We start from the raw sequence: 144,179 nt of genomic DNA on the forward strand, positions 1-144,179 counted from the left end.
CCTTCTACAAAGATACACATAGAAATTATATATTATAAACATAATTGTAAATATTTTCTCTAAAATAAAAACAAATTTTAGAGACATTAATTTTTCCTAGTTGGACATGAAAATATTAACAAAAATTAACAATTTTATGAATTAATTTACTTCTTGTTTCCTACCAAATTATGGCTAATTTTTGAGCTAGGAAAAATAATAAATTTCATTAAGAGAAAAAATAAATATCTCAAAAAGGAATAATAAAAATTGAAAGAAAGGCACTTCTAAATTTCAAAGTACACAATAAAGCATTATTCACAGGAATTACTCCATAGGGGGAGAATATAATTTCACTTTTAACAGATAACATGATGTTTTATTTAGACAATCCCAGAGTAAATTAAAAATTAACTGAAATATTATTTGCTATTGGTTAAAAATGAAATAATGATTAGTTGAACAGATTGCTTAAAAAAGATACAGAAGCCAGAATCTTACAACATGTTGTTTACAAGAAACACTTTTAAAGCAAAGTTATACATATGGAGTAAAAATAAAAGGCTGAAGCAGAATCTATTACACTTAAGATGAAGTAAAAAAAAAAGGGGGGGGTAGCAATCCTTTTCTCAAATCAAGTAAAAGCAAAGGTAAATCTAATTAAAGAGAAAAGGAAAGAAAATATATTTTACTTAAGAGTACCATAGAAAACAAAGCAATATCAAACATATATGCACCAAGTAGTATAGCATCCAGATTACTAAAGAATGTTAGGAGAGCTGCAAGAAGAAATAGACAACAAAACTATACTGGTTGGATCTCTCAACACTGCGCTCTCAGGGCTGGATAAACCACACCACAAAATAAATAAAAAAGAAGTTAAGGAGGCAAATAGAATATCAGGAAAAAAATAGAAATGATAGATCTTTGGAGAAAATTGAATTGAGACAGGAGTTCACTCTTCCTGGTGGATCATAGAACCTGTACAAAAATTTACCACATATTAAGATGGACATAAAGACCTCAAAATCAAATGTAGAAAGGCAGAAATAGTAAATACACTTTTTTTTTTACATCATAAGATTATAAAAATCATATTCAATAAAAGGACAGGGGAAAATAGATAAAAAATTATTTGGAAACTAAATAATCATATCCTAAAGAATGAACGGCTGAAACAACTAATCATAGACACAATCAATAATTTCATCCAAGAGAAAGACAATAATGAGACAACATACCAGAATTTGTGGGATGTAGCAGTTGTTAGGGAAAATTTTATATCTCTACATGCTTACTTGTATAAAATAAAGAAAGAGAAGATCAATGAATTGGGATTGCAACTAAAAAAGCTAGAAAAAGAACAAATTAAAAAACCCCAATCAAACACCAAACATGAAATTCTAAAAATAAAAGATCAATAAAATTGAAAGTTAAAAAAATGAATAAATTAATAAATAAAACTGAGTCATTTTATGAAAAAATGAACAAAATTGATAAACCTTTAGTTAATTTGATTAGAAAAAGGAAAGAGAAAAATTAGTTACTCTGAAAAATGAAAAGAGTGAAATGTGCACCAAAAAAAAGAGAAAATTAGAGCAATAATTAGGAGTTATTTTACCCAACTTTATGCGAGTAAATTTGATAATCTAAGTAAAATGGAGGAAAAACCACAAAAATACAGATTGTCCAAATTAACAGATGAGGAAATAAATTACTTAAATAATCCCATTTTAGAAAAAAAAAATAAAACAAGCTATTAATCAACTTCCAAGAAAAAAATCCCAGGACTTTACATGGGAATTTACATGTGAATTCTACCAAAAATTTAAAAAAACAAATAACTCCAATACTATACAAACTATCTGAAAAAAATAGGGAATGAAGGACTCCTACAAAATTTATGAATATTGATGCAAAAATCACAAATAAAATATTAACAAAGAGATTATAGAAAGTCAAGTAGGATTTATATCAGGAATGCAGGGCTGGTTCACTATTAGGAAAACTATGAGCATAATTGTCTATATCAATAACCAAACTAACAAAAACCATATGATTATCTCAATAGAAGCAGAAAAAGCATTCCATAAAATCCAACAACCATTCCTATTAGAAACACTAGAGAATATATGAATAAATAAATATAGTTTTTCTTTAAGTGATCATCAGCATCTATTTATAACCATCAACAAGCATCATAAGTTATGGGGATAAAGTAGAAACATTCTCAGTAAGATCAGAAGTGAAACAAGGTTGCCCACTATCCCCATTACTATTCAATATTGAATTAGGAATATTAGTTTTGGTAATAAAAGAAGAAAAAGATATCAAAGGAATTAGAGTAGGTCATGAGGAAACCAAATCATCACTCTTTGCAGATGATATGATGTTATACTAGAGAACCCTAAAGAATCAACTAATTAACTACTAGAAAAGTAGTTTAGCAAAGTTGTAGGATACAAATAAATCCATAAAAACCTTCAGCATTTTTATATGTTACAAACAAAGTCCAGCAGAAAGAGATAAAAAGAGAAATTCTATTTAAAATAACTATTGATAATATAAAATGTTTGGGAATCTATCAGCCAAGGGAAATTCAGAAACAATATGAAGACAACTATAAACACTTTATACACAAAAAGCCACACCAAAGAAATGAAAAAAATATCAAGTGCTTATGGGTAGGCTGAACAAATATAATAAAAATGACAACACTACCTAAATAACTACTTAGTTAATGCTATCCTAATAAAATTCCCAAGAAATTATTTTACAGACCTAAAAAAAAAATAATAAAGTTCATCTGGAAGAACAAAAGTTCAAGAATTTCAAGGGAATTAATGAAAAAAAAAAATCAGATGAAGGTAGCCTAGCTATTCCAGACTTAAATCTATATTATAAAGCAGCGGTCATCAAAACCATTTGGTACTGACTAAGAAACAGAGTAGATGGCTTATATCCCAAAGAGATCTTAAAGAAGGGAAAGGGACTGTATGTACAAGAAGGTTTGTGGTAGCCCTCTTTGTAGTGGCCAGAATCTGGAAATTGAGTGGATGCCCATCAACTGGAGAATGGCTGAGTAAATTGTAGCATACGAATGTTATAGAATATTATTGTTCTGTAAGAAATGACCAGCAGAATGATTTCTGAAAAGCCTGGAGAGATTTACATGAACTGATGCTGAATGAAATGAGCAGGGCCAGGAGATCCTTATATATTTCAACAACAATACTATATGATGATCAATTCTGATGGACATGGCTCTCTTCAAAAAAGGCATGTACCAAATCAGTTTCATTTGTTCAATAATGAATAGAATCAGCTACACCCAGAGAAAGAGTTCTGGGAAATGAGTGTGAACCACTTCATGGCATTCCCAATCCCTCTATTTTTGTCTGCCTATATTTTTGATTTCCTTCACAGGTTAATTGTACATTATTTCAAAGTCCAATTCTTCTTGTGCAACAAAATAACTCTATGGATATGTATACATATATTATATTTAACATATATTTTAACATATTTAACATGTATTGGTCTACCTGCCATCTGAGGGAGGGGATGGGGGAAGGAGGGGAAAAATTGAAACAAAAGGTTTTGCAATTGTCAATGCTGAAAAATTACCTATGCATATGTCTTGTAAATAAAAAACTATAATAATAATAAAAAAGAAATAGAGTAGTTGATCAGTGGAATAGGAACAGGACAAAATAATGAATGACTATAGCAATCTAGATTTTGACAAACCCAAAGGCTTCAGCTTTTGGGATATAATGAATTCTTTTCTTATGGCAGAAACTAGGCATTGACCCACATCTAACACCACATACCAAAATAAGGTCATGATTTAGACATAAATAGTGATATTGTAAGCAAATTAGAAGAACATAGATTAGTTTACTTGTCAAATCTATGGAGAAGGAAGGAATTTGCGACCAACGACAAAATGGAGATCATTATTGATCATAAAATAGATAATTTTGATTATGTTGAGTTAAAAAGTTTTTGTACAAATAAAACCAATGTAGACAAGATTAGAAGGGAAGCAGTAAATAAGCAAAACATTTTTATATTCAAGAGTTCTGATAAAGGCCTCATTTCAAAAATATATAGAGAATTCACTCAAATTTATAGAAATTCATGCTATTCTGCAATTGTTAAATTGTCAAAAGATATGAAAGACAAATTTCAGATGAAGAAATTGAAACCATTTCTAAAATAGATCAGAGAAATGAAAATAAAGACCCTTCTGAGAATGGTCTGAGATACCATTACACATCTCTCAGTTTGGCTAACATGACAGGAAAAGATAATGACTAATGTTGGAGGGGATGTGGGAAAACTGAGACACTGATACATTGTTGGTGAAATTGTGAATAGATCCTGCCATTCTGGAAAATAGTTTGGAACTAATGCTCAAAGAGTTGTCAAACAGTGCATACTCTTTGACCAGCAGTGTTACTACTGGGCTTATATCCCAAAGAGATATTAAAGGGAGCTACATATGCAAAAATATTTATGGCAACCCTCTTTATAGTGGCAAGAAACTGGAAACTAAGAGGATGCCCATCAGTTGGAGAATGTCTGAATAAGTTATGTTATATGAATGTTACGGAATATTATTGTTCTGTAAGAAACGACCAGCAGGATGATTTCAGAGAGGCCTGGAGAGACTTACATGAACTGATGCTAAGTGAAATGAGCAGAACCAGATGGTTATTGTACACAGCAACAATAAGGTTATATAATGATCAATTCTGCTGACTTTAACAAAGAGACAATTCAGTCAAATTCTGATCTTGCGATGAAGAGAACCATCTACTCCTGGAGAAAGGACTGTGGAAACTGAGTGGGGTTTACACTATAGTATTTCCACTCTTTTTTGTTGTTGTTTGCTTGCATTTAAATTTTTCTCATTTTTCTGATTTGATTTGATTTTTCTTGTACAGCAAGATAACTGTATAAATATGTATGCATATATTGGATTTAAGATATATTTTTACTATGTTTAACATGTGTTGGACTACTCGCCATCTAGGGAAGAGGTAGGGAAAGGGGGAGAAATATTGGAACACAAGGTTTTTCAAGGGTTAATGTTGAAGAATTATCCATGCATATATTTTGAAAATAAAAACTGTAATTTAAATATATATGTATGTATTAGAAAATTAATTAAGTTTGAACAATAAAATGGAAAGTAACATCTTGCACAAATGAAATAAATGTAGCTATAATTAGGGGAAAAGTTAAGGGAATAAATATTTACAACAAATTTCTCTGATAAAGATTTGTCTTTAGAATGTAAGCTCCTTGAGGTCAGAGGTGTCTTCCCCTTATGTTTGTAAGTGCTTAGCACAGTATTTGGTACATAACAAGCATTTAATTAATGTTTAATTGACATGACTTGACTTCTTAGTGTTTTTAACAGCTGGTGATTTTATCTGTGATACTTTCTATTCCTTCCTTTTTGAATAAGCATTACAAATTGATCTTTCCCACAAAATTGTTTTATTTCAAGCATTTCTGTTCTAGATATATTATTTATGTATTTATTATATGTACATATTACATGTACATATTATTTATATATATTTTAGTGAACTCTGCCTAACATCACTTAGGCACTCAAAAAGTGCCATTGTCACTTTCTCACACAAAACAATGACAGAGAGAAATTTTAATTTTTTGTGCATGTGAGAGAGAGAGAGAGAGAGAGAGAGAGAGAGAGAGAGAGAGAGAGAGAGAAGAGGTAAGGAACAGAAGAGGATTATAGGATTATATTAGAAAATAGATGTTCTAAGATCTGGAAAGATTTACATGAATTTATGGTAAGCAAAACAAGCAGAACCAGGAATACATTGTACACAATAACATTAAGAATGTGCAATGATCATCTATGAAAGGCTTACTTCTCAGTGATTTGGTGATCCAAAGCAATTCCAATAGATTTTGGACAGAAAGTGTCACCTGCATCCAAAAAAAGAACTAAGGAGACTGAATGCAAATAAACCCTCGAAATATTCACTCCTTTTTTCTGTTTTTTTAATCTCTCCCACAGTTTGCTCTGATTTTTTTCTCCCAACATGATTCATAAAGCAATGTGTGTTAAAAATAAATTTTAAAAAGAAAATAAAAAAGAAGAAAGTAAGTGAAAGTTGAGAGAGAGAAAAAAAATTACATAATAATTTTATTGTTTATTTGAAAGGAATAGCAAGTTGTGCATAAAAGGTTTACAGTTTTATATACAATCATCTTTTTGTTGTACTGTTATGGAAATGCTTGTTTTATTCTATGAATTAAAAATAAAATTAAAACATTAAAAATATTAGCCTGGATATTGAACAACATATTGAAAAATAGATATTTTACTCTGCATCTGTTTGTTGTTCAATATCCAGGCTAATTTTCTTTCATTTTTTTCGTCCCATGTTTAACAATAACCTCCTATCCTCTTGTTTCTTTTTACATTTTAGGGGAAAAGAAAGAAATATTTCAGAAAACTTTTTTTTTTTCAGAGAGATCATTTTAACACAGAGAAAACACAAGGAACACTCTCTAGCTTTTATTTCCATCTTTGGTTACAGGAATATGAATCACACACCTAAGAGTTTTAGAAAGAAATGTTACATAAAATACAATTCAATTAATGTTCTCTGCTACAAGTCATCTCATACACATATGCATGCATCTTTAAGAAATTTTGCTCTATACAAAGAAATAGATCTATAACTAAAATTATTACAGTATTTCTCAACAATGAAAGAGAATGAAATTCCTTGCATCATCAATATAAGACAGAGTTTTATCTAAATGTCTTAATCAGAAATGAAAGAGAGAGAATTAAACAGTGACTTTGTAATGTTGGTTTAAGATAGAATATGGTAAATCTGTCTCCTTGCTGAAGATTTTATAATCTTCAGAGTTGAATAAATGGATGTTATTTGATTTATTCCTCTTAGGTAGTATGGTTGATGTATCAATTTGTTTAATTGAAGTGCCTGGAAAATGAGACTTTTCTATCTTTTTAATCAGTATTTGTAATTTGTGTTCATGTGGAATACATCTTCAAAGAACATCTCTGCATTTTCCTACCAAATGTGAAGAATCTTGACAAATAATCAAATTACAAGGTGTTTATAGTGATAAAAACAGTTACCTGACTTATATTGCTGACTTTCTGGAAATAACTGAAAAGACTGCACGGAAATAGACCATTAAAAAAATAGAGCAACTCACTTTTAATTTTTGCTAGGAGAAAAATGAGGCTCTGCCAAACTTCTGTAAAGTCAAACTTATAATTATCACTCACAAAAGGTAAATTTATTGCACTTAAAGCCAGTAAGGCATTTTTAAATTTAAATAAATCACTCTAGTACTCTGACATTGAACATTATAGTAGAATATTTAAAAAAGACCCTACACAATTTAAAATGGGATGTGTCACCTCAGCACTTTGTATTGATTGAACAAAATCTCACTAACTGGAATTTGAAGCACTCCATCAGCCCCAGACAGTACCTTTCCTGAAAGTTCAATAGACTCACCTGGACCACTAATGATAATAAAGAGGAATTCAGCCATTTCTATTGTGATAAGAATAATAAATGGAGAGTGTTATCTAGCTTCTAAAATGCTACTATATAGAATAAAGAGGATTTCATTAAAGTGGAAAAATTGGCCATAAACAATCACATGCTTTACAGTAAATAAGGCCCATCTCCACAGCATACTAAATGTAATCCTTTTAAAAGAGAAGGTACTGTCCTTCTGCTCTAATATTTTAATCAGTGACATGTGGACCACTATATGGAAAGTCTCTCTCTTTCTCTCCAGATGAAAGCAACTTACTTAAGGAGACACTGATTAGTGTGGTAATTTCAAAAGTGCCCTAGATTGTTAAAGTTGGATTTTCAAAGTAATTTTTTTCTGTTCTTCAGAAATATATACCAGTATCATTATTTCAAAAACATAACTTTTATTTGCTATCTTCATTATGCAACAACATGAAAAAACAGATACCCAAAGTATGAATCAGATACAACACTACATCCTTCATTTAATATGTTACACTATAAACATTAATGAGAAATAAAATTAATTTAATAATGTATTTGAACATTAAAAGAAAAATCCATAAAACAAAATTTTAATTTATATTTATGATTCTTATATTTCCCCCTTTTATGAAATGTATATTAAAGGGTTGGTATCATATTAAGACTGTCTTTGCAACATTAAAACTTTTGATTCACTCATTGAAATTAAAGAAAGTAAATTAATTAAAACAACATTTATCTGCCTTTCATCCTACTTTGTAAAGCTTTATGCTGAGGTAGAGTTATAACCATATATTTATATTTTCAAATTCCAGAGTAATTTGGTTAATAAAATAAATTGGTATGGTCAAAAAAATGATGTCTTTAGTCCATTCCTGTGTGTGTGTGTGTGTGTGTGTGTGTGTGTATGTGTGTGTGTGTGAAAAGACTGGCATCTGGTTTCCTAGCTATAACTATAATTTGTAAATACTATTGTCATTTGCATATATCTTTATTCCTCAAAAATAAATAATAATTTATTAATATTGTATGTATGCATAATATATGTTTATATATATATGTATATATGTATGTATATATATAACATAATCAACAAACAAAAAATAAATTAAGTCCTCAAGACTGCATAATATCTGTGATCTCAATGACCCTTCCTTTGTGATGGCTGAAGACCATGTTGGTTTATGCAATTCTAAGAAGTTCTTAGCTTTACTACAATACTTGAGGTCTGCATTTCCTCTTCAGAAAATACAAAAACATTGATTTCTCTTCAATTTACATGAAAGGCACTTCCTGATAATTGTTTTCGTTTTAAAAGGGTAATATGTCTATCACATGTTTGTACAAAAGCAATAGAAATGCTGTGGGCATTGAAAATTGTTTTTCAGTATATTTGTGGAGAAAGTTGCAAAACATATACCAAACTACTTTATTACCTATTAAATTCAGTTAAAGATTGCAAATGTATTGTTTGTCACTCAAAACAGCTATATTTATGAGTAAGCTGGGGCAAGTAAGTAGCACAGCGGATAGAGACCCACACCTCTCAGGGGTCCTCAAACTACAACCGGAAGCCAGATTTGGCAGCTGAGGACGTTTATCCTCCTCACTCAGGGCTATGAAGTTTCTTTATTTAAAGGCCCACAAAACAGAGTTTTGTTTTTACTATAGTCTGACCCTCCAACAGTCTGAGGGACAGTGAACTGGCCCCCTATTTAAAAAGTTCAAATCTGGACCTCAGACATTTTCTAGCTGTGTGACCCTAAGCAACTCATATAGCCCTCTGCCTTAGTTTCCTCATCTGTAAAATGAGCTGGAGAAGGATCTAGAAAATTATTACACTATCTTTGCCAAGAAAACCCCAAATGTCATTACAAAGAGGAGTAAGATGTAAATTAGATTACTAAAACAAAACAAAACAAAACAAAACAAACAAACAAAAAAAAAAAACAATTAAACTACCCCCTGAGAAACCCCTACTGCATATAAACCAGACTACTTATTTTTCTGAATTTTAATTTTTCAATTCATTTTTTAACATAATTTTCATTGGGAAAGCATATTGAAAGAGTTATTTACACCCAATTTGTGGAACATCTATTTACTTAAATTCTAGAACAGTATTTCCTATATTCCTATAGGTATTCTCAATAGTTGACTTGTCGAAGATTATGAGCAATGCAGGATATTTAAATTTACAACAAAGTTTATGGCTATCTGTGCTACAGTCATCAAAAAACGAATTCCATATGTGTGTGTGTGCATCATATGGGACCAGTTGTTGTCATGCTTTATGGAAAATAAAAACAAATTATTGAGTAATTTTCATTGTTTAACATCTATTAAGAACTTGGAAGGAAACACAAAGTATCATTAATCCACTGCCATTTGAGTCATCTAAGAATGTTAATCTTCAAGGTAATAGTATTAATAAAGTCTGAAAATACATTAAATATGAACAATTCTGTCATATTCAATTGAATCTTTGCTGAATCTTTTCCCCCTCCCATTTAAAAATACCAGAGCTCCAGCTTGATGACAATCCCTGAGGAATATTTTGATATTTATAATACTATAGTGATAATTATAATACACCAAATTAACTGTGAATTCACTAAGTGTGCAAATTTTTTTCATGAGCAAAAATATAACTATGCGAGAGACACATTAAAAATGAAAAGAAATTGGTATAAATTCTTATTTTAAATATCTATTATTCAAATATTGCCTTACCTAATAATTTTTTCAGAAATGAAAATTTAAAATTTGACTGTGTTTGCATAATAATTAATAAAAGCAGTACTGGTTGAGAAGAAAGGGAATGATAGTCCCATTATATACCATACACTTATCAGGATGTTATCAGGACACATATGATGAACTGCATACAGTTCTGGGAACCACACGGATAAATTGAAGCTTTTCCAATGGTAGATTACTAAAATGAAGGTAAGGAAGCCAGCTTGAACTAGCTCTGGAAAAATAATTGTTAACTATTCAAAATTCTGTAATCATTTAAGACTTGGCAAACCACTACAAATCAGAGCTTGACATCGTTTTGTTAATTGTGTCAACTTAAGAAAATGATGGAAAATACTAATAACACAGATGAAATTTAAAAGTGTATCCTGCTTTTGAGGAGACTTAGTTATTAAACATTTATCAGCATACCTTTGACTTCAGGCCATGCCATTTGTCTTTGGATTCAAATTACTAATAAGGTCGATTATCTTAGTGAAAATTTATAAGTAGCTAGAGGAAGGAGAAAAAGAGAGAGAAGAAGAGGGAGAGAGAGATAGACAGAGACAGCAGGCAGAAACAGACAGAAAGAGATGAAAGACAGACACAGAAAGATGGACAGAAAGAGAAGAGAGAGACAGAGAGAGTTGAAAGGCAGACACAGAGAGATGGACAGAAAGAGAAAGAGAGAGAGAGAGGAGAGAGAGAGAGAGAGAGAGAGAGAGAGAGAGAGAGAGGAGATGAAAGACAGACAGAGAAATGGACAGAAAAAGGAGAGACAGAGATATAAGACAGACACAGAGAGATGGACAGAAAGAGAAGAGAGACAGAGATATAAGACAGACACAGGGAGATGGACAGAAAGAGAAGATAGAGACAGCGAGATGAAAGAGAGACAGAGAAATGGACAGAAAGAGAAAAGAGAGAGACAGAGAGATGAAAGACAGACAGAGAGAGATGGACAGAAAGAGAAGAGAGAGATAGAGATGAAAGACAGACACAGAGAGATGGACAGAAAGAGAAGAGAGAGATAGAGAGGATGAAAGACAGACACAGAGAGATGGACAGAAAGAGAAGAGAGAGACAGAGAGATGAAAGACATAGAGAGATGGACAGAAAGAGAAGAGAGAGAGACAGAGATGAAAGACAGACACAGAGAGATGGACAGAAAGAGAAGAGAGAGAGACAGAGCTGAAAGACAGTCACAGAGAGATGGACAGAAAGAGAAGATAGAGACAGCGAGATGAAAGACAGACACAGAGAGATGGACAGAAAGAGAAGAGAGAGAGAGAGAGAGAGAGAGACAGAGAGACAGAGAGACAGAGAGAGATGAAAGACAGACACAGAGAGATGGACAGAAAGAGAAGAGAGAGACAGAGAGATGAAAGACAGACACAGAGAGATGGACAGAAGGAGGAGAGAGAGATAGAGAGAGAGAGAGAGAGATAGACAGAAAGAGAAGAGAGAGATAGAGAGAGATGAAAGACACAGAGAGATGGACAGAAAGAGAAGAGAGACAGAGAGATGAAAGATGGGACACACAGAGAGAGATGAAAGACAGACAGAAAGAGGGAAGGAAAGGAAGGACACAAATTGAGAAACAGTGTGATTTACAGAGACAATGAGGCAAAATGAGAGAAATAAGGGACCCATGCAGAGTGGGATAAATATAGATTGCGACAAAAATAGAGATGTGCACAGAGAGAGAGAGAGCACTGTCATACATCGTCAAGTATGGTGGTCATATCGAAGAGGGACAATCTTGTTCTGCTTCCCAGAGGACCAACTAGATCTAATTAGTGTAACAATCGAATATACCAAGCTCCATCCCTTGTGCATTCTCATAAACTGCCTTCCTGCTTATAATACCCATTAGTCTGTCTCCAATCCTAATGTTGCTTCAAGGCTCAGTTTAATACGACTTCCTTCTGAAATAAAACGCATTCACTTTCTCACCAGGATTGAGGAAGAAAAAGACATAAGTACCTGATCTGTGGAAACGCAGGTGGAAGCACCACGTGCTGCAGGGAGAAGTTGAGAAGTAGTTGCCCTGTGCCTTTTCCTTAAAAGGAGATTCCGGGAGGGTCCGTCCAATCAGAAACAGGAAGGGGCCCCCGGGGAGAGGGAACTTCCATCTTGTGAATTGCAGAGCTTTTCCTAAGGAAGAGCAAACTTGTAAAGCAAGTAGAGTGGAGTGCAGTCTAAAAAGGAATAAAAACTTTTTGTGCATTTTTTTTTAATGATTCTTGTATCTCTTAATTTTTCCTTAAGCCTTTCTTCCTTATCTGTGCACTTGTATCTCTAGATAGAGTGGAAAATTCTTGAAGGCAGTAGGGATTGTTTAAATTTTGTCTTTGTATCAACAGGGACTTGGTCTATCAGATTATATTAGGTGATTTCTTCATCTTCCTACATATTTTCCAACCCAGAGATTCTGGTATTCATCAAGTATATTTCATTTTCACTGATGAAAATAAGATGGCCTATATATTATCTTCCCTTGATAACATTGAATATCATGATGTTTTTCTTGGTTCCAATTTATTTTTGACATGTAATGGATGCTCCCAGGTAAAAGAGGCAATGCTTCTTTTATTGACAGATAACATACCATATATTTGACATGCTGCATGTTGTTTCAGAATTTTTCTTTTGTCTTTCATAAGGAAAAACTGACACTGCTAAAAATAGGAGATGCATTTCATTGAATTTAGCATGTGATATCCAGGCAGCATCTTTGAGTATTTATTACTCCTTGAATATTTCTTCAGTTACTTTTAACTCTTTTGGATGCACAGGGCTGGTGCACAAAAGCATTGATTTATTGAAGAAAAACTAATGACCTGAATGTGTCATTCTATCTCCGGTAATGCCTACAGTATTCCTGGAGATGCCTATTTGAAACCTGTGTCATAGGAATTATGATTGTAAATAACAAGTAGGAAATGCAAAGAATATTCTAAGAAAAAAAGAATTTGAGGTAATTTTAAAGGTTAGATCTTAAAGGATGTTTAAGCTAAATAGCCACTTAACATATTCTGGAATTAGTACAAGTGTTGAAGTAATTGTTTTCTAAGATGTCTTCCAGCTCTTAGGGAGATTGAAGGAGGGAAGGACAAAGGAAAGGTGGGAAGGAAAGAAGGAAAAAGGAGAGGAAGGAAGGAAGAAATATATAATTCATTGAGGACTTACTTTGTGCAAATTACTGGGCTAGGCACTGGAAATATAAAAAAGTAAGACAGTATTTGACTTTTTTGTAACTTTATTATTTAAGCTTTTTATTTTCAAAATACATGCAAAGAGAGTTTTAAATTTTTACTCTTTCAAAACCTTGCGTTGCAAATTTTTCTCCATTCCTCCCCCTCCCCCCTTCCTCTCACTGTTCTCCTCTAGACAGCAGATAATCCAGTAAAGGTTAAACATGTGCAATTCTTCTATATATATTTTCACATTTATCATGCTGTACAAGAAAAATCAGATGAAAAAGGGAAAAATGAGAAAGAAAAACAAAAAAAGCAAGGAACAACAATAAAAACGGTGAAAATACTAGGTTGTGATTCACATTCAGTTCTCCACAATCCATTTTCTGCTTGCACATAGCTCTCTCCATCACAAGTCTGTTGGGATTGACCTGAATCACTTCATTGTTAAAAAGAGATATGTCCATCTGAGTTAATCATTCATTCATTTTTAAGTTTGTATTATTTAGAGCAAAATAATTTTGGTCTATTTTCCCTAGCCATTTATTATATGTAATTTTAATTGCATCATGATCTGAGAAACATGTTTTTATGCTCTAATATATGGTCAAATTTTGTTCATGTTCCATATGCCATCCAGAACAAAGTGTATTCTTTTCTGTCCCCATACAATTTTCTCTAAATGTCTATCATACCTAATTTTCTAAATTGTCATTTATCTCTTTAACTTCTTCCTTATTTATTTTGTAGTGCAATTTATCTAATTCTGATAGAGCAATGTTGAAATCCCCCTCAAGTACTTTTCTTCTTAAATACTCTTAACTTCTCCTCTAGGAATTTGGATGCTATACCACTTGTTTGATTGGTTTGTTTTTTATTCTCCTCTTTATTCTGTTGGAATCTTTACAAACTGTTGTCATTAGAGTTGATAGAGACAATAATTATCTAATTTAGCATGATTCAGTATCCTTGATCTAATCTTACAAGATGCTTTGGGACAGAAGCTGAAACAAGCTACTAAGTAGAACTAATTGATACAATGCCTGTGTTTACTCCTTTACTCATTGGAATTCACAAGTATGGGAGGTTCACAAAGTAAACTTTGTAACTTTGTGAATTCACACCTCCCTTGAAGCTCTTAGGGCCAGAGAGCACTCTGGGAAAAAACCCATAATCCCTCTCTCTGATATATAAGAAGAAAGCAGAGGCCCAATTAGAGAGAGATTCATTCCATTTTCCACTTGGCTGGCTGGTGGCAGAAGGGAGTTCAGCTGAATTACATTGGAGAGGAGCACTCTGGGTCAGACACAGAGTACTCTGGGAGAGCCAGAAGCCTTCGGAGGCAAGAAAGATTCATTACAACTTTTACCTTGGTGCTGGCTGGAGGCAGAGGCAGAAGCAAAGGACAAAGCTGCAAGAGCTCTCAGAACCAAGAAGAGAGAGAGGCCTCTAAGAAAAGCTAACTGGGCTATATTGGAGACAATAAAAGATCTGAACTTTTATCACCTGGCTGCGTTTTGGGTGATTATTACTTTTAACTGATACTAAGACTGCCTTCAGAAAACCTCCCCGAGAAACCAGCTTTCTCCCAGAGAGAACTATTATTTTTAAAGAAGAACAAAAACACCATATTATTCTTTTATATTTTAAAGCTTTTTATCTTCAAAACATGCAAAACTTTTTGTTCCATTTTTTTCTCCTTCCCTTTCCCCCATACTCTCCCCTAGATGGCAAGTAATCCTAATCCAATGTATGTTAAATGTGTGCAAGTTTTCTCTATTTCCCTAATTATCATGCTGCACAAGAAAAAGTCAGATTAAAAAGAAAAAAAAAAGGGAAAGAAAACAAAATGCAAGCAAACAAAAAAGTGAAAATAAACTATGTTGTGCTCCTCTCTCTGGGTTCAGAGGGCACTCTCCATCACAAGTCCATTGAAACTGGCCTCAATCATCTCATTGTTGAAAAGAGTCACATCCATCATAAATGATCATCATATTTTACAGTTGTTGTGTACAATGATCTCCTGGTTCTGCTCATCATCGGTTCATATAAGTCTCTCCAAGCATCTCCGAAATCATTCTGCTGATCTTTCTTATAAAACAAAAATATTCCATAACATTCATATACCATAACTTATTCAGCCATTCTCCAACTGATGGGCATTCACTCAGTTTCCAGTTCCTGGCCATTACAAAAAGGGCTGCCACAAACATTTTTGCACATGTGGGTCTTTTTCCCTTTTTTTATGATTGCTTTGGGATATAGGCCCAGGAGAAACACTGCTGGATCAAAGGATATGCACAGTGTGATAGCCCTTTAGACATAATTTACTCTCCAAAATGGTTGGATCTGTTCACAGTTCCACCAACAATGTATTAGTGTCCCAGTTTTCCCTCCAACATTAATAATTATCTTTTCCTGTCATCTTATCCAATCTAAGAGGTGTATAGTGGTACCTCAGAGTTCTTCATTTGCAATTCTCTTATCAGCAATGATATAGAGCACTTTTTCATATGACTAGAAATGGCTTCAATTTTTTCTTCTGAAAATTGTTCATATTATTTGACCATTTAGCAATTGGAGAATGACTTTCATTCTTATGAATTTGAGTCAATTCTCTCTATATATTAGAAATAAGACCTTTATTAGAAACTTTAGATTTTTTTTTCACAGTTTACTGCTTCACTTCTAATCTTCTCTGTATTTGTTTTGTTTGTAAAAAAAAAATTAATACAATCCAAATTTATCCATCTTACATTCTATTATGTAAATGTTCTTCTTTGGCCACACATTCCTTCCTTCCCTACAGATCTGATTATCCTTTGTTCTAATTTGTTATATTATGATTCTTTAAGTCTAAATCATGAACCCATTCCAACCTTATCTTGGCATAGGGTATTAGGTGTGGGTCAATGACTAGCTTCTGTCATACCAATTTTCAATTTTCTCAGCAGTTTTTGTCAAATAATTTTCATCCCAGAATCTGGTGTTCTTGGATTTATCAAACACTAGATTATTATAGTCATTGACTATTGTGTCTTGTGAACCGAAATTATTCCGCTGAATGATTATTCTATTTCTTAGCCAGTACCAAATGGTTTTGATGATTGCTGCTTTATAATACAGTTTTAGGTCTGGTACAACCTTCATTTGCATTTTTTTCATTAATTCCCTTGAAATTCTTGACATTTTGTTTTTCCAAATGAACCGTTATTTTTTTAGCTCCGTAAAATAATTTTTTTGGAGTTGATTGCTATGGTGCTGAAAAAATAGATTAATTTAGTTGGAATTGTTATTTATATTACATTAGCTCAGCCTAGTCAAGAGCACTTGATACTCTTCCAGGTGATTACATCTGATTTTATTTGTGTGGGAAAATGTTTTGTAATTGTATTCAATTGTCTTGACAGGTAGACTCTCAAATGCTTTATATTATTCACAGTAATTTTAAATGCAATAAGAGGCAAGACAGATATTAAAAGAATTAGAGTAGGCAATGAGGAAACCAAACTATCACTCTTTGCAGATGATATATATGATGGTATACCTAGAGAACCCCAGAGATTATACTAAAAAGCTATTAGAAATAATTCATAACGTTAGCAAAGTAGCAGGATACAAAATAAATCCCCATAAATCCTCAGCATTTTTATACATCACCAACAAAATCCAACAGCAAGAAATACAAAGAGAAATTCCATTCAAAATAACCATTGACAGCATAAAATATTTGGGAATCTATCTACCAAAGGGAAGTCAGGAATTATATGAGCAAAATTACAAAAAACTTTCCACACAAATAAAGTCACACTTAAATAATTGGAAAAATATTAAGTGCTCTTGGATAGGCCTAGTAAATATAATAAAGATGACAATACTCCCTAAACTAATCTATTTATTTAGTGCTATACCAATCAGACTTCCAAGAAAATATTTTAATGATCTAAAAAAAATAACAACAAAATTCATATGGAACAATAAAAAGTCGAGAATCTCAAGGGAATTAATGAAAAAAAAAATCAAATGAAGGTGGCCTAGCTGTACCTAATCTAAAATTATATTATAAAGCAGCAATCACCAAAACCATTTGGTATTGGCTAAGAAATAGATTAGTGGATCAGTGGAAAAGGTTAGGTTCACAAGTCAGAATAGTCAACTATAGCAATCTAGTGTTTGACAAATCCAAAAATCCTAACTTTTGGGATAAGAATTTATTATTTGATAAAAAACTGCTGGGATAACTGGAAATTAGTATGGCAGAAATTAGGCATGGACCCACACTTAACACCATATACCAAGATAAGATCAAAATGGGTTCATGATCTAGGCATAAAGAACAAGATTATAAATAAATTAGAGGAACATAGGACAGTTTATCTCTCAGACTTGTGAAGGAGAAAGAAATTTGTGACCAAAGATGAACTAGAGACCATTATTGATCACAAAATAGAAAATTTTGATTATATCAAATTAAAAAGCCTTTGTACAAACAAAACTAATGCAAAAAAGATTAGAAGGGAAGCAACAAATTGGGAAAATATCTTCACAGTTAAAGGTTCTGATAAAGGCCTCATTTCCAAAATATATAGAGAACTGATTCAAATGTATAAGAAATCAAGCCATTCTCCAATTGATAAATGGTCAAAGGATATGAACAGACAATTTTCAGATGATGAAATTGAAATTATTACCACTCATATGAAAGAGTGTTCCAAATCACTATTGATCAGAGAAATGCAAATTAAGACAACTCTGAGATACCACTACACACCTGTCAGATTGGCTAAGATGACAGGAAAAAATAATGATGAATGTTGGAGGGGATGCAAGAAAACTGGGACACTGATGCATTGTTGGTGGAGTTGTGAACGAATCCAACCATTCTGGAGAGCAATCTGGAATTATGCCCAAAAAGTTATCAAACTGTGCATAGCCTTTGATCCAGCAGTACTTATATCCCAAAGAGATACTAAAAAAGGGAAAGGGACCTGTATGTGCCAAAATGTTTGTAGCAGCCCTGTTTGTAGTGGCCAGAAACTGGAAATTGAATGGATGCCCATTAATTGGAGAATGGCTGGGTAAATTGTGGTATATGGATGTTATGGAATATTATTGTTCTGTAAGAAATGATCAGCAGGATGAATACAGAGAGGCTTGGAGAGACTTACATGAACTGATGCTAAGTGAAATGAGCAGAACCAGGAGATCATTATACACTGTATATACTATATGAGGATGTGTTTTGATGGAAGTGGATTTCTTTGACAAAGAGACCTAACTCAGTTTCAATTGATAAATGATGGACAGAAGCAGCTACACCAAAAGAACACTGGGAAATGAATGTAAACTATTTGCATTTTTGTTTTTCTTCCCGGGTTATTTTTACCTTCCGAATCCAATTCTCCCTGTGCAACAAGAGAACTTTTCGGTTCTGCAAACATATATTGTATCTAGGATATATTGCAACATATTTAACAGATATAGGACTGCTTGCCATCTAGGGGAAGGATTGGAGGGAGGGAGGGGAAAAATCAGAACAGAAGCGAATGCAAGGGATAATATTGTAAAAAAATTACCTTGGCATGGGTTCTGTCAATAAAAAGTTATTATAAAATAAAATTAAATTTAAAAAAAAGAAATATATAATTTCCTTCTTTATCTTTTTTAATTAGTTCTATTTTTGCTTTTGCTTGTCTGAGATCAGGATCGCTTCCCCTGCTTGTTTGTTTTGTTTTGTTTTACTTCAGCTGAAGGATAATAGATTCTGCTACAGCATTTTACCTTTAGTTTTCTTTTTCCATTTCACCAAAAACTATTCTTTAAGGAGTGATTTTTTCTCTGTTTCCTTTTCCAGAGCTCTCATTTTGTTTCTCCATTTTTCTTTTAACTCTCTTTTAAGATTCTTTTTGAATTCTTCCAAGAGAATTTTGTGAGATGAAGACCAATTTATATTACCCTTTGAGATTTCGTCTGGAGAAGTTTTGTATTTAGTGTCCTCAGGGTTTGAGGTCTGTTTTCTCTGAAAAAGCTATCTATGGTCAGAGCACCTTTTTTGCTCATTTTTAAAGGTTGATATTTGCTCTTAGGTCAAAGGGGAGATTGTCCCAAGCTTCCTCTATGTGCTACAGTGACTTTATATTGCCCTGGGTCACTGCTGCTGGCTTCCTTCTCTGCTGAGTTGGAGTGATCAAGTCCTGCTTGCTATGCTGGTGTTTAAGGGTTCCCTATTTGCCTTCTTTAGTTGCCTTGAAGGTCTCACAACTGGTCTGCTAATCCACTGGCTTCTTAACCAGGACAGAGTAGCCAATACTGTTGTATTTTGGCAACAAGTCTCCCACTAGAATTTCTCAGACCCTCTCCCACTGCCCAACTGAGATAGATCTTTACTGAAGTGCTTCCAAAATGTTTTCTTCTGGAAATTTGTTATAATCTGAATACCTATGATTTTTGTAACTCCAAATCCCATGCAGAGACTTGATCTGAGGCAAAACCTGTCTACTATGCACCATCTGGCTCTGGCCCTGTATTGATAGTACTTCATTATCTATGGTATGCTTTAGCAAGATATAGTTCCCTTCTTTATCTCTTGTAATTAGATTTGTTTTTGCTTTTGCTTGATCTGAGATCAGGATTCCTATCCCTGCTTTTTTTTACTTCAGCTGAAACATGATAGATTCTGTTCCAGCCTTTTACCTTTATGCTATATACTTCTTTCTCCTTCAGATATATTTCTTGTAAACAACATATTGTAGGATTCTGGCTTTTAATCCAGTCTGTTATCTACTTCCATTTCATAGGAAAGTTCATCTCATTCACATTCACAGTTAAAATCACTCTGTATTTCCTGCCATTCTTTCCCAAATTATACTTTTTCTCCTTCCCTTCCCCCTTTTCCTCTTCACCAGTGTTTTGCTTCTGACCACCATCTCCCTGGATCTGCCCTTCCCTTTTTCAGCCTCCTCTCTCTTATTCTTTTCCCCTCTACTTCTGTTCTACCTTATATTTGTCTCCTTTTTCCCTTTTTCTTTCCTGCCATACTTCCCTAAAGGGTGAGACAAATTTCTACATCAAACTAAATATATATCATATTTCATCTTTGAGCCAAATCTGATGAGATTAGGGTTCAAACAATTCTCATCCCTCTCCTTTCTTTCCCTCAAATGTAATAGGTTTTTTTTTGCCTCTTCATGTGATGTAATTTCCCCATTTTACCTCCTCTTTCTTATAGCATAATAATGTTACATTATAATCATTCATGTATTATAGCTTGTTTAGCCATTCCCCAATTAATGGGTATCCCATTGATTTCCAATTCTTAGCTACCACAATAAGAACTACTTGTGTATTTACTTATTTTATGGGAACCTGTTTTATTCCTTTTAGTACAAAATGCATTTTGTAGGGGCAAAGTTGTGTTCCTTTCAATTTATTTTATATCCCCATCACTTTATAGCTTAGTAGTGTTTAAATGGTATTATAAGATTGTTAAAGTACTTAACCAATATCCTCATTTGATATATATATATATATATATATATATCCTAGAAGGTAAGTGTTTTTATTCTTCATTTATTTATTGATAAGGAAAGTGAGGCAGACAATGGTTTAGAGACCTATCCAGAGCCAAATAACTAGTGCATAAGCCTGGCTTGAACTCAGGGTTTCTTGATTTTAGGTCCAGTGGTCTATGTACTGTCCTATTTAGACAACCTAATCCAGTGACTTGCATGTAACAGACAATTGATGTTTATTGAAATCAAGTGAATGTCCACAAAAGGCTGCTATTCCAGATCAATTAATGACTCCAGATAAAACAATAAGAATACTATATTATGCATATTTTGTGTATCTGCTTTGACCATATTCTCATATAAATAAATTGATTGATAGAAAATGACAATTAATTATCCAATTTAATCTTTCTGAAATATTATACTATAGTGATTCTACAGTCATTCATTATTCCTTTCCTTTTCTAATCTAAAAGAGCTTCTGTAGGTAATCCCGCTTGAAATTGAGGGGAAAAAAACTTGAAATATCAGAATTCTGAATTTAAATATTCAAACTGAGAAACTCATGACAAAGTAAATACAAAATAGAAATGGATCAGTTGTTCATTCAGACAGCAGTCTTACAGGTTTGACAATCAACACAGCTGCTGAAAGCATGTCCCAGTTTATGCTATGTAAATTTTACATAAAGATTAAAATATTCATTGACAATACAAACTGAATAAAAGTGGAAATAGTATCTTTGAACTCTGCTGCCTTGACAACAGATTATTAAATAATGTAGTAATACAAAAAAAAAAAACCTTAAAAAAGTACAACAGTAAAGTTAGTGGGTTTCAAATAAGTGGACTAGGTCCATATTAGGCTCTCTTAACATAAGCATTACATCGCCTTGCATATCCAAGAAGACATAATATGGGATTCATTTATAGAACCTCCAAAAGCCAGATTACTCCATCTCCTATCATCAATTTTTATTCAGCCACAAATCACAACATAACTGATATTGACTATGACCAACAGATAATTATAAGCAGCACAAAAATATCTTTGTACTTTTTTTTTCTGTCACACACACACACACACACACACACACACAGAGAGAGAGAGGAGGTGATATAAATTCTTCATTTTATACATGAGAAAATTAAGACCCAGAGATATTATGTCACTTTCCCAAATCTACTCAGCCAATATTTAAATCAGGATGTTCTGATTTCAAATATAATGCTCTTTTCATTGCCAGCTAGAGATGACTTCATCATTACCTATATTTCTCTTTCATGGATAATCAAATTTTATACGTATCTAGATCCCCCAAAATGGAACCATCCATATTGAAGACTATACAATATACAACTGGGAGAAGATATTCTATGACCCCCTGCAAGATAGGGAGAAACTTTCATTGGCTATATAGCCAAAAGAGGCTGCACCTTTAATATTACTAGACTGGGAACAGTCTCACTTTTTTTCAGGTAGTAAAGGTCCTGCTCAGTGAAAGCATGAACACTACCACAAAGTTGAATATAGATGAAAGATTATCTTCCCTTGCTCCCCTTTAGGCTTTCATGGCCCTTTAAGCTTTAATCTTTTTTATTTGTCTTTTTCATTTCTAGAACAGGAAGTAAAGTTCATAGATCCTATAATGATGACCTTGGACCCAGAATCAAAGCTTGGATGTTGCTGAAAGCTAAAAAGCCTTGTGCTGGTATTTGATAAGGCAGGTTTGGACTTAGAACTTGGGGGAACTGATCTTATATAGGAAATGGGCTAAATTGTGAACCTAATTCCCCTTCCCTCTCCAATATCCAAGAAGGTTTATGGGTAATTATGCCCCAAGATGTTCAAGGAAAACAAAATGTTCATATGTTATTTTTGCTATAACTTTGAAGTAAATATTCCTTTGAAAAAATGAATCTAAGTCTTTAAAAGAGCCTTATCAGACTCTTTGTGATTCCATTTGGGGTTTTCTTGGCAAAGATATTGGAGTGGTTTGCCATTTTCCTCTCCAGTTAATTTTACAGATGAGAAAACTGAGGCAAATAGAACTAAATGACTTGCCCAGGGTCACACAACTAATATGTGTATCAGGTCAAATTTTAACTACGTCTTCCTGACTCCAGGCCCTACACTCTATCCACTGCACCACCTAGCTTCTCTGTATCATGGCTATAATCCTCATACTATTTCTCTCACTTCAGGGGTTATTTGGACAATTTTCTTCTCTCTGTAAAAGACACATTACTAAAGATCCCCCCTTTTTTCTCTAAGGAACCATATGTCCAGGCTCTTGCAACACAAACCCTTATGCTGGTACTGATACATAAATTCTCCTTCTCTGATTGAAAATCTAGATTTCAGAATTGTACTGCTTATAAAATTGATCCTTTCCTCTTTCACACAGAAGGCAGAGTCTTAGGAACATTATTTAGGAAGTCCCTTTACAGGATACATTATGATCCATTCTCTAACCCCCACAGCACACTTTCTGGAAGACAGAATGAAAAATATATCAAAAAAAATTGGGGAAACTAATGGCTCACTTATATAGACCAATACAAAGGGTTAATTTCTCCATAATCATCTGTTTTCCAAAGATCTGAGCCAAGAAAGATATCACAAGTGTATCCTCAGGCACTGAGAATAAATCAGATATAATATTTTGTGACTTAGCAAGATATGAATGTATATGCACACGATGTAAGAAAAGGCATGAACGATTAAAAGTTTTTTTTTTAAAATATTATTGAGATTGTTGAGTTTATGGGGGAACATTCCTAATCAGACCTTTCTTGAATGTTTGTCTTGGTAATAACCCTTGTGCCTAGATGCCAATCATTTCCTTTTTAGATAAATAGCTGGTGGGGAGCAAATGTCTCTAGGTGAATAAATTAACCAAGGATTTGTAAATATGTTATTTTTTAATCCCCAAACAACTTTTTAAAATATTAAAGGTATTTCAGCCATATAAAAACTAAAAGAACTATTATATCATGTCCATGTTCAATCATTAGTATTCTTTATTGGTAAAATGAATGAAATATAAATCATTTTCTGCTTAACTTATCGTCATTTTAGATTGAACAGATGAGTGACCAATGACCACTGCCAAGACTAGGAAATTCTCATTTTTAATATACAATTATCATAGGCACATTAGCTTCTGATTGTTTTCATGATCTGTGCACACAGTAACATCCTAATTAGATTAAATGAACACAGGTTTAAAATATACTTGCCATTTTGTTTATTCTCCCATATTGCCTAGCAAATGTTTAAACATGTTTGTTTATAGATTAACTTAGTTTTTTTAAATGAACTGATTTTAATTCATTTTCTAAAGTTTTATAATTTTAGACATCTATTTGGGATAAATTTTATTTCATTACCACCAAACATTGTTGTTGGAATCCTTACTAACTGCTAAGTAATTAGAGTTGATCTAATCTTACAAGAAGATGTTTTGGGCAGAACCTGAAACAAGGTACTAAGTAGAACTACCCATAATCCCTCTCTCTGGAAGGAGCATAAATAGGCCAATGGGCCAGTCGGAGAGTTCTGGAGAGAGTGAAGACGCTACAAGTCGAGATTTCACCGGAATGACATGAAGACTGGAGCTGGCTGGAGGCTGAAGAAAGCAGAGGCAGAGGCTGAAGGACCAGACCTTTGGATTTGGTGACATTCGGAGAGAGCTCTTGGAACCAAGCAGAGAGACAGGCCTCTAAGCTAACCGGGCTATATTGGATATAATAAAAGATCTGAACTTTTATCACCTGGCTGCATTTGGGAAGAAGATCACGACATTTTGGCGCCCGAACAGGGACAAACAGACCCCTCAGTGGATTTCAGTGGAAAAGCTCCGATCCTGATTCAAGTGGAAAAGCCTCTGATCCTGATCCAGTGGAAAAGACTCTTCAACCCAGAAATTAGGGTGAGTACAACAAAGAAATTTTGTTAGAAGAGTTAAAGTAGAATTTCAGCTAAGATGGGACAGATATTTAGAAAACAGCATGTTTCTGTTCAAGGAAAATGTTTAGAGAGCATTGTCAAAATTATGGAAAGCCAAGGTTTAATTATAAGTTTACAGCAAATCACTGAATTTTTACAAACTGTAAAGGACATATGTCCTTGTTTCTCTCTTGATAAGGAATTAGATCTAAATGAATGGAAATTGGTTGGAGATGATCTTTGTCAATTCTATGATAAAAATGGGCCTAACTCAATAATTAATACATATAATGTAATACAATTGGCTATAAGAAGTTATTTAAGTGATAGAATGATGAAAAGGAAAGTACAGGAGGAAGAATTGCCAACTTTACTAGGTGAAAAGGAGGATGAATCAGATGAGAATGGAGTTAATTACAATTCTGAGTATGATACTTCACAGCAGGAGGAATTAGGTGATTCCATATCTCATGACCCTTCCCCCGCAATTAACCCTTCATGGATAGAACAAGGGGGAGGGAGAGAGACAGAAACACAGTCAGCTTCTCCTGTAAAGCAGAATTTGACAAGATTAGAAAAAGCATTAATTAAAGCAAAAAATGAAGGAGAAGATATATCTGATTTTATAAATGCATATCCTGTGATTGAAGAGCTCAACTCCTCAGGTCAAAAAGAGAGAAAATACACTCCTTTTAATTTGGGAAAAATTAAAGATTTGAAAAAGGGTTGCACTCTTTATGGGGCTACATCATCTTATGTGAAGATGTTACTGGATAATTTGTCTTATGAAATCTTAACCCCGAATGACTGGAAATCCATAACGAAAACTTGTCTAGAACCGGGACAAAATTTATTGTGGCTTTCGGAGTTTCATGAATTATGTAGGATTCAAGCCCAACGCAATAGACAAACAGGAGCTATTGTACAAGTTGCTTTTGACCAACTAGCTGGTGAAGGTCAGTATGCAGAGAGTTCAGAACAAATTTATTATCCCATAACAGTGTATGAGCAAATTTCTAAGGCTGCAATAAAAGCTTGGAATTCTCTCCCTGGACAGAAAGATGGAAATAATGCTTTCACAAAAATAGAGCAAGGTCCCAATGAACCTTTTGCAGATTTTGTGGGACGTTTACAAACAGCTGTAATAAGAACCATTGGAGATAATGCTGCCACAGAAATAATGACTAGACATTTGGCTAAGGAAAATGCCAATGAGGTTTGCAAGAGAATTATATGGGGGCTAGACAAAAATGCTTCTTTAGAGGAGATCATTAGATGCTGTGCCACAGTGGGCACAAATGCTTATTATGCCCAGACTATGATGAACATGGAAAGACAAGGTCCTTCTTGGCAGAGGAATTCTAGAGAAACTCGTCGATGTTTTCATTGCGGAAAAGTTGGATATTTGAGAGCTCATTGTAGATATGGAGATAGAGTGAGAAGACAGGGTGAGAGAAAACCTAAAACCCCATGTCCAAAATGTAACGGAGGCTTTCACTGGGCCTCTAAATGTATATTGATCCAGAGGAATGAGAGGCAGGGCCCAGCTCTAAAGTATCAATCAAAGGACAGGTGGGGCATGATAGCAGCTGAGGTTACACCCAGAGAGACTTTAGAAATTCAGAACCCTGATGTCATCAACCAACAGAAAAGCAATCAGGATTACAGTTGCGAAGAATACAGGCCTTTTAAGACAACAAGACAATATCCAATGCAAACAGCTCCAATGTAATTACCAGATGATGAGGAGAAATCCTAAAAGTGGTAAACAGAAGAGAATTAGATAGGTTAACTGCTTGGGGAAGAGGATCTGCTTATATTTCCACAGGTGGAAAAGGAATCAGATGGCTAACAATGAGACTGTCAAAAAAACTTTAAAATCTTCAGCTTTCAGTTCCTGAAAAACCAGCAAGAATCACTGGATTCCCTGAGATGGAAAATTGTTGATGAGACTTTTTGCAGTACTTCAGAGCTTACAGGAATTATTAGATTCCTGGCGCATGAACTAATGGACAATGGATTCCTTATGGACTATTTCTAGGACTTATGGACATTTGTAAATTTTCAGGTCGATTTATGTTGTTACATTACTACTAGCCTGTGTTATATTACTATGTGCTTATGTATTTTAAGCAATTGCAAGAATCATTGGATTTCTTGAGATGAAAGATTGTTGATGAGACTTTTGCAGTAGTTAAATTTTCATGTTGATTTATGTTATTTGTTACATTACCACTAGCCTGTGTTATATTGCTGTGTGTTTTTGTAAATTATGTATAATGCCTCCCATATTGATGGATTTATGTATACCATGTATATCTGTTACAAAGTTCTGGCCCATATTGATGGATTTATGTGTACCCCCTCAGAAACCCCCTAAAACAAAAGAAAGGGGGAGATGTTGGAATCCTTACTAACTGCTAAGTAATTAGAGTTGATCTAATCTTACAAGAAGATGTTTTGGGCAGAACCTGAAACAAGGTACTAAGTAGAACTACCCATAATCCCTCTCTCTGGAAGGAGCATAAATAGGCCAATGGGCCAGTCGGAGAGTTCTGGAGAGAGTGAAGACGCTACAAGTCGAGATTTCACCGGAATGACATGAAGACTGGAGCTGGCTGGAGGCTGAAGAAAGCAGAGGCAGAGGCTGAAGGACCAGACCTTTGGATTTGGTGACATTCGGAGAGAGCTCTTGGAACCAAGCAGAGAGACAGGCCTCTAAGCTAACTGGGCTATATTGGATATAATAAAAGATCTGAACTTTTATCACCTGGCTGCATTTGGGAAGAAGATCACGACACATTGTCTTTTTAATTACATTTCTCATGTTTCCACCTGAGGATACAGATCCAGAGATGTTCTTAAGTTTCAAGCAAGCATCTACATTAATTCCAGATTTTAAAATAATAAAAACTAAGAATTACTATCCAATTCAATTAAAGAATGTCTTTTAAACTATAATTTGGAATTAGCCATGGACGAACTTATTTTTATGACAAAATGATACTTTGGAAAATTGTATTAAGTATGCTTCAGAAAAAAAACAAAACAAAGTTTCTTTCTTCTCAAACCAAATAACCAAATATTGAGGAAGCAGCTGCTATATGCAAGGCATTGGGGTTACAACAACTCTGAAAGGTAGATGCTATCATTATTTGCATTTAATTTATTTAGAAAACAAGGCAAAAAAGGCAACTATCTTGTCCAGAGTCACAATAATAATAAGTGTATGAAGCAGGACATGAATCTAGGTTTCCCTAAATTTAGGTGTCTTCTCTTTGCCACCTACCTGTCTAAGGAAATTATTATACATATTAAGGAAGCTGAAGTACTGAAACCAAATTCCTTGGCCAAGATCACATAAGTACATAATAGATCTGGAATTAATTCTATCATTAATTACAAATACAGTATTGTTTGCATTTCAATATGATATGTATATAACAGTTAAACATATTATATATATATATGTTTAACTGATTTTTAATCATCTTGAATTTACTAAAAAATTCATCAGACTATTAATATCAAAATCATACCATATGAGTGCACCACCTCATTTCTCAGTCATCTATACTGGAATTGATAGCATTTTTAATGCAACTCTTACATCTATCCATCACATTATTATGCTACACCCTCATAATCTCCACAAGATCCTTCCATTGCCTTTACCTTTCTATCACCTGAAATGTTTGTACTTATGAGATTATGATATTTTTGATGCATGCTTATTTGTGGCCAGCAGAAGAATTTTGGTATTAATTCAATTCAACAAACATATATTAAGGGAGGCAGAGCCTATTTGGAAGAGAATAGGCAGGAACTCTCCCCAACCTCTCCCTCAAACTATTCCAATTTCTTTAAATAATGACTCTAAACAAATTGTAGAACATCAAAACACCCCAAAAGATGGAGTAAAATATTTTCCAGCTAAAGGCAATTTAGAAGGACAGCAGAAAAGTCTGTGGAACCATGGTGGGAACCTAGGTGGGACTACTTCTGAATCAGCAGCAGTGCTGGAAGCTCTAGACCTCTCATCCCAAGGACCTCAGAGAAGACTCGGAAGGTCAGTGGAGAAGGTCTATGGCAATCGGGTGGGAGTCCAAGACACAGTCCCAGTCTATGATGAGCCAGCACCGTCTTGGCCCCAGCAGCATTTTAGCACACTAGATATTATAGCCACAGTGGGCAGGACATTTCTTACAGTTATAGGGCAAAAAAGATTGCTTGTGGTCAAATACCTGGAAGCATTTTTGAAAATCCCAGAAGCTTGGGGCAATACACTCTCCATGCTGGAAACAGAACTCTACTTTAGCAAAGAGTTAAAAGCAGACTGATAGGCTAGGAAAATGAGCAGAAAACAACTAAAAAAGTTTCTGACCATTGAAAGTTATTATGATGACAAGGAAGATTGAATACTCAGAAGATGATAGAAAAGTCATCCTATATCTAAAGCCTCCAAGAAAAATAAGAATTAGGCTCAGGTCATGCAAGAGCTCAAAAATAATTTTGAAAATCAAGAGAGAGAGAGAGAGAGGAAAAATTGGGTAAAGAAGTAAGTGTAGTACAAAAAGGAAATATAAAAAAGCTGAGGAGAATGCCTTAAAAATCAAAATTGGTCAGTTGGGAAAAGCTCATTGAGGAAAACAATTCCTTAAAAAAATAGAAGTGAGCAAATGAAAGGTAATGAAATTAAGATACAATAAAGCAAAATAAAAAAAAATGTGAAATATCTCTTTGGAAAAACAACTGACCTTGAAAATTGATCCAGGAGAGATCACTGATCTTCCTGATAGTTATGGGCAAAAATAGAACCTGGGAATCATCTTTCAAGAGATTATCAAAGAAAACTGTTCTGATATTCTAAAAGCAGAGGCTAAAAAAGAAATAGAAAGAACACACTGATCACCTCCTGAAATCCCCAAGATTATTAAAGGAAATTCCAGAACTCCCAGGTCAAGATGAAAATATTGCGAGCATCCAGAAAGAAACAATGCAAATGTAATGGAGCCATAGTCAGGATACTACAAGATTTAGCAATTTCTACATTAAACCAGATGGCTTGGAATATGACGTTCCAGAGAGCAATGGAGCTAGGATTACAAACAAGAACCACCTACCCTGCAATACTGAATATAATCCTTCAGAGAAGGATTTTCAACTGATTAGAACTGAATAAAAAATTTGATTTTCAAATATAGAATTATGGAGAAGCATAAGGAGGTAATCAGGAAAACAGTATTGTAAGGGACTTAATAAGGTTTATCTATTTACATTTCTATATAGGACAATGATACTCTTTACACATGTGCCAAAAATGTTGTTGTACATGGATATATATATAATATATATATACACATATACATTTATATGTGTATATATATGTGTATAATATATAATTGTATACATATGCATTATGTAGGAGTGTATATACACACAGAAATTTTTAAAAGCCAGTTCTATCTTGAAAGAACCAGTTGTTAAATTTTCAATGTGAGCATTTACATCTGTGAGTGTTCAAATGCAACAAATAAAGACTTACTGATGTGTTTGTTGTTTAAGCTTGAGAAAGTGTTAATGATGTAGTTTATATTTAAAAGTATGTGTGAATATATTTTCTAATAAAAGATCAGTAAATATTTAGTGAGCATCTACTATATGCCAGTACTGTTTTAAGCATTCTCCAGAGAGTTGTTATCAAACATTCACAAGTATACCCCTATATGGCACTATAAGCACTGAGTTCACCAGGTTTGCAGTATAGGGATCTGGAATTAAGTCACCATGACACTACAGATAGTATCTGTAACTTCATTATTACCACCATCACCTCCACCACCAGTATTACTGGTATATATGTAATGTTTTAACGTTTGCAAAATACTTTACTTCTATTATCTCATTTCAAATTTTCAATACTCTTGCTGTGAGGGGGGGAAAGGCCTTTGATGTGCAGTAATCTATCTCTAAGAAAAGAGGTAGTCAAAATGAAAAATGATTTGTAAAATAAAGTATTGAAGAACAATGGCACAAACACTTTAAAGAGAATGAAAAAGGAAAGGGCTGAAGTCTGCTCAATCAACATTGTCTCATAGAAAGATCATTGGATTTTGTATTAATAGATCTATTTCTTCTACTTAACACTATAATATTTCCTTTTTTTCTTCTTTGGAACTCCATTTCCCTTCTTCATCTATCATATAAGAGGATTGTTTTAGATGATCCGTAAAAATCCCTTCTACTTTAGTTCCTGTAAGATGCTCACTACATTTATTCCTTTTAGAACTTCCTGCTGGGATGATTTCAGAAAAACCTGGAAAGACTTATATGAACTGAAACAAAGTGAAGTGAGCATAACCAAGAAAATATTGCACACAATATAATAAAATGATCAACTATGAATGACTTAGCAATACTCAGTAATATGATAATTCAAGATAATTCCAAAGGACTCTAGATGAAAAATGCTTCACATCCATAGAAAGAACTGATGAAGTCTGAATGCTGATCATAAAATACTATATTTATCCTTTTTCTGAGTCATTATGACCCTTTATTTCCCTACAGTTTTTCCCATTGTTTATTATTCTCTTCTTTTAGATATTCTCTTCTACCTTATCTTTCATAATGGTATATTCTCCAGGTTCTATTTTACCATTTCTAAGCTAATTATCATTTCTCTCATATTACTGGACATCTTCCAAGGATCTTACCTTCTTCTCTTCAGATATACTTTACCTTCATTTCATCTGTTATTTATACCATTTATATCTTTATATCAATCATATCTTTATGCAAATAGTATCTGTGGGTCCATACTCCTAAATCCAATGCTCATGATACATAATTGTAAAGTTTAATATTAGTTAGTTAAGCGTAATACTTTTCTTAAAACATCTCTCTCTCTCTCTCTCTCTCTCTCTCTCTTTCTCTTCTCTTTCTCTGTCTGTCTTTCTCTCTTTTCTCTCTCTTTTTCTGTTTCCCTCTCTGTCTCTCTCTTTCTCTTTCTGTCTCTATCTCTCTCAAACACACACACATAAACACTATTCAATAAATTTTGTTGATTTCCCCTAACCACCAGAATCCAATATAATATTCTCTGATCTTAATAGTCCTTCATGATCTAACCTCCTTGTATATTTAAAGTTTTCCTACACATTATTCTGCTACCACATATTCCATGATCTAGTGATATTACGTCCTTTTCATTTCTCAAACAAGGTGTTCCATTCTCTGAATGCATTTTACTTTTTATTCTCTATTCATAGAACTCTTCCCCTCCTAACCTTTATATCCTGGTCTCCCTAAAGTCCCAACTAAAATCCTACTTTTTATAAGAAACCTTTCCAAGCCTTTCCTGATCCGCTTTAATGGTAGTATGTTCCTTGTGTTGATTATTCCCAATTTATTTGGTCCAAATCTTGATTGCACAAAGTTGTTCACATGTTTTCTTTTTCATTGGATTGTGAGCTCCATTAGGGATTATTTTTATGCTTTCTTTTTATCCCTAGCATTTAGCACTGTATATGATGCATAGAAAGCTTTTAATAAGTGTTTGTTAACAAGTAAGTTCAAAGCAAAATAACCATATGACATTATCCCTCAAAAATTAAAGTATACATCCTCACAAAAATACACAGTTTCTATTGGAATAGTGGGGGAAATGTTAGAGGAAAGCATATAGACAGAAAACACATATGGCCAGGAAACCCAATTCTCTGGTACTATAGAAGCTATTATTTTTTCTTCTTGTTGACTCCCTAATTTGCATGGCATCTTTGCTGAGTTGTTCACCAAACTGAGTTCCCCGCATCTTTTACTAATCATAGACAGATTCTTTTTCTAATAAAATATATCTTTCCCCAATTACATGTAAAATCAATTTTAACAGTTGTATTTTAAAATTTTGGGCTCCAAATTCTTTCCTTCCCTTCCTTAATCCCTGCTGCTCTCATTGAAAAGGCAAGTAATTTGATATAGGTTATACATGTACAGTTATGGAAAACATACTTCCACATTGCTCATGTTGTGAAAAAAAATACAGAAACAGAACACAAAAAGATGGGGAAAAATTTGCTTCAAAATGCATTCAATCTCCATCATTGTATGATGTGTATAATGCATAGAAAGCATTCAATAAATGTTTGTATCATATAAATTCAAAGCAAAAGAATAGCCATAAGACATTATCCCTCAAAAACTAAAACAGACATTTTTCATTTTTCATCTTAACTTTTTTTTTGGATTGTCTTGGATCTTGGTATTACACAGCTAGACTTTTGATTGTAAAAACCAGATTTCTGTTGAGTTCATAATTGACTCTTGTTTAGTGCCAGATGTTCCCCGCACTGAAACTTCTTCATATTTTAAGTGGCAACTCAATTTCTTTTTTTTTTCTTTTTAAATTAAAGCTTTTAATGTTCAAAATATATGGACGAGCACCAGCCCTGAAGTCAGGAGGACCTGAGTTCAAATCTGGTCTCAGACATTTAATACTTCCTAGCTGTGTGACCTAATCATTCCTATTAAAAGCAATGGAAAGTACAAGTGTAAATGGATCTTTGCTTAAAATAAGTAGTAGCTATCTAAAACCATTAACAAGTATTATTTGTAAAGGCAGTGAGCTAGAAGCCTCTGCCATAAGATCAGGGGTAAAACAAGGATGGCAACTGTCACCACTCCCATTCAATATAATATTAGAAATGCTAGGTATAGCAATAAGAAGAAAAATAAATTGAAGGGATTAAGATAGGCAGAGGAAATAAAACTATCACTCTTTTTTCCTGAATTTCTTTAATAATAAATAAATATAATAGGTAGCTTTTTATAGAGCTTTAAATTTTGTAGTATTTTAAAATAATAATAGCTTTATATTTTTAAAAATACATGCAAAGATAATTTTCATTATTCATTCTTCAAAAATCTTGTGTTCCAAATTTTCCTCCCCATCTGCTCTCTCCTCTAGACAGGAAATAATCCAATATAGGTTTAACATACACAATTCTTCTAAACGTTTTTCCCACATTTATCATATTGCACAAGAAAACTATCACTCTTTATAGAAAATATGATTATAACACAGAGAATCCTAGGAAATGAACCAAAAAATAAAATAACACCCTTAGCAAAATTACAAGACATAAAATAAACCTGCACAAATCATCAGCATTTATAAATATTACCAACAAAGTCTAGCAGGAAGAAATTGAAGGAAAAATTATATTTAAAATAACTGCAGGCAATGTAAAATACTTGGAAATCTATCATCCAAGACAATCCAGGCACTATATGAACATAATCATAAAACACTTTTCACACAAATTAATATCTAAACAACTGGAAAAATACTAATTGTTAATGGATAGATCAAACCAATATAATAAAAATAAAAATTCTGCTTAAATTAATTTACTTATTTCATTTCATATCAATAACCAAAAATTGTATTTTTGGAGAAAGATGGGCTTATATGTACCAGATCTCAAACTGTATTACAAAGTGGCCACTATCAAAACTATTTACTGTTAACTAGGATAGAGGGGTAGATCAATGGAATAGATTAGGTATGCAATACATAGTAGTAAATGACCATAGGAATCTTATAGTTGCAAAACCCAAAGATACAAAATTTTGGCATAAGAAATTGCTATTTGATAAAAAATTTCTGGAAAAACTGGAAAGCAGTTTGATAGAAACTCAATATGGAACAAAATCTCACATCATGTACCAAATAAGGTCAAAATGGGTTCATGATTTAGACATAAAGAGTGATTAGTGAAACACGAAATAGTTTCTCTATTATCTAGAAATGAGCTAACTCAGAACAACATTTTTCATAGTAATAGTAACATTGTATGAAGATGAATTGTGAATGACTTAACTATTCTTATCAAAACTATTCCTAAGGATTTATGATGAAACTGCTATACACCTCCAATGAAAGAACTGATTAAGCCTGAATGCAGATTAAGATTTCGGTTGGTTTTGCTTTGCTTTTGTCTATATTTTTTGGTCTATATTTTCTTTTTGCAACATTGCAAAATATAGAATATGGAAAATGTTTTGCATAGCTGCATATACATACTCATTATAAATTTGCTTACCTTCTCAAGGAGAGGAAGTAAAGAGAGATATAGATTAAATTTACAATGCAATATTTTTAAAATGTTTAAAAATGGAATTATAAATAATTTGGAAAAAATAAAACAAAAATTACATGTAAGAAAAAGAGAAAAATTAAAATATTTTAAAAATGAAAAGCAAAGAGTAGACTCACAAAATCATAATTTTAGAGTTTCAAAAGACTTTTAAGGTTGTATGTTGTTATGCTTAGTGTATTTCAATTCTATGAATTATTCTCGCTAAAGTTAAAGTACAAAGGGGTTTTGAGTCCAGATCCCCAACATCTAGCATTAATATTCATATTATATATGTACTGATATACCTATCATCTGTAAAGGGCTGAAACTCTGAATAGGTACACTGGAATCAGACAACCTAGCACTTAAGGCTAATTACTGATTGGACAATACTCTATTAGCATATGTTTGGAAAATGGCCCTTCCCATTATTTTGTGCTGGTTCTATCTTTTGGTGTATACAGAGAATTGTAGAAGGGATTAGGGGGTGGAGTAAGACAAGCCAGAGTCACTTTTGTGGTGGTCAAGAAGAAGGGAGGTAGTGGAGAGCTTGTGTCCATTCCCTTCACTTCTGCCCCTAAAGACCAAGAATAAAGACCAAGGTCTTTTGCTTATCCTGACTCTGATTGATTCTAAGGCATCCAGGATGCTAACTTGGTCTTCACAATCATCTGTCAATCTTTTTTAAAAAAATTTCATAAACTAGGAAACATTATACAAATTGAAAGGTTAGATTATGGATAAAATATATTAAAAGTAATTTGAAATAGTAAATAGTATAGAGGGTGGCTAGCTGGACTTGGAGTCCAAAAAAGTCTTAATCAATCCCTTGCCTCTGTGATAAACTTAGCCATGTGCATGTGACTATGCCTAGTGACTTAAGCTCCTTGAGAATGTCTCCTCAACTGTAAAACTGGGATAAACACATGTATATACTTTTTCAGATGATTTTTGTGGAGGTCAACAATGATAACACATGTAAGGCACTTTGTAAGGAAAAAGCATCATTTAAATTTCAGAATTCTCTCCTGTAGTGGTAGTTATGGTACAATAACTCCTATGACTTTAGCAGTAATTTCTATACAAATGATGCACAGATTTCTTCACTAAACTTCAATCTCAACTCATCAATTACTTATTGGAGAGTTCTAACTGGATGTAACTGATATATTTTAAACTCTATGTCTAAAACAAAATGCATTATCTTTTCCCTCAGACTGTTCCCATTCCATACTTCAATACTTTTACACATTACAAGTTCAGAATTTTAGCATTATCCTTATTTCCTAATTTACAATTACAATCAATTTCCTTATCTTGACAATTTGACCTCAACAGTGCCTCTTGAATCTAATAGCTTCACTTTCCTCACAAAACTATAGCATTAACTCAGACTTTCTATACTTCTAGCCTTAACAACCAAATATAAACTCCTCTGTTTGGCTTTTGAAGCTTGCTGATGATCATGATCTGGTTCCAATTTATTTTTCTAGCCTCATTGCCCATTAACTTTCTCTCTGATTGAGCCAAATTAGTCTTTTCTCTGTTTCTCACATATAATACTCAGCTTTCTTTCTCAGCACCTATGTTCTCTATGTCTATGCAGAAAATATGGATGATCCTCATTTCAAAATGAAGCTAAAACATAATTTTTTACATGTCTGCCTTTCATGATTTCCATCACCCACAACTGGTAATGCTTCTGCTTTCACACTATCTTATCTGTAATAATTTGCATTTATTCTCTTCATATTTCCTCAGCATATACTTGTATTTGTCCTTGTCACTCCAATTAAAATATAAACTTGAAATTAATGATTGTTATATTTATTTTATTTATTTCTCTGATATTTAACACTGTAACTGACTCAGTATTATCTACTTAATAAATATAGTAACTAGGAAGCTGAGAACTAAGCAAATAACAACTGGAGTTATGGTAACCAGAAAAAAATTCTGTTTAAAAACAAAATACAAATATTTCAACCACAGTTTATTTTGTTTTTAAAAATCAGATATTGGGTGGAGAGGGAAGGTGGATATTAAATATTGTAGACAAAGATACAAATATTCACAAAAGCACACAGCTCTAATTATTGTGATATTATAGTACAGTAGAATTGAAATAAAAAGTTGGATACAAATCACAGTTCTTTAACTTGTCTGTAGGAAATTGCTCAAATCACTTAACTCTATGGGTGTCAATTTCTATATGTGTAAAATGGAAATAATATTATTCATGCTATTTACAAATAAACAAAAGTAAAAACAAAAAAGAACAAGATGGTTTGGGAGAATCAAATAAAATCATGTCTATTAAACACTTTATAACTATAAAGTTCTATATTAATATATCATACTGTTATTATTATTTTCATTATTGGTCTAATGTTTTTCTCATTTGGGTGGAAGAATTATAAGATATTTTAATCTGAACTCTACTTGACTCTGTAAACTAACAGGCAATAACAGATTTTCCTGGGCATCTTGCCAAATCAAAGTGATAATGCTGATTTGAAACATGAAGCCCTCTTGTGGAAATTCTGCTGTATGCTCATATATTTCTCAAAATCTCACAGAGAAGGGAAAGCAGTCCTTAACACACCTCTTGCTGTACCCATTAAATAGTGTGAAGCCATTAGGGCAAAATCATCATTCATGGTAGAGCTCAATTTGCTTGGCTTTGTTTATAGAATATGCTTGGAGGCATTTGGAGAAAGCATTTGCCAAATTTTTAATCACTTATCAAATTCCTAGTAAGTAGAGTGCTTTCAAACACTAACAATCTGTAAACACAGTTATAAAATCAAACAAAATGATATAGAATCAATCTGACAACTGAATAAGCACTTCTGCCACATTTGTTGGAATTATTCCCTCCCTGAGAAGCTTTCAGCTAAAAAGATAAGTGCTATTCTACTTTCTCTAAGCTTCTGGCCTAGCAAGGGCAGTGAAAATTTTTAAAAAGCCTTTATACTCTATAAAATAAATAATAATTAATTTATTTTAAGGGAAATTGTCCTATCTTAATGTGTATTTATGTTAAATTAACTAGTAGTCACACTAATCAAAAACTTTAGGATTCACTTATAAAAAGCCTAACCTAGATTATTAAAAAGAACCTATGAAGTGCAATTTTAACGAATAGCAACAAGAAAGTGAAATAACATGTTTTGCTTAATTCTGACTTTATTTATGCATTCATACCCTTATTAAAAAAAAAGTTTAAGCCATTTTCTTTTGACATATTTACCTATTTCTTTTGTCTGATTGTGTGTCCATCAACTCTTTTTCCCCTTTCATATAGTTCTCTAAAAATAGTGCATAGCCACCTATCAATCCAGGATTGCAGCACACTATTAGGACTCATTCATGCAAGATAAATAGTAAATATATACTTCAATGCAAGTTATGAGAGTTCTTTCTGCAAAGAAAAATCAAAGATAAATATCTTTAAGAAATGCTTCTGATGCATTTTCCTCTGAGTTCTCCCTCCTACCTATTCTCCTTCCTACCAATCTCTCTCTCCCTCTCCCTCTCTCTCTCTCTCTCTCTCTCTCTCTCTCTCTCTCTCTCTCTCTGCCTCTGTCTCTCTCTCTCTTTTTCTCTCTCTCTTTCTCTTTATCTCTCTCTCTGTCTCTGTCTTGTCTCTCTCTTTCTCTCTCTCTCTCTATTTGTCTCTCTCTCTTTCTCTCTCTCTGCCTCTGTGTCTCTCTGTCTCTGTCTCTCCCCCTTTCTCTTTGTCTTTCCTCTGCCTCTGTCTCTCTGTCTGTCTGTCTTCTCTCTGTCTCTGTCTCCCCTCCCACTCTCTGTCTTTCTCTGTGTATCTCTGTCTTTCATCTCTCTGTCACTGTCTCTGTCTCTGTCTCTCTGTCTCTCTGTCTTTGTCTGCCTCTCTCTCTCTATCTCTCTGTCTCTCTGTCTTTGTCTGCCTCTCTCTCTCTATCTCTCTCTGTCTCTCTCTGTTTCTCTGTCTCTCTGTCTCTCTCTCTCCCCCTTTCTCTTTGTCTTTCTCTGCCACTGTCTCTCTATCTGTGTGTCTTCTCTCTGTCTCTGTCTCCCTCCCCACTCTCTGTCTCTCTCTCTCTGTGTCTCTGATACTGTCTCTGTCTGTCTCTGTGTCTCTCTGTGTCTCTCTCTTTGTCTGCATCTCTCTCTCTCTGTCTCTCTGTGTCTCTGTGTCTCTCTCTGTCTCTGTCTCTCTCTGTCTCTCTGTCTCTGTCTCTGTCTCTCTCTCTCTCTCTCTCTCTCTCTGTCTCTCTGTCTCTCTCTCCTTTCCTTAGAATTAACTGTATATTTCTGGGATTTACCTACCTAGGAATGTGTTGTATTTCCCTTTCTCTAGTGTGTTAACTCCCTTAAAGGTAGAATTATATTCCCAATGCCTTCAAAGTACTTGACACATATCAACCTCACTGTTCATTGATTTGAATTTAATCATGGAGCTAGTAAAATGTCTATAATTCTAAAATTATAAATTCAAATTCTAATTTGGAAATATACTTCTTACAAATCAAATTTCTTTATTATACTTAGTATGTCATTCTCACTTTATCATTTAATAATGAGTCTAGAATAATTTGGAAGGACCGTGAAGCATTTTGTATATTTCCTGTGATTTTTAGCAATCTTTAAAATAAAGTACTTTTTAGAACTTCCTCAGATCCAATGTCTTTGATTGCCCCACTTGGAAAATCATAAAACATTTAAAACAGAAAAAAAATTGAAAAAATAAATTAAATTTAAAGATTACTAACATTAAACATACAATAGTACTTGCACAAGGATCTTTAGAGTGCTATGATGATTTAAATGGAAAGCAAGAACAATATATCATTAGTGCTCTCTATAGTACCTAAAAAGCTCATGTAAATTCATACTTATTAAAGGATATAAATGGTCCTTAAAATATCTTTACTAAACAAATGTCATTTGTATTGACTAGGCCAAATCTTTTGTTTAAAATTTAATTATCATCCCAAATAAACAATACATTTGTTTGAATCTGAAATTGTCTTAATTGTTCCTGCCAATAGCTTCAATGTTGCTAATTTTGGCAACATTTAATGAAATCCAGACTGATTAATGAATGGATTAAATTTTCTCCAAGAAAATAACACAGAATAAGAATTGGCAGCAGATAGCAAAAGAATATAGATTTCACCATCAGGAGTGTTTCATCTAAAATTACAATATATGAATCTGTGACATGTAGGACAAAGGTGGAGATATTTGAGGTTTCCAGAAGTCCCAGATGGAATTTTTTTTTTAAGTTGAAGGGGAAGAGATAGCAACTGTTTCCTATTTAGAGCAAGTAATGAAATGGAAACAGTTAAGAAATGCATATTTTCCATTCTTTTATTCCTTTCCCCTTTTATCAAGTTCCTTGATTAGAAACCTGTATTTTAAAGTAAAATATTTTATTTGGACAAAAGAAAGTAGATTATATTAACTTCTTATTTCTATGATCTTTTTAGACTGAAAAAGATCCATGATTTTATGGTATTTCTGAAATATTTACTATTCTTTATCTGACCAGAATGACTTTCTTTTCATTTACCTAATAATATTCCTTTGTCCATTTCTGTAATGTCTCCCATCATGTCATTTGCATTTCTACTTTTGAACCTTTGCTCAAATCCCTGCTGCGAGTTAAAATGGCCCTCTCTTGCTCTATTTTTTGAAAGCATTCCAGGCAAACTAAGAGAGTCTCTATTAATTGAGAGATAGTTGAACAAATAGTGGTATATTATTATACTTGAATATTAATGTGACTTAAGAAATTATCAAAGAGATAGATTAAGAGAATTCCAGGAAGTATAAATTGAATCGATTTAAGTGAGTAGAACACAAGAAAAAATTTAGACAGTAACAATCATATTGTAAGGAAAAAATACTTTTGAAAGAATGCACAAGCTAGGTTTGCAGGAGCAGCTTTCTTGTTTCTACAATCAGGGTCACTGAGACTGCTTCTCACTTAAATTCATTTTAACTTGCAGCAGGGATTTGAGCAAAGGTTCAAAAGTAGAAATGCAAATGACATGATGGGAGACATTACAGAATTCTCTCACTTTAAATTCTAGGGCTTCCGGCATTTTGTGGGTAAACAGGTATTATATACATAGCATCCATTAATTTTCCTCAACTTCTTTTCTACCCATATATTTCCTTCTCTATCAGATTAGCTCTTTCATTGTCATACCTCAAATAGCATTATATCTAATTTATTTTATACCATACAACCTGTCAATTTAGTTAATATTATCAGTCAATTACATACAAAATATCAATGTACATATAGAATTGTGTTAAAATTAATGGTCAGCAATATTTTCATATTTTGGTGATTATTGTGAAGTATAGAAAAATTTTTTCTTTAAATATGAATCAATTTTGAGGAATCATACAGACTCATTTCATTTTTCACCTATTTCCTTCAAGGTCAAGACTACTAAGTGTGCATACAATTCTTTACCTAGATTAGGAATGCAATTCTCCTAAATTTTCTTCACTAATGTGTGCAGTTTTATCTAAATCTTTCCCTCTCAATCATCAGAGGAAGGGATGAAAGAGAAAAACCATATTTTCTCCTTTAGTTTCCTTTTCCTAATTACCTCTCTTTCTTTCATGCAGCATAAACAAGTAGAGAGAGAAGGCTTAATATAATTTTGCAGTTGTAGAGAACTTTAGAATACTGTCAACAAATTGTGTCTGCATTCCAAAGACTAGACTTGCTAAATTTAGAGAGATCATTACTAGCAGATTGACCATCTGCTAATCAATTCTTGGACTGTGGCAATTTATGAAACAAACAAATGAAAATATAAAGTGACTCTCAGGCTTGAGCAGCCCCTTCCCCTTCTGTAGATGTCATGGTAACACAGGTGCTGAGAATCACAGTTTTATCTATAACAACAATTGAGCAGTTGATGCTCTAAATTTGAGAAACTTATCCAGTCAGCATGCTACTGAAGGAACTGAAATATATCTATCGTGACATTCTTTAACTAAATACAAAACCAGAAAACAGAATAAAGTTACCGCTGAGTGGAAGAATGACAACCAGTTTCTTCCAAGAGAATCAAATAAAAGAGTTGGTTTTGATTATGTATCCACTTTACATTGTGCACTATTTGCAAAGAAGACATTATGAAAATAGTTGCCTCTTATATTCGAATAGCAGTTTTAAAAGATTCAGCAATAGAAGAATTTTATAAAGGACTTAATAGTAATTTAAATGTAAAGATGAGAATAGGAAAGGATGACAAAAAAGAAGATGGAAAATATTGTATACATGTTAAAAATGTATCCATTTAATCACCTAACTAGAATCAGCATTGAAAATGGTGTTGCCTTTAGAATTGTTCAGAATTAATAGTATAAAAGGCAACTGAATGGAATAGTAGATAGAACACTGGTCCTGGAATCAGGAGGATCTGAATTCAAATCCAGACTCAGACACTACTAGTTGTGTGATCATGGATAAGTCACTTAACCCTTATTGCCTCCAACAACAACAACAAAAAATAAATAGAGGGTATTCTACAATTCTTTTCTAAATTCCTAAAGTTCTTTTGCTGGACCTTGAATTTTTATCTGAAACAAAGACCTTTTATTAAAAAAACCACAATAGTATTTTTCCCCATTGTTGATAGATGTCCTACACAAGATTCTTATAATGACAAATAAATCCAAATACAATCAACTGAGGATGAGGAGAATGAAGTATAAGTTAAAGCATGCTATACTACATTACCAAAAACCTCCTGGTTCTTAGTTTTGACCATAAAATGTAAACACTCAAGAAATTCCTTCCTTAGACTTCTATGTTTTACATTTGTTATATAGCAAGCATTTTCATTTGTAGGGTTTACTGCCATCTAGAAGCAACTGCAGATCCAGGAAGATTTGGATTTAAATCTTACCACTGAACATACAATGGCTCACTTAACCCCACAGGAATCTAGAGCAGAATTGCCCTCGCCAAAATTTTTGAATGTGGCCAGAATTAGACTAAAATATAATTGGGAAATGTTTAGAAAATGTAAATTTGTGGTTTTTCTAAGCTAATATACCCCGGAGGGTTTCTATTTGGATTTGAAATCTCTGTTCCAGTCAACTCTTTAAAAGTCATAGAGGAGGTGCTGATCTGTAGTCTTAGAAGTTTCCTCCCCCAGAATTTCCTGATATATAGTCCCTACCCCATCCCATTATTGTCCATAGGAAGTTTAGTTCTAATAAGCACTAGAATCTCATATAGTTCACATTTTTGCCCCTAGAGATTCCACGATTTTGTGTCAATTAATAAAGACTTATCTACTTATGATAATTTAGAAAATTATGTTCTAGTAATGTGGCTAATAGTAAATAAGGCAACCAAAGTTCTGGACTTTATTGATCTCTCCTTGCTGTTGGTGAAAAGTGTAATTGAATTCATATAACATAGTTAGTATGGAGTCATAGAATCAGGATGATATTGACAACATTTGACATTCTTTCCATTTTTATTAATGTTAGAAATAGTATAGTAGATGTCTATTCCAGATTAACCTAAGAACATGTTATTTCCTGTTCTTTTATAACTTTATTGATAACTATATTAGTCTTTTTATAACTATTGATAAGTATCTATATGATCTCTCTCTATATACATGTATGTATATTATACACACACAGAGAGAAAGATTGTTGTATTCAGAAAGAGATTGTTATATAGTAGACATAAACATACATTATGCATATGTGTATATATTCAAATATATCAAAATGTCATATAAATAAATATTCTGGGCAATTAGGTATCACAATTGTGACATAATAAATAAAGCATTTGGCTTGAAATCAGGAAAACTCAACTTCACGTGTTCAAATCTGGCCTCAGATACTCTTAATCTCATTTGCCTCAATTTTGTCTTCTGTAAAATGAACTGGAGAAAGAAATGGCAGACTACTTTAGTATCTTTGCCAAGAAAACTCCAAATTATGCCATGAAGAATTAGACATGATTGGAAAACAGCTGAACACTATGAATTTTTTATTCTGAACTTTAAACATCATATATGATTGGGATTTGCATACTGCAAAGTAGAAAAGAAATATAATACAATATAATATTATATATATATATGAAAGTGTGAATCTCTATACTATTACATATATAATACCTCTGCCAGCTCCAGGTGGGCAAAGAACCATTTCTCAAAAGATAGCTCTTTAATGCTTTGCATTAAGTAAGTGCAAAAGTGATTTTAAATTGATTAAGAGATTGGGAAGAGAATCACAATGGAAAGTACCATCCCCATACTAAGGAGACAATTATGGAGACTGAAAGTGAATCAAACCATAGTATTTTCACCTTTTTATTGCTTTGGTTTGCTTTTTTCATATTTCTTTTTTTTTTCTCTTTTGATCTGATTTTTCTTGTGAGGCATGATGAATATGGAAATATGTTCAGAAGAATTACACATGTTTAACCTATATCAGATTGCTTTCTGCCTTGAGGAAGGGGTGGAAAGAAGAGAAAGGAAAAAATTTGAAACACAAAGTTTCGCAAAGATGAAGGCTGAAAACTATCTTTGCCTGTACTTGGAAAAATAAAGTACTATTAAGTATTTTTTTAAAAAAGAAAGACAATCACAAAAGGTAGAGAGGCTAAGTGAAAGACAAGATGAGGACTTTGAATGGTAGATGGGATACTTTCCCAAAATTACAGACATATGAGGAGAGCTAGAATTCCAACATTTCCCTTAATTCCCAGTTCTTGCAGGAGACTGCTATGAGTGAATTTATTGGAAGATAATTGTTCTCTTCTAGGTTTAGCTAGTATTTCATTTCTATACCAAATAGTTGAGTCCTTTTACTCTTATACAATAAAGAAGATCTGAAATTGGGAAATCTGAAGTCAAATCCTGTCTCAGATACCAAACCTTTGCTTCTGGAAGTAATTTAATCTCAATTTCTTCATCTATAAAATGCAGATATAATGTCACCGACATAACAACTTTTTATGAGGATCATAAGAGATGATATGTGTATAGTTATTTAAACCCTTAAAGCATTTTATAAATGCTACCTATTATTATTATTATTATTATTATTTATTGACTAAACTAATTTATGTGGTAAATTAACAACTTTTTATGAGGACCATAAGAGATGATATGTGTATAGTTATTTAAACCCTTAAAGCATTTTATAAATGCTACCTATTATTATTATTATTATTATTTATTGACTAAACTAATTTATGTGGTAAATTACATTGTAAGAGATAAAATTTTAAAAGCTCAATAGCTTTTCCCAAAAATTATATTTAATTTTCTGGTATAGATATTTGCTATGCATAGAATCCAGAAAAGTAGATTATTTGCTTATTGAGAATTCATTTTTTCATATTACATGTAATTTTATGAAAACAATAAAAATTATCTTATTGAACTAAGTTAAAAGGAATAGTCTATTTGAATGAATGAAAAATTGGAATTACAATATTTTAGAGCTTTATTACTTTCAAAGTACAAAGAATAATAAAGTAGGCTAACAAGTATTGTCAAATAGAGAATACAAGTAGATTTACTTTAATTAAAAGATAATAATGATTAATATTGAACACATATTCTCCTCATATAAATGCTTCTAAAGGGTAAGAAAAATGTTGATTCTAATGTCATAAACATTCTCTGTCCGTGTTTGTTAACACTATTAATTTGCTTAAGTCCTTTATTTTTCCTAGATAATATGAAAGTAAATGCACTTCTGCCCTGTCCAAATTATAACAAATTCTCAATTAAGGGCTTCAAAATTATAGAGGATTTACTTTGTACACAGAAAGAAGTGTAGAAGATTAAAAAGAAACCAACAAATAAGAAAGCTCTGATTTTTATCCCCTTTAATGAAGTGTTAACCACAGGTGCCCCAGACCCACAGGGAACATTTTGAAGGCTGGTGCTAAGCCAGAATCCTTGGTCTGCTCTGATCATCTTCTGTGTAGGTTTTGTCTGCTTTCATTCCCTCTATGTCTCCCTGCTCCCAGGAACAAACACTCTAATGCAATCCTAAGGACTCCTGAGCCTTGCCACATACCCTGTTGCTGACTCTTAATATAGCTGGTTCTTTCCATCCAAACTGCAGCAAACTATACTTTTGTGTATTCTCTTCTAAAATCAATGTTAGTTCCTTGTGAGCAGGAATTATTTTTTTTTCCTCTCCATTTTGATCTCCAAAACATAGCAACAGTGTTTATTTTTTAAAATTTATTTAAAAACACAAAATAAGAAAAACAAAAAAAAATGTAGAAAAAGGAAAAAAGACGGAAAAAGGGTAAAAAGAAACATTGTCATATGCCCAGCAGAACATCAGAGAGAATTCAAAATATAAAGCAATAAATTTCTATTTCAAGAAAACATAAAAATGGAAAACATTATATTTGTGGCTATTCACCTTTTCTTTGTTTCCTTGTAGGTGTTCTTTTGTTCTCTGCTGTGAACTATTTACTTTATAATTTTTTTCCCCTTTCATCCTAACCCTCATATCCCACAAACAAGCTACCGTTAAGCACAGATATATTTGCACACGCACACATATCATCCATATACCTACATACACATACATACACATACAGAGATATAGCTATAATACACATATACACATAGATAGACATGCATCTAAATATTAATGGCTGACATAATATAAATTTTCTTCTTGACTGGATTATTAAGTATGTCTTTGTTTGAGGTCAGTGATTACTATTTCTACATTTTTTCCTAATAAATTCTATTCTTGATCATTGTTATAGTGTGTATATATATATATATATATATATATATATATATATGTATATCCTGTATCTATTATTTCCCATTCCTGCTAATGCTTTTGTTTTAGTTCTTCTTAACTTGCCTGGCTGTTACTTCACCTCCCCCAACCCATGAATTCCTCCCTTATCTTTTTCTTCCATTCTTACCTTCCCTCTTTACCATTTCTATTAATCTACATACCCTTCCATACTTCACTTTCTCCTATTCCCTACCTCCTTCTTTCTTTTAGATTTTGGAGGGTGTTATACCCTTCATTATATTTATTTTTGTATTATTGTGTCAAGGTTCTTTTTTTGGGGAGGAGGAGTTTCAGTTTTGAGTAATCCTATTATTCTTATTTTCTCTTCTTGATGTTCTTTTCTCCATATCTGTTTTTTTTTCTTCTAAGATATTTCACATTCTCTTTTTTTTTTCATTCTTTATATTTTGTTTTTGTTATTTCTTGTTGTCATTGCTAAACTGGCTTCCCTTTGCCCAATTCTAATTTTTAAAGAATTATTTTCTTCTTTGACACTCTGGATCTCCTGTTCTAGTTAATTAACTTTCATAATCTCCTTTTTCTCGAATTTTTTTTCTAAATCTTTCTCATTTGATTTTTAAAATCTTTTTTGAGTTATTTTATAAGTTCTTTCTGGGCAGTAGCCATTCACTGTTACTCTGTGAGTGGCCTGGTACAGCAAAGTGTCTGAGTGCATCACATAACCTCAAAAGTTCCTTCTCATCCAAGGCTGAATCTCTTTATCAACAGAGGTTCCCTCAATTTCCCTGAACTTAAATAGTGACCCTTCCCCACATACACACACATTACCACCACCACCATTCCCTATGTTATCCTGGAAGTGAATGTTCCTGTGTTTGGGGCTGAAGCTACCTTTCAAATCCAGCTTGGCCCAAAGTCCACCACTTGCTGTTTCATCAGAGCGAGCTTACAGATGTTTACAACTCAAACCAATTAAACGTCAGTCTTGGGGGTCTTTCTTCCAGTACAGCTGAACCAAAAGGACCCCTGTTCTGCCCTAAGTCTTCTTTTTTACCATCTGTGGCAAAATTTTATTTTGTTTGCTGGAGAGCTTGAAATTTTCTGACTTCATCTTCTCAGAATCCTCCCTCTTTTTTATATTTAAGCACTTAATAAACACTTTTTTATTCATTCATTATAAAAGTTACTGAAGTTTGAATGTCACACCCAAAGGCTGTATAGAATATAGTGCATTTGAACTAGATAAAAATTTAATTGGAAAATATTTAGAAAAATAAATACAAATAAAATAAAATGTGGGTAATATGAATATGTGGTTTTCTAAGTCAATATGCAGCTTGCAAGATTCCTTATGTACAATTTAGTAGATTTGTTTCTATTTTAGTTTGACATTATTGAATCCATAGGTCACAGTTAAGGATTAAAATTGTATTTTTTTATATTTTTTCAGCAATAATGAATCTCCTTAGTATAACATGGGAGAAAACTATTAATCTATAATGGGTTGTTACATTTTATTTTTTAATAAAAATGTTTGTCTACAAAATCTATATAGTCAACATATAATTCATACTTCAGTCTATTCTGAATTCATGGAGAAAGTGATAGGCATTTATCCTCTGTTATACATACTCCCCATTTAAAGAATGACAAAAGCAGTTTTCTCTCTTTTATAGATCTAGGATATTCATTGCTTCTATCTTTGGAATTTACATGAAAGAATCAAGTTGGATCATTCTTTGATATTATTTCATGGGCTAGGATCAATGCTGTTGATTTATTTAGACTATGTTCAACTTGGAGGATTTCCCTCCATTATTTTATTCCCTTTATTCTTACAAGATTTTTTTTTTCTGAGAATAGCAGAATGTGGCTTGTGTTTGGGTGTCTAAAGAAAAGGGTAAAGACTGATACAGGTTTACAATATATTAAATATAGGTTTAATTTACTTGAAAGAAAACACAAAACAAAAAAGCTTACACATGAATCCATAATCAGTTAAGACAAATTGCTTTCTCTGGCTGGAAATGCCTATATTCTCCTACTTCCTGGAGACTTGGGTATCTGTTAAGCACTCCAAACTCTTGTAATGCTCTCTCTCTCTAGTCCTTCTCCTTTGAGCATGAATTCTTAAACTAGGGTCTGTGGATCCTCAAATGGTTACACTGATAAATGGCCCATGAATAAAGATGTGGGGAAAAAAAATCTTTATTTCAAAACATCTGACTGAAATTTAGCACTTCCTTTAATTATGAATTAATTAATAAATAAAACTTTCTGAGAAGGGATTTATGGGCTAACAGGTCTCTAATGACATTAAAAAGGATAATACCTATAGTATTTAGAAAATTTCGTACAATGTCATAGAAAGGTTACTATAATGATCAAGTAAGCTAATAAATACACAAAAACACCAGATAAATTTTAAAGAACTATTTTTAAGGAAATTGACATGCTAAAATGAAAAATGTACTTGAATCCCAGAAATCCTGGCTTCAATTATATTGTCCATATTTATTATCCTACATTACTGAAATAATTTTTGAAGATTTTTTCAAATATCAAAACACTATGTAAATATTAGCTATTATTATTTTTAGAGAAAGGATTCATTTTCCCTAGATCTAAAGAGTTTATATAACTCACAGAACTAATGAAGAATAAGATATAAATCTGCCATTCTATATTATTTGTCCCATTTTTTTTAACTCCCTATTTGTCCCATATTGCTTTTTAGTCCTTGGAAGCTCCAGAATTTTTTTTTCTCAATTTGGTCCATCAGTAAAATATTTTGTAGACTCCTCTTCTCTCTAAAAAGGCATCATCCAGGCATTTTGTTCATACTCCTGGATCCTAGAATTCCTCCACTTCTTGAAGAACTGCATTAGTGCTACTGTTTATGTTCTTGTAGTTTCAGACTTGTATGAACTCCTTGCTGTTCACCCACTGACATTTCTGGGACTTTATTATTCTATCCTCTCTCAGAGTTACTGGTTCCCCTGAAGGGATTGTGTCCATGTAGGAGTCTTTCCATAGGTAGCAATAGTTCTTATGCATTTAACATAACTTTACTTTCTGTTTTGACACTTGTAGTTTTGTTTCCTGGCTTTAACTTTTCTTTGTAAAGTCAGAGTCCTAGATTATAGCTAAAATATATGAAGCGGTTATGAATTAATCAATTGTCCTCAAATAGGCTTATATAAGGTCAACAAATTTTCAGTTCAAGACAGATTCTTAACTTATCAAGGACATATTATGTCCTCAATTATATTAACCGTGTTAATAAGCTTAATGAATTAACCTTGCCAAGAGAGAATCACATAGGAGGGTTTTTTACCTTACTCTGTTCTTAGCCATTTCTTCAGTTCAGTATTTAAAACTCTTAAGTCAGGCTCCATTTTACTTTTCTATTCTTATTTCCCAGTACTCTCATTCACACAGTTTTTTTTGTTTTGTTTTGTTTTTGTTTTTGTTTTAGCTAAATGGACCTAACAGAATGAAGAATTTCTTAAGCTCTCCATTCCAACCTCTGTTTCTATGTCTTTTCTAAAGTTATACAGAATGATTAGAATGTATGTATATTTTTCTTACTTATATCTTATAAAATATTTACCTTCTTTCAAGGTTCAAGATTAGTTTGTTTCTAAATAATTGTATATAGGTACTAAATAATGGGAAGAATTTATTTACAAATATCCATATTTTACCTATGGCAAGCTGAGTGAAACATTGTAATAGAATGCTAGACTTGGAGTCAGGAATTATCATTTTACTGAGTTTAAATCTGACTTGAGGCATTGAGCAAGTCACTTAGACCTATAAGTTTGTCTCCGTTTCTTCCTCTGTAAAAATGAGCCAAAAAAGAAAATGGCAAACTACTTCTGTATCTTTGCCAGGAAAACTTGAAACGAAGTCACAGTTAGATATGGCCGAACAACAACAAATTATCTGTCTGCCTATCTATCTATTTATCAACACAAATTCATATATTTACATAAGTGCATACTTATAGATAAAACTGATAAAATAATCATAGGTAAAATAATATATGATTATTTAATTATAATATAATGTACAATCTACATGATCTATATAAATTTACTTTATTATTATCTATATTTTATGTATCAACTAGATGGCACATTAGAAAGAGTAACAAGCTGGGAATCAGGAAGAATCATATTCCCAAGTTCAAATTTGGCCTCCTACACTTATTAGCCAGGTGAGTCTAAGCAAATTACTTAACTCTAGTTGCCTCAGATTTCTCACCTATAAAAGAAGCTGGAAAAGAAAATGGCAAGCTACTCCAAGTATCTTTGCCAAGAAAATTCCAAATGGAATCATGAAGATTTGGATACCACTGAAACTGCTGAACAACCAAAAAAAATTATATGAGTATATACATTATATGCATATGTTTGTGTATCTGATTAAATATTGTATCATAACAGTATAATGTAAGCTTCTCAAAGGCAGGGACTGTTGTGCATTTTGTCTGTATTTCCTGATCACCGCAATACCTCGCTTAATAAAGTGGACTAAATATGCATTTAGAAAGCCAAAGAACATTTTAATTAAAAGACCAATTCTGTTATCTTATTACAGTATTGAAGGAACCCTAGTTTATAAAATGATTTGCCAGCCAAGCACACATTCTGACAGATCCTAAGAAGATGTAAAGGCATTGAGTGCATATGTGACAGATTCTCTATCTTAGGAAGAACAATCTAGCTGAGTTTTGAGAGATTCATCACTTCAGACTGCCAGTAGAAAAATCATTTACAGAAACAATTCATGAAGACCAGAGGTACTTAACCTGAAGTCCATGAACAGATTTCAGAGGTGTTTGATCTTCAGAGGAGGAAGGGGAAATTGTACCTTTATTTAAAATATATATAATTTTAAATATGTTATTTTAGACAGCTCGGTGGCCCAGTGGATAAAGTTCTGGGGGTCTTGAAATCAGGAAGACTCAAAGTTGACCTCAGACACTTACTGGATGAATCACTTTAACCCTGTTTATCTCAGTTCCTCATCTATAAAATGAGTTGGAGAAAGAAATGACACACCCCTCCAGGACCTTTGCCAAGAAACTCCAGATTAGATCATAGAGTCAGACTGAAGTGATTTAACAATATAAAAAAATTGTGTTTAAAAACATAATTTTGGGAAAGGGGTCCATAGGACTTGCCAACCATTCAAAAGTTTGACAAATTAAAATTCTGAAAGAGTTTCTGACTAATCATTAATCAGTTTATTAATTAGCCTAGCTGGCAATCAATAAATTAATGGTGAATAAACAAAGACACCAAGGGAGCCCTTAAAAACCTTTTGAAAGCGATTTCCCCCAACAAGTGAAAATCAACTTTGGTAGACATTTAAGGAGGAGATGAGCTAAAAGTCTTTAGTTCTCCCTGCTGAAAAAGTGGTTTGATCATAAGACTACAGATTCCATCAATCTAGTCCTGGGGAAGCCATCTCCATATAGATCTTTCTGGCTATTTTTCTCCATCATGATTTGGATCACCCTAAACTCTAAAAGAGGGGTCCAAAAACTGGGGTTCCTTGCCTTAGAGAAAGGACTCAGACTGTATTCTGTGTATGTTCTAAATGGAAACCTGTAGTGGCTGGGGTTCTGCCCCAAATTCACAAGCATGAGTGTTGAGGGCTAAGAGCAATCTCATCAGTAAACCATGTCCTTCAGAGACTTTCTGACCTTACAGAAGTTGAGTTTTTACATAAAATGAAGGAAAAAAGGATGGCTCATAATTAATAATTAACCATTAATAGAATAGTATAATTTTAATTTCTTTAGTTCATTTGACCAAAATTAAATGCTAAAAACCCTTGTGGTAAGGCATAAAGGAACTGAACCTGTGTTGTTGGATAGTATATCCATGCCAAAGAAAACACACAGCCTTTCAGAATGAATTTCTGCAACAGAAAATATCTTCACCAATGAAATCATATCTTAAGCATGGAGTTCTAAATAAAGTGATTCCTTCTATAAATGTAAATGAGTATCTCTCTTCAACTTAAAAATTTAGAGAGCTCCTTAAAGACACCAAGAGATTAAATAATTTGACTAGGATCATACAGAATATATCAGAGGTAAGAACTGAACCCAGGTCAACCTATCATTGATCTCCATGCATTATATAACACTTCCTTTCAATTGGCTGTGAACTTCATCTAGCATTCCTACATTTTAAATTCGAATTGCATCTGGACAAAATAGTGACAGTGAGTCACATATCTCTTTATTTTGCATCTTCCAACACAGCTCAACAGGAAATAAAAAACCACAAGATGCTAAACATCCTCTTTCCAAGCAGAAGGCTTCACTATAGCCGTGGACCCTATCATTGTTATTGCCTACTTCAACTCCTTTGACTACAGTTTAAATTACATTTTTCGTCTTGAGCTGATACAAAAAAAAAAAAAAAAAAAAAAAAAAAAAGTGTAGTCTCGATCAAAGTTGACAGCAAACACTTTGTTTTAAACAATACCTCCAACACAGGCACAATATATCAAGTTGTTGTGTTTAAATCCTCCATGTCTTATCTAATCACATTTAAGATGTGAGAGAAATATTGGCAAACAACTCTCAAAACAGTCCCTTAATCGTCTCCTTGCAGTGGTGTTCAAAATGCTGGAAATAATTGGGGACAAATTGTTTCTGTCGGAGAAGAAGAAACAATAGGCAAACGTTTAAGTGTAGCAATTGGAAAACTATTTTTTTTTTATCAAAAACAAATAAATGTATGTGCATGTTTTTGATAATGAATTAGAATGGTTCATATGGAGTAAATAACTGAAACTTTTAGTTACTAGATGATGGACAAAATTGATTTTCAGATCTCTAAATTACAATTGTATTGTCAAAGAAAAAGCCCATAATATATTCTTCCCCAGGGTGTGACTTTTTCTCATTTATTTTTGGTTTGGGTTTTGGGTTTTAGTTATGGTTAGATTTTTTTTAATAAAGTGAATGAGGTATTTATGTAAAATTTAACTTCCCTGTCTTAGAAAATGATTTTTCTCTATTTTTTCATAGAATAAATCCATAGAATTATTAAAAGCAAGACTCCTCATATTCCACAAGTGGATTTCAACTTTTTCCTTGAAGTCTGTACAATTAGAGTAAAAAAAAAAAAAAAAAAACTATTTATCCAATTACTAGCAAGGCAAATAGCTTGAATTTTGATAATGCTGAATTTTCAAATTTGGGTTTCCTTAAAAACCGCACCCAAATGTAGTTTTACACCAAATTGGTTTTGTTATTGTCCAAGACATACTTTTATCTAACAGAAGATTAATACATTTTATACATCTGCCATTAATACTTTTAAGTTTCTTACCCCTAAAATAAGTCAAACTGAGTAAAAATGACCAATATGATATATAATGCACTATATCTAAAATTAGATTAAACAAGGATATACAAAAGATAGAAAACTAGTCCTGGAGTTAGAAAAACCTGATTTCAAATCTGGCCTTGGACACTAACTAGTTTGACTCTGGACTTGTCATAAACTGCTATCTGTTTCAGTTTTCTCATCTATGAAACAGGGATAATAATAGTTCCTACCACCCAAGCTTGTCATGAAGATATTATAAATTAATATTTTCAGGTACTTTTAAAACTTTAAAATATTATATAAAGATGGGTATTAAAGATGATGCTGCTTTTTAAAAGGATTATTAAGTTTATAGATAAAATAAATCTTTGTTTATCCCTTAGTAGTTATTGCTTGCCTTTATAAAGGACTAAAGCTAGTTTTTTAACAAACTACACAAGCAAAAAAGAAATCTGCACACATTGCTCTGCAATTCATTTCTCCTTTTCAATATATTAATAATTCTGAATTTGAATTATACAACCTAAAAAAGTGAATTTTTTTTAAAAGTACGTTACATAGCAAAGTTCACTTATTAAAATTGATTAATATGTACTTAATATAAACACCATTTTGTATCATTCATATGTTTATTAATCTCTTAAGAATTATATTATGGATTACCTTAATGGCAAAAAAATGTTCAAGTTATACATTAGTAAGAGGAGAGGAAAAATAAAGGGGAAAGCAACAAATATTTAAGTACCTATTATATGCCAGGTAGCATGGTGATCACCTTACAAAGATTATTTCATTTAATAAGTACAGAGCAGTATATTTCCAGGCAAGAACTGTGCAAAAGAAATAGTTTAAATGATTTATCAGAAAGATGTAAAAACAGAAGGTCAGAAGGTTGAGTTGCTAATTAGAAAGAGATTATAGGAGACCCTTTGCTAGGACTGGGTGCAACTGGCACTGACTGTTAACTCTTTGCCCATATGCTCTCCTGAGTTGCAATTCCAGGGCAGAAGAGTCACAAGATCAATTAAAATTCCCAGAAGATATTATGCAAGTGGAAATAAGTTAGAATTTATATTATTAATAAAATACATGTAACAGAGGAAAGAAATGAAAAGAAATGAGGGATTTGAATGATATATTTGCAGAAAGAATCAATAGCTTAGTATAAAAGGTATAAAACCTTAGCCAAGTAATAGACTCTCTGAAATTTGAAATGGACCATACTGAAGTTAATGACTGGATGTGATAATGAAAAATATTAAAAGAAAGTCAAAAGACTTAAAAAAAGGAAATCTCATATAAAAAATAATTCACCTAGAAAACACATCTAAAATTGAACTGTTTGGAATAATGGGATTACCTAAAAGCTTTATTCCAAAACATTCATCCCTATAAAAAGATCCTAGGTATCATAATTCAATAAATCATGAAAGCAAATTACCCAATTCAAAGAAATAGAGATTAAAATAAAAACAGGAAGAATCTATTTCCTGAAAGAAATCCCAAAGTTAATACTCTCAAGAAAGTCATAGCCCAAATCCAAAGTTTGCAAATAAAAGAAAAAATGCTAAAAGTAGAGTAAAATTAACAGTATTTCCCTCATGGCATCAGTTTGTTCACCTTCTTATGACACTTAATCACACGTTGCCTCTTAACATACTGTGAAATCAAGAATAACTCAGAAAAAAACACAGGGGAAAAAACATTGGACCTTTACTGAAACAGTTGAAGAAAAGAGAAAAGTTGAATTCTGACTTGAGTTGAGATTGAAGTTTGAAATATAAATATGGGAATGAAGTGAAGCATAAAATGGTAGATGCCACTGAGCAATTAAATAAAATTTCATAAGGAGAATGATGGAGATCAAGAAACATAATAAAAATATATACACAAAGAAAGTGATGAAAGAAATAGACATTATTTGAATTTCATTTTCATTTTGGTTTCTCAATGGGGGGGGGGTGGAATATATACATAAACATCTTCACATACAAGAAAATTTTGATGTAGAAATACATTAAACTAAGCAGGAAACAGGAAGAAATGAAGAAGAGAAAGGGGTAATAAGACAGTGAGGAAATAAAAGAAAATAAATAGCTATGAGAAAAATAAAACCTAAACTCAGAATAGGGAAATCATGAAGAGATATTTAAAAGAAAACAGAGAAAGGGTGATAAGACTTTTTTTAAAATATAAGTGAGAAAAAGAGAAAAGGGACAGGGGAATGGAAGCATTAAGCATAAAATATTGATACTCAGCATAATTATGTTACACATTTCTCTTCCATTAAGTGAAAAGTGTGTAGGGAACAAAGAAAATAAGATATGAGATAACAAAATTATTAACATTAATAACTGTGAATGTGGATGAAATGAACTCAATCATGAAATGGAATAAAAGCAGAATGAAAAAGAAAATACTATCCTAGAATATTGTTTTTCTAACAAAACATTTGAAACATAAAGACTTACACAGAGTAAAGAGCAATCATGCTTCATATGATTTAAACAACAACAAATAAAAGTACCAATTATGAGCTCAGACAAGATAACAGCAATATTGATTTGGTTAAAATATTTGAACCATACTAATAAAATTTCCCCTTTTCTCCTAAAAATGTTAAAAGATTCCTTTCTGCATAGGGGAAGGGGAATATATTTGGAAAGGAAGGTTTGGATAAAACCTTCACCTCTGCCAACAATCAATACATACAATATAAAATTCTAAAAATAAATACAAAATGGTAGAAAACCAAAATATTTATTTGTGAATTTTATTCAACAGATTTTTATGGACATAACTAAAAATTCTTTATATGGCCTTATGAAATTACATACTCCCCAAAGACAAGAATGATTTCTACTTTTTCGTATCCCAATTATTAACTGATACAATTCTGAGCTTACAGCAAGAAATTGACAAATAATTGCTGAATTAAATTGAATACTCAATTTAATGCTACTATTTAGCATGAATGTTATTATGCTATGTGCTGGCACTGTGGAAAGTGAAAAAATAAAATTTATTTTAAAAAAATAAAGAAAAATATTTCTGTCATTCTGGAATTTTGTGAAATCAGCACAGTCTCATCGGCAAACATGAGATTCTGGAAAACATTTTTGTTTCCGTGGTCTTCTTTGGATTCTGTGTACAAGATATCAATATATCTTGAATGACAGTGTCAAATACCTTTAATGCATATGTTTCTTATTTAATAACTTCCCTGATATTGAAAATCTGGTTACAGAAGATAATAGTTCCATTTATCAAAAAAGTCTTACACAATTTTAGCATTTTCATACAAAATCAAAGAGAATATTTAGGACTACATCAAATCAAGTGCTTTTTAAATAATCCATGAATAACCGAAAGAATATTATTCATTTTCTCTATACATTTTAGTAAATTGGAAAAACTGGGAAGATATGTTTTGCTATTAACAAATGGCAAAACCTTCATTGTCATATTAGAGAGATACACATAGAAGGAGATTTAGTCTCATTTTTTTCATCAAGTCTACCTTTCATATTTGTGTATAACTCATATAAATGTTTTATAATTTATCTAAGACTATACCACAGTCTCTAAAGTAAATAATTCATCAGTGGTCCTAAGAACAATGTGAAGAAGGTTGATGAGTGCATGTATAATATACAAAATTATGAACAATTACTTACATGCAAAATGATCATAAATTACATCTTTGAAGAGATGTAGCATCAATAATGAGGTGGAACTGTTAGCCAATATGAGTAGAGGATAACTGGTAGTTAGGTAGACTGCTACATTTTGTTCCCACAAGATTTTTTTAAATCCAATGGTGGATTCTCATATGTTTAGGAAACCTTATTAATTGCTGAGATGCTAGGAGAGCATGCAATAATTGTTGATTTGAAAACAAGGGTGATTTACAACCTGCAACACTGGAGAAATTACCTATGTCAAAGACTTCACATAATTATTGAAATAATGAAGTATATGAGTAATTATTTATATTTCCCACTTAAGAAATCTTCTAAAGTTCCAGGACCAGGACATGGCAGTAAATATTTAATCCAATGTCTTAAGATATTGTAGCTAATCGTATATTAAATAAAATTGATCTCCTTGTTTTTTGTTAGAATGAAAATGGGAACAATTTCTAAAATATAAAAAGAAGAAAAGTAAAGGGCTCTATCAATATTTTAAAAGGCATGTTTCATCCATTAATTGAGTATATTAAACTTCAGATAATTTCTTAGCTGAAAGCAAAATGAATGGGAACAAGAGGTTCTATATTTGGTTCTGTTGATAAGCTGTAATGAAAATATCAAAATTTAAAAACATATCACCAGAGACTTGTGTTTGTATTTCTGGGTATACACTAAGGATATATGTGTATATGTACACACACATAATATACACATGACTTATAATAATCCATATTGGTAAAGGTAAATATTTGAAAAGTAGATTTTATTATTGCTTCTTATATGACAAATGAAGATATTTGAAACAAAATCCAAGACTGAGGACAGATGTAGAGAAATCATTGGGTTAAATTTAATCCAACTTGTCATATGTGACCATCTATGATATGGAAGATACTATGGAAGTATGAGGGGAAATGAGTAGATATAGCAAAATTAATATATATGAGACTGAAACATAATACATTATAAGACAATATTTATAAGACAACTTAAGAAGGTGAGTAAAGCTCTGTTACCATGAAAGCTAAGGAATGAAAAGATTGCTTTCTGTTACAGCTAAGAAAAATCTGTGCATTGTATGGCATTTTCTATCAGTTTAGGTAGAATACAAGAGAGGATAAAGGTCAGGATAATTTCTAGTCTGGAAGTCAACAAAGAAGTGTAGCATAGTATAACATGCTTTACTACGACAAGGGCAAAACTAAGACTCATTGAGCTCTGGTTCTCTGCTACAGGGCCTTGGCCAATTTGCTAAAGGTTTTGAAAGGAAAACCTTATACTCTAGGATTTTTTGAAAATGAAAAACTTCCAGAAAAGAATTTTTTTACATTTATCCAAGTGTCATCTTTCTATTGTTAGTTGAAGAATTTGAAAAACGAATGAAACTTTCACAGTGATTAAGCTAAAATGTCACTGAATCTTCTGGAACATAATAGGAAATATAAAAACTGAGAAAGATATTTATATGAAGGAAAAAAGTCCATTGCATCAAGACATAAGGGAAAACCTTGATAAACCAGATGAATAAAAATGCTGAAAATTACACATAAGAACCTTATTTCCAAATGTGGGCACCTAAATTGTGTATGCAAATACCATTTTTCCAAATGCCAGTGGGCATTTAAGTTTATAATTATCCATTGTCATGCATAAGTGTCTATTTGAGAATGTAAATGAGGGATTTATTTGCACAATTTGGACCCCATTTTTGAACGTTTCTGAATATTTAACTTGAAAGAAGATTTCTAATCATAGTATGTATATTTTTCCTCCTGAGCAAAGCAACCATCAAAGAACTTGACATTCACCATAGTTTCCATGATAGGGATATGATTTTATGGTTTTGAAGAATAGACATTTCTTTCTCAAAAATTAAGCTGATTTAGATGTTTCTACAGATTAGAAAATTGTATTGGTTTGGAAGATTACAGAATCAAATAAAGCCTAGTGTATAGAAAGCAATAGAAGTTAAATGAACTCCATAAAGGTTCAGATATAATAATAGTGAAATCCTGATTAGTGGAGAAAATGAATCTTCTGAAATGGTCATATTATGCAAATTTGAATTGCATATTTCCATGGGGCTGGAACCAATTGCCATACTGCATGTACTTATGGCTTCAAATAGTGCAAATTTGTGTATGTGGGATTACTTCAGGGAATTCACTCTTTGCACTAATGGGGAACAAGTTGTAATGATTTCATACCAGAAACACCAATCAGAAAAAATTTCACCAACATTTCTATGATAGAAAAATGTCAATAGTTAAGGCCTTCACATAAAGAAATCATGTGTATTGCACTGATATATAGGGAAGCTATGTAAAATTCCGATGTGTAAAATGTGTCTTAGCTTTCAAAATATGTATGGTTTTTATTTAAGAGGGTTGTAGCATCTCCAGGAAAGAAATAGTTCAGGAGTGGGCATCTCTAACAAAATAATACCAAATTAATACAATGATGAATAATGTATTACTGAAGGTCTCATTTTATAAGAATAGAAAATAAGCTCTAACCTAATTCATAATCAAGTGGGAGTATGTAAAAGTTAGGAAACAAGTCAAACAATTGGAAAGAAAAAAAACAATCAAAATTAAAATTTTCCTTTTTTCCTGTTTTGCATCCTTAAATAGTTGTGAAATACAAAAGATTAAGTCATTATCACTCAGAAATAAAGTATGATATGATCCTGGAATAAAGTTGAAAGCTTTTCATGTTGACATTCTTTTCAATTCTATTGAAAAGCTAATCTTCATTTGTATTAATAATGCTGTTGTTGTTCAGTTGTGTCAAACTTTTTGTGACTCCATTTGGGGTTTTTTCAACAAAGATATTGGCATAATTTGCCATTTTCTTCTCCAAGTCATTTTACAGACAAGAAAACTGAGGGAAACTGAGGTTAAGTGACTTGCCCAGGATGAAATAGCTAATAAATGTCTGAGGCCTAATTTGAACTTTTTCTGACTTCAGGTCCAGCAGTCAATCCACTGATCCATCTAATTGTCTATTAAACTGTATTAAACAATTTTAAGGATAAGGACTCATATCTTTAATTGCACTGATAGAATTAACTCTTAAATGATGAAGTTCGCTCTGCAACTTCTCCTTTTAGATTGTTGCCCAGAACAATGAGAGATTAATGACTTGTTGAGGGTCACATAGGAAGCATATGGTAGAGGAGGACTTGAATCCAAATACATCCTAAGGGTCAAATACTGACAAACTGCATGTAGCCCATAACAATTCGCAGTGTTGCCAAAATCACACTAAAATGAAATTGGGAAATAGTATTAACAAAATAAATTTTAAAATAAAATAAATATCAATAATATTGCATTTCAAAACTGATTCAGTATGTGACCTATAAAGATTTTTATTTATGATTTAGTGTCCCCTGTTTCTATGTTAGTCTTAAAATTTTGCATTATATTACACTTCCTCTCTTCATTATCATTTGCGATTTCCTTTTTAGAGGCAGCACTAAGTCTAGAGCACTGGACTTAAAATTAAGAAAATTACAGTTCAAATCTAGTCTCACATTCTATTTAGTTGCATAACATTGGGCAAATTATTTTATATCAGGCTACTTTTGTTTTCTTATATGTAGATGAGGATAATAGCATTTATATTATAGGAGAGTTGCTGAAATAATATAGGAAAAGGCTTTGCAAACTTTAAAGTGCTACATAAAAGCCTATACTAGTATCTTTTTATTTATTAATAATTTAGTAATGAAAAGATGCCTTTCCAGGTATTTTATGCCATTAGAAAGAGTTATTTGAAGGAATATCCAATTTAATTCAGCAATTATTTATTAAGATCTTACTGTGTACTCAGCACCATATTAGTTAATATAGGGAATATAAAAGAAGTACAAGAAATCATTCTTGATTTTAAGGAATATATATTCTCATTTAGGGATAGTTTGCTTACATGAGAAATGGATGAAGAAGCTTTAAATGTAGATTAAGGTCTCTATGGCAAAAATCTCCTAGCATCTACAACATATTATTCAAGAGGGTATCTAATTCACATGGAAAGATTTCTCCATTTTCTGTGGGTATTAGTTTTTATTTTAAAAATTATGTTTGTATTGATTTTGTGTGTATGGTTTACATCATCTTTCCAATGTATTGCCCCTTTCCTATTCATCCAAAATTTTTTTTTAAAAGATAAGAAAGAGGAAGGAAAGAAGAAAGGAAGGAAGGAAGGAAGGAAGGAAGGAAGGAAGGAAGGAAGGAAGGAAGGAAGGAAGAAAAGAAGGAAGGAAGGAAGAAAAGAAGGAAGGAAGGAAGAAAAGAAGGAAGGAAGAAAGGAAGGAAGGAAGGAAGGAAGGAAGGAAGCTCAGTGAAACCAACAGATTGATTGAACATATAATTCTTATTTGGCATTCAGTTTCATTTGATATTTTGAAACTGCTCTGGTTCTGGTTGATTCTGCTTACATTACTCTACAACTATGCATATATCTTTTCATGTATCTCTGAATTCTTCATACCTGGGATTAGAAGGAAGTAAATGAAATTAAGATGTGAAATGATGTTTAGCTATTCGGTAATTGATGAGCCTCTACTTTATCTCCAGCTCTCTGCAGCACTAAAAGTATGGCTGCGATTATATAAAAATTTTTTGATTTTGGAAAGTCATAACATAAGATTTTAACCCCAAATTAACACGTTTTATTGGTATTGGCAAAGTTACCTGAGATCACAAAATGTTTGAACTAATAAAATTAAACATTAAAGATAATTTAGGGAAAAATCCCCCAAAAATATATTGACTAAAAGAATGATTAATTTTGATGATTTCTATCTTAAACTTTTAATTTTAAATTGGTTATATTGAAAAAAATCTTCTGTGGAGAATTTATAGGGAAATATGAAAAAGAATCCCATATTTTAATGAGGCAGTTAGGTGACATAATAGATAGAATGCAATACCTAAAATAGGAAGACATAAATTCAAACCTAGCTCCATAATATTTTCTAGCTGTGTGATCTTGGAGAAATCACAACCTCCATATGCTTCAGATTCCTCATCTACAAAAATGGGGATGATAATAAGACCTATTTCCTACAGTTATTGTAATGATAAAAGGAGAGTATCTGTAAAGTGCTTTGTGAACTTCACAACAATATATAAATATTACATAAAGCTTGTATAGGGTTTGGCTCAAGAAAATGACCAGAATGTCCCCATTCTAAAATCTAAATGCGGAACTTCTATCAATTATATTCGCAAAAATAAGGTTGTATCCTGTTAATTCACATTAATAATTTTATTGCATCTGTGATTAGGGAATATAAATCAGTAGCACAATGAATTATTCTTCACAGGGCTTTAATGATACAATAAAGAAAATTTTTATGAAGAAAGTTGTCTGAGCTTGTAGCTCTTATTTAATTCATTTTGGCTAAGTACTTTTTAAGTGAATAAGAGAGGTTTGTGTCTCCACTTTGTCAATAAATATTAAGTGAAAATTCAATTGTAGTAACCAACAAATGCATGGCAGTGAAAAGAATCTTTGACAGGCCTTAGGGCTTTATGGCAAACTATGGTAAAGACAATTCATCAGAAGCCCCAGTGACACAAATGTTTCAGTCACTGGTCACATAGAGAGTTTTCTGTTTCCAGGACAGCAATGTCATTGATAGGAAAGGTTTAAACAAGACCTTAGACTGTAATTTGTGACCAAGGCAAAGGAGAGTTATTTTTACTCTATTACTGGAACATGCATTTCCCAGTACACAGGCAGAAAATGAATGGAGTATGGACGGATGATTTGGATAAAATGAAAAGCATTCCAAATTTTCCAAATATAATATGAACCACTTTGGAAGGAGAATCAATACTTTCAGTGCTGCAAGGGTCCTTAGAGATTGTCTAGTCCAACTGCCTTATTTTCCAGATGAAGAAACACATTTTCATAGAAAAAGGAGATTCAATAGTAATGGATTGAAGTTCTTAGAAGTTAAATGACTTGTCTGAGTATCCTTACTCCAAGTTCCTTTTCAATTTAAAAATAAAATCCGAAGGTTGCTATTTTTAAAATGTAGGTTATTTCTAATATGCTTTTTGGTTGGGTAGTTTCTCCAATAATGTTTATACTGGTGAAAACTCCCCTCCTTTCTTCCATATGAAACTTAGTATGTTATATAATAAATCAATAGTAATAAGGCTTTTACACAATAAATTCAGAAAATTTGACCCTGAGCTAGCTTTCAATTTTATCTTTGAATGATGTAATGCTGCTCTTCTGAATATACATAATATTGTAGTATTGGTAGAAAAGGTCTTTGAAATGCATTGCTTAAGTTCACTATGATTAAGATATGATTTTTTTAAAAAAGTATGTTCCAGATATGGCTCATGAATCTATCAAACTTTATACTGGCATTCTAATTTTGATTTTAGTGATTTTCATTCAAACTCCTATGTTATAAAAGATTGGAAACCAATTTAGTTAAGCCAGAGTTTCCAGTATATAATAATATACTTGGCAGCCTCAGGTCAAGCAATTAGTAATATATATCCCTGGCTAGGAATAAAAAGATGCATTAAAGTAATAGAAGAAGTCAGTTAAATGCATCTGATTTTAAAATGGTTCATTTAGTGAATCTTACTGAAATATTAAAGTGGCAGTAATCTGTGTGAAGACATTAAACTATCAATTGATAGCAAGGGTCAAATATAACAGATTTCTTTCAATTGACAGTCAGATTTCAAGTTAAATAACTTACATTTCATCAAATTCAATGGTAAAACTATAAAGTGGGGATGGAGGAGGAATAGAGAAGGAATGTCATGAGGTTGTCTTAAATCAAAACTAAGGAGAGACACTGATAAAAAAGTATTATTAAAATCCCTCCCTGAGTGGAAAAAATCAGTATGAGGCATCTATGAAATTTTGAAACCTAATGGAATTGCTTTTTGAATTAAATCCCAGAACTTATTTTCTCAGTGAAAAAACAAGTCTATATGGTAAAAGATCTTGTGTGAAATAATAATTTAAATGTAAAACAGATTTATATTTATATTTCTTTAAAATCTGTGTATTATATTCAAAGATTTCATTCCTTATAACCCCTATGAGTACCATTAATTACAATTTGTAAATGTGATGAATATTCTTGGCAACTTGTTTGCTCACCATCCCAAATTCCTAAGACAAAAATGTTTCACATAGTTTTTATATAATAATAAAGAAATATAAATGAAAATTTATATATATATATATATCTGTAATTTGTGGTCAGTATTAAACTGATTTGTGAGAGGAGATATTTTAATATAATCTAATACAATCTGAGAAAATCTAATAAGCATTTATTCAGTGTCTGCAGTACACAAAGTATTGTATTAAGTGTTAAGGATTAGAATGCAAAAAGAAAAATGAACAATATCCTCAAGGAATCAAAATAAGGCAACCTGTAAAGAAATAAATACAATTGTTTGAGAGGGGAGAGACCTAAGAACTACAGTGATCAGAAAACTGTCAAAAAAGAGGGCATATATGAGCTGAATTGTAGAATTTACAATGCAGAAAATGAAGCAATAATTTTGTGGGAAGGCATCTATGTGGTCTTCTCCTTTTTTGCATGGACCAGCTGCATATATTTTGGTACAGTGCCAAGGGACCTTATCGTACCTGAAATCTTAGAACTCCTTTGCTATAAATCATTTTCATCAAACAGGACAGAAAAGTAAAAGGAGAGCAGGTGAGTTTAAGAAGTACACATGGAGGTCAAGTGAGAAAAACAAAGTCAAGAGGGTGTTTATAAATATTGAATAACCAACTTGCCAAAAAATGTTTAATCCTCATTATTGATATTTTCTCCATCACCTTCTCATGTCTAGAAAAACAACAAAACAAATCAAGCTCTGATGTTTGGCATTTACTAATTTCTGAGGTGTGAACACTCACAGTCAAATCAATCAATCAATCAATTGATCTATATCTATATATTTCTATCTCTCTCTATATATCACTATATATGCACATAATTCACATATAATATATATCTAAAACAAACATTTACTAAGCATGTGCTATATGGAAAGCACAAATGTAAGATTAAAAGTAATCTTTAACCTAAGGAGCTACATGCTAGAAGAGAAGTGGGGAAGACTTTTAAAATGTGAGCAATGTAAAACAAAACAAAACCAAAAAAAAAAAAAAACCTCCTAAAACAATAAGAAATACTATGGGTTGTTAATTCTCAAAATAAAATTTCAGAAGAAAGTATTTTTGTAATAATGACAAATGGACAACATACCTTCCTTTCTCTCCCTCCCCCACAAAAGTAGATTGTCCACAATAACACTGAAATAAATGTGGTACTCTTTTTGTCTAATCATGTGATTTCATTGTGGTGTGGAACTTAATAAAGAAACCTTTTTTTTTTTTTTAACATTTCATCTCAATCATACTTATTTTTACTTGAATGAAAACTTTGAAAAGTGAAGTGGAAGGGAGTCTTGACTGAATCAATATATTTAATACTGACCACAAGTTACAGTTAAAGCAGAGGCGATAACTCAGTCAAATTCTCCCAATATTCCCCACTAAAAGACTTTAAAATAATCCATCAGATCAAATTCTGTAGTGCCAGATCCCACAAAGGTTGGTGTGAGTTATTTTTTCCAGCCCTAATCAACTTAAAGGTCAGAAGAAGAAGTCTGTGATACTGGGATAGATACCATGTTTGAGCACAAATGGCAACAGGGTCAACATGGGCATTAGAAGCAGCTGTGACAGTAGCACCAAGAATCCCAAGTATTAAAGAAATAAGAGTGATATATGAAGAATTGGGATGAGAAATGAAAGAAAGAAAATTATGAAAGAGATCTAATAGCTTGGTAAAAGAGGCACAAAACTTACTGAAGAAAAGAACTACTTAAATAAAATTGGTGAAATGGAAAAAGGAGGTATAACATTTTATTGAAGAAATAATTGTTTAAAAATAATTAAAAATAAAACATTATTGAAGAAATAATTGTTTAGAAATAATAAATTAAAAATAAGAAAAATAAGAATAGTAAATGAAAGATTGTGGTTGAGTTATTTTAGTTATATCTGACTCTTGGTAATCTTATTTTGGGGTTTATGTGGCAAAGATATAATGGTTTGCCATTTCCTTCTCCAGCTCACTTTATAGATGAGGAACTGAGATAGGCAGCATTAAATAACTTGCCCAAAGTGCACTTGCCTTCCCCCTTCTTCCAGGTGCCACACTGCTTCGGCTTGCTTAAGGGTTTAAACTTCAAAAGCCTACCATGGATGACGTTATTGCTGCTTTGATTTCAATGGCTCTCGAACTTACAAAGTTGGCTTTTCAGGAGACAATACCCCTTCGGCTGAATTCCCTTACCTTATTGGATACCCCAGATGTCAGGGAGTGCTGGTGGGTTTAGAAACACATTGGTGGGGGATGACCCCTAGAGCAAGAGAGATATTCTGACCCTGATGAATCCCAGCCAGAGAGGTGATGAAATCTTGAGTGCAGATTCAATTATATTTTTTCACTTTCTTTCTTTTTCTCACTTTTTAAAACAACATAGTTAATGTAAGAATTTTTTGATGATTTCACATGCAACTGATATGTTCCTTGCTTTCTCAAAGATTAGGAGAGTGGAGATTTAGAGAGAGAGAGAGAGAGAGAGAGAGAGAGAGAGAGAATTTGGAACTCATTTAAAAATATTAAAAGTAAACAAACTAATGTGACTTATGAAGGATCACATTTATCTATGTCAGAGATAAAACTTGGGCAGAGGTATTATTATCTCAAAATCTGGCTTTCTATCCACTACATTTCGGTGACTGACCTGTGAATGTGTGTAATCATATTAGATCATGGTAACATAGATGTGTGGTGCAAGATACCATAGAAGATATTTAGTCCAACATCTCATTTTAGAAATAAGAAAACTGAAATGTGGGGGAGTTGTGTCTTGCTAAAGGTTATATAATTAGTCAATATTAAAGATAAAGATATATGTATAGGTGGTAAATATATTTATACTAATAAGCTTTTCTTCTTTTAATTCACTGAGGAATATATAATTATATATTAAAAATGTAATTATATTGAAGCAATTTGAAATCATTAAATCAACTAGCAAGTATTTATTGCACATGAGCTTATCAATACCAAAAAAAATATGAAAAGTAATTTAATGCTAGCTATATTTTCTTATTTTTCCTAAATGAATTTATGAATGGATGTTATATTATTCACAGGTTGGAAATTAATATTGACATTTCTTGTATATAAAATAGTTTGCATAATAATAGCCATAATGAATAGTGTAACAGATGGCTTCTTTTGCTGTTGTGAAACTTTCCCTAAAACCATGATAAAAAGAAAAATAAAATAACATTCAGTAACAATGGTAGGAAAAAAACCCTTAAATTAAGCCTTTTTTTCCAAACACATCCAACTCCCAAAATAGGCACTGTATTAAGTATTATTTTTTTTTATTAATTTATAAGCTTCTTAGTCCTTTGGATCAGCGTAAGAAAACAACATCATCCAAAGAATGAAATTCTGCATAGATGCTCAAATAAAAGCATTATAACCACAGTAGATTTCTCTAGATACCCTGGTGGTAAAGCCTTTTTGTTCATGTTCTTCTCATGTTCAACATCAAAAGCGATGTGTGTCAGTTTGATTGATGTTAGTTGTCTAGCCACAGCAACTATATTGATAGCTCTTAGGGACATGGCTTTTTGCAATATATGTGACCCCTTAGCAATTAGGTCATTTCTGATCATTCTGTTGCTCTTACAACAATCCTCTGTGATTGTTGGAGGTAATAATCATCAAAAGATCTCAGAACTGGAAGAGACTTTACAGTCTATTAGATTTAATCTCCTCATTTCAAAGACGAAGGAACTTAAATCCAGAAGAGTGAGAGGTAGCATTGTGTACTGGAAAAAATGTAAGACTTGGCAATAGAGTGAAATTAATTCCTTTTTCATGTTTTTACTACCTATGTGATCATGAATGGGCAAGACATTTAACCTTTTGAATTCCATTGCAAAATAAAATAATGACACCTGTACAACCTACTTCACAGGATTGTTGTGAATCTGGTTGGCATAATATAATATATATATTTTTATGTTTTATATATATAATATATAATTATATTATATATAAATATATATATATAAATATATATATTATGTTTTAAGTATAATATATTATACTTAAAACATAATAATATACATTCACACTAAATGAAATGACTATGATTAGAACTCAGGTTCTGTAATTGAGTCTGATGATCTTAACCATTGTGCTATGCTGCCAATAATATATTTGAGACTACAGAGTGAAAGAGGATGTGACTTAGTCAAGTCAACCCAATTAATAAATGTCAAAATTATTATTGGAATATGGAACTTCTCACTACAAATTTTGTAATTTTTCTTTTACATCATGCTCATTTTCTTATAAAATGAGAATTCCTTCATGAACACAGACTGATTTGACTCCAAAAATGAACTTTATTATTGTTATTATTAATCAGTTTTTAAATGATTTTTTATTCTTCATGACTAATAACCATAGCACACTGGCATTTGTATGCTAAACTATTTGTTAAAGTCTGTCCAATCTCATGTTCATTGCTTCCATGAAACTATTCCTCTCATCTTCTGCTATTCACTTTTCTTTTTGCCTTCAATTTCTGCCACTATCAGGGTTTTTCTAGTAAGTCCTGTCTTCTCATTTTATGGCCAAAGTGTTTAAGCTTATGTTTCAACATTTGGTCATCCAGTTAATTTTTTAAGTACTGATTGATTTGATCTCTTTGCTGTCCAAAAGACTCTCAAAACTCTTCTCCAACACTACAATTCCAAAGTTCTATAGTACAGAGCTTTCTTTACACTCCAACTCTTAAAGATATACATTACTATTGGAAAAACCATATCTTTGATTGTTTAGAAAATTGTCAGCAAAGTGACATCACAATTTATTTGTATGTTGGCCATATTTGCCATAGCTTTCCTTCCATGAAGTAAGCATGTTTTAATTTCATGGATTCAATCACCATCTGCAGTAATCTTTGAATCCAAGAATATAAAATCAAATATTGCTTCCATTTCTCCTCCCTTTATTTGCCAGAAAGTGATAGGGCAGATGCCAAAAACTTAGTTTTATTTTTGGTTGTTTGTTTTGAGCTTTTTGGATGTTAAAATTCAAGCCAGATTTTACACTCTCCTCTTTCACCCTAATAAAGAGGCTCTCTAATTCTTCTTCACTTTCTGCATCAGAGTGGTGCTGTCTACATATCTGAGATTGTTGATACTTCTCCTAGCAACTTTAATTCTGATTTTTAATTTGTCCAGCCTGGCATTGATGCACTATACATATGTTAAGAAACTAAGATGACATTAAGTGTTGCCTTATCATACTCCTTTTCCAAGTTTAAGCCAATGGTCAGTTCTCATTGTTATATCTTGACTAATATAAATGTTCCTCAGGAGACAAGTAAGATACTTTAGTACTCCCGTCTCTGAAAACTTATCATATTTTGTTGTGATCCATAAAGTCAAAGGTTTTAATATAATCAGTGAAGTAGCAGTAGAAATATTTTCCCCCTGGAACTCCCTTTCTTTTCCCATAATTCAATAAATGTTAGCATTATATATATATATATATATATATATATATATATATATATATATATAGAGAGAGAGAGAGAGAGAGAGAGAGAGAGAGAGAGTGTGTATATATATATATATATATATATATATATATATATATATATATATAGTATATAAAAGGGCTCTAGTTCCTTTATCTCTTCAAAAATTAGTATGCTCTTCTGGTAATTCTGGTTTCACATATTGCTGAAGTCTGTTTTGTAGAATTTTAAGCATAACTTTGCTGAAGTGTAAAATGAGCAGAATTTTTCAGTGATTTGGACATCCTTTGTATTTCTTTTGTTTAATATTGGGACATAAATGGGTCTTTTCAAACCAACAGCAGAAAGCTGGCATTTTGAGTAAAGCTCATTAATAGCTTTGGGGTTTTCAACAGCTTGGCTTGAATGCCATCACCTTCACTAGTTTTATTGTTAGCAATGTCTCCTAAAGTCCACTTCATTCCAAACTACAAGTTCTCCGATTCTAGATCAGTAAAAACATCATCATGGTTATTGATGATGTTGAAATCTTCTTTGTATACTTCTTCTGTATTTGTGCCATATTTTCTTAATCTTTCTATTGCTGTTAAGTCCCTACCATTTTTTTTTTTTGTTGTTGTTGTGTCTATTTTCCACAAAGCATTCCTTTGATAGTCCTCATTGTTTTGAAGACATCTCTTGCTTTTCCTATTCGGTTTTCTTCTATTTTTCTGCACTGCTCATTTAAGGAAATTTTATTTCTCCTTGTGATTTTCTCACGTTCTACATACACTTGGATGTATTTTCCCCTCTTTCCTTTCCTTTTTCCTTTCCTTCTTTCCTCAGTTCTTTGGATACTTTTTTTTTCAGTTATTGCTCCTTCCAATACAATATTGTGAATCTCTGTCAGTAGCTTTTCATGGACTCCAGCTATCAGAATTAATTCCTTAAATTTATTCATCACTACTACTTCATATTCATAAGAGCTGTTATTTTGGTCATACCACTATGGTCTGATGATTTCCCATACTTTCTTCAAATAAAGTCTGAATTTTGCAATAAGAAGCTCATTATTCAAGTCACAGTTACCTCCAAGTATTGTTTTAACTAACTGTATTCAGTTTTCCTGTCTTTGGCATCAAAGTATATAATCAATCTGATTTTGATTTTGACCACCTGATGATATCTATGTGTGCAGGTGCCTCTTGAGTTATTGAAAAATAGTATTTGTGACATCAGATAAGGTATCTTGGCAAGACTTAATTTCTTCTCTGCTTCATTTTGTACTCCAAGGCCAAATGCCAATATTCCAATTATCTTTTTATTTCCTACTTTAGCCTTCTAATCCTCAATGAAGAATGGGGCATGTTGTGTTTTGTTAGTTTGTTGTTGGAATCCTTACTAACTGCTAACTAATTAGAGTTGATCTAATCTTACAAGAAGATGTTTTGGCCAGAACCTGAAACAAGGTACTAAGTAAAACTAATCAAGACAAGGCTTGTGTTCCCACCTTTACTCATTGGAGTCCACAAGTATGCTAGCTTCACAAAGTATACTTTCTAACTTCAAGGGAGTCCACACCTCCCTTAAAGCTCATTGGGCCAGAGAGCACTATGGGAGAAAACCCATAATCCCATTCTCTCAGAAGAGGCAGATAAAAGGCCAGCGATGAGGCATCTATGGCAGAATACATTTTTTCCTCTTGGCTGGCTGATCGCGCTGGACTGGAGAGGAACGACTCTGGCGCAGAGAGCACTTTGACGGATTTCAGTGGAGCTACGCCAGAAGCCCTCTCTCCGCGGCAAGTTGGTGGCTGGGCTCCCCAGAAGGAGATAAGAGAGACCTTCCATCTCTGTCTTGGTTGGAGGCAGAAGAAAGCAGAGTCAGAGGCTGAAGGACAGAACCTTTGGATTTGGAGACATCCGAAGGGCTCCAAGCCTCTAAACCGGCTTTGCCTGAGAAGAACAGGAACTCCAACATTTGAACTCATAACAGTTTGTTATTTTCAAAACATATGCATAGATAATTTTCAACATTCATCCTTGCAAAACCTTGTGTTCTGAATTTTTTTTCTTCCTTCACTGCCTCCCCTAGATGGCAAATAATCCAATATATGTCTAGCATGTGAATTTTTCTATACATATTTCCACAATTATCATTCTGCACAACAAAAAATCAGATCAAAAAAGAAAAAAAATGAGAAAGAAAATGAAAGCAAACAACAACAAAAAGAATGAAAAGGCTATGATGTGATCCACACTTATTCCCTCTTTCTGGGTGCAGATGGCTCTTCTATCACAAAAACCACTGGACTGGCCTGAATCATTTCATTGTTGAAAAGAGACATGTCCCATAATTATTAATCAGAGAAATGCAAATTAAGACAACTCTGAGATACCACAACACACCTGTCAGATTGGCTAGGATGACAGGGAAAGATAATGCGGAATTTTGGAGGGAGTGTGGGAAAACAGGGACACTGATACATTGTTGGTGGAATTGTGAACACATTCAGCCATTCTGGAGAGCAATTTGGAACTATACTCAAAAAGTTATCAAACTGTGCATACCCTTTGATCCAGCAGTGTTTCTACTGGGCTTATACCCCAAAGAGATACTAAAGAAAGGAAAGGCACCTGTATGTGCCAAAATGTTTGTAGCAGCCCTGTTTGTAGTGGTAGAAGCTGGAAAATGAAAGGATGTCCATCAATTGGAGAATGGTTGAGTAAATTGTGGTATATGAATGTTATGGAATATTATTGTTCTGTAAGGAATGACCAGCAGGATGAATACAGAGAGGACTGGCGAGACTTACATGAACTGATGCTGAGTGAAATGAGCAGAACCAGGAGATCATTATATACCTCAACAACGATATTGTTTGAGGATGTATTCTGATGGAAGTGGATCTCTTCGATAAAGAGAGCCTTAATTGATCAAAGATGGACAGAAGCAGCTACACCCAGAGAAAGAACACTGGGAGATGAATATAAACTGCTTGCATTTTTGTTTATCTTCTCGGGTTATTTATACCTTCTGAATCCAATTCTCCCTGTGCAACAAGAGAACTGTTTGGTTCTGCACACATATATTGTATCTAGGATATACTGTAACCTATTTAACATGTATAGGACTGCTTGACATCTGGGGGAGGGGGTGGAGGGAGGGAGGGGAAAAATTGGAACAGAAATGAATGCAAGGGATAATGTTGTAAAACATTACCCTGGCATGGGTTCTGTCAATAAAAAGTTATTAAAAAAAAAAAAAGAAAAGAGACATGCCCATCAGAATTAATCATCTTGTAATCTTGTAGTTGTTGTTCTACTCACTTCACTTAGTATCAAATCATGTAAATCTCTCCAGGCCACTCTGAAATCATCCTGCTGGTTGTTTCTTACAGAACAATAATATTCCACAACATTCACATACCATAACTTATTCATCCATTTTCCAATTGATTGGCATCCATTCAGTTTTCAGTTTCTAGCCACTACAAGAAGGGATGCCACAAACATTTTTGCACATTGGGTCCCTTTCTTTCCTTTAATATCTCTTTGGGATATAAGCCCAGTAGAAACACCGCTAGATCAAAGAGTATGCACAGTTGGATAGCCCTTTGGGAATAGTTCCATATTGCTCTCCAGAGTGACTGGATCAATTAACAAGTCCACCAACAATGTATTAGTGTCCCAGTTTTCCTACAGCACCTTCAGCATTCATCATTATCTTTTCTTGTCATCTTAGCCAATCTGACAGGTGTGTAGTGGTACCTCAGAATATTCTTAATTTACATTTCTCTGATCAGTAATGATTTAGAGCATTTTTTCTATGAATAGAAAAGGTTTTAATTTCTTCATCTGAAAACTGTCTCTTCTTATCCTTTGATCATTGATCAATTGGAGAATGGCTTGTATTTGTTTAAATTTGAGTCAACTATATATTTTAGAAATGAAGCCTTTATCAGAACACTTGGTCATAAAATTTTTCATAGTTTACTAGTTGTCTTCTAATCATATCTGCATTGGTTTTGTTTATACAAAACCTTTTTAATTTAATGTAATCAAAATTATTCATTTTGCATTCCATAATGTACTTTCGACCTTCTTTGGCCAAAAATCCCTGTCTCTCCACAGATCTGAGAAGTAGACTCTCTTTTGTTCATCTAATTTACTTATGTTATCATTCTTTATGTCTAAATTTTAAACCGATTTTTAACTTATTTTGGTATAGGGTATTAAGTGGGAGGTCAATGCCTACTTTCTGCCATACTAATTTTCAATTTTCCCCCAAATTTTTGTCATATTGTGAGTTTTTATCCCAGAAATGAGTTTTTGGGTTTATCAAATAGTAGATTACTGTAATCATTATCTATTGTGTCTTGTGAACCTAATGTATTCTACTGAATGATTTTTAGCCAATACCAAATGGTTTTGATGACTGTTGATTTATAATATAATTTTATGTCTTGTACAACTAGGCCTCCTTCATTTGAATTTTTTTCACTAATTCCCTTGAAATTCTTGACTTTTTGTTCTTTTAGATGAATTTTGTTATTACTTTTTTTCTATCTCTATATAATAATTTATTGGGAATTTGATTGGTATGACACTGAATAAATAGGTTAATTTAGATAGAATTGTCATTTTTATTACATTAGCTTAGCCTAACCATTAGCATGTGATATTCTTCCAATTGACTACATTTGACTTTCTTTGCGTGGAAAATGTTTTCTAAATGTCTTCATGTAATTCCTGAATTTGTCTTAACACATAGACTTCTAAATATTTTATGTTATCTATAGTAATTTTAAATGGAATTTCTCTTTATGTCTTTTGCTACTGGACTTGGTTGGTAATGTTGATTATTTCTTTGGATTTATTTTGTATCCTGCAACTTTGCTAATCTTATGTATTATTTCTAGTAATTTTTAGTTGGTTCTCTAGGATTCTCTAAGTGTATCATCATATTATCTGAAAAAGGTGATTATTTGGTTTCTTCATTACCTATTCTAATTGTTTTATTTTCTTTTTCTTCTCTTATTGCTAAAGCTAATATTTCTAAAACAAAATTGATTAGTAATGGTGATATTGGACAACTTTGTTGCACCCCTGATCTTATTGGGAATGGTTCTACTTTATCCCCAGTACATATTATGCTTCCTAATGTTTTGAAATAGAGCTATTGATCATTTTAAGGAAAACACCATTTATTTCTATACTCTCTAAAATTTTTAATAGGAATGGGTGTTGAATTTTGATAATTTTTTTCTGCATCTATTGAGATAATCATATAATTTCTGTTAGTTTGGTTATAGATATAGTCAATTATGTTAATAGTTTTCCTAATATTGAACTAGCCCAGCATTCCTGGTATTAAATCATACTTGGCTATGGTGTATTAACTGGTGATAACTTGCTATGATCTCTTTGCATATATTGTATTTAAGATTTTTGCATCAATATTCATTAGAGAAATTGGTCTTGAATTACTGTTATAGTTAACAGTTTGTCTTGGACTTAAACAGATATCATTCTGTCAATTTTGAGATTATACCACAATACCACAATAATTTTTTTATTCACTATGAGAGCTCCCCAAATTTTTCTGTTATGCCTGCAACAGTATTATGTTTGATGATTACCTTAATTAAATTCAAACATTTTTGTCCATTTTAGTTTACTGATAGCAAAGACATCAGTGTTTAGACTTTCTCTCTCATACTTGGTCACATCTAGCTTACCTTAGTTTATAGATCTTATATTCAAAGTACTTTGCCTCGTCTCCAAATGTCTGAATCTCCTTGGTGGAGGCTTCTAGCTTATATGCCCCACATTGAGTACAAACCAATCATTATATCACTAGGAAACCATTATTTTTTGTAGGATTAAATCAATGCTAAACTAGATTTAACAATTGTCTCCTCAATTCCACTTAGTACCTTGTTTCAAGTTCTGGCTCATAACATCTCCTTGTAGGATTAAATCAATCATACTGAACTCTGCTAAATTAGGTAACTATTGCCCCTGACTTAGTACCTTGTAAGAATCCTTTGTTTCAAGTTCAGAGTTCTGGCCCATAACAGGCTGTAAAAGCACTTTCATCTTACTTTGATGGAGCATGTGCCTCCCCATCAGCCCATTTCTTTTCTGTGTCATCTATTCATTGGTCATCATGCTCAAGATCATCTTTTTCCAACAGGATTCTTCTTCTCTGCTCTTTCAGTCCTCTGGGTCTGAGGTATTAGCTTTGCCTTAACAAGGCTGGGACCCAAGCTTTTATATCCCTTCCTAGTATCCTACCCCACTTGGATTCCCCATCCTTCTTTTCTATAACTTCTTTATGTATTGTCTTCCCTTGTTATAATAAAAGCTGCTTACATGCAAATAATGGTTTGCTTGTTTTTATTGTAGCTCCCTATTACACCCTGGTCGCAGACTATCTTTTGCTCCCTGTTTATGTGATATAGCCAAATTAGGTTCTCTCTTTCTCACATATGACTATCTCTAGATTTTTGTACTGGACATACCCCATTCCTAGAATGCATTTCCTTTTTGCTCTGCCTTTAATGCTCTGAATTTAATAAATGTTCTATGCATTTAGATATTTAGGGGATACAATGGATAGAGCACCAGACCTGGAGTTAGGAAAATTTGAGTTCAAATATAATCTATACTGCAAAATAACTTACATTTTAAAAGGGGAGATACATACACATAGAATAAAATATAGAGAATAATTGTAAATAAACACAAAGAACCTATATACATAATATTTGGGAAAGGAGGGTGCTAGCAATTGGGAATTTGGGGGAAATTTTTGTAGAAAGTTTTCTTTAAGCAAAATTTTTTAAAAAGAGAGGAATTCTATAAGGCTGAGCAAAAAGGAAATGCATTCTGGCCATGAGGTATATCTAGTGCAAAAACCTAGAGATAGGATATGTTATATCATATTTGAGAAACAAAGACCCCAGTTTGGTTATATCATAGAATGGGGGTGGTGGTAGATAAACTGAGGGCAGGTGGTAAGAAGCTTTAAATGCTAAACAGGGACATTGATATTGTATCCTACAATAAATAGAAAACTGCTGGTGTTTATTGAGTAGCAGAGTAATATAGTCACATCATACACTTAAAGAAAATCACTTTACTAGTGGAGGATGGATTTGAGTGCTAAGAGAGTTGAAGGAGAAAGGGTAATTAGGAATACTATCCAAGCCACAGATGATGAGAGTCTAAACTGAAGTGGTAATTCTATGGACAAATAACAAGAGATTGTCATAAAGAATTCCTTCCCTTCCTCCTTCCCTCCTTCCCTTCCTTCCTTCTCTCCTTCTTTCCCTCCGGTCTCCTTTTCTTCCTTCCTTTCTTCCTACTATCCTCTTTTCCCTCCTCCCCCTCTTCCTTCTTTCTTTCCTCTTCCCTCCCTCCCTTTCTTCCTTTCTTCCTTCCTTCTTTCCTTTCTTCCTTTCTTCTTTTTTCCTTCTTCTTTTCTTCCTTCCTTCCTTCTTTCTTTATTTCCTTTCTCTCTCTGTCTCTCACTCTCTCTCTCTGTCTTTTCTCTCTCTCTCTCTCTCTCTCTCCTACTCCTCCTCTTCCTCCTCCTTTTCCTCCTCCTCCTCCTTCTCTTTTTTAATGCTTCAATCAAAAAAGAAAATATCATGCTAGATAGAGTGTTTGCCTCAAAGCCAGGAAAACCTAGGTTCAAGAGTTCTGCCCCCTACCCATAATGGCTATGTGATCCTGAGCAAGTAAATTAAATCCTTAGTACTCTAGGCAATTCACTAAGACTATAAATTGCAAAATAGTTGCCAATCTAAATTTTCAGAGGGAATTTACTAACCTGAGAATTCCTTGCTTTAGCTATATCACAGTTCACGACTTCCCTCAATTTTTCTTTTAAAGAGATAGCTTTTGAAGAGTAAGGATGGAAGTAAATACACTGGGAAATATGTATTACCAAATATATATATATATATAAATGATTTCTTTTGAAAATTAAGAAATATTTTATTTCTTATATTATATATTATGAAATTAAAAATCATTGAATTTTTTTAAAAGTATCCCCTTACATAGTAACAAGAGTTACTAGGTTTCAGCTTGTAAGTATAAAGCTCTGTCTCTCAAAATTCATTGAACTTTAAGCTCAAATTAACAGATCCTTCTATGAAGAAAGTCCTTGTATTTAAGCAGGTATTAATTTAAGGAGGAAAATCATTATAAAGAATTTTAGAGGAATTAAAGAGCTAATTTTTTTAAACTTTCATTTTATCATCTTCAGCCCAGAAAAAAAAAATTAAGGTCCAAACCCTGTTTCTCAGTTTTATTTCAAAAGATTTTGGTTTCCACTTATTTGATGCTTCAGAAATCCTCTTTATCACTCTTTAGATAACTCATGTTATTTCAATTCATAAATCCTTTCTCTTCAAATAATAAAAAAAAACTAACATTTACATACTCTTTAAAATTTTCAAGGTACTTCACATTTAATATCTCATTCAAGCCCCCTCATTACTCGTCAGATAGTTGCTTATGTTATACTCATTTTGCAGTTAAGGAAACGGAGGCTGAAATAGGACAAGGGACCTGCTTAAGGTCACATAGACAGGGTCTAATATTAAATTGTCAGTTGGAAAAAGTCTAAAGTCCTATTCCTTATTACAGCCTCTCTTTTTAATCATACCAGAATACCAAAGGCAGGATGGATAGAAATAAACATTTAGTTAGCACCTACTAATGTTCCAGCACTATGCTAAATGCTTTACAAATGTTATTTCATTTGCTTTAATTCACAGCTCCAGAACTCTTATCAATTACACAATCTGTTTTCGTAAAAAATCCCTCATACGCTGAAAGAATATATTGTTAAATTAAAACAAATAGGGATTGAGTAATTTACTTAAGATCAAATAGCTGGTAAATGATTGAGGCTGGATTAGAAAAAGTCTAGTACTCTATTCACTGAGCCACCTAACTTCTTGTTAGAGAATAACTCCAGGCTATAAAGAAATTTTAGATTGCACTTTGGTTCTAGGATTTCCAAGTAAGAAATATACATTCACAGTCACAGGGTAAGCTCTTTCATTCCTGAGTACAGCTCTATTAGAGATTTTTAAAATGTGCATTGCTTGTCACATCTGCTAGTAAATTATAGTTTTAAAATGATTTTAGAGGTTCTTGAGTTAACTTGAATAGGAATAAAATCCAATGAGTTTATCTCATTTCTCATATACCTTAACTTTCTAGATCATAGTTACCCTATCTTCTCCTACATACTTTTGACTTCAACTATCAGCTCTATAAAGGTGACTCTCAAGTGTGTGTTTTGCTGCCTTTTCTCTTGACTTTTATGCTACATATGTTTAAAAAAGAAATTATTTTTCTCAAAAAAGTATAACTTGATCTTTACCTTCCTCATATCTATTAATACCACATTTTCATAATTAGCCAGACTAAAACTCATGTACATATCTTTGGGTTCTTATTCCTTTTCTCTACTCACTTTACTTAGTCATTAATATCATGACAATGTTCTCTATAAAAGGGAGGCAGAGCTAAGATGGCAGAGTAGATGTAGGAACTCATCCCACCTCTCCCCCAAACTATTCCAAATACCTTTAAATAATGACTCTAAAAATTTTTTTTCAGTGTCAGAACACCCCAAAAGATGGACTACAACAATTTCCAGCTGAAAAGAATTTAGAAGGTTAGCATAAAAGGTATGTGATACCAGGGTGGATGTCCAGCCTGCTGTTCTGGGACAAGCCTGCTGACCCACTCCCAGCCTTAGCTCTGGTCCCAGTCCTGATCTCTGTATCGGGGCAGTACTGGTGGCTTCCAGACCTCTCAGCTCAGAGACACAAAGAGAAACTGGAAGGTCAGCAGAAAACATCTGTGGAACCAGGGTGGAAGCCCAAAGCACAGTCCCAGCACAGCTCTGGCCCAACCCCGACTTGCCTCAGCCTGACCCTGGCCCAGCCTCAGCTGAATCTCAGTGCCATTGAGATGGGACCTGTGAATCAGTAGCAGTGCTGAAGGATTCTGGACCTCTCATCTAGGAAACCCCAGAGAGGTCAGTGGACAGGGTCTGGGGCAATGGGGTGAGGGTCCGGTGTGCAGTCCCAGCTCAGCCCTGCTCAGCAGAGCTCCACCCCCATTCAGCACAAGAGATCTTACAGCTCCAGTGGGGCAGAGACACTCCTAACAGCCACAGGGCAGAAAAGAGTGCTTATGGTCAGATACCTAGAAGGATTTCTGAAAACAGTAGTACAAAACCCCTGAAGCTTGGGGCAGTGCACCCTCTGCCCTGGAAACAGAGCCCTACTTTAATCAAGAGTTAAAAGCTGAGTGATAGGCTAAGAAAATGAGCAGACAACAGAAAAAGATTATGACCATTGAAAGTTATTATGGTGGCAAGGAGGATCAAATCACACAGCAAAAAATGATAGCAAAGTGGAAGCTCCTACATCCAAAGCCTCCAAGAAAAATAAATGTTGGGGTCAAGCTTCAAAACAATTAGATAATCAAAGGTCATTTTGCTTTAGATAGAGGGTTTCCCCTCATTGGAGTTCTTCAAGTAAAAGCATGTCTGTGGAAGGGAGGGGAGGCGTGCATAACAATGCTTTTGATGTACATTGTAATTGTGGGTTTTGTTTTTTTTTTTCAGGTAAATAAGTGTTGCATTAGCTTTTTAGTGAGACATTTTCTTACTCTGAATTTTATGATTTTATGAAAAACTCAACTTCACAAATATATATAGATGGCAATTTGAAAAATATCTGCATTAAGGTGGTGGGAGGTAATTGGATTGCAAATTAATTGAATCAGTTACTTGATATTGTGGACAAAAGTGTCAAGGATGCATTATTCTATTGTGATAATCTTGTATCTCTATTTCCAATAGGAAGGGCATAAATTTAGCCCCATTTCCCATGTGAAGCCTTCACTGAGCATTCCAACCCAGAGTGCTCTTTTAAGTTTTATGCTTCCTGTAATTCAGACATTATCTGGAATACTTATTTGACCATTATAATGACCTATCTCATAATTGTTATGTATTCCATTCTATATTTCATGTCTCCCAGATAAATTTTAGAATTTTTAAGGTCAAGGATAAGCTTTTCCCTGAATGTTCCACACTAACACTTTCTTGGTAATGGTTTGGTGATTTATTGCATGCATTTTCTCCTGATTTTATTCACAAAATCAACAGCAACCCAAATGCCTACTGTCTAATCAGGAGCTTAATATTACCTATATATTTTTTAATCCACAATGGTCCTGAGTTACCTGACACCTTTACAAAGACTAGGTACTAGCAGATTCACACTTCAAACTGGATTTGTTTACTTCATAAGACACCAGTGGACATTTGGGAAAACTATCAAGGTCATTATGCTTTACAGAGAGTTAATATATCTGGCCTACTGCTCTGCCCTTCTTATGAGTGGCAGCATTCATGGATTAATCGAGATGTGTAGTTTATGTTGATGTATTCAATTAAACCCTTGCCTTGAGCTTTCATCTACTGGTTAAAAGTAGTTCTTCTCCCTGGTCTTCTGAATTTAAATGAACCCTAATCATGGTCACATGACATAATGACATTGAAACATGTCAAACATGACAAACATGACTTATGAGATCATAGGAAAACTGATTTCAAGTTGGAAGGGAGTTTATACAGGCCTTCCAGTTCCACTCCTTCATTTAACAGATGAGAATAAATGGACTAAATTGAGGACTAGAGAGTTTAAATGCCTTTTCTAAGATTACAAAGTTTACCAACATAGATAGTCCTCTGATTCTAAAGATCTTTCCCCTAATCAGACTTTGTTCATGATCACATAAGTTAAAAAAGAGACAAAATATTATTTTAAAATAATATTTCATTTCCCCCAAGTATATGTAAAAATATTTCCCCTGAGGCAATTGGGATTAAGTGACTTGCCCAGGGTCACACAGCTAGGAAGTGTTAAGTGTCTGAGACCAGATTTAAACTGAGGTCCTCCTGACTTCAGGACTGTTGCTCTATTCACTGCACCACCTAAATGCCCCTTGTAAAATTAATTTTTAACTTTTTTTTAAGTTTTAAGTGTAAGTTCCAAACTCAGAAATTCTCAGACACAGTTCAAGGAATTACAAATGTTCTAATATAGGAGTTAATACATGTGATCTGTCTCTAGTGATACTCTGATCTGTTTTTCCCATTCATATTATTTTGAAGGACCAAGTCAACCCATATGTGATAGTTCTGAAGAATGGAACCAGAGTCAACTTCCTAAATTGCTACTTTTCTATTCACAGATATATCACTGTCATCAATCTCTGATGCTGCCCTTTAACTGCATCTTGGCAAGACAAGTCCATCACCTTAGGTTATATTGGTCTGTGATCCATCCTATTGCTTATTCATCACTTGGGAAGCAGTAGCATGTAATCAGTCTCTCTAGACAAAGACAGAGGCTCCTTTGTTACCATTTCTCTCCTTTGATTGTATGAGTAGAGCTACCAAAAGGGAAAAGCAGGTTCTCAGATCCAACTCTTCTTCTTAGAGAGACTTCAATTGTTGGAATCCTTACAAAGTGTTAAGTCATTAGAATTGGTAGAGACAATAATTATCTAATTGAGCATGGTTCAGTATGATTGATCTGATCCTACAAGGAGATGTTATGGGCCAGAACTTGAAACAAGGTACTAAGTGGAATTGAGGAGACAATGTTTTAATCTAGTTTGGGATTGATTTAATCCTACAACAAATAATGGTTTCCCAGTGATATAATGATTGGTATGTACTCAGTGTACAGCATATAAGCAAGAGGCTCTCAGGGCCAGGGACAGAATACCACTCTCGGAAGCAGAGACAGAGTCATTCCATATTCCACCTTTGTGCAGGCTGGAGACATTTGGAGGGAACTAGGGGCTGAAGCTCAAGACTTTGAAGGACACAATAAAAGATTGGATTTTAACTCCTGGCTGCATTTGAAGTGATTATTACTTTGAATTGAAACTAAGGCTGCCTCCAGACAACCTCCCCCAAAAACCTGCTCCCAGAGGACCTTTATATAATATATAAAAGAAGAGAATATCACATTCAATCTTGCTACTTAGAGCCTAGTTGAAGGATCTAAGGAATTTTAGGTAAATAAGCAAAACTTAACAATGATGTCTGTCTTAAAATATTTTAAGGCAAAGGTGAAGAGATAATAGAAATGCTCTCTTTGGGCATAAAATATAACTATGTTTTCACATGATTAATTCTCCAGATACTTGAAAATAATAATCATATCCCTTCTTAGTGTCTACTTGCTACCTAAATAATCTAGTTTCTTAAACTATACCTCAAAGGGCATTATTTCAAATTTCCTTAACATAGTTTGTTCTTTTCTAGATATGATTATTTGTCAAAATTTTATCTAAAATACCAAGCCCCAAATAGAATTTACTATTTCACCCATCATTCAACTATTTTAGAGAAACAGTGCACCCCACTTTTGACACATTATTTCTAATTATAAGATTAGGAAAACATGGTACATAGAAAAGGAGGAATAGAAGAACAATCCTGCTGTAACAGGATACGAGTCATTCCATATTCCACCTTTGTGCAGGCTGGAGACATTTGGAGGGAACTAGGGGCTGAAGCTCAAGACTTTGAAGGACACAATAAAAGATTGGATTTTAACTCCTGGCTGCATTTGAAGTGATTATTACTTTGAATTGAAACTAAGGCTGCCTCCAGACAACCTCCCCCAAAAACCTGCTCCCAGAGGACCTTTATATAATATATAAAAGAAGAGAATATCACATTCAATCTTGCTACTTAGAGCCTAGTTGAAGGATCTAAGGAATTTTAGGTAAATAAGCAAAACTTAACAATGATGTCTGTCTTAAAATATTTTAAGGCAAAGGTGAAGAGATAATAGAAATGCTCTCTTTGGGCATAAAATATAACTATGTTTTCACATGATTAATTCTCCAGATACTTGAAAATAATAATCATATCCCTTCTTAGTGTCTACTTGCTACCTAAATAATCTAGTTTCTTAAACTATACCTCAAAGGGCATTATTTCAAATTTCCTTAACATAGTTTGTTCTTTTCTAGATATGATTATTTGTCAAAATTTTATCTAAAATACCAAGCCCCAAATAGAATTTACTATTTCACCCATCATTCAACTATTTTAGAGAAACAGTGCACCCCACTTTTGACACATTATTTCTAATTATAAGATTAGGAAAACATGGTACATAGAAAAGGAGGAATAGAAGAACAATCCTGCTGTAACAGGATACGAGTCATTCCATATTCCACCTTTGTGCAGGCTGGAGACATTTGGAGGGAACTAGGGGCTGAAGCTCAAGACTTTGAAGGACACAATAAAAGATTGGATTTTAACTCCTGGCTGCATTTGAAGTGATTATTACTTTGAATTGAAACTAAGGCTGCCTCCAGACAACCTCCCCCAAAAACCTGCTCCCAGAGGACCTTTATATAATATATAAAAGAAGAGAATATCACATTCAATCTTGCTACTTAAGGCATATATCTCTAAGAGAATTTTTCCTCAGAATCTCTATCAAGAATTACTTAAATATATTGACATAATGGCATACCTTAAAGCTATATAGTCACCCTTTTCCTATTTTAGTTTATTTTCAAATTTTGAAAATATCATCTGTTTTGTGGATAAAGTGTATTATGGGGAATATGTCCATATATGTTCCACTGTTAATGATGTTCTACATGAGATTCATATTTTGAGTAAAATTACTTTTGAAGCATCATCCAGCTCCAGGATTCTATGGTTATATTAAATCTAGAAATTCAGCTTATTTCAACAAACTTTTTTTTAACCTCTACCATATCCAAGTGATTAGTAAAACAAAATTACATAGTTATAACTATGATAATTCAGAGTGTATTAACCCTTAACAAGATGTTATATACTAAGGCCTTTGTTCATCTGTAGGGTTACTGTACCTCATGTTGTATAGAATTAGCTTCATGGAGTTCACACAAAAGACAGGTTCCCAATTATTGTCAGGCTTTCTAAATGCTTCTATTGGTAAATCACATTGTACAAATTGCACAGGCCCACAGGACACTATAAAGTCTCATCAGTGTAATCCACAGATATGCAAATGAGATTTGTCTAACCATTCACATTGAAAAAACAAAGCAAAATAAAAAGGCCTATTGCCCAGAATGACATTCAGCTGGTGGGCAGTCCTCGGAATTATTCCAACAATATGCATATCTTGGATAGGTGCTTCAAACAGACATTGACTTGGACCCAGCATTGAGAGGGAGGAGGAGAGCAGGCTGCAAGCCATTTGAGAAACTACACATTTGAGATTCCAATGATCCCAAACTGCTCATTGCCACAAAAGCCCATCTCTCTAAAATATATCAATTTTTCCCTTTTGATTCTACAGGGCTACAAATCATGAATGACTATAATTTCAGGAAAAAATCAAATTTTTAAATAACTCAAAGAACAATGAAAAGGTATATAGTGACTCTTAGATTGGCAAATCATAGGTAATTTTTGAACAAGAAGAGGCAAAAACAAAAACAAAAATCATTGAAAATATGTATGAGTTAAAAAAGAGATTTGCAAGACATATTGAAAGAATAAGAAACATCCCTTTAGGGTAAATTGTCGTAGTGATATATTGGTACCTATGAAATAATAAAAGGACAAGAGAAAAGGCTCTTTTGTTTTAGATAAATCCATCATGGGTGATTTATGGAAAGAAACGAACAGCATAAAAATGTATGTCTTGCATCTATATCAGTAAGAGAATATCTTGTAAGTGAGAATAAATTATATTTTATTTCATTCAACAATTAACTGCTAATTAGAGCCTTTGAATTGATTCTATTCATATACCTCATACTGTGCTAGGAACCAAGTCCTTATGATACTCCAAAAAGTCAGTGTACAAAATGTCAGCTATCACAACAGGGTCAGAAACACCAGCAAAAGATGGTTGTGAGCACTGAGGAGTGGAAGGAGGAGAAGGATGAAAGGACCAAGATGAACTGGCCTTCAGTTTTGTTGGTTGTGGTGATGGTGTTCTATTCTGTAAAATTTACATTATATATTCCATTTGGGGAACATTTTCTTCTTTATTTGAGGGCAGGATTTATTGCACCCTATGTAACCTCTCAGCTCTTTTCCATTCCTTTGGCTTTTCTATTACAAAAATACTCCATTTCTGAATGATAAATTTATATATCAATTCATTATAAATGTTTGAAAGCAACTAAGTGGATATTACTAATGCATAACTATTCAAATCTCCTCTTATATTTGTAGATTTTATAATGTCAGCACAAGTTTGAAAAGAAACCAAATGAAAACTTTCCCCACATTTTAAAAAAAATCATAACCAGGAAATGCCATAAATCGCATTGGAATATAGCAGCAGTTGTTTCTAAAGATTAAAAAATCACTAAGGTCACATAGCTTGTCAGTGGCCAACTGGGAATAAGAATTTACTGTTCTCAAGACCCTAGTCCCTTTCTTAACAGACTGAACCTTATAAATTTGAGCTGCTCTCCAGGAGGCAATAAAATTCTGGTCTCAAATGACAGGCAGGATACTCACAACTCTAGTCACTATGAATTTTATGCATGGGAGCCACACATTAAAGCATTAAACTTCTATGGAATCTTGAAAATATAATTCATAGGATCATAGAACCTAAAGCTAGCAAAGTGTAGGGGAAGAGGGGTCTTAATGTTTATGTTGTTCAATTCCTTTCAATCACCAATGAGGAATCTAAGCTCCAGAAAATTAGTTCTATAGAATTCTTCCAAGAAGGTCGAATTGTTCAACTAATATAATAAAGACATAAAGATTTTGAGAAACTTTGTTTTTGGGAAAAATAAATATTAAATTAAATTTTCATCTATTAAAGATTATGTTGTCATAGTTGGAAGGAGCATCAGATATTAACTTATTGAAAACACATCTGAACCAGAAATTTCCCTACAATATCATGAAAAATTCGTCTAGTCACCATTCAAATATATTAAATATCAAGAACTTAAGCATCTTGATAGTCTATTTCACTTTTAATAAGCTCTGTTAGGGAAATGTTCCTCAATCTTCAATTGTCTTAGTATCAAACACAAATTTGTCTCTATGCAATTTCTACCCATTTATCCTCATTCTGCTTCTAGGATAAAGCAGAATGAGTTTCACTTTTCACCCCTATGACAGACCTTCACATTTTTATGGCAGCTATTATATAAAAATGTTGTTGTCTCCAGCCTAATACAATTATCATTTCCTTGAACAGATACACATAATGTACTATTCCAGTCCCTTTCTTCTGGATATACTACATTTTTGTTGATATCCTTACTAAGATGTACCCGTCCATAATGAACATTGTGTTTTCTTACCTTCACTAGAAAGTCTTTTCTGATCCTCTTTAATTCTAGTTCCTTCTGTCTCATTATTTCCAATTTATCCTGTATATAGCTTGATTATGCATAGTTGTTTATATGTCTCTTCCGTTAGACTGTGAGATCCCTGAAAGAAGAGACTATCTTTTGCATTTCATTATATTCCAAACACTTAGAACAATACTTAGAATACAGTAGTTGTTAAATACATGTTTATTGACTGACTCAGATGTTGTTTCACCATGGAAGAGCAGAGTGGGGCTATCACAATTTTTATTCTGGTCACTATGCTTTTGGCAATACAACATAGGTTCATATTAACTTTTATGGGCAGTTATTAAAACTGGGAACATGTAGACTTTCATTAAATAAACATTATCTAACTATATGACCATCTAAACTCAACCTGTATTTATATAGATTTTTTGAAACAAACTATCAAAATTAGTATTTGTCCTTTTTTAGAGAATAACAGAATTTCAGAACTGGAAATTACTCCAGAGACCTTTTAATCCAATTGACATCTAAACAAGGATAGCTTCTAAAATATAGCTGATGAAGGTTTCCTCACCTTTATCCAGAAACTTCATGTGAGACTCAACCCACTGTCTTCCAATGCTTTTTTTTCCCTTTGAAAAAAGTAGATTATTTCTTTATTTTTAACATTCTTTTTTCTTACACATTTGGAGTTCTGAGGTATTTTCTTTGAATACCCATTGAAAATGCAAGAAATGTGATATCAATTGTACATGCAAAATCATGCAAAACATTTCCATATTAATGTATTTTTTAAAAATTCTATAGGCAGAGCCAAGATATCAGAGTAGGCAGGGATTTGCCTCCTAGCTCACATCAAAACCACTCCAAACTCCTTGAAATAGTGACTCTAAACAAATTTTAGAGCATCATAATACACAAAAAGATGAAATGGAATGTTTCCCAGCCAGCAACTTAGAAGGTTAGCAGGAAAGATCTTAGGCACCAGGACAGAAATCTAGTGCACAGTCCCAGATACAACCTTCAGGCTCAGAAAAGTAGGAGCAAGTCTTGAACTTCTGAATCAATAGAAGTACTGGCGGTCCTAGACCTTTCAGACCAGAGACATGAAAGATAACTTGAAAGGGCAACAAGAAAGATTTGTCAGTAGGGTGAATGGACCTTGGGAAATCAGCAAATGAATGGCAGCAGTGGAGGAAGCAGCAGTTTACATAGTTTTCAGCTCACAGAATGTGTTTACAAACTGAGGAAGGACTCTGCTGCTTTAGCACATTAGAACAGTTTTTTTTTTTTTTAAATAATAATAGCTTTTTCATTTGCAAAATATATGCAAAGATAGTTTTCAGCATGCACTCTTGCAAAACTCTGTCTTTCCAACTTTTCTCCCTTCTTCCCCACCTTCCCCTCCTTTAGACAGCAAGTAAACTAATATAACTTAAACATGTAGCACATTAGAACTTAAAGCCACACTCTTTTCATCAAGGAGATGATTCAGGCCAGTTCCAATGATCTTGTGATGAAGAGAGCCATCTACACCCAGAGAGAGGACTGTGGGAACTGAGTGTGGATCACAACATAGCATTTTCACTTTTTTTGTTGGTGTTTGCTTGCATTTTATTTTCTTCCTCTTTTTGTTTCTTTTTTGATCTGATTTTTCTTGTGCAGCAAAATAATTGTATAAATATGTATGCATATATTGAACATGACATATTTTTACCATGTTAAACATATATTGGATTACTTGCCATCTGGCGGAGGAGGTGGAAAGGAAGGAGGGGAAAATTGGAACACAAGGTTTTGCAAGGGTCAATGTTGAAAAATTATCCCTGCATATGTTATGAAAATAAAAAGCTTTAATAAAAAGCAATAGACATTTAATAAGCAAAACCCCCCAAAACTTAAAGCCACAGTAGAACAGGGACATAGCTCACAATTCCAGGGGTAGAAAAGAATGATTGCTGTCAGATACCTAGAAGTATCTCTGAAAACAACTTAATACAATATTCCCTTCACTCTGGAAACAGAATCCTACTTTAATAAAGAGTTAAGAAATGAGCAGACTACAGAAAAAGAATATGACCATAGAAAGTTACTATGATGACCAGAAAGATCAAAACATACATTCAGAAGATAAAAAAATCAAAGCTCCTACATACGAAGAAAAATTATATGAACTGTGCCCAAAGGACTATAAAATCATGCATATCATGACAATACCACTACTAGGCACAAATACCCAAAAAATATTTTAAAAGAAAGGAAAAAAGAGCCATATCTACAAAATATTTATAGCAGCTCTTTTCTCGGAGGGAAAAAAATGGAAATTGAGGGTATGCCCAGTAATTAGGAAATGGCTAAATAAATTGTGACACATAATTATGATGGAATATTATTGTTTTGGGGAAATGATGAACAGGATTCTCTCCATGAATGCAAAGTGAAAAGTATTGTGTATAAAGTAATAGCAATGTTGTAGGATGATTAGCTGTGAATGACTTTGTTATTCTCAGCAACTCAAGACTACTCTGAAGAATTTATGTTAAAAATACTATATGTGCCCAGAGAAAGAACTGATTGTAGAGTACAGGTTGAAGCATATTCTTTTTTTAAACTTTATTTTTCTTGAGTGTTTTTTGGGGGAGGAAGAGGAGGGTGATCTACATTTTCTTTCACAACATGACTTATGGAAATCTTTTGCATAACTTCACATGTGCTTTCATAAAGGGGACTGGTGGTGGAGAGGTAAGGAGAGAATATGGAACTCAAAGATTTAAAAAACAAATGTAAAATTTATTATATTTTTAACTGGATAAATAAAAATAAATAAATAAAATATTAAATATAAAAAATAAATTAAAAATTAAAATAGGTAGTTTTCATAGTCAGAAATATTTCCATTATATTGACACTAAACTGATCTCTGTAGCTTCAAAGTATTGGTCCTAGTTTTTCTCTCTTGCGGATAACTCTATTTATTCACATGCTATTTCTTTAGCTCTTACTCATAAACTTCTAACATAACCTTCTTATAAATATTTTCTTTTCCATCTTAAAGATACCTAGATATTGATGTCACATAAAGTTTTCCCAGCTTTGGATACTTTTCAATTTATCAGTGCTCCAGTAGAGATTGTATTAAAATTTGACATCATGGTATTACTTTTTCTTCAGTTCCAAACATTGTCATTTCTAAATTCAGCTAATTATTGCATATTTCAACAATTATTTTTTCTCATCTTTCCCACAATAAGAACATATAAGACTTAGATGTTTTCCTAATATCTATGCAATATCTATTCATAAAATTCCCCTGACATAACAGAATAGCAACCATGTCAACAATGAAAATAAGGTTATTTTTATACATGTTAGCAATATGATTACTATTTTGTTCTCTATAAATTTAATAATATCTAAAATAAATTCTAAAACATATAATTAAATAAATAAATTCAAGAATTTTTCAAAGGAATGAACTGAATTTCACTGGGCTTCTTTCAGTATTCTGAATGCAGTATGTACTGAAAATCTTCTGGGACTGGTAACAGATTCATTAAGTGCATCTTGGTACTTTCTTATTTCTCCCTGTTAATCTTTAGATTAAAATCCCTTTTAGCCATTTTTATTTTATCATTTCCAATCCAAAAAATTATTGGCAAGAAAATTAGAAGCAACAAGATAGCTAAACAGTTGAAGCCTCTCCATTATTCATTAAAATCTTCTCTTGTAGACTCTCCATGGGTTATACCTAGCTCTTTCTACATGGTAGTCCCATACATTTTTCTGGCCATAAATTTCTCTGGTGAAATACATTATGCTGCTTCTCCTGCACAATTCACTGCTTCTAATATGTTGCAATCTGCTCATGCACATCATGCATTTCTTCATTTCCCTTACTTCAATAGTTCATATTACTTTTCCAAAGGTTATAGTATTTAATTCTACACAATATTACTGGGGAAATGCTGATAAAATGATGGGTCTATTTCAGGGGAAAGTTAAGTTCATTTTATATGCTATAAAATTTTCCACAGGCAATCCAGATCAACTGAATTTAGTTTATTGTTTCACTGGCTTATATCTGCAGTGATACTCAGAGACAGATAGATAAGAAATAGATTTCACAAACCAGTGGATAATCTCTATTATTAAATTAAGCTTTTTTAAATTATATTTTTCTATGTGAATAATGACCCTAAACTCTTCTATTGAAGGGTCATGTATCTCATTGAGAAAGTTTCACAGGGTTCTAGAATTTGATGAAATCAGAATATTACAATAGGCCAACAAGAATATGTAGAAAAGTTCATTTATCAATTGTTCTAAAAACACTAAGTGCCTCACTGAGACATGGAAAGTGTTAGAGATAAAAAAACAAAATGGCAACAATCACTATTTTTAAATAGTTTATTTTTTAAGGAATACTTGTACATAAGTATGTATGCATGTATGAATACATATACATAATAGGTGCAAAATGAATAGAAGAGTTTTGGGAAAGAGTTCACAAGAACTTGGAGGAAGCAGAATAGTTTTGAGTTTACTCTTGAAGGCAATTATTTGTCATTTATATAAAATCCCTCTTCCATATTTTCTACTAAAGTGGTACATTTTCTGACAATCACCTATTCCTCTTTTATCCCTTGTTTAGGTATCAAATAAGGTAAATTAATATATTAATAACTATACTCAATTAATAATCTAATCTCTTTATTAAAAAAGAAGCATAATCTATATGTGAATTAAAAATATTTTTTGTGAAGTCAAGAGAAGGAAGTTTTTTACTTCAGTATTATGTAGTGTATTCTTTCACTATAGTTATACAATATGCTAAAAAATATAGAAAATCCTTCCTACTATGAATTTTTAGAAAATTCTTATGTATTTATGTACTACACAACAACCATCCTTTTTAATAAAAGTTATTTTATACAAATAATATATATGTAAAGTGAAATCATCTACATAAACGATTATTTAATATTTTATTAATATCTTTATCTTTTCAAAAACTCTATGTGATAGTTATTAGAGGTACAATATTCTCATTTTCCAGATGAGAAAACTGTAGCTCAGAGAGTCTAAATACCTTGTATAAAGTTGCATAATAATACTTGGGAAAGACATGATTCTAATCCAGATCACCAAAAAAACTCCATGGCTCATATTTTTGTTCAAAAAAAAATTCACAATTAGGAAAATAGGTTCTACAAAAGCTTTTCTCCTTTTTCTCTAAATTAGTTCATGTAAGTATAAAGAGAAGTGAAAAGAACATCAGTAAATGACTGTTAATTTGTGAAAGAGTGAATGAATTTTTTTAAAAAATGCTATGTTAGCATTTGTACTCTTTCTGTTGTTGTTTGCTTACATTTTTGTTTTTCTTCCCAGGTTATTTTTACCTTCTTTCTAAACCTGATTTTTCTTGTACAACAAGATAATTGTATAAATATGTATACATATGTTGTATTTAATATATACTTTAATATGTTAACATGTATGGGACTGCCTGCCAGGAGAGGGGGTGGAGGGAAGGAAGAAAAAAGTTGAAACAGAAGTTTTTCAAGGGTCAAAGCATATGTTTTGTCGATAAAAAGCTATAATAATAAAAAAAATGCTATGTTTGGGCAATTAGGTTGGCATAGTGGATAGAGCAACAGCTCTGAAGTCAGGGGGACCTGACCCTGGGCAAGTCACTTGTCACCAATTGCCTCAGGGGGAAAAATGCTATGTTCCACATTTTTTGCTATCATCTCAGTATACAAACACAAAAGTGAGGCCATCTGTATCCTCAAGAAGTTTACAATCTAATCGGAGAAAACAATGTATATGTGCATTTGAAAGCAAGAGGAAAAGAACAGCTATAGAACCACTGAAATTATATATACAAAGGGAAATCAATTTGTGAGATCTTTCTGGAAATAATGAAAAAGGCTTGATTTAAACACTGAGCTCTAGAGGAAATAAAAAAAGTGGAATATGGGAAGGAGTGAGATTGTGGGATTGGGGCACAAAAACTCAGCTGGTTAAATTGCCTTAAAAAGTAATATTATCTGATAATAAATGTGTAAATAAGGATTACACAACATTAATTAATAAAATATTAGTAATTAAGTTATCAATAGAATATGAAACTTTACAGCAAGTATCCAAACAGCTTCTAAACAACTAAATTTGAGTGTAGAGTGTTGTGCAATTCACACTATATATGGATATAAAATGTTTAAGCTAATATATTGAAGTAAGAAGTGCAAACCTTTAAAAATCATTCAAGTTAAAATGAAGATTTCTAATTCAGAACATAGACCCACAATAGTGCCATTTAAAATAATGGAAAAGTTCAGTAAGTTTTTTTTTTTTTTTTAACATTTCAAATGTAATCTTTGAGCACTTACTGATTTGGAGAAATATGTTTCTTTGCTATGTTCTCTTTGTTCATTGTGGAAGAGTATATGATGGGAAAAGAGTATATTTTGGGATACAAAATTTGAAGTCTTCCTCTCTCCACAAAATGACAATGAGAGAAGAAGTTAGATAAAGCTCTATCATATACTCCAGTTTAATAATTTTCAAGGGACACATAAATATAAATATAACATAAATATAATTCTTCTCTTGTATCCCCTCTTTCTCTGATAAAAAAAAATTAGAGCGGCTTCTGGTGTTAACCTTCTCCTTCTTTCTTGTCAGGAATGGAAGTCTCCCTCAGAGAACGCTAGGAGGAGAAGAGATTAGGATTGTCTGCCTTCTTCAACATATGCATAATTATAAGTCCTTTTTCTGCAATACTAAAAATCAATTAGAAAACAAAAGTGAACAATTAAAATCTCTGTGAAATATAAACAAACATATTTATAGAACATATATGTGTGTATGTATAATTTTATGTCTTTCTCCTCACATGAAAAATCATGTTCATCATCATGGAATGTGATTCAATGAATAGAAGAAAATGTTCAAAATCGTTTAAGATAAAAAGTTTGTCTAGCATTTGTAACTCTATTATGAAAACACATCAAGTAGATCCCAAGTAGGTTAAACACAGATAAATTAAGTTTTACCACCAAAATGAGTTGATACATATAACTATGCCTTACACAGGATATCCCAAAAATTTTAGTGTAGTTTTAAGTTTTAGTAGACTACAAACACACTTAGACTTTTTGACCTTAGTACCTATATGTGACTGACAAGAGTTAACATAAAATATTCATATAAAACCTTAGGTATAAAATTGGTAGAAGTAATTTCTTACCTTGAGTTTTGTATATCAAAAAAATCATGGGGCTGTACATTCTCTACATCTGTACCTTAAAAAGAAAATAAATACATTTAAAGAAGTAGAACAAAGACTGCAAAGTAATACTTATATATTCATTCATGAGTTATTTAAGAACAAAACCATGAAAGTCTAAAATATTTGTCCATCATGGAATTTTAAACTCTTCACATCAGCTGTTGGATGTATATGACAATTCTGTCTCTAGTTTTCTGCATTCCTATATTTTAAGCTACCAACTTAATTATAGCATTCTTCCTGATCTATCTATCTCAAAGAAATGCTTAATGCAGAAACAGATAAGCATGTGGATATAAATTGAAAAATTTTCATGGTTCTTCTACATTTCAGCTGAATATAAGTTTAGCTATTATTTATTCCAAAATTAAAAACAAAAACAGTTGCTTTTTAAAAAAAAAACTGAAGACAATTTTAGCTTTCCACATAATTTGAATCAAGAACAGTGAAATATTATTATATTCTCTTCACTTTTGAAGAGCACTTATGAAGCAATTCTCAGTCAATTAGTCTCATTCAGTTTTCAAGCTATTATACAAAAAGACAACTTGTAACTAAAGGCACAGAAAAGAGATTTTCAATTTATCAAAGGGTGATTAATTTTTATATCAGTCCAGGTTCATTTATCCTCTTTCCTTCTAAAATTACCATTTTTAAAAATGTGGGCAATTTAATGTAATTTTAAAAATTAGTAGTCCAGTCTGATAAAATTGATCAAATTTTGACCTTCGTTGCTTTAAAGAATAAGCTATAACTGAATGGAATGGATCCACAAAAAGAAACCAATCATCTCAAGTTTTAACTCTAGTTAAATAGAGCATGAGAAAAAGTTCTTCCACTGAATGACATTTTGAAGGGATTAAAAAAACAACTTTTTTATTTATCTTTCAAGATTCTATTAAATCAATCAGCATGTATCCCCCTTACAAAATATATTTGTACAATTAAAAAATTTAAATAATGCTATATTTCCTATCAAGAAAATTTGGGGGGGCGGGTAATAAAAACTGTACAAACAAAAGGAAATATGCAAATAGACTAAACATTTAAATATTACATTATTGATTATATTATTAAATATTTATTTATTTATGTTATTAAATATTTAAAACAATAAACCATGCCACTTCTGAAGTTGGCAAGAACACTAATTTTAGCACTTCAATTTATGTATATGCTATATAATGCCCCAAATCTATGAATTTTGTTTCCAATTTAAACCAAAACAAAAAAAAAAAGAAATTATCTTATTTACCTATTTACTAAAAATTACATTTGAAAAGGGAACTTTTAACATGAGATATTGTATTAAATGGCATTAATAACAGTGGAGATGTGACTCTGGACAAGTTATTTTAAATTCTCAATGCTCTGGGCAGATATTTAAGACAGTAAGTTGCAGAGAAGTTGCTGACCTTCACTGATTATTCATCTGAGAGTTCACTACATCAATGAAATCAGAAGTCTTGCCCCTATCCCTATATTAAGTGGAGAAAAAATATAAATTTAATTATGGTTGTTGACCATTTCATTTTAATTTTATTTCTAATAATAAAATAATATTTTAAGAATTTTAATTCATTTAGTCTGGTTTAAGAAAAAAAGTTGTATTGAATAACTATTGTTTTCATTTGCAAGCAAACGATAATTAAACCTGCAAGGAAGTAGGGGGCCAGTTAATTAAAGGGAGTCATCCATTTGTGGTGTAAATTTCATAAGCACAGGTAGAAAGAGGTCCCAATTTTCCCCAACCAATCCTATCAGCTTCATTAGGGCACTTCCAAGTTTCATTATCACTGTTTCCAATGTGGCATTGTGACTTTCAAAATGAGTCACTAGACTGCTATGTGACAGCTTTTCCATTTGCAGATAACTTCAACTGGCATTTTGAACAACTCTGTGCTCTGGGCATATGTTTGTATTTGTGACCAGGGAAAAATCCACTCTAGGTCATTAAAGTGAAATAGTTGAGCAGGTGATGAGAAGATTTTTTTGTTCCAATATATGAGCATAATCACCACATAAAATTAATGTCAGCATTTCTCCATCTGAATCACCTTAATGACCATTTAGTTTTCCAAATCAAGATAACTATATCCTTTAATGTCACTTCAAAGTTTTGGTTTCACATTGTGAAGAAGAGAGACCAAACTCAAAGTCTGGAAGACCAGAGTTCAGGTTCTGATTCTGATACATATTATCAATGGAAACACAAGTAAATCATTTAAATTTCTCCAGGCAACTTTGTAAGACAATACTTTGCATTTGTAATATTAATGTGTTCTGAAGGTTGATATTTTTTTTTCTCAATGAGAAAACACTAATGAAGTCTTTTTCTCTTTGATCTGCTTTGATCAATACTTTTTTTATATATTTGTAACTTTTTAATGATATAAGCTATAGATACTGGGTACAATACATATAAACATGTAATTAGTATATGTCTGGAAGGTTAAAGAGCATTCTCACTTTTTGGTAAAAGATACATATAAAGCATTCTTTTAAAGGAGGGATCAGCCTTGTATTAAAGAAAAATATATTTTTAAATGCTTTGTTTTTGTGTTATAATGTAAATCACTTGAGTTAATAATTATTTATCTTATCCTCCACTTGGTCTCTATATTTTCCAAAACTTTTCATTCCATATAGTTTAAAGAATTCAATGTGTTTGATATAATGGCAGATGTTTTTTAAAAGATTTTTATGAAGCAATGTTAGTTCTAAGTGATTTGGGACAACAGTTCCATCTGGAAAAAGATTTCAGTTTGAATAGTTTATTCATTATATTATAATATAACATATTATATTATCTTGAATATTTTTAGTCTGTATTGGTAGTATGGACATCCCAGTTTATGAAACATAAACCAGGTCCTACGTTTTACTAGTTATTTGGTAGGTACTAAATTTTTGTAGCCTGCAGTGATTTGTTGCACAATTTCTATTATTTTCTTGTATTACCTGAATTGCCTGGTAAATCCAAAGTACTAAAAGATAATACTTTTATAACTTTTAGTGCCAATGGCCTGGTCCTGAATGGCTGTAATCATCAACTCCAATACTACTGTGAATAATCATAAACTTATTATTCAACATTCTTTTTGCTGTCTTACTCATTGGTCCCTTCATTAAAGCAACAGAGTATCAAAGTGCATGATGACTTCATTTGAAACCCCTTGTCAATATGTTTGTAAACATCCTTAATCCCAGGTATTTTTATATCAATCCCAATTTTCTTGATAGTGCTCTTTAGACACATTACTGGTCTGAGCATCATAAGGCACAGTCACCAAGTGTTTCTATGTAATTGCTTTATTTGTGTTTTATCATGTGATTAATTATCTTGTTCTATTTACTTTTCATTGTCTGTTAGCTATGCTTGTCTAAAACACTTTTATTGGCAAGTACTAATTTTATGTGTTGTTTTTTGGCTATGTGGAATAATACAAGCAATGTGAATTTTTATGCACTTTATTATTCTGGTCTAATTTTGTTTGACCCTTACACTCTCTTTTGCTTTTCCCTATATTTCCCTGTAAAGGTTTATGGAATTCTTCAATTCACCACAATTAAGGAATAGTTGAACATCAACTCATCATTGTTTAGGTCCAAAGGAGGACAATGGTAGAAAAATTTGATGATATAAATATTATTGTTAATGATTTCACCAAATAGCTTTTGGCATGGAGGGGTTGCATAAAAATGTTTGCATACTCAAAAGAGATATCTTGTATGGAAGTATATAGAATTAGAATATTGGGTTCTGATATTGTTCATACCTCAAATAACATCTTAAAGAAGTGATCTATTAAAATCATTCAAAAATATCTGTTCTCTTGTTTGTTTTTGCAAGATAACACAGCACATGTATATGTCATCCCAGCAAAGATTTTATAGAAAAAAAATCAAAGTTGGTATATAGAGTAGTAGTTGTTGATATATTTCTGGTCACCTATTCTATTTTTTAAAATGCTATTTTCCCAACTTTTGGAATCTTCTATTCTTAACCTTTAACAAGAAAAATTTTTAAATTATGTTTCTGCTACTATTATTATTTTTCTACTTTTCATTGGCTCCAAATGATTTTCATGCAAACATATTAATTGCATTTTCAGTGTTTTATATATCAAATGAAGTAATAAAATCCAATTGTTGTAGTTCCAAAATTGTATCTGATCAAAACATCATTTTACATGTGTTTACTGTCTACTTTTCAGGTTCATCTACAAATTCAGACGGGATAATCTGGATTAAGTGAATCTACTGCTAAATTATCTGCAGGCTCAATTTCTTCTCAATGACTTTTTGCTATTTTGTAAGACAAAAACGTTCATGATAAACCTTCATAATGCCTCATGAGATTCACAAATTCTCATGATCTCTAAGCAATTGTGCTCTTTGATTGCTATGTTTTTATGCTTAAATTAAGAGTTTGGTCAAGTGCATTCTTGGACTCATGGGGCTTTCTGGTTGTTCCAAATCATTTAGATTTTGTTAGAAACTGGTAGTTGTGAGACAATGTCATTAGTTTTTTTTTTTTTTTTTTTTTTGTAAAGTCATTAAGTACGAAACTAAATAATAAATTAAAAAATGAAATTGATGCATCTAAACATAACAGAAGTGACATAATGAGTCCTTCACTGTCTGCTTTACATGGAAAGAACTTGACATTATAAAAGAACTGACAAAATAGAAGAAGTTATAAAGATAAGAAGTCATTGTAATTAATGTTGCTCTGAACTAACCTTTCTTAATAAGTTGCTAATTCTGAAAAATGAAAAAAAATCATTTACAACCTTCCTAAGAGAAAACAAAACATCAAAGCAAAAAAAAAAAAAAAGATTAGGGATTACATAGTCCATTTTCTTTATTTTGTAAAGGGAGAAATGTGCCTAAATTCAACAAAGTAATTTATTTAAAAGTATTATGCATGTTTATATACATTAATACAGCTTAAAATCAGACAACAAGAATTTATTAATCACTTGCTATGTGAAATATACTATGCTAAACATTAAGGATACAAAGAGAGCCTGCAAAAAGAAAAACAAAAGTAAAAGACCATGCCCAGGAAGCTCAGAGTCTAATGAGGAAGAGACAATTATGTACATTTGTATTTGTGTGTGTGTGTGTATGTTTGATTCAAAAGGATTGTTTCAAAAGAAAGGGAATATTCAAAATATTGTCAAAGGCTTGTTTTAGAAAAATTTTAGGTAAGACTTGAAGGAAACCCAAAACCAAAACTGAGCAGGGAATAGGCACGGGAGAGGAGATAACCAGTGAAATAACTCAGAATCTGAAGGTAGGAAGCCAATAAATCAATCAATAAATATTTTTAAAGAACCTACTATATACCAGAAACTGTGTAAAACATGGTGATATAAAAAAGTAAAAAAAAAACAAAAAACAACAAAAAAACACAAAACAACAAACCAGTTTCTGTTCTCAAGGATCTCCCAATATATTTGGAGAGAAAACAAGAAAACAAATATTTACTAGCAAGTGATATATAAGACAAATAGTAAATAATTGAAAGCTGAGGTACTAGAATTGAGAAAATAGAATTTTAGCTGGAATATAAATCTGGAAGTCAGGGAAAATTAAAGGTGTGGATGAGGAGAGAGAACATCCAGGGCTAGGGAAGGGCCCTTAAAGTACCCAGAACTGAGAGATGGAGAATCTCGTTCACACATCAGCAAATTTTAACAACTTCGTGGCTAGAGCCAGGATAAGAAGATATTTGAATGTCAAAAAGAGAATTTTATATTTAACTTTGGAAGTGGGAGGGAACTACTAGAATTTACTGAATAAAGAGGTTCCACAATCAGACTTATGCTTTAGAAAAATCGCTTTGGAAGGTGAAAGAAGACTGAGTTGGAGTGGAGAGAGATGTCAAGACTGAATCTTTGGGATCCCTAGAGTAAGTGGGCATGACCTTGATAACAGGTCCAGCAAATAATTCTTAATCTTACAGGATCACAGATTAAATGGTAAGAATATGCTGTAAGACTGTAAAAGTAGAAAATATAGCCATATTAAAAAGAGCTTTAAAAGCCAAATATTTTTACATTTGATCTAGGGGTTAAGAAGGAGCCACAAGTGTTTATGCATAGGGGATAACATGGTCAGATCTCTTCTTTAGGAAAATGTGTGACAGATGAGTAGAAAATGAAGTAGAATGATGAGCTTTAAGGTAGGGAGACCATTAAGCAGATTATAGTCCAGGTATGAGGTGATGAAAGCCTGCACCTTGTACTGTACCAGGATGGTATCAGTGTCAGAGGAGAAAAGGGAGCATATATGAAAGATGATATAGAGATAGAAACAGACAATACAAAGACCTAACAACTGGTTGGATATGGAGTAGGGGAAAATGGAAAAAATAAAGAGTTAAAAAAAAAAGTTGGGTGACTGGGAGTCTTATACTTTTAATGTCAATAGATAACTTAGAGGAGGAAAGGGTTTTGTGGGAAAAATAAATTGTTTGGGGCCTGTTGAATTTAAGATGGTATAAAACATTCTCCTTGAGATGACCAATACACAATTGGATATGGATAATTGGAGATCAGGAAAGAGGTTATAGCTGGATAAATAGATTTCAGAAATAGCTGTGTATCTGTTTTTGTTGATGAAGAATTGGAAATTGAAAAAATTCCCATCATTTGAAAAAGTTTGTGTAAGATTGTGATGTAATACTACTGTACTTTAAGAAATGAAGAAACAGGAAGCTTTCAGCAAAACTTGTAAAAATCTACATGAATTGATGAAAGGTAAAATGAGCACAATCAGAAGAACATTGGATACAGCAACAAGAAAATTTTGATGATCAACTATGAATGACTTAGCTATTGTCAACAAAACAATGATCTAAGACAATTCATATTGAATCATTCTTTTTTCTTGTCTGTTTTTTCCCCACAATATTACCAATATGGAAATATGTTTTGCTTGACTGCACATGTATAATCTATACCAAATTGCTTGCCTTCTTAATTAAGGGAGAGTGGACAGAGATAGAGAATTTGGACTTCAACATTTTAAAATGAATATTTAAAAAATTTTATATGTAAGTGGAAAAATATTATTAAAAATAAAATTAGAATCAGTTACATTAGGATGCTAATTGAATCCATAGTAGCTAATGAGAAGTGAAATAATATATAGAAAGAAAAGAAGAGACCTCAGGACACAGCTTTGGAGCTCAACAACCATGAACTGTTTGGTTAACTGACTTGGTTAAGGATTCAACAATGAAGACTAATAATGAGTGGTCAACCAGATAGAAAGAGAATCAGGAGGAAGAAATATCACACAAACCCAGGGAGAATAGATTATCAAGAAGAGAATAATCAATAGTGTCAACGCCTTCAGAGGATCTATCAAGAAGGATGAGGAGTGAGAAAAGATAATTAGATTTGGCAATTAAGAGATCATTTATAACATTGGAGAGAGCAGTTTCAGTTGAATAATGAAATCAGAATCTAGATTAAGAGAATTAAGAGGAGAGTAAGAGGAAAGAAAGTAAAGGCCTCCACTGTAAATGCTTTTCAAAGAGCTAAGCCACAAAAGAGACAAGAAAAAATGGATGACAGCTCATAGGGATGATCAAATCAAGTGAGGTTTTTGAAAAAAAACAAGAGGCAGTCATGTTTGTAGATACTATTGAAGAAGCCAGTAGGCAGTGAGAGATTGAAAGCTTACTTTATGTAAGACAAGGGTAAAGAGAGACACACAAAATATACGGTCATGTGAGATGAGGAGGGAAGAAGAGGGAACTTTCAGCCAGATGGCCTCTACTTGAGTTTTTAGTGAAATGGCTAAAGGGTTCAGATGGGAAGCCATGACATTTTAGAAGGACACAGAAGTTTAGGAATGCCACAGTGGTGAATAAGATAGTGAATTGATTAGGGGGTTGTAAAAGAATTGCCTTGCCTTAGGAAGGGCTCATTTGAAATACTGTAACTTAAATCTGTAGTGGATCCATTTAGCAAACTTTCATGATTTTTCTAACTTCATTCAGCAACCCATTAATAGAAGAAAAGGAATTGAAGCATGTCAGTAATCTAAAGCTGAGATGTAGTAGCCAAGATTTCCTACAGCATAAAGGCAAGGATATTTTTGAGGCAGCTCATACCAATTTATGAAAGCCAATTATTAAAATTTCTATGAGCATTAGTAAATTGGAAATGAGCAAATTCTATAAATAAGGTATTTATTGTTTTGATGATTTCTAGATAAGGAAATGATGGAGAAATTACTAATAAATATAAATTAAACTGAAAAATCATGAAACATTTTTTTCTTGGAGAACTAGATGTTAAACATTTTATCAACACTCTCCAGGCTAAAATAGAAAGTTAAGGGAATAGGACACTATGGAGTGGAACTGATTCATCAAAGAATCAAGATGAGAAAAGGAGTATAACCAGTGCAGGAATAATGGCCTGGGGGAAAAATATGGGATCAAGGGTTTGGTAGTTGCCATTAGGGCAAATAACAATTGTAAGGAAGTTGGAAAAATGGAATAACAGCAGATTATGATCAAACAGGAATTGTTTGTTTATTTCTTGACTCTTCTATGATGTTAAGAAACGTAGGATCAGTGCCTTGTCCATTTTTGAGGGATGGAGCCGGGGGACATGTTTGTAATTTTATTGGTATGGAGAATTCCTGATGATGAATGAAGATTAAAATACCTGTTTTGCGATTCCTAATCTTTGATAGTTGAGGGGGCACTTGGAGCTTTGGAGAGTCATTTCCCATCACACAGCTGACATGACAACATGGTGTGGTAGACAGGCATCTAGCTTCAGAGCCAGAAAGACCCAAATTCAAGGACCTTCTTGAATGTAACAAGTGCTTAGTAAATATCTGTTGAATTGAAGTGAAATTTTAAGTTGCAGATTCCAAAGGAGTTGAAGGAGATAAAGAGTTGAAGGAGATACAATTCTTTATTCAACAGATTAATGTTTGAAGGGGAAAAAATATTTAGTAGGAGGAAGAAGCTACAAATTAGGCAGATTTTTAATTTTGGTATGAGAGTTTCACCGAACCAGGAGATACAGAGTTTGATTGAAGTTAGCTACCTCCTGTTTCCCAGATGAGATGAGAATAGTCTAATTGAGAGAATAGGCACTAATTAGTCACTAAATAGCTTTGTACTGGAACTAATTCCAAGGCAAGACTGGAAAGTAGAAAAACAGAGGTGAAGGCTTGGCAAGGTGATTCTCAGTATCTCCTTCCTGCATAATTTGATGTTAAAACATATTTTAACATCCTATTTTATAAGCCACAGTCATCACATCTTATAGTTTATATAATAAGAATTAGCTACAGTAATTACCTGTTGAGGACAATCAATTTTTTAGCATATAACTTTGTAGGAATGTTTTCAAAATGATTTATTTTCAGTAATTGTTTTATTTTTAATGATTTATTAATACTCTTTTATGTCATTGCTTCTTATCAATGATGCCCACAAATACATAAGAAACCTCACATTTCCAAATTAAAGAAGTACAGCTAAGAATGTACCAAACTTGACAATGTGTGCTTCATTCTACATATATAATCATCTGTCATCTCTCAATTAGAAGGAGAGATATATTTCATCAATTCAGTGAAGTTAATTATTCATTGAGTTGATCAGAATTTGCATTTTTTGTTCCTTGAGAATATATACATATGTACATATATGTGTACATACAGACATATGGCTGTGTATGTGTATATAAATACACATATGTAATAAATTCATATATATTGTTATATATATGTATGTTTCAACATTTAAACTTTGATTTTATATCACAAACATTAGCAAACATTGAATACTCTTACCTACTTTCAGTGAGTTTTCCCTTGTGACAAAGAAAAGCATTTTAACAAAAATAACCATGACGATTCTTGCAACTGCACATGTAACATTTCCCACCCATAAACTCCCATCTCTCAGAAACAAAGTAGAAAGTACATTTTTACTACTTCTGCTGTGTACTAATTAGTGATCAAATTTGAGGCATCTATGTAGCACAATAGATGAAATACCAGAGCTACAGTGATAAACACATAAGTCAAACTCCAGTCCCTGACATGAGCTGTGTGACTCTGGGCAAATTTCAGAGCCATCATTTGCCTCACTTTCCCCATATAAAAAACAGGATAACAACACCACCCACTTCCTAGAGTTATCTTAATGATCAAATGAAACAATATTTTTTAAGCAACAGGCACAGAGCAAGCATTTTACAAAGGTTCCTGTTATTCATCAATATATCAATTCATTAATTCATATCAAATTCCTTACACTTCTAAAAATTCTTCATATTCACCCTTTTCTAAGCACAATAACATTCCATTTTATTCATATACTATTACATTGCCTTTTACTTATTAATGAGAATCATTATTAGTCCAATTCTTGGCTACCATAGACAGTGGTCATATGAATATTTTGATATATGTGTGACCATTCTGTCTTGAACTTTCTTAATTAGAAATGAGATCTCCAGAGCAGAGAGTATAAGTATTTAAGTGACTTTTATAACAATTCTGATTGTTTTATAGAATTATTGCAATAATTTATAGCTTCATTAAGAAAAATGTATCTGTCATCCTATGACTGCTACAAAATTTAGTGTTCTCATCTTTAAAAAAATATTCTTTCCAAATAAAATATGCATGATAACATCTTAGAAATATGTCATTTTGCAATTATTTTAATATTGTTGATTTAGTGAATGTTTGCAAATGTCATTTATTATTTCAATTCTTTTTTAGAAGGGATAAAATACTTTTGCTGTATCTTTGCTTGAATTATTAAAATTTATTCAGCATTTTGTTCCCCCTCAATTACACACACATTTTTTAACTTTTTTTAAACTTTGAATTGCTGATTATTTTCTTTTCTTTCTCTCCACTCCCCCCTCAACCCTGCATTGAGAATTAAGCAACTCCATATAAATTATACAGGAATAGTTCTGCAAAACACTTCCATAAGAGTCATGTTGTAAAACAAAGCATATCCCTCAAAAAAAACTTTACAAAAAATAAAGCTTGAAGAGTATGTTTCAATCTGAATTGAGACACCATCAATTCTTTCTCTGAAAATAGAAAAAAAAAATTTCATCTTAACTACTGCAGAGTTGTCTTGGATCATTGTATTGCTGAAAATTGCTAAGTCTTAATTCACAGATGATCATTTTACAATATTGCTGTTACTTTATAACACAAATATTTTTCACTTTGCATCACATCATGTAAGTCTTTCTAGTTTTTTTTCTGAGAATATCTGGTTCATCATTTCTTAAAACATAATAGTATTCCATCATAATCACATACTAGAATTTGTTTAACCATTTCCCACTTGATGGGTATCTCCTCAGTTTCTAATTCTTTGCCTCAGAAAAGATCTACTATAAATATTTTTGTACATATATGTCCTTTTTCTTTAAAAAAAAATTATTTTAGTAATCAGGCCTGGTAATGCTATTCCTAGGTAAAATTGTGTATTTGATTTTCAGCCCTTTATGCAAATTCCAAATTGTTCTACAAAAGGAATTCACAACAGCATCACTAATACATTAATGTCTTATTTTTCCACATTCCTTCCTACCATTTGCCATTTTCCTTTTCTGTCCTATTAGCTAATCTAATAGGTGTTAAGTAGTACCTTAGAATTGTTTTGATTTGCATTCCTTACTTAGATTGCTACAGACTTGTTTACATCTAGTAAAAACTGTTCATATCATTTTTGATCATTTAGCAATTGAGGAATGGCTATTATTTATTACAAATTTGACTGAGTTCCCTATATATTTGAGACATGAGTCCTTTATCAGAGAAAATTACTTCAAAATTCTTTTCTCAATTACTATTGCTAACTATATCCCCATTTTGCTTATTCTATCCTCTTTCATCCTATCCCTCCTCAAAAGTATTTTGTTTCTGGCTACCTACTGCACCAATCTGCTCTCCTTATTCTTATTCTTTAATTTTTTTGTAATTAAAGCTTTTTTATTTTCAAAATATATACATTCATAATTTTCAACATTTATCCTTACAAAATCTTGTATGCTCATTTTCCTCCTCTTCCCCCATCCTCTTCTCTTGAAGGCAATAATACAATATATATTAAATATGTGTAATTCTTCTACACATATTTCCACAAATATCATGCTGCAAAAGAAAAATCAGATCAAAAAAGGAAAAAATGAGAAAGAAAACAAAATGCAAGCAAACAACAACAAAAAGAGTGAAAATATTATTTTGTAAGCCACGCTCAGTTCCCACAGTCCTCTCTCTGGATACAGATATTTCACTTCATCATAAGAGCATTGCAACTGGCCTGAATCATCTCATTGTTGAAGAGAGCCACATCAATCAGAATTGATCATTGTATAATCTTGCTGTTGATATGTGCAATGATCTCGTGGTTCTGCTCAGTTCATCTAAGTCTCTCCAGACCTCTCTATATTCATCGTGCTGGCCATTTCTTACAGAACAATAATATTCCATAACATTCATAAACCATTATTTATTCAGCCATTCTCCAACTGATGAGCATCTACTCAGTGTCCAGTTTCTTGCCACTATGAAAAGGGTTGCCACAAACATTTTTGCAAACATGTGGGTCCCTTTCCTTCCTTTTTGATCTCTTTGAGACATAAGCCCAGTAGAAATACTGCTGCATCAAAGGGCATATAGCCCTTTGGGCACAGTTCCAGATTGCTCTCCTGAATGATTGGATCCATTCAGAGTTCCACCAACAATGTATCTGTACCCCAGTTTTCCCACATTCCATCCAACATTCATCACTATCTTTTCCTGTCATCTTAGACAATCTGAGAGGTGTGTAGTGGCACCTCAGAGTTGTCTTAATTTGCATTTCTGTGTCATAAAAGGAATTTAGTAGAACTCCTTTCCCTATTTTTCCAAATAGTTTGCATAATGTTTAAATTAATTGTTCTTTATATGTTTGGTACAATTCACATGTAAATCCATCTGGCTCAAGAGATTTTTTTCTTAGGTTGCTGATTAATAGCGTGTTGAATTTCTTTCCCTAAAATGGAATTATTTAAATAATTTATTTCCTCCTCTGTTAATTTGGGCAATCTATATTTTTGTAAGTATTCCTTCATTTCACTTAAATTTATCAGATTTATTTCCTATTGCTGGACAAAATAACTCCTAATTAATGCTTTAATTGCCTCTTTATTGGTGGAAAGTTTTCCCTTTTAATTTTTGAAACTAACAATTTGATTTTCTTCTTTCTTTTTTCTAATCAAATTAACTAAAGGTTTATCTATTTTATTGTTTTTTTTCATAAACTCATAAACTAACTCTTCCTTTTATTTATTCAATACTTTTTTTTTTACTTTCAATTTCATTAATTCCTTTTATTTTCAGGATTTTAAATTTGATATTTAATTGGGTTTTTTAAATTGTTCCTTTTCTAGCTTTTTTTTATTTGCATACTCAATTCATTGATTTTCTCTGTCTCTATTTTATACAAGTAAACATCTAAAGATACAAATGTCCTCTAAGACCAACTTTGGCTGCATCCAATAAATCTTATTATATTGTCTCATTATTGTCATTTTCTTGGATGAAATTATCCATTGTGTCTATGGTTTGTTGTTTTATCTACTCATTCTTTAGGATCAGATTATTTAGTTTCCAATTAATTATTGGTCTATTTTCTCCTGTGCATTTATTGCATGTAATTTTTATTGCATACATAATCTGAAAAAATGCATTTACTATTTATACCTTTCTACATTTAATTTTGAGGTTTTTAATACCCTAATAAATGGTTAATTTTTGTCCAGGTTCCATGTATTGTGGAGAAAAAAGTATATTCCTTTCTGTCTCCATTCAATTTCCTCCAAAGGTCTATTAGGTATGATTTTTTTTGAATTCTATTTATCTTGTTAACTCCTTTCTTATTTATTTTGTGGTTCAACATATCTAGTTTTGAAAGAGCAAGGTTGAGATTTCCCACTAGTATAGTTTTGCTGTCTAATTCTTCTTACAGCTCTCTTAACTTCTCACCTAGGAATTTGGGTGCTATACCATTTGGTGCATATATGTTTAGTATTGATATTACTTCATCTTCTATGGTACCCTTTAAAAAGATGTAATTTCTTTCCTCATCTCTTGTAATTAGATCTATTTTTTGCTTTTGCTTGATCTGAAATCAGGATCGCTATCTTTGCTTTTTGTTCTTCATCTGAAGCATAATAGATTCTGCACCAGCCTTTTACCTTTACTCTGAATATATCACTCTGCTTTAAATGTGTTTCTTGTAAACAACATATTGTAGAATTCTGGCTTTTAATCCAATTTACTATCTGCTTATGTTTTATGTGAGAGTTCATCCCATTCACTTTCATAGTTAAATGAATAATTTTTATTTCCTGCCATCTTATTTCCCCCAAGTTATACTTTTATTTTTCCTTTCTTGCCTCTTTCCCAGTACTTTGCTTCTGACGCCCTCCTCCCTCAAACAGTCCTTCCCTTTTATAACACTTCCTCCTTTCTTCTTATCTTTTAATTTAGAAACTGAGAAATCTTCTGTTATCCTGATTGTGACTGCATCATGCTTGCATTATTTCTTTCTGGATGCTTGCAATATTTTGTCCATAATCTTCAAGCTCTGGAATTTGGCCATAATGTTCCTGTGAGTTTCCATTTTAAGATCTCTTTCAGGAAATAATAGCTGGATTCTTTTAATTCTGATTTTACACACTGGTTTTAGAATATTAGGACAGTTGGACAGTCTCTTGAAAGATGATTTCTATGTTCTTTTCTTTTTGATCATGGTTTTCACGTAGTCCAACAATTTTAAAATTATCTCTCCTGGAGTTATTTTCCAGGTCTGTTGTTTTATCATTGAGATATTTTACATTGGCTTCTTTTTTTTTTTTCATTCTTTTAATTTTGTTTGATTATTTCTTGATTTCTCATGAAGTAATTAGCTTCCAATAGAACAATTCTAATTTTTAAGGATTTCTTTTCTTTAGTGAGCTTTTGTACCCTATTTTCAATTTGTCCAATTCTACTTTTAAAGTATTTGTATTCTTTAGTGGATTCTTTCCTCATTTGGTCAATTTAAATTTTTAAGGATTTGTTTTCTTCAGTGAATTTTTGTGCCTCTCTTTACAATTGGCCAATTCTGTGTAATAAGGTATTCTTTCTTCATTGGCTTTTTGTACTTTCTTTATCATTTGGCCTAGAATGGTTTTCAAGATATATTTTCCTTTAGTATCTTTTATGAGTCTCTCTTACCAAGCTGTTGACTTGAGCTTCATTATTTCCTTACATGTCTCGCATTTCTCTTCCCAGTTTTCCTCCACCTCTTTTAATTCATTTTCAAAATCCTTTTTGAGCTATTCCATGGTCTGAGACCAATTCACATTTTTCTTGGAAATTTGGACAGGAGATTTGAATTTGTTATCTTCTAAGTGTGTGTGTTTTGATCTTGTTACCATAGAAATATTCTATTGTCAGAATCTTTTTTTTTCTGTTTTTTTGATCATTTTCCAAGCCAATTACTTGACTTTTAACTCTTTGTTTAAAAAAGATGAAGAGATTACTGTTCTAAGCTTCAGACTTTTTGTGCACTTATTTTGAGATATCCTGTAAGTTTTCAATTCCTTCAAAATTGTATGATTTAAGGAAAGGTGTATTTGCTGCTCTCCTCCCCTGTGCTTTGGTGTGTGAGAGATCACAGGTACTCCTTTCTGCCTTAGAATTATTTGGAGGGTCCCTGCTCTGCTATGGCTACATGCTTTTCTTCACCCTGAGACTGCCACCCATTATGGCGACCTAGATCTGAATATAACAACAGATTCCTGCTCAGTGATAGCAAAGAGATCCCTGTAATCTCCTCCTTCAGCTGATTGACCTTCCTGCCATCTGTAGGCTGAGATTTGGAAAAGGCCACTGTTATTACTAATCCAGGGGTCTGATATCCACTCCTGTTTTGTTGGAACTGGGGCTGTGCTGGCATAATCTGCACCAGAGTGTGCTCTACTCTCAACCCCTCCTGTCACTTCTAACTTGTCCTAGTCTAGAAAATTGTTTCACCCCATCTTTCTGTGGGCTCTAATATTCTAATTTTTAAAAGCCATTATTAATAATAAAGGCATTATTACTTTTAAATTAAATTACCTCAAAAATAAAGTTATTTAGATGGGATATGGGGACAATTTAAGTGAGTCCTAGCTTTTACCTTATCATTTTGGCTGTGCCTCTCATTTAACAATTTTTACAATTCTTTTGAGAATGCTTTGTTCATAACCTTTGTTCCTGTTATCTATAATTGCTCTTGGAATTATATATTTGTGTTAATTGCTTATATATTGGATCTCAGATTTTTATCAAAGATATTTAATATAATAATTTTGCCCAATTAGCTGTTATTTTTGTTTCTTTCTTTCATGAAATCTAAATTATCTCATTTCTTTTTTCCAATTTCCTCTATTCCTTGTTTGGTTTAGAGCTTTCCTTCTCTCTCCTTTTTTCCTTTGCTTATTTTTTTTTCTTTATAAAACCTATGTCCACATATTCATTTGGAACTGTGATAGGAATTGTTGTCTATATATATATATATATATATATATATATATATATATATGTGTATATATATATATATATATATTATATATATATATTTTTTTTTTTTGCTGTGGCAATTGGGGCTATGTAGCTTGCCCAGGGTCACATAGTTAGGAAGTGTTAAGTGTCTGTGACCAGATTTGAACTCAGGTTCTCCTGACATCAGACCTGGTGTGCTATCCACTGCATTACCTAGCTGCCCCTAAATCTATTTTTGATCAACTGATTTCTGATTTTCCTAGTAGTTCCTGAACAAAAACTACAAGTTCTTTAATACAGTTCTTATTTAAATTTATAGAAATCTCAAGCTTTCTAAAGTTGTACTATTTTGTGATATAATTATACTGACATCTCAAAAATTTTGTGTTCCTTTTGAGTCATCCTAATTTTATCAAGGAATTCAATCTTTTTATTTATATTTTGTACAAATTGTACCAGGTTAGTATGTCCTGTCATTTTTATGCTTTTTTTTTCAATATCCTTAAATGTATTTTTAAAAATTCAAATTGAATGCTAAAATTTCCTGATTCATTCATCCATTTCCTTTTATCTTCTGATGATCTAGTTGGGTTATTTTCCTTTTTCAAGAGATTTTTCTTCAATTTCCTTTACTCCATTATTATTTGATTATGAGACTTTTTTTTTATCATAGTCATTTATTCAGTGACTTTGTTTATTTTCCTGTAGTTTTCCCCCTTGGAATTTATTCTTCTTTTCCTCTTTTGCTTTGGTTGTTTTTCATTTATATTACCTTTCTCATTTATTGCTATTTTAAGATATTCAAAGTAAGCTTAGCTTAGACATAATCACTCACTCTGTCAGAGTTTTCTGTTTGTAAACCTTTAGAAAGAAAAGTGAGATGACTGAAAGCTAATATTACTTGTTGGAATCTTTACAAACTGCTAACTCATTAGAATTGATAGATTATTGATCTGATCTTACAAGAAGATGTTACCTTTTTTGGGGGGTTCTCACCTCCTTGAGAAGTCAGGGAGGTCATGACCACCCTATGTTCTAAAACAAAAGAAAGGGGGAGATGTTGGAATCTTTACAAATTACTAACTCATTAGAGTTGGTAGATTATTGATCTGATCTTACAAGGAGATGTTTTGGGCCAGAACCTGAAACAAGGTACTAAGTAGAACTAATTAATACAATGCTTGTTTTTACACCTTTACTCATTGGAATTCACAAGTATGGGAGATTCACAATGTAAACTTTGTAACTTTGTGAATTCACACCTCCCTTGAAGCTCTTAGGGCCAGAGAGCATTATGGGAGAAAACCCATAATCCCTCTCTCTCTCATCCCACAATTCCTCTCTCTTGAATAAATAGAGCTTCAAAGGGGCCAGTCAGAGAAGTTTTCAGAGGAAAAAGCTATGAGTCAAGAGTTCTAAAACAAAAGAAAGGGGGAGACATAAATATAATATCTGATTCAGCCTGTTCAGTAGGTGTGCCACAGCCCAAATAAAATTTGCAGCTTCTTATATCAGCTCTTTAAGGAACTTCAAGAGCAAGTGAGAAAGCATCCAGGAAAGAGTTATATCTTGCATGTCCACTCACATAGTGGACTTCCAGGTCCTATTTTTGATGGAAATTCAAAGGCAGATAGCCTTTTAACTATGTTAGCCAGTACGCCTTTATTTCAGGAGGCTCAGGAATCCCATTCTAAATACCATCAGGCTGCTCGAGCTTTGCATTTACAATTTGGGATAACAAAATAGGAAGCTAGGAGCATAGTAAAAAACTGTACAGCTTGCCTTCCTTTCCACCCTCCTACACTCCCTCCAGGAAAGAACCCTCGTGGTTTGAGACCCAATGAAATTGGGCAAATGGATGTGACCCATTATAAATCTTTTGGTTTTCTGCCTTTTATCCACGTTGTAGTAGGCACTTTTTCAGGATTCACTTTTGCAATACTAACAGCAAAAGAGACAGCCCAAGTGGTCCTGAATTCCTCATTCAAGCATTAGCAATTATGGGTGTGCCACAAGAAATAAAAACAGACAATGGACCTGCATATACCTCCAGACATTTTGAACACTTTTGTGCACAGTATAAGATTTTACACACTACTGGCATACCCTTTAATCCTCAAGGTCAAGCAATCATAGAAAGAAGAAACAGGAACATTAAGACACTCCTCCAAAAACAAAAGAAAGGTGGAGCCACGGGTAACCCTAGAGAACTTCTAAATTTAGTTCTCTACACCATTAATTTTTTAATCTTTGATAAAGATGCACTGGCTCCGGCAGACAGGTTTTATAACCCATCAGAAGAGAAGTGTCCAGTGTGAGCAGCTCCACTATCTTAGATAATCACCAGGTGATGTGGAGAGATCCAGAAAGTAGTGAATGGAAGGGACCAGATAGGCTAACTGCTTGGGGGAGAGGGTTTGCTTGCATCTCTACATGTGGAGAAGGAATCAGATGGGTGCCGACGAGCTGCATTCGCCTTGTCCATCACAGAGAGACGAAGCAGAAGACCCAAGAAATATCAGGTGGTTCTGTTGCTGATTGTGTTCACCATTGAAAGAGCATGGTTGACAATGAGACTGTTAAAAGAACTTTAAAATCTTCAGCTTTCAATTCCTGAAAAACCAGCAACAATCACTGGATTCCCTGAGATGAAACAGAAAGAGAAAAACTTCAAAACAAAGGATATTTAAGAAACATCTGACACTGAAAGAGCATGGCTGACAATGAAACTGTTAAGAGAACTTTTAAAATCTTCAGGAATCATTGGATTTCCTAACACAAGATGAGACTGTTTTAGTTCTTGAAAAACCAGCAAAAATCATTGGATTCCTTGAGATGAAAAATTGTTGATGAGACTATTGCATTGGATTCCTTAGAAGATAATTTACCCTGAGTTCAAGATAGTCTATGACTATATTTCTAAAACTTTAACTTATAAATCTTATTAGTGCATTTAAAAGATAAGAACATCTAGCCTGGATGAAATTATAACTTTTATTGTTTTATTCTTTTAGTGTTCTATCATCTTTGATTCTATCATTTTCTTGGCAAACATATTGGATGAGTAGTTTACCATTTTCTTTTCCAGCTAGTTTTACAAATGTGGTACTAAAGCAAACAGAATTAAGTAGCTTGCTCAGAATCACATAGCTCGTAAGCTTCTGAGGGTGAATTTGAACTCATTAAGAGGCGTCTTCTTGATTCTAACCCCAGTACTCTATCCACTATATCAGCTAGCTGTGAAATTGGATATTTGTTAAATGACAAGATACAGATAATAGTTATCTAGCTGTAAATATTAACTTAGAAGAGTCTCTGATAGAATGCAACATAGTCGATTCCTTGTTTGGTACTATTTAGAAACTGTTCTTTTTTCTACTGTAAGGGTTTTTATTTGGATTACTGCATGTATTTGAAAATAATAGAACTGCAATTCTTTAGCTTAACATTATTTTGTTTTCAGCTAACATTTATCATCTACTTATGAGTCAATATTTATTGATTTTGTCACTTTTGAAAAATAAAAATTAAGCCCAAAGTATCATCTTTCCCCACCCTTCTCATACACCTTTTATAATTATTCTTTCTTTGGAAACTTTGAAATTTCATTCGTGAATATCTTAAATCATGTTGCTTCTCCTCTGAATTTCTTTCTATATGACTGTATTAGTGATGCTTCTTTTCTCATATTTGTTTTCTTGAAGCCCACTTCCTTAGGAAATGTATCATGTATGTAAAAATAGAAATAAGGTGGCTCCATTATTATTGATAGATGTTTTCATTTATTAATATATGACAGAGTCAGGATTTCAAAAATGGGATTCTTTAAAAGGTTTGAGAGACAGTTTCTGAGTAATTTAATTATTAACACAAGGTCAGCAAGTTATTAATAAAAGGATGGTCATTTGGCCATCTCTCTTATTAGATCAAAAAACCTAATAGTGGCAAGGTCTCATTTTACATAACTTTCAAAAAGGAGGTGTTCCTGAGACATTGCTAATCACCTCTAATTGGTTAATTAAATGGAAATTAGGCTATCTTTAGGTATTTGATTTAGGTCATTCAAATTTTGGTCAAGGAAACATCAATTTCTATATCACCTGCCTTGATAATAGGGAAATTCAATATTTCTCTAGGACCTATCTGACACAATGACAAGGAATATTTCCATTAGCCTAAAACAGACTTTTTTCTTGTCTGATTAGCTCTTGGTTTAGGTATATCTCTTTTTTTTTCTTTTTTCTTTTTCTTTTTTTTTTTTATTTAATGATTACTTTATAATGACAACATTATTCCTTGCACTCATTTCTTTTCCGATTTTATCCCCCTCCCTCCCTCCACCCCCTCCCCTAGATGGCAAGCAGTCCTTTATATGTTGGATATGTTGCAGTATATCCTAGATACAATATACGTTTGCAGAACCGAACAGTTCTCTTGTTGCATAGGGAGAATTGGATTCAGAAGGTATAAATAACCCGGGAAGAAAAACTAAAATGCAGATAGTTCACATTTGTTTCCCAGTGTTCGTTCTTTGGGTGTAGCTGCTTATGTCCGTCATTTATCAATTGAAACTTAGTGGTCTCTTTGTCAAAGAAATCCACTTCCATCAAAATATGTCCTCATACAATATCGTTGTCGAAGTGTATAATGATCTCCTGGTTCTGCTCATTTCACTTAGCATCAGTTCATGTAAGTCTCGCCAGTCCTCTCTGTATTCATCCTGCTGGTCATTTCTTACAGAACAATAATATTCCATAACATTCATATACCACAATTTACCTAGCCATTCTCCAATTGATGGGCATCCATTCATTTTCCAGTTTCTAGCCACTACAAATAGGGCTGCTACAAACATTTTGGCACATACAGGTCCCTTTCCCTTCTTTAGTATTTCTTTGGGATATAAGCCCAATAGAAACACTGCTGGATCAAAGGGTATGCACAATTTGATAATTTTTGGGGCATAATTCCAGATTGCTCTCCAGAATGGTTGGATTCGTTCACAACTCCACCAACAATGCATTAGTGTCCCACTTTTCCCGCATCCCCTCCAACATTGATCATTATTTTTTCCTGTCATCTTAGCCAATCTGACAGGTGTGTAGTGGTATCTCAGAGTTGTCTTAATTTGCATTTCTCTGATCAATAATGATTTGGAACACTCTTTCATATGAGTGGTAATAGTTTCAATTTCATCCTCTGAAAATTGTTTGTTCATATCCTTTGACCATTTATCAATTGGAGAATGGCTTGATTTCTTATAAATTTGAGTCAGTTCTCTATATGTTTTAGAAATGAGGCCTTTATCAGAACCTTTAACTGTGAAGATGTTTTCCCAGTTTGTTGCTTCCCTTCTAATCTTGTTTGCATTAGTTTTGTTTGTACAAAAGCTTTTTAATTTGATGTAATCAAAATTTTCTATTTTGTGATCAGTAATGGTCTCTAGTTCATCTTTGGTCACAAATTTCTTTCTCTTCCACAAGTCTGAGAGATAAACTATTCTATGTTCCTCTAATTTATTTATAATCTCGTAAACTCCCCCATAAAGAGGAAGCGGTTAGCAGAATGGATTAAAAGCCAGAATCCTATAATATGTTGTTTACAGGAAACACATCTGAAGCGGGGAGATACATGCAGGTTAAAGGTAAAAGGTTGGAGCAAAATCTACTATGCTTCAGGTGAAGTCAAAAAAGCAGGGGTAGCCATCCTGATCTCAGATCAAGCTAAAGCAAAAATTGATCTAATTAAAAGAGATAAGGAAGGGCACTATATCTTGCTAAAGGGTAGCATGGATAATGAAGCACTATCTATATTAAACATATATGCACCAAGTGGGGTAGCATCTAAATTCTTAAAAGAGAAATTAAGAGAGCTGCAAGAAGAAATAGACAGTAAAACTATAATAGTGGGAGATCTTAACCTTGCACTCTCAGAATTAGATAAATCAAACCACAAAATAAATAAGAAAGAAGTCAAAGAGGTAAATAGAATACTAGAAAAGTTAGATATGATAGATCTCTGGAGAAAATGTAATGGAGACAGAAAGGAATACACTTTCTTTTCAGCAGTTCATGGAACCTATACAAAAATTGACCATATATTAGGACATAAAAACCTCAAACTCAAATGCAGTAAGGCAGAAATAGTAAATGTATCCTTTTCAGACCACGATGCAATGAAAATTACATTCAACAAAAAACCAGGGGGAAATAGACCAAAAAATAATTGGAAACTAAATAATCTCATGCTAAAGAATGATTGGGTGAAACAGCAAATCATAGACATAATTAATAACTTCACACAAGAAAACGATAATAATTAGACATCATACCAAAATGTATGGGAGGCAGCCAAAGCGGTAATAAGGGGAAATTTCATATCTCTAGAGGCCTATTTGTATAAAATAGAGAAAGAGAAGATCAATAAATTGAGTTTGCAACTAAAAATGCTAGAAAAGGAACAAATTAAAAACCCCCAGTCAAACACTAAACTTGAAATTCTAAAAATAAAAGGAGAGATCAATAAAATTGAAAGTAAAAAAACTATTGAAATGATTAATAAAACTGAGAGTTGGTTCTATGAAAAAAATAACAAAATAGACAAACCCTTAGTAAATCTGATTAAAAAAAGGAAAGAGGAAAATCAAATTGTTAGTTGTTAAGAGTTCAAATGTTGGAGTTTGTTCTCAGAGGACAGCCGGTTTAGAGGCTTAGAGCCCTTCGGATGTCTCCAAATCCAAAGGTTCTGTCCTTCAGCCTCTGTCTCTGCCTTCTTCTGTCTTCAACAGAGATGGAAGATCTCTCTTATCTCCTTCTGGGGGGCCCAGCCACCAATTTGCCGCGGAGAGAGGGCTTCTGGCGTAGCTCCACTGAAGTCCTTCAAAAGTGTTCTCTGCAGCAGAGTCGTTTCTCTCGAGTCTAGCGCGATCAGCCAGCCAAGAGGAAAAAAATGTATTCTGGAATGGCTGTCTCGCCTTATATGTGAACCTTCTGAGAGAATGGGATTATGGGTTTTCTCCCATAGTGCTCTCTGGCCCAAAGAGCTTTAAGGTGTGGACTTTGAGTAAAGGTGGGAACACAAGCCTTGTCTTGATTAGTTCTACTTAGTACCTTGTTTCAGGTTCTGGCCAAAACAACTTCTTGTAAGATTAGATCAACTCTAATTACTTAGCAGTTAGTAAGGATTCCAACAGTTAGTCTTAAAAATGAAAAGGGAGAACTCACCAGTAACGAAGAGGAAATTAGAGCAATAATTAGGAGTTACTTTGCCCAACTTTATGCCAATAAATTTGACAACTTAAATGAAATAGAAAAATACCTCCAAAAATATAGCTTGCCCAAACTAACAGAGGAAGAAGTAAATATCCTAAACAGTCCCATCTCAGAAAAAGAAATACAACAAACTATCAATCAACTCCCTAAGAAAAAATCCCCAGGACCAGATGGATTTACATGTGAATTCTACCAAACATTTAAAGAACAATTAACTCCAATGCTAAATAAACTATTTGAAAAAATAGGAATCGAAGGAGTCCTACCAAACTCCTTTTATGACACAGACATGGTACTGATACCTAAACCAGGTAGGCTGAAAAAAGAGAAAGAAAATTATAGACCAATCTTCCTAATGAATATTGATGCTAAAATCTTAAATAAAATATTAGCAAAAAGATTACAGAAAATCGTCACCAGGATAATACACTATGACCAAGTAGGATTTATACCAGGAATGCAGGGCTGGTTCAATATTAGGAAAACTATTAGCATAATTGACTATATCAATAACCAAACAAACAAAAACCACATGATCATCTCAATAGATGCAGAAAAAGCATTTGATAAAATCCAACATCCATTCCTAATAAAAACACTTGAGAGCATAGGAATAAATGGACTTTTCCTTAAAATAGTCAGGAGCATATATTTAAAACCATCAGTAAGCATCATATGCAATGGAGAAAAACTGGAACCTTTCCCAGTAAGATCTGGAGTGAAGCAAGGTTGCCCTCTATCAGCATTATTATTTAATATCGTATTAGAAACACTAGCCTCGGCAATAAGAGTCGAGAAAGATATTAAAGGAATTAGAGTAGGCAATGAAGAAACCAAACTATCACTCTTTGCAGATGATATGATGGTATACCTAGAGAACCCCAGAGATTCTACTAAAAAGCTATTAGAAATAATTCATAATTTTAGCAAAGTAGCTGGCTACAAAATAAATCCCCATAAATCCTCAGCATTTTTATACATCTCCAACAAAACTCAACAGCAAGAGATACAAAGAGAAATTCCATTCAGAATAACTGTTGATACCATAAAATATTTGGGAATCTATCTATCAAAGGAAAGTCAGGAATTATATGAGCAAAATTATAAAAAAGTCTCCACACAAATAAAGTCAGACTTAAATAATTGGAAAAATATTAAGTGCTCTTGGATCGGCCGAGCGAACATAATAAAGATGACAATACTCCCTAAACTAATCTATTTATTTAGTGCTATACCAATCAGACTTCCAAGAAAATATTTTAATGATCTAGAAAAAATAACAACAAAATTCATATGGAACAATAAAAAATCGAGAATCTCAAGGGAATTAATGAAAAAAAAAATCAAATGAAGGTGGCCTAGCTGTACCTGATCTAAAATTATATTATAAAGCAGCAGTCACCAAAACCATTTGGTATTGGCTAAGAAATAGATTAGTGGATCAGTGGAAAAGGTTAGGTTCACAAGACAGAATAGTCAACTATAGCAATCTAGTGTTTGACAAACCCAAAGCCCTTCTGGGAAAAGAATTCATTATTTGATTAAAAACTGCTGGGATAATTGGAAATTAGTATGGCAGAAATTAGGCATGGACCCACACCTAACACCATATACCAAGATAAGATCAAAATGGGTTTAGGTATATCTCTAAGAAAGATTTCCCATAGTGGTTGGATGATTAGAACATTATATGAGATATAATATGAATAAAGGTGAAGGTAGGAAGTTTTATCAGAATCTTCTGAGAAGAGAGCAGTCCCCACTCCTGGGAAGTCTAGAAAAAAGAGGCTGATTTACAGAAGCCAGAGCTTGGTTAAATAAGCAAATACTACCCAACCCTTCCCAAAGAAACCCCACTTATGCAAAGCTTTTAGTTTTGCTTGGTTCTTCCGGTTACTTTTCCCTTATATGGCAGGTAGGATGATAATGGGTCAACAAAAAATGAGGTAATGATACAAAAAGTTTCATTTCCTCAAATTCACATGATTTCTAGGAAACTGAAACAGAGGCCTAAGGTTTCATATGCTTTAGCTATAGTTTCTGAGAAACCACATTACTTGCCCCACACAATCTCTCCTCTTCTATACCCTACTGTGGTTTCTCATTAAAATCTTTCAACATTTTTTCACATTCCTTCTTCTAGTAAAGGGCTAAAGACAGGAGCTGCGAAAGTAAATGGAGAAAATAGCATTAAGTATAGAAAAGAAAATCCCAGATGCTTCAGTTTTGACTTTGACCCCATGGTTCTGAGAACAGAATATTTTGTCCAAATCAGATAGAATGATCCCTCAGATCAAGAAACTCGATAGAAATCTGCACACATAGTTCATCAGTCTCCCCCTCAAGTTAGTGAGTCCTTATTTTCAAGTGTAAATTCAATTCATCTGTAGGGTCAGGCTCTACAATCCATTCTTTTGGAGCATCCACAGGTCCTTTGATTCGAGTATGATGAATCTAACCACATTCCTGCGTCCTTATAGAGGTGTCTGAGGTCAGAAGGACTTGGAAAAGTCCTTCCCAGGCTGGGGTCAACTTTTCCTCTTTCCAGGTTGGGATCAGTTCCCAGTCTCCAGGCTGGTATTTGTGTACAACAAATCCTAAAAGTGGGATCTGAGCAATAAGTCCTTTTAATTGTAATTCATGTAAATACTTAAAAAATTGTAAGACATATTTTTTAAAATTACAAGTCTTTGGTGTCCCATATAGTGTCTATACCTTTTAGTCCTCTTCCTCCAAGGTATGGATATCCATATAGGAGTTCATAAGGCAACAATCTGATATTCCTCTGAGGTTTAGTCCTAATTCTAAGCAAGGCAAGGGAAAGACATTTGGTCCAAGGCAATCCAATTTCTAGGCCCAACTTAGTCAATTGCTTCTTTATTTTCTAATTCATTCTTTCTATCTTTCCTGAAGAAGAAGGATGCCAAGGAGTATGAAATTCCTAAGAGATCTCCAGGGCCTGTATCAGACCCTAGAGAACTCTTGATGTAAAATGGATGCCCTGGTCTGAGTCAATGGGTTCCACCATCCCATACCTGGGGATTATATTTACCAATAAAATTCTGCTCATCGCAGGGACAGTCCACTCCCCAAATATATTTAGAATCAGTATAAATTGACCCTTCCTTATCATTCAACAGTTTCAGAACTCAATTTAGGGCATACAACTCACAGGTTTGTGCAGACCATGTCTTGGGGCAACTTCCAGCCTGGTCTAATGAGCTACGGTCCCCATCAATTATAACATACACATTTAACATTTTTCTTCCCAACACCCGGAATGACCCATCTATAAATCAGTTCACATCTTCCAAAAGTGGTGATTCCTATAGGTCTCCCAACCTTAGTTTGATATTCCATCAGATCTAGGCAGTCACGTTCACTGGTCTTATGTTCTCCAATGGGGGTATGAAGGAATTCAGCCGGATTTAGATGGTGATCTTTTGTTAAGATAAAATCATCTTTTTTTCCAAAAGCATGGCTTCGTATTTCAATATCCGTGAATCAGTTAACCATCTGCCTGCCTTTTGATTGAAGATACTTCCTACTTGATGGGGCACACTGACTACCAGGAAGCCTCCAAAGGTGATTCTCCAGATCTCTTCTACTAACAAATCCTTAGCAGCCTCAGCCTAAATGCAAGTGATCCAGCCCCTGGCCACCAGATCTAACATTTTTGATAAGAACACCTTTGGGAGTCAATATCCTCCCTTCACTTGGGCCAATACTCCCAGTGCCATGCTTGTGATTATGTTCACAGAGAAATGAAAGGGATTGTCTAAGGAATGCAGTATTAGAACGAGGCCTGAAATTAATATTCTTTTTAACAGATTAAAGTTTTCCTCACTCTCTTGGTTCCAACTATCAAATTATCAGATCAGATTAAAATTCTGCTCTAGGTTTTTTTGTTATCATATTCCTTAAACAAGAAGACCATTATGCACTTATATAAGCATTAAATAATTTGCTGAAGATAGAAGGGATACATTAGTAGAAATAAATCGCTTTCAAAAAATTTACAGTTCCAACAAACCTCTTAGAGCAGCTATAGAGACTTGAAAAATAAAAATAAAACACTCACTTATTAACACCATATAAATGTAGGCTGTTCCTTTAAACAGTATAATGTTTCAATCAGCAAGGAGCTGCAGTTTGTTAAAAAGTGGCTGCACCATTTAATGGGGGAAGCGGAATTAGATTGTCACCTGATAAGGCCCTTTCTACATGACATCCCTTTCCCCACTCCACATGGCATTTCTCCCAGTCCACCATGCTTCCTGACCCCTACTTCTCACAACTAAGCCTTTTAGAATGCCAAGCCCTGAGGATCCAATCTGCCAGCCAAAGACAAGCCCCAACCTCATGGGGTATTTCCTTTTCCCTGGCAAAATGCAAGTTCACTAGGGGCTTGGGCCTTTTTGTCTCCTTTTTGCAGCATAGGGAATTTTCCTCTTTCTTTCTTCCTCCTTCTCTCAAACCATCTCTTCCCCTGTCCCATCTCTATCTCTTCCTGATGCCTATGTGCTCAATCCTTTTCTGACATACTTTAAACACACTCCCAAAACAATAAGTCTTCTAATTAGATGCTCCATTTAAACTATTAATTGCTTTTGCAAATCAATCTTTCATGCTTCTTGTCTTTAAAAATTATTTTTGTAACTTTAAACTTTAGATTCACAATTACATAACTTTGAACCAGATTTCACAAAATTTATACATATCTTCACCAGAGCTGACAAATTTTAAAGCATAACTTATAATGTTTACAAATTAGCCAAAACTTCTAGAAAGCAACATACCATCTAATTAGGGGATACACACTTGACCTCCCCTAAGGTAAGCTACCAGGACTTTGTTTTAAAAACCTATATTTTAAATTAAAATCAAATAAAATACAGCTTTAAATTCTCAATCATGTAAAACTGTTTGTCTCAAATAATGAATTTCACTAAAGTAATTAAACATAATTTTTTTCTCTCTCTCCAGCCCCACATGGCCTGCTGAAGTCAGGGAATAAGAAAAGGAAAAAACAAAACAAAACAAAAAAACAAAACAAAACAAAACAAAACAAAACAAACAAACAAAAAAAAAAAAACACCTTCACTCTCTGCACAATCCTCTCCAATTCGAATTGCTTTGGAATCTTGAAATGACCAATTGCCAAATTCCCCAACCATTATTCCCAATGGACTTTTCCTAAAGTTCCAACTTTGGCCAAAGTTGGAGCCTACTGGAAAGTCAAATCTTTCTCTTTCTAGAGGAGAGAACAAACATGACAAAGACATTCTGCATAGACACAAACACAGACAAAATAATAATATATTAAGAAACCCATCTTCATTAATATAATTATGGAAATTTTATCATCTTGCAATAGTTTCCCAAATCTTCAAAGAAGATTCTGCTTATTTGGAGACCAATATCCAAAGCATGAAATTTAATTTAAAAAATAAATGTTTATTACCTGTAGAACTTTTTGTGTTGAATTGTGGATTATTCCTATATCCTTAACAATTAATAAAAACATTTCAGATGTTATATTACTATTATTGTTGAAAATTATTTCAGTTAAGATTAAATATACACAGATTACTATTTATAACCTAATTTCAAAATGATAAAAGGACTCTATAGGTCCTTCTCCTTAAGCAGCTGGACAAAATTTTCTCAATAATATTTTTCTATGAATTTGTAAAAAAAATAATAAAAATTCTTATCTGTTTTTGCTTACATCATCTTAATTTCTTTTTATAACTTTTCTTATATCCTATATAATTAATAATCCCTCATAACAAAGAGAAATAAGGAGAAAAAGTGTGAAAAATCAACAGAAATAACAATTGAATGAATTTATACAACATTTCAAATAGGTATAAATCGGGAAAGAATTAATATATTTTTATTTTAATTTTATTTCCATATCTCTTCTTAAAAACAATTTATAATTACATTAGTATTCAATTTTGTATTTTTGTTCCTTCTATATTGTAATTATTATGTTTATTTTACTTTATCTCAATTCAATTAAACTTTCATATAGTTCTCTTGCATTTTTCATATTCTACAATGCAATAATGTTTAATTTCTTATGGCAGGGTAAAATTTTGTTATATTTATGTATTACATTTTGTTTAGTTATTGTCAACAATGCATTTCTCCTTTCCACACACCCCCACCCCAGTTCTTTGCTATAAACAAACAAACAAACAAACAAAACTTTATGAATATTTTGATGTATTTGGGTCTAAAATTTAATATTGTAGACAAATAAGTCCTTTCAATCTTGAGCTCCATTAATAAAGGCCTGGTTACCAGGAATAATAGAGTGTTAATATTGCTACCCTGTTCTTAGCTAAATCATACTTGGAATTATTGTGTCCAGTTCTGGGTAGGGCATTTTAGGCATGTCAATTGAGATCTTAGAAAGTATCCAGAGGAAGACAATCCAATTGGTGAAGGTTTTCCAATTCTTGCCATAGGAAGATCAGTTACAAAGAAATTGCTAAATTTTGACCTAAAGAAAACTTGGGAAAGAGGGGAGAACATGATATCTGAGTTCAAATGTTTGGAGAAGCTGTCACAGAGAAGAGGAATTTGATTTGTACTACTTAACTACAGAAGGCAGAACAATTTATTGGAGTGGTAAAGAGAGAACTTTAGGTTGAATGTCAGGGAAAACTTCCTAACAATTTCTCAAAGTAAAAAGGGCTGCCTTGGAAGATAATTCCCCTTCGTTTATAGGCATCAAGCAAAGGATGGATAACTTATCATGTATATTGTAGGAAAAGTCATTTTTCAAGTATGGACTATACAACATAATTACTAATGTGTCTTCCAAATTTACAATTTATAATTTTGTGTCCAAAGTCCTACAGGACTCCAAATTAAATTTCAAACTATGTGATTATGGGGCAATCTTTTAACTCCTTAAAGTTTTCTTATAGTAAAATGTGAGGAAAAATTATACCACTACACTCTAGAGCTGGGGAAACTGAATTCTAGTGAGTTTTGCTCAAATTCATAACAGAACCTGGCTTAGAATTTAGATATCTGGATTTCCGATTTAATATTCTTTCCACTCTTTCTCACCAGGTTTTCCTTTGGACTTCTCCATCATACTTTAGAAATCTATTATTTCTAGAAGATAGTTCCAACTCTGTATTTAATATTTCAGAATTGCCTTTTGTCCTTGAGGCTCTTCCTCTGGTTAGAGATCTAGTTCCTCCCATATTTTCCATTTAAGGAAAAGACCCAGGTCATCAATCTCTTCCCTATTTAGATTTTATCTTCCTGGATCAGATACCTTTCTCCTCTCATTCCTTTTCAGCTTCCATTTGTGTGTCAGTGTTTCTTTGTGTGTATGTTATCTATTTTCTATCTCCTTGAATTAAACCTCCTTGAGAGCAAGGGCTAATATTTTTGCCTACTTGTTTGTATTTGTATTCCTAATACTTAGCACTGTGCCTGGAATGCTATAAATGCTTTTTAAGTGCCTGCTGACTAGCTGATTATACCACAGTACACAATAACATACCTTGAAAAATTAGTAGTTCTTCAGAAGAAAACAGTAATTTGAGTGGTAAATTCAATTTCTTTTAATATGTATGTAACATGTTATGAAAAATTTGATTTACAAGATATTCCCATGATTTTTTAAGATTAAAGTTATCACTGTACTTATATATGTTTCCATAAATTTCCACTAAGCTAAAGAAATATGAATTTCATATTTTTGGCAGGATAATCACTTTTATGTAGAAAATAGCAACTTGTACTAGCAAGCAGTAACAGATGTGGAATGATGATTAACTAAGAAAACACATCATTCGGGAATTTTAAAAAATAGCAAAGTGAAGACATGACTTTTTTGGTAAATATAGCAATATTTTTATTGCAGTTCTTAATTTTGATGCTGTATTGGACTGGATCCTGCATTCCACAAGCATATATGAATCAAACCATTGCTAAAAATTCTGTATTCATATTCTATCAGTAGTGCAAAGAGAAATATTAATTACGAATCAGGTGGACTAATTGCCTCTACCTTTTTTTTTTTTGTCTGCCTCTCATCTAATCTCAATGTAAGGCTAGAAAAATATATTAAAATAAATCAGACCTTATACTGACATATAAACTCAATAAACAACCATTATTTTCTTGATCAAGGTAATGATTTCTTCCCCCATGGAAACAATTCTGTGTTTTTACTAATTTATTAATTACTGTCTTTTTACAGATAGCAAAACAAACTATTATTAAAAAGAAGAAATAAGGATAAATTGAAGTTAATAACTGACAATTTTGACTGGGATTTTGACTATTTAAAACATGGTCCTAATTAGACAAGACTTTGGGTTCAATGTCCATCAGTTTTATTTTTGTCTATAACAAATTCCACCTTCTGCCTTGATTCTATAAATATATATATGGATGATCAAAGGAATAATTGAAAAGGATTTGAAGAAATAGTGAAAATTAAATAATACAAACTCATCATTACTCCCAGGCATTTCTGGGTGATTTCAGATGATGAATGACCTCATCTTCATATACAAAGGGCATTAAATTTAAATTAAATATTATTGTTTATTTATACTTATACAATAAAAGGAGATTTTTTTTTTAAATCTCAGCACTGATACTGATACTTATACTTAACTGCTTTGCATTCTTTCCCAAACTGTCTTAATCCTTCATGCATTAATTTGCCCATTCACAAAGTACTTACCTAGTTAGGGTAAGATACTCTACTAGACATTATGAGGAAAATAAAAAAAAAAAACCATTAAGAGATATATATTCTATCTACCACGAATTTGTAATGAATTGAGGAAATAAGAGATAAACTTAATACATATCAATCAATGCAAGTAAGAATAGAGGGATTGCATGGGAGTAACTAGATTAATCTAACAAAGAGAAAGGCTGAGGCATATAATATAATTTTGATTGTCTTTTGCTGAATATGAACACTTCTAGGGACATAATGCTCAGGATATTGTGTCCTGAAGATGACTATCAAAAATAATAGCATATTGGGGTACTAACAAAAAGTAATTCAGAAAAGAATTTCAAGCTGAAATAACCAATGGAAAGTTCATGGAGGATCAGTTTTTATACTAAGCCATTGTGAATAAATGATCACGTGGTAAGTTAGCATCCATGCTAGGGAGTGGAAAGAGTGGAATACAATCATATACCTGATGGATACAAATATAACTTTTTTTTTTCTATATAACTGACTTAGACGTGAATAGTATTACAAACTGAAAGGGCATTATGTGTTCAATGTTCAGACTGAACTGGTTACATGGCACCATAGGATTAGATGAGATGGCAATGCCAAAGATTGTTTCCTAATTTTCCTCTTTTGAACAGGAAACTTCCTTCTTTTGAATAAGAAACTTCCTTCCTTTGAACTTGTGTTAGGAATACATGCTTAATTTTTAGACAGTCTAGATTAGTGAGGATTCAAGATATTATCTGTTACTTCCATTCTCAGATTTTTTGAACATTGTAAATAATGAAGATGGGATGGAAGAGACAGAAAAGGAAGGTGATGCATTTGACACATGCTGATGTTGTACATATTTGCATAGGGATAGAAACATGACTTTGGACTCTGAGAAGCTCTTCTCTCTCTGGTGTTCATGAGCTTATGAAACAATAAAGGTGTCAAAGTCCATATATGGCTTGCATATCTGATTTAATTCTTCCTAACAATTCTCTAGACTCTAAGGCGTGAAATATATACATTGAATAGGTTAATACTTAATTTTTTTTTCATTGCTTCATATAATGGGGTCTTGTATCTATAAGGTGAGCCAGGAGGCAGTTGTCAAAGACCCCAACATAAGATCTCATCTGAGACCAAAACAAGAAGTAGTTTGGATACAAACTACTCACTCAAACCTCTTTCCCAAACTGTCTTAATCCTTCATGCATTAATTTGCCCATTCACAAAGTACTTACCTAGTTAGGGTAAGATACTCTACTAGACATTATGAGGAAAATAAAAAACCATTAAGAGATATATATTCCATCTAACACGAATTTGTAATGAATTGAGGAAATAAGAGATAAACTTAATACATATCAATCAATGCAAGTAAGAATAGAGGGATTGCATGGGAATAACTAGATTAATCTAACAAAGAGAAAGGCTGAGGCATATAATATAATTCTGATTGTCTTTTGCTGAATATGAACACTTCTGGGGACATAATGCTCAGGATATCCACTCAAACCTCTTATTTTGAAGCTGAAATCTAGACACAAGAAAAAGCTTCCCGTTAACTTCCAAGAAGTCACTATATGCTTTTGAGACATATTTTTTTTTAATAATAACATTTCATTAAGGTTGAATCTATGAGGAAGTCCAAGATAATTAACATGATAAACTGATGAAAGTTAATAACAGTGTCTCATATTTGAATAGCCTTCATGTTAACAAAACACATTCATATGTTTGGTGTTTCCCCATGTGTACCTTATAATTTCCATTTTAGAGTAGATAGGACTGTTATTCCCATAATCGTTTAGTAGCACTTGATTAAACTCAAAAGATCTGGCTTTCAGGTCTAATTCAACTCTGTCTTTTATATAACCCTGGGTAAATCAGCTTTTTGTGCCTTATTTTCTTCATCTGTTAAATAAAGGAATTGAGCAAAATCCTTAAATTTACTTCAAAATCTAAATCCTTTGCTCTTATAATTAATCAATAATATTAATTTATTATTATACACTATTTTATAGTTTACATCAATTATTTCATTAGCTCTCTTATTCCTTTCAGTAGATCAATGATTAAGAGATTGATTTGTATACAGACTTATAATCTTAAAAGTGTGGGAAGCTCCTATTTAGATCAATGCTAATGAAAAACCATTCTGTAATTTATATTCCTAGAAAGTATCAGGAGATACCGAGAACTTAAAATGATTTCTCAAGGCTAACACAGAGATCTGAGTCAGAGGTGAAATCTGAAGTTAGATGTGCCTGTAAAGCCAACATTTTAGGCTGCTTTTGTTGACTGAAATAAGAAAGCTCTTAATATTCTAATTTTGGAAATGAACAAACTGAAACATTGGAAATGAAATGATTCACCTATGGTTATATAATCTAATGAATGTTAAACTCAAAGGCAGATGTCTGGGTGTCATTTAAATAAAGACTTGTGTAACTCTACCATAGTACCATAGTATCATAGTACTTCTTACAATTCTATAGAAAATTTTCTTATCAGAAAAAAAGACAAACAAATTTGAGGGTATATAGTGTCTGCTAGAATGAGACTGAAAGTGTCCTAAGAAATTTAGAATCCAGGGGTCAATTTGAAAAATTGTGTGATTCTAACCAGCACATATTTCCATAAGTAAGCGAACTCATAAAGATGTCAACTGAACAGGATAAATATACATCCTTGAGGCAAAGAGGAGTCAAGATGTAGGAAATGGAGTTCTGTGCTGTCATGCATAATAGGACCTTTTTAGATTCTTTAGATGGAGGGCTTTTTCTACTGAAGCTACTATAGAGTAACTATTCCCTGAATACTAGGGGACACCACTCTTATTCACTGTTATCGTTTTATGTCTGGGATTTTTTCCCTTTGTATTTGTTATAGATGGACAATATTACCAAAACTAGTTAGAAATGGATACTTTAAACTAGTCAGGTTCCTGTTTACCTTATTATATTTGCTCCATTTCTATCTCCTGTAATTACAAGACTGTATTGGGAATCCTATACAGAACAGGGCCCAAACTGTTGAGTAGACCTGAGGCTTGGTAAACTTGGTAAATCAAGAATCTTGGATTATGCAAGAGAAGGCAATCATGTGGAAATAGCCAGGATCTCAAGGAGCTTCAGACTAAATTAGTTTATCAATCAAAAATCATTTTTAAAGTTCTTATAATGTTATTAAACTGAAAAACATATATGTGAAATATTTCCTGTACTCAATAAATTCAAATTGTTTTAGATTAGGAGTTCTTAACTATTTTTCCCTTCTTTTTTTTAAATCATAGATCCATTTGACAATATGATGAAGGCTACAGACTCCTCAAAACAATATGTGATTTTTAATGCATACAATAAAATACATTTAAAAAGCACAAGTATAAAAAAAATTAAATTGAAACAGCAAACAACTTCATTTTTTTTTAAGTTCAAAAGTCCCAGGTAAAGAACATCAGTTTTAGGAGACAACAGGTACATTAAAAGTATTTTGTATGTCTGTGTGTGTGTGTGTGTGTGTGTGTGTGTGTGTGTATGTAGTGAGAGAGAGAAATACAGTTATACATATCTATCTATCATTCTTTCTCAAACTATATAATAAATACAAGGCAATTAAGAAAGGAAAGACATTAGGAATTAGAAGTACAAGGCCTCCAAGATGCAAAGGACAGAAGGAAGTACATTTTGTGCACAGATTACCACCAGGGAAAAGGTATAGCAATAATTACCAAATGTGATGATAATAACAGTAATAACAGCATTAATGTAGTACTTAACAATGTGCCAGACACTATAGTAAGTGCTTTACAAAATGATCTCATTTGATCCTCACAAAAACCTAAACTGGTAGATGCTGTTATTATCCTAATTTTACAACTGAGAAAACTGAGGTGAACTGAGTTTATGTTATTTATCCCAAGTCATAAACCTAGCAACTGTCTGAGATCAGAATTAAATTCAGGTGTTCCTGACTCCTGCTGTGATCTAATCACTACAACACCTAGGAACTTTATGAAAGGCAGAAATCAGAATAAGGCTATTTTGACTGCATGTTCAGTTATGTAGTACAGAAAAATTGAAGCCAGCTTGTGAAGAATTTTATTTTTTACTGAAGGTTTTTAAATTTTATTTTCAAATCAAGGATGATTTTTCATCCTTGACCCATTGAAAAACTTTGTGTTTCAATTTTCCCTAACTTTCCCCACTCATTCCCCTAGATGGTAAGTAATCAAATATATGTTAAACATGATAAAAATATATTAAATACAATATAGGCATATATATTTATACAAATATTTTGTTGCATAAGAAAAATCAGGTAAAAAAAGAAAAAAGTGAGAAAAAATAAAATTCAAACAAATCACAACAAAAAGAGTGAAAATACTATGTGGTAATCCCTACTCAGGTCCCACAGTCCTCTCTCTGGATGTAGATGGCTCTTTTCATTACAAGATCTTTGAAATTGGCCAGAATCATCTCATTGTTGATGAGAACCATATCTATCAGAATTAATTGTCATATAATCTTTCTGTTGCAGTGTACAATGATCTCCTGGTTCTGCTCATTTCACCTAGCATCAGTTCATATAAGTCTCTTGAGGTCTTTCTGAAATCATCCTGCTGGTCATTTCTTGCACAATAATACTATTTCATAACATTCATATACCACAATTTATTCTGCCATTCTCCAATTGATGGGCATCCACTAAGTTTCCAGTTTCTTGCCACTAGAAAAAGGGCCGCCATAAACATTTTTGCACATGTGGGTTCCTTTTCCTTCTTTAAGATTTCTTTGGGATATAATCCCAGTAAAAACACTGCTGGATCAAAGGGTATCTACAGTGTGATAACTCTTTGGGCATAGTTCCAAATTGCTCTTCAGAACAGCTGAAGCAATTGACAACTCCAACAACAATATTTTAGTGTCCCATATCCTCTCCAACATTTGTCATTATCTTTTCCTCTCCTCTTAACCAATCTGAGAAGTGTGTAGTAGTGTCTCAGAGGTGTCTTAATTTGCTTTTCTCTGATCCATAGTGATTTAGAGCACCTTTTAATATGACTAGAAATAGTTTAAATTTCTTCATCTGAAAATTGTCTGTTAATGTCCTTTGACCATTTATCAATTGGAGAATGGCTTGAATTCTTATAAATGTGAGTGAATTCTCTATTTTAAAATTGAAGCCTTTATCTGAAGTCTTGAATGTAAAATTTTTCCCAATTTATTGCTTCCCTCCTAATCTTGTCTACATTGGTTTTGTTTGTATAAAAACTTTTTAATTTAATATAATCAGAATTACCTATTTTGTGATCAATAATGATCTCCAGTTCTTCTTTGGTCACAAATTCTTACCTCCTCCACAGATATGAGAGGTAAATTATCCTATGTTCTTCTAATTTGCTTATAATATAACTCTTTATGTTTAAATCATAAACCCAATTCAACCTTCTTTGGGTATATGGTGCTAGGTGTCAGTGAATGCCTAGCTTCTGCCATACTAGTTTCCAATTTTCCCAGCAGTTTTTGTCAACTAATGAATTCTCATCCCAAAAGCTGGGGTCTTTGTGTTTGTCAAACACTAGATTACTATAGTCATTTACTATTTTGTCATGTGAGTCTAACTTATTCCACTGATTGACTACTCTGTTTCTTAGTCAGTACCAGATGGTGTTGATGATCACTGTTTTATAATATAGTTTTAGGTCTGGAACAGCTAAACCACCTTCATTTGCATTCTTTTCATTAATTTCCTTGAAATTCGTGACCTTTTGTTCTTCCAGATGAATTTTGTTATTATTTTTCCTAGGTCTGTAAAATAATTTCTTGGGAGTTTGATTGGTATGGGACTAAATAAGCAGATTAATTTAGGTAGTATTGTCATTTTTATTACATTCACTTGGCCTACACATGAGCACTTGATATTTTTCCAATTAATTAGATCTGACTTTATTTATGTGGAAAATATTTTGTAGTTTTTGTTCATATAATTCTTGATTTTGTCTTGGCAGATAAACTCCCAAATATTTTATAGTATTGACAGTTATAAGAGGGACTTTAAGTATCAGAGGAGTTTATATTCTGTCATAGCAATAGAAAATCTTGAGAACTTATTGAATAAAGCAATAAGATGAAGTTTGCTAATCAAGAAGTATTTGCTTTGTCATCAATACCTTGGGACAGTGGGAAAAATAAATGAGATCACCTATTCTTCACTAGCAACAATCTAGTTATTAAATTTGTTCAACATTTTTAGGATTACATCCACTATGATTTGGGCCATGAAAGAATGACCATCCTAGCTAATTTTAGAGGATATTCATCACCTGAAGGTTCATCTTAAGGTGATAGTTTAGCTACCATAGCAATTTTCTAAGATTCTCTAGTAAGAGGCAGTAGAGTTATATTATTATGAAGAATAATTACCTCAATAAAATCATGGCTCCTTGAAAAATTGAATTATATTTTTGAAGAAATTGAAATAGTAAAGAAAACAATCCAAATAATTCCCATTTCCTTATAAAATGTTCTATATTTTTCATAATTTTGATTTTAAATCTTAAATGAGCTTTTTGACTAGTTCATAAAACAGAAGGATCTAAAAGTAAATGAAGAGTGTTATTTGTAAAATTTACATTGACAGATTTTGTCTTCGAGTTTCATATGGATTCTGCTGCTCATTCTCCAGTGCCAGTAAGAAAAAGGATATTTTTTGAGGGGAAAATGGGGGGTTGTTTCTTGACAATAGGGAATATATTTGTAAATATTTTGCCTGTTTTTAAATAAACACAGTAGGCAATAGTAAGAGCACAGTAACCATTGCAATAAGAAGCCACATAGCAAAGTGACAATGCCAAACATTTCTGTGAATCAAAACATTTTCGCAGTGCTTTAAGATATGCAAAGTACTTTATATCTATTGCCTCAATTCTTGCTTATAACAAGCTTGTGAGATAGTTACTCAATGTATGATCATATCCATTTCACACATGAGGAAATTGAAACAGAAAGATTCAGGAATATCAGGAAAAATTCATGTTTTTATTTTCCTCAAGAATAAATGATTTATGCTGCTTGTCAAACCACTGGATTTTGAGTTTCTAAAGATTTTAGATATCATATAATCATTACATCAATCAAGAAACAAGCATCTATTAAGAATTTACTAAGTGCTAGGAAATATTCTGGTGCTTTAGACATAAAAATAGAGTTAAATAGTCCATCCTCAAGAGTTTACAATCTATGCAAAACACAACAGATATATACATTTGTTTGTGTTTGTCATATATGTTTTCTTAGATATGTTTTATAATTTCTCTGCTTATCTATTGGCTTGCAACCAGGGCAGATCAGCCAACACTATGGTAGAATCTTCCCTGTAGATTATTCACCCCACGGAGACCATCCCCCCATCCCTCACCTCCACCCTTACTGTGCTCAGCTTGGGCTGGCCTCCATGCTCTGCCTCCCTGTCTGCACCTGGCCTCCTTCTGTGCCTGTACCCAATCAAAATAGACCTTTTATGGCGATCTTCAAAATTATCTTCTGCTGGTAATTTTGCTGCACTCCCAATATTTGTGGATTGGGCCAGTCCAGCACTAAGTCAGAGGGTGAATTTTGTAATTAGTGTGAGGGTAGTAGGAGAGCTCAGAAAGACATGTGTCCTCTCCGCCCCATCTTGGATCCCCACCCCAACTCCATTTAAATTAATTGTTCTTTGAATATTTGATCAAATTCACATGTAAATCCATCTAGCCCTGGATATTTTTTCTAAGGCAGTTGGTTAATAGCGTATTCTAATTTTTTTTCCCAAAATGGTAGCATTTAAATAATTTATTTCCTCCTCTTTTAACCTGGGCAATCTATATTTTTGTATATATTCCTCCATTTCATTGAGATTACCAAATTTATTGACATACAGTTGGGCAAAGTAAATTCTAATTATTGCTCTAATATCCTCTTCATTGGTGGAAACTTCTCCCTTTTCATTTTTGAGACTTAACAATTTGATTTTCTTCTTTCCTTTTTCTAATCAAATTAACTGAAAGCTTATGTATTTTGAAGGCTTTTTCCATAAAAGCAACTCTTAGTTTTGTTTATTAATTCAATAGTTTTTTTTTTTATATTCAATTTTATTAATCTCCCCTTTTATTTTCAGAATTTAAAATTTGGTATTTAATTGAGGGTTTTTAATTTGTTCTTTTTCTTAGTTTTTTTAGTTATGACCCCAATTCATTGATCTTCTCTTTCCCTATTTTATGCAAGTAAGCATCTGGCGATATAAAATATCCCCTTATAACTGCTTTGGCTGTATCCCACAAATTTTGGTGTGTTGTCTCATTATTGTCATTCTCTTAAATGAAGTTGTTGATTGAGGCTATGATTTGTTGTTTCAACCATTCATTCCATAGGATTAGATTATTTAATTTCCAATTAATTTTTGGTCTCTTTTCTCTTAGCCTTATATTGCATGTGATTTTTATTGCATCATGATCTGAAAAAAAAATTTACTATTTCTGCCTTTCTGCATTTGATTTTGAGGTTTTTATACCCTAAAACATGGTCACTTTTTGTATAGGTTCTATAAACCATTGAGAAAAAAGTAAATTCCTTTCTGTTTCCATTCAAATTTCTTCAAAGAGCTATCATACCTAACTTTTCTAACATTTTGTTTACTTCTTTAACTTCTTTCTTATTTATTTTGTGATTCAATTTATCTAGTTCTGAGAGAGCAAGGTTGAGATCTCCCATTAGTATAGTTTTACTGCCTCTTTCTTCTTGCATCTCTCTTAATTTGTCCTCCAGGAATTTGGATGTTATACCACCTGGTGCATATTTGGTTGGTATTGATATTGCTTCATGTAATATAGTAAATGCTATATTATCATGCTAGTAAAATATAGATTTCTTCCTTATCTCTTTCAATTAGATACATCTTTGCTTTTAATTGATCTGATATCAGGATTGGTACTACTGCTGTTTTTACTTCACCTGAAGCATAACAGATTCTTCTTCAGCCCTTTACCTTCACTCTGTATGTATACTATAAATGTGTTTCTTGTAAACAACATATTATAGGATTCTAGCTTTTAATCCAGTCTGCTATTTGTTTCCATTTTATGGGAGAGTTCATCACATTCACATTCATAGTTAAAATCACTAATTCTGTATTTATTGCCATCTTATTTACCCAAAGTTGCTTTTCTCGTTCCTTTCTCCCTTTCCTCCTTCCCAGTGTTTTGCTTTTGAAACAGCCCTCCCTCTTTAGAGCCTCTTCCTCCCTTTTTTACACATTTCCTCTAATACTTCTGTTTTCCCTCCTATTAGTATTTTCCTTTCTTTTCCTCTTTTCCTTCTCACTTCTCTATAAGGTTAGATAAGTTTCTCTGTAAAACCAAATATATCTGATATTCTCTGTTTGAGCCAAGTCTGATGAGAGTAAGATTCACACAATGCCCATCCCCTCTGCTTCTTTCCCTCAATTATAATAGGTCTTCTTTGCCTCTTTGTGAGATGTAATTTCCCTTAATTTACCTCCTTTTTTCCTTTTTCCAGTAGGTTCCCTTTTCCATCTCTAGTTTCTTTTTCAGATTATCATGACAAAATCAAATTATACCCATACTCTCTAAGTATGCCCATAATAATTCTCAAGAGTTCTTTCCTTTTTACCTTTTTATGTTTCTCTTGAGTTCTGTGTTGGGGGACCAATTTTTTTTTTGTTCTGTTCTGATCTTTTCATTAGAAATAGGTGAAATTCACCTATATCATTTAATGTCCATCTTCTTCCCTGAAAGATAATGATCATTTTAGCTGGATAGCTTATTCTTGGCTGTCATCCAAGTTCTTTCATCTTTTGGAATATCAGATTCCAGGTCCTTTGATCCTTTAAGGTGAAAGCTGCTAGGTCTTGGATAGTCCTAATTGTGGCTCTTCAGTATTTAAATTGTTTCTTTCTGGCTGCTTGCAATATCTTTTCCTTGCTGTGAAAATTCTGAAATTTAGCCATGATATTCCTTAGGGATTTAATTTTGGAGTCTCTTTCAGGAGGTAATCAGTGAATTCTTTCAATGGCTATTTTTCCTTCTGATTGTAAGATATCAGGGCAGTTTTCCTTTATGATTTCCTATGAGATAATGTCTAGGTTTTTTTTTTTTTTTTCATCATGGCTTTCAGGAAGTTCAATAATCCTTAGACTGTCTCTCCTAGAGAGTCCAGGTCAATTATTTTTCCTAGGAGGTATTTCATATTTCCTTCTATTTTTTTTTTCATTTTTGTTTTGTTTTTATTTGATTCTTGAAGTCTTATTGAGTCATTCACTTCCATTTGTTCAATTCTAATTTTTAGTGTATTATTTTTTTCAGATACTTTTTTTAAAGCACCTTTTATATTTGGCCAATTGAATGGTTTTGTTCACTGCATGTTTTTTCCATTTTATAAATTTTGTTTTTCAAAGAATTGGTATGTTTTTCATACCTATTTTGTAGGGCATTATATGCTTTTTTCCATTCCTTCTTGCAATCATCTCATGTCCTTTGCCCATTTTTCTTCTAACTCTCTTTTAAGATCTTTTATGCAGTCTTCCAAGAAAGCCTTGCAAAAATGGGGACCAGCACACATCTCTCTTTGGACCTTCTTCTGAAGTTGCTTTGCATTTAGGAACCTCAAGATTTGAGGTCTATTCTTTTCTCTCTCCATAAAAGCTGTCTGTGATGAGAGTTCTCTTTGGTTTTTTGTTCATTTTTTTTTTTTAAGGATTGAGTTCTGTTCTTAACAGAAAGGAGAGACAGTTTCTTTAGTTTGCTCAGGGGCAGTCCTGCTGATTGACTTCTGGTTCTGGGTAATGGTGGCTAGGTCCCACATTCTTCTGGGGCTCAGTAGTTTACAATTTGCTTTTTCTTTTAGCAAATCTGTCAAACCACCTGCTTGCAACTAGAACAAAGTGGCCTCAGAGGCTCACAGAAGATTCCCAAGTGTGTGGAAGCTTCAGTGCTCTGACTCCCTCCCCAGCTCCTTGCTCAGGGTCCCTGTGCTATGGTCTGGGCTCACAGACAGTTTCTCTGACTGTTTGAAACAGACCCGTTCTGAAGTTCTTCCAAGATATCTTCTGGGAATGTGTTGTATTCCAAATATTCGTGGGTTCTGTCTCTCCAAATCCAGTCTAGAGGCTTAAACTGCTGCTGGTTTGAGAAAAGGTCAGAGGAGGTCACAGGAAGTTGTGTCTGCTCTCTGCCATCTAACAATAATTACAACTTTCCAAAAGAACATTTTATGTTAAGTGAGAAAAGTAGAAGTAAGATTACAGGAAACTCAGAAATGAGTGAGCAGAAAAGAAATAAAGATTATTTTAGATAGCTCTCAAGGTATTTGTTAGACAAAAGGAAGATATATCTAAGACAATAGTTAGTGGCAATTGTAAGGTCTAGTGAACACTTTTTGAAAATAGTAGAGACAGGAATAAAGCAAAAAAGGAACTAGTAGGGGAAATAAAATTAAAAATTGTATTTTTTTAAGAATGTGAGGACAATTTATTTGAGAACAAAAGAGGAAATTGGATCAAGGGATCATTTGAAACGGTTGACATTAGCAAACACAAGATTTACTTCATCAGAAACTCAAGTAAAGGAGGAGATAATTGAGGAATTATGTCAAAGAATTATGAACTGCAGAAAAGTTGTAGAACAGAGAGATGGAAGGGAATAGTCTTTCATTTCTCAGAAAAGTAATATGCTTGCCCCAAAACTGGGAAGAAGGATATAACATTGTAGACTTGAAGAGAGGAGAGGAGTTTGGAGAAATTAGAATGGGAAAAGGGGAAGAGAATCCGTTAAGAAAGAATAACTCAACAAGACAGTATGTTGAAGTCATGTAATATAAGAGCAGATGAGTTTCAAACCAGTTAGTTCATTGATGACGGAAATTTAATGACTTTCCCAATATTACATAGTTAAGAATAGCTAAACCAGAAGTGAAACCTACCTTCTTTCATCCCAAATCTGGAGCTTCTTTCATTATGCAATGTGCATACATTGCAGTTGTGTGCACGTACACACACACACTATAGCTGAGATTTTGTCCATAGGTTTTATTAATGAAAGGGACTAATCTTCATAATTTAGACTGAGAAATACAATTAAAAAAACAAATTTACTGCTAAAAATTTTTAAATATGCTAAACTCTTCTTTAAAGATATATAGCTACTTTTAATTAATTAATTAGAACTTTTGCTTTTGGGACTGTTAAGGGATATGAACTATCCAAACATTCATTAGCTAATGAGTAATCTTTCTACTCTAAGCAACAACAATCATTAAAGAATGTTGCCTGGAGCAAGGTAATAAAAAATTGTCCTAACCTGTGTTTCCATCATTGAGAAATTCTGTGTCCTCTGCAACTTAAAGCCTTTGAGCATTTCCCAGTACTTTGGAAGGCTGTTTTTCTTTCTTCCCTCGATTACAGAGTTAGTGTGCATTGGTTGAAGGGCATGAATCCATATCTCGTTGAATTGAAGTCTAGCCTTCTAATTACTTCAAAAGGTTTAAACTTTTCTCATTTGGCATTAGAAGGTAGAACTAAAAATGGTGTATAGAAGGTGCAGAGATGCAGCCTTAGGTTCAACCTAAGGAAAAACCTTATAACACTAGAACTATAAAACATCAAATTGGATAACTCAGGAGATAATCATTTCCCCTAACTTTAAGTTTACAAAAGGAGACTAGGCACATTCATGGGGTATTGAACAAATTAATGACCTTCAAACTCTGACATTTTCAAGTTCTTTTGAACATATCTGAAATAGGTCAAAATTTAGGGACTAGGCTACATTATAATTTCCCGGGTTTTTCTTTTTATTGATGTTTTATTCCTACATTACAAACATTTATCTATCTCTCCAACCCATGAAATGTCTGTTGAACAAAATAAAATAATCAAAATCAAAAGTACAGTGATCTCATCTAAAAATACATGTAATATTCCACATCTATAGCATTAAAAAAAAAACTATCTCTCTTTTTCTTTTCAATGGAACTCTGTTCTCTCTCCCTCCCAATTCTCAGCCCATTGAATAAGGAGAAATGAAAAACAAATTCCTTCATAGTAGAGCAAAACAAATTTTCTCAATGGTTATATAAAAATGCATGTGTAGTACATATGCTCTCAACAACATTCATATAGCAATACTTTTCTATATTTATCAATATATCTACATATATCTATCTTTATATTTATGAGTATACACATGCATATGTGTATGTATACATTTACACATATGTATATATGTATATACACATACACTAGATAGATAGATAGATTTATACATGTCATTATATATAATCTTCACTCTAAATCCATCATATGTCAGGTGGTAAAAAATTGCCATCATCATTTTTCTGGAATCATTGTATTGATCAGAGTTCTTATAACTTTCAAGGTGATTTGTTTTTATGGTGTTATATAAATTGTTGTTCTGACTCTACTTATTTTAGTCTTCATTAGTTTAACGTCTCATTTTTATGATATTGATATCATAGATTAAACTTATTGTTCTTACTTCAATCAGTTTTTAAGTCTATGTCTCTTTGAAATCATTTACATCCTTATTTCTTAAAATATAATAGAATTCCATCACTTTTTTCTTATTAATGCCTTTCTATTGGAAAACAGGAGTACAAAATTTCCTCACAATGAATCAAGACAGAGGATAGCCGCAATCCTAGATGCAACTAGCCATCTTGAGTGACTGTGTCATTTTTCATTCAAATTGAATGTTATACAAACCACAGGACAATTAGCTGAAATCATTCTAAATTCTTTATTCAATCTTACAAGTTTTAATTTATAATTTAATAGTTTTAATCAGAAGTGTTTGGAAGTAATAAAATGAGTTTCATCTAAACAAATAAATCATTTCTTTATCTGTAATCCCCAGTCATACATACATATAAATATATCTTTCATTCATACCATAAACTGCTGTTTTTTACTTAATTAAAATTCTTATTTATTAGAGAAAATATTGAAAAAATACAAAATTGAAAATCAAAGAAATAATTCTATCTCCAGTTCTGTCATCCAACTCAAAAAAAAAAAATTCAATAAGAGCTTATAATTCCTAAAACGTTATGCTATGAGTTGGGAATACAAAAGTGATTATGTCATTAACTCTATCCTCATGAAGTTTATGAGCTAATGATACCGCCTGATAAAATTATGTAGGGGCAAATTAAAGAAATTAAAGGAAACTTGGAAAGTGAGAAACTAATTTCAGTGGAGGAATGAGAGAAGGCTTCATGAAAACATAGTACCTGACTCTTGAAGAAGAGTATATTTTAGGGGCTAGCCATGAGAAAAGAACCCACTCCTTGCATGGCTATGGAGGGGAGAAAATATAAAATGAAATCATGATACAATCAGTAGTAGTACTGGTTAAATGAAATATTATATCATAAGTAAAAGGATGAAATGAAGTTGTAATTAGATTGTAGAGTATTTTAAATTATAACAAAATATTTTATTGTATGCTTTAGTCAGTAGGAAACTTGTTGACTTTTATCTCACCACTGGATTTAATGACTCTGGAAGAAGGAAAATCTAATGACTTTGTGCAATACTCCCTCACTTGAATCCAATTCACATGCAAGTCAAGACATCACCTCAGGATTTCATTGGGGTCTCTTCAAAAATGAAGGATGAACTACACACCTGTTAGATTGGCTAGAGTGACAGGGAAAGATAATGTGGAATGTTGGAGGGGATGTGGGAAAACAGGGACATTGATACATTGTTGGTGGAATTGTGAACACATCCAGCCATTCTGGAGAGCAATTTGGAACTATGCTCAAAAAGTTATCAAACTGTGCATACCCTTTGATCCAGCAGTGTTTCTACTGGGCTCATACCCCAAAGAGATACTAAAGAAGGGAAAGGGACCTGTATGTGCCAAAATGTTTGTGGCAGCCCTGTTTGTAGTGGCTAGAAGCTGGAAAATGAAAGGATGTCCATCAATTGGAGAATGGTTGAGTAAATTGTGGTATATGAACGTTATGGAATATTACTGTTCTGTAAGGAATGACCAGCGGGATGAATACAGAGAGGTCTGGCGAGACTTACATGAACTGATGCTAAGTGAAATGAGCAGAACCAGGAGATCATTATATACCTCAACAATGATACTGTTTGAGGATGTATTCCGATGGAAGTGTTTCTCTTCGATAAAGAGAGCTAATTCAGTTTCAATTGATCAAAGATGGACAGAAACAGCTACACCCAAAGGAAGACTACTGGGAAATGAATATAAGCTGCTTGCATTTTTGTTTTTCTTCCCGGGTTATTTATACCTTCTGAATTCAATTCTCCCTGTGCAACAAGAAAACTGTTCGGTTCTGCACACATATATTGTATCTAGGATATACTGTAACCCATTCAACATGTAAAGGACTGCTTGCCATCTGGGGGAGGGGGTAGAGGGAGGGAGGGGAAAAATTGGAACAGAAGTGAATGCAAGGGATAATGATGTAAAAAATTACCCTGGAATGGGTTCTATCAATAAAAAGTTATTTTAAAAAAATGAAGGATGAACAACAGGAAGCCACTAATGGCTGTTAAGTGAAGGTGTGACATGGTTGAAACAGATTACTCCCAGTATGATGTTTTCAGTTATTTAAACACCACAGGGCTTAGTTTCCTCATGAAGTTCTTCAGTTAGGTATTTTGTAAAGTCTCTTTCAGCCTTAAAATATTGCTATCTGTTTGTGATAAGTTTTTAAAAAAACTCTCATCGTTTATATGAATAGGAATTCATATTTATATGAATTTGTATAGGAATATTTCTTGTACAACATTCAAAGGTGATATCATTGCTCATTAATAATAAATTTAATTAATATTGGAATATTAGAAAATACCAGTTATCACCATGTCTTTCCATATGTTTCTATATATTTGGTTCTCCATGAAGTTGCTAAAAATCTTTCAGTTCTGACTAAAATATAGTATTTTCTTCTTCCCCACTGCAACTGCTCATGAATGCTATGCTCCTCAAAGAATTATTTCCAGAAAATCAATTTTTTATCTGCTTAAGCAATCTTCAGGTAATTTGACTTCCCTAGGATGATCTTTTCATATGTTGATAGAACAGTCAAGGTACCACTAGCAAGAGTACACCTCAACAAGCCGATCATTTTCTTTACTTGGTCAAGTTGTACATACCTATGTATATTAAGTTTTTCTGCACTAAATTTTTTTACAATTTAATCAAGAAAAAAATAAAGCTATTTAGGATATACTCTAGGTAATGACTTCAAT

Source organism: Antechinus flavipes, chromosome 4 (assembly GCF_016432865.1).
Source record: "Antechinus flavipes isolate AdamAnt ecotype Samford, QLD, Australia chromosome 4, AdamAnt_v2, whole genome shotgun sequence".
NCBI lineage: Eukaryota > Metazoa > Chordata > Mammalia > Dasyuromorphia > Dasyuridae > Antechinus > Antechinus flavipes.